General features: G+C 44.8%; 5 protein-coding genes and 1 pseudogene across 10 annotated transcripts; 2 read left to right on the top strand and 4 right to left on the bottom strand.

The window, feature by feature from the left end:
- Window positions 1-61,588: 61,588 nt before the first annotated feature.
- LOC123087549 (uncharacterized protein At5g65660) lies at window positions 61,589-65,270 on the bottom strand. 6 transcript variants are annotated; one of them, XM_044509588.1, is made up of 5 exons: window positions 63,604-65,270; window positions 63,480-63,528; window positions 62,482-62,622; window positions 62,121-62,371; window positions 61,589-61,996 (listed from the first exon to the last, which is right to left on the bottom strand). In XM_044509588.1, the coding sequence occupies exons 3-5, from the start codon at window positions 62,573-62,575 to the stop codon at window positions 61,838-61,840; spliced, it is 504 nt and encodes a 167-aa protein (XP_044365523.1). In that variant the 5' UTR covers window positions 62,576-62,622; window positions 63,480-63,528; window positions 63,604-65,270; the 3' UTR covers window positions 61,589-61,837. The 6 variants fall into 6 exon arrangements, with proteins under 6 accessions (XP_044365523.1, XP_044365522.1, XP_044365526.1 ...); XM_044509587.1 differs by having other exon boundaries at window positions 62,482-62,618; XM_044509591.1 differs by having other exon boundaries at window positions 63,654-65,270.
- Window positions 65,271-65,555: 285 nt separating this feature from the next.
- Window positions 65,556-67,644, bottom strand: LOC123087548 (putative pentatricopeptide repeat-containing protein At1g03510). The gene is made up of 2 exons (XM_044509586.1): window positions 66,066-67,644; window positions 65,556-65,925 (listed from the first exon to the last, which is right to left on the bottom strand). Exons 1-2 carry the CDS (start codon window positions 67,367-67,369, stop codon window positions 65,913-65,915), a joined length of 1,317 nt encoding a protein of 438 aa, XP_044365521.1. The 5' UTR covers window positions 67,370-67,644; the 3' UTR covers window positions 65,556-65,912.
- Window positions 67,645-68,570: 926 nt separating this feature from the next.
- LOC123087547 (derlin-2) lies at window positions 68,571-72,965 on the bottom strand. The gene is made up of 6 exons (XM_044509585.1): window positions 72,635-72,965; window positions 72,399-72,498; window positions 71,387-71,601; window positions 71,150-71,233; window positions 69,769-69,822; window positions 68,571-68,950 (listed from the first exon to the last, which is right to left on the bottom strand). The coding sequence occupies exons 1-6, from the start codon at window positions 72,731-72,733 to the stop codon at window positions 68,750-68,752; spliced, it is 753 nt and encodes a 250-aa protein (XP_044365520.1). The 5' UTR covers window positions 72,734-72,965; the 3' UTR covers window positions 68,571-68,749.
- Window positions 72,966-77,945: 4,980 nt separating this feature from the next.
- On the top strand, window positions 77,946-83,200 carry LOC123087546 (muscle M-line assembly protein unc-89). Its single transcript, XM_044509584.1, has 4 exons — window positions 77,946-79,354; window positions 82,070-82,154; window positions 82,722-82,763; window positions 82,884-83,200. Exons 1-4 carry the CDS (start codon window positions 78,071-78,073, stop codon window positions 82,943-82,945), a joined length of 1,473 nt encoding a protein of 490 aa, XP_044365519.1. The 5' UTR covers window positions 77,946-78,070; the 3' UTR covers window positions 82,946-83,200.
- A 557-nt stretch (window positions 83,201-83,757) lies between these two features.
- LOC123087545 (G-type lectin S-receptor-like serine/threonine-protein kinase SD2-5) lies at window positions 83,758-85,937 on the top strand (annotated as a pseudogene).
- A 30,531-nt stretch (window positions 85,938-116,468) lies between these two features.
- Window positions 116,469-117,626, bottom strand: LOC123082595 (mucin-1). Its single transcript, XM_044504895.1, has one exon. It carries the CDS (start codon window positions 117,516-117,518, stop codon window positions 116,853-116,855), a length of 666 nt encoding a protein of 221 aa, XP_044360830.1. The 5' UTR covers window positions 117,519-117,626; the 3' UTR covers window positions 116,469-116,852.
- Window positions 117,627-144,179: the final 26,553 nt, after the last annotated feature.

Below are 144,179 nucleotides of genomic sequence, written 5' to 3'. Positions count from 1 at the left end.
TTGTCTTATCCATCCCTTGTGTTGGGGATATTACTACTGGGCGTAAACCGGCCTATCTGGGCCGGGTTAACCTCGTCAGTAGTTAAGTATGTTAAAGCCCAAGAAGACAGAGGAGGGCTCAAGGCCCATGGTCAGTTCAAGGCCTGTAGCCATAAACCGGTGTTAGTAGTTAACCTATATTGTAAGTTAGGAATAAGTAGAGACCAAACCGGACACATCTATGAGCCGGTATTGGGACTCCGTAAGCCGACGGGAGTCACCCGTGTATATAAGGGGACGACCCGGCGGCGGTTCAAGGACAACAGACAACAGCTCGAGACATAGGTGAAGCTTGTTTGCTCCCTAGTCATCGAAACCCCATCAATTCCATCACAACTAGACGTAGGCTTTTACCTTCACCGAAGGGGCCGAACTAGTATAAACTCTCTTGCGTCCTTGTGTTCGCTTTAACCCCTTCAAGCTAACTCGTCGCGATGGCTCCACGACTAAGTCCTTTCTCTAGGACATGTTTCGTGACAAAACCACGACAGTTAGCGCCCACCGTGGGGCTATCGCACGATGGTTTCCTGTTCTTGGAGGGCCGCTTTGAAGGACTCGAGGGCTACGCTGTAGGCTGGATGACTAAGAGTCGTCGCGGTAAGCTCTACATCGACGACGCAGGCTGGGCCCCGAGGCTGGCTCAATTGAGTACGGGTACCGGGTCCCCTTTGGTAGCATTCACGTTTTCATTGGCAAGATCGGCGAACCGGGCCCTGAGCCGGACATCTGCACCGACCTCGTCGGGACGGCTCAGCGTGCGCGATCCGCCCGGGTTAAACCGGCCATGAAGCGTGCCTTCGTGGGAGTCATCCATGGAGGGAGTTATGAGGACGGATCGGAATTTCGCGGCGCGACCGTCGTTTGTTCCGGTGACGAATCTTCGACCAGAGAAATCGAATCTCTTTATCAGCTACAAGATGGCTGGATTGGGAGCTGTTCCGATGGCGACAGTATTCCGGACCCCTCTGATCTGCCGAACCGGGTTGGAATATTCATGGCCGGAACACAAGCAACACTTCATTCTTTGATAGCTGCGGCAACGATCTCCGGTTCAGCAGCGGCTACGGCTGCCAGGGCAGGAGGCCCTGTGCGCCCGCCGGCTCAGGTTCTATCAGAACTATTTGATGTGGTTGTGCTTATGGCGGAAGTTAATCCGCCGGATCAGGACGTTCACAACGCGGAGATTGCGAAGGTAAAAGAACAGATCACCCAGGCCAAGGCGGATCTGGCGGCTGAGGACGCCAGGATGGCCGCAGAGCGGGCCTCTTTAGACGCACGGGCCTACAGGCTTATGTTGGACCAGAGCGCGTCGCATGAAGTCATGAGGAGGAAGCACCGATCCCGCTTACCCCCGGTTTTCGAGGCCAGAGACCTTTTCAACACTCCAGGACCAAGAGCCGGCAATCCGCTGGAGGGAAACCGGGCAGAAGCCCCTGGGACCAGTGCACCGGTTCAGCCTCGTCAGATGGACCCGCCTCGTCAAAACACCGTTATACCTCAGGCTGCTTTAACACCTCCGGGTCACTACTCCAACCCAATGGACAATCTTGTTGCCGCTGCTGCACGGCTGGAGGCCATTCCAATTGAAGGTGACTCGCCGCAGGCAGTAGAGACGCGACGGGTCAAGGAACTTCTGAGGACAGCTTTGGCCCAACAGGAAGCATACTCGTACAGCCGCGACCGGATCCACTCGACCCCCCGTCCAAGCCGGAGCTATAGCAGACATATGGATGAACCAGCAGTGTCGAGTAATGAATGACGTGGGGCACCCCATGACAACAACCCGGCGGGTGGTGCTGATAACGCTCAGGAAGTGGTGGACCGGGCCCGCGCGCGCAGGGAGGCCGAGTTAGCCACACAGCATCAGGCTCGGCAGCTCATGCCGGTTCGTCCGACCACCTTGACTGAACCTGGTGTTACGTCTAGTTCTTTTGGGGTGCCTTGCCTTATCCCCGCTTTACGCAATGTGCGCCTGCCCAAGGATTTCAAAGGCCCGCACAAGGTACCAAATTACACGGCGGATCAACCTCCGGAGATATGGGTGGAGAGCTATGAGATGGCCATGGAGATGCTTGATGTGGATGACGCGGCGTGTGCGAAATACTTCACCATGATGCTTGAAGGAACGGCCCGTACTTGGTTAAAAAGATTGCTGGCTAACTCTATCAGTTCATGGGCCCAATTACGAGCCTGGTTTATCAGCAATTTTAAGGATACCTGTAAAGAGCCTATGTCGATAGTGGACTTAGCTGCATGCGTCCAGGAGGAAGGAGAATCAACGACTCATTGGGTGTGCCGGGTTTCACAAGTGTTGCACTCCTTAGACCGCATCAACGCTGACACCGCAGTATTAACCCTAGAAGGCAACTGCCAGTTTGGGCCCCTGAAGCTGAAGTTGGGACGGATGAAGCGTCATTGCACTGACATGGGGACCCTCATGGTCGCTTTGGTGAAATATGCTGATTCTGATAGTACCAAGGATCCCGAATCTAATGATGACAAGACAGGGAAAGGGAAGAAGAACAGCAGCTCCAAAGGTCAGCAGCATCACTGGGCAGGCAATGGTGGTGGAGGCAAGCGCAAAGCAGATGGTAACGTGGACTTTGTGGCTAATACCAACGCACAGGACAATGGCCAGCGACGCAAGGGTAGACCGAAAAATCGTAATGGAGCGCCCAACCCTAACCCAAACCGCCTAAACTATCTGCTAAGCCAGCCCTGTCCAAGACATGGGACGAAGGAGGCGCCAGCAAACCACCTTTGGAAGGATTGCTTTATTATGCAGGAGTTCAAGAATTCTAATAATTTCCGGTATGATCACGAATCTGGCGGTGGCTCAGGACGGGCCGGGTTACGGTGGAGGAAGTTCCGGTTCAGGATTCAATGGTAATCCGGGCGGGCATAATGGTCATAATAGTCAGAACAACCAGGGTGGTTACAACCAACAGCAGCAATAGTCAGGTTACCAGAGCAACCCAAAGCAGTTGAGTAATGGGCAGTACCATGTCTTCACCACTAGCTTGGACAAGCGAGACCGGAAAGTTCAGAGGCGGGCGGTCAACTCTGTTGAACCGGCCATACCCCGTTATCTACGTTGGTCTGAACAACCAATCATATGGAGCAGAGAAGATCACCCTCCCCAGGTCAATAATCCGGGTCAGTTGGCTCTGGTGGTGGCGCCTCAGGTGGGAGGTTACAAGTTCACCAAGGTGCTCATGGATGAAGGGAGCAGCATTAACATCCTGTACTATGAGACCTTCCGTCGTATGGGATTAGCAGATAAGAATCTCAAACCGTCTAATACAGTATTCCACGGTGTAGTGCCTGGCAGATCAGCATATCTCGTTGGTAAGATAGCTCTGGAAGTGGCCTTTGGGGATGATCATGATTCCAGGTTAGAGACATTGATGTTTGAAGTGGTGAAAATCCAAAGTCCTTATCATGCCCTGTTTGGGCGACCGGCCTACGCCAAGTTTATGGCTCGGCCCTATTATGTGTATTTGCAGCTCAAGATGCCGGGTCACAAGGGGACAATAACGGTTCACGGAAGCCACAAAATCGCTTTGGAATGCGAGGAAGGAGATGCGGCTTATGCAGAGTCGGTTTGTGCCACCGAGGAGTTGAAGACCTATAAAGACAATGTTGATCCGGCGGACATGACTCCGTTGAAGAAGCCAACTACGGAGCATGATCCGGCCCTGAAATTCAAATCAGCAGCAGAAACTAATCTTGTTGACTTCGTACCTGGTGATTCGTCCAAACAGTTCAGCATCAGTGCCAACTTGGATCCGAAATAGGAAAGCGCGCTCATCGAGTTCATCCGTGAGAATCGGGACATTTTTGCATGGAAGCCCTCTGACATGCCAGGTGTACCGAGGCAACTCGCTGAGCACACACTTAATGTGGATCCTAAATATAAACCGGTGAAACAGTTCCTCCGCCGGTTTAACAAAGAAAGACGCAAGGTAATTGGAGAAGAGGTAGCCAGGCTCTTAGCAGCTGGCTTTATTGTTAAAGTTTTTCACCCTGAGTGGCTTGCCAATCCAGTGCTTGTCCTCAAGAAAAACGGCACCTGGCTCATGTGTGTGGATTACACAGATCTTAATAAGGCTTGTCCAGTAGACCCTTTTTCCCTCCCCCGTATTGATCAAATTATTGATGCTACGACGGGTTGTGAGCGTTTAAGTTTTTTGGATGCGTATTCTGGCTATCATCAGATCAAAATGGCAGTTAAGGACCAGGAGAAGAGTGCTCAAGCAACTTACCAACGGTGTGTACAAAATTGTCTTCACAAGCAGATTGGCCGTGATGTACATGCTTACGTGGATGATATCATGGTTAAGTCCAGGGAGAAGGAGACTCTGATTGATGATTTGAAGGAAACCTTTGATAACCTGAGAACATACAAGATGATGCTTAATCCGGACAAGTGTGTCTTTGGTGTACCGGCGGGCAAGTTATTAGGCTTCTTGGTGTCCAATAGGGGAATTGAGGCTAATCCGGAGAAGATCACAGCCATCACCTCCCTTGCTAAACCAAAGTGTATCAATGATGTGCAGCGCCTGGCAGGCCGGATTGCCGCGTTAAGCCGGTTTATCAGTCGCCTCGGTGAGAAGGCAATCCCTTTGTATCAGATGTTGAAGAAGACGGATCAGTTTGTCTGGAGTGCTGCTGCTGATGAAGCATTTGAGGACTTAAAACGACAATTAGCCAATCCGCCGGTGCTCGCCGCTCCCATTGACAAGGAGCCGTTGCTGCTATATGTTGCTGCCAATGCTCGGGCGGTCAGCGTGGCTATTGTGGTGGAGCGAAAGGAGACAGGCAAGGAGCATCCGGTTCAACGACCGGTCTATTATATCAGTGAGGTGCTAATCGAGTCCAAGCAAAGGTATCCACATTGGCAGAAGCTGGTGTATGGAGTTTTTATGGCAAGACGAAAGCTTAAACAATATTTCCAAGGGCACCCAATTACGGTGGTCAGTTCTGCTCCTTTGGGAGATATCATCCAGAACCGGGAAGCAACTGGCCGGATTGCAAAGTGGGCCATAGAGCTGGGGCCGTACGGTTTGAAGTATGTGCCTCGGACAGCGGTTAAGTCTCAAGCACTTATTGATTTCGTCAATGATTGGACGGAAATGCAAGCACCTGAAGAAAAGCCAGATCACATGTATTGGACCATCCATTTTGACGGATCCAGGCAGTTGGAAGGCTCGGGGGCTGGAGTCGTATTAACTTCCCCACGAGGTGATAAGTTTTGTTATGTTCTCCGCTTAATGTTCCCTTGTACTAACAATGCAGCTGAGTATGAAGCCTTGCTCCATGGTCTCCGGATGGCTAAGGAGATGAATCTAAGTCGAGTTAAGTGCTTCGGTGACTCGGACCTTGTGGCTCAGCAAGTGTCTGGCACTTGGGACTCCAAGGACCCACTCATGGCAGCATATCGTCGGGAGGTGGATACTGTTGCAGGTTATTTCAAAGGCTATCAGGTGGACCACGTGGACCGGCGGAAAAATGAAGCGGCGGACGCTTTAAGCCGGCTGGGCTCTCAGCGCAAACCGGTCCCGCCCAATGTTTTTCTGGATGTGCTGCACAACCCGTCGGTCAAGATCCCTGGTGAAGAGGATTTGGCTATTCCTGATCCGGAGGCTCAATTGGTGGCCGCTCTTCATGTTATTCCGGATTGGACGCTTCCTTACCTGGCGTACAAGAACCGGGGCGAGTTGCCAGAGGATGAGATTCTGGCCCGGCAGATAATCCGGCGATCCAAGTCCATGGCTATCATCAACGGCGAGTTGCATCATTGCAGTGTATCAGGAGCTTTTCAACGTTGCGTGTCTCCTGAAGAAGGCCGTGAAATTTTGCGTGAGATCCACGAAGGAGATTGTGGTCACCACGCCGGTTCAAAGTCTCTGGTGGCTAAAGCGTTTCGCCATGGCTTCTATTGGTTAACTGCTCATGCTGATGCGGAGGATCTGGTCAGACGATGTGATGGTTGCCAAAGGTTTTCAAGACGTGCTCATGTACCGGCTCAAGAATTGAGAATGATTCCAATTACTTGGCCGTTTGCGACTTGGGGGCTGGATATGGTTGGGCCTTTCAAAAGGTCCAAAGATAAGAAGACCCACCTCCTGGTGGCGGTTGACAAGTTTACAAAGGGGGTGGAGGTAGAACCTGTTAGCAAGTGTGATGCGGCCACGGCGGTTCAGTTCATCAAAAAGGTGATTTTCCGGTTTGGCTTTCCGCACAGTATTATCACAGATAATGATACCAATTTGTCCAAAGGTGCTATGAAGGAGTTCTGCGAACGGGAGCACATCCGGCTCGACGTTTCATTAGTGGCACATCCACAGTCCAATGGTCAAGCAAAAAGAGTTAATCAAGAGATCTTGCGAGGCATCAAGCCCCGGCTCATGGTTCCTTTGCAAAGAACACCGGGTTGTTGGGTAGAAGAATTACCATCTGTGTTATGGAGCATCAATACAACACCCAATAGATCAACAGGATATACACCGTTCTTCATGGTTTATGGAGCAGAGGCGGTTCTCCCCAGTGATATCTGTCATGATTCACCTTGTGTGACGGCTTACGTTGAAGTGGACAACGAGACAGCACGGCAAGATGCTTTGGACCAGTTGGATGAAGAGCGTGACATCGCAGCCGCCCGATCGGCGATTTACCAACAGGATCTTCGTCGTTATCACAGTCGCCGAGTCAGAACCAGAACCTTTCAGGAAGGAGATTTGGTGCTTCGGCTCATCCAAGATCAGACTGATATGCATAAGCTATCCCCACCTTGGGAGGGGCCTTTTGTGGTCAGCAAGAATCTGCACAACGGGTCGTACTATCTGATCGATATTCGAGAGCATAAAGACTCGCGCACATCAGAGGAGGAGACCAACAGGCCATGGAACATAGCTCATCTTTGGCCTTACTATACCTGAGCCATTGGCTATACTTGTGTACATATTATGACAATGTATATAGTATGATTAAATATAATAAACCGGAACCTCAGCTAAAGCGGGGTATCTGTTCTTCTATATCATGTGAGGTTACACGGAGTTGCTCTAAAGCGGCCTCCGGTTTACCCCTTGAGTTCGCTTTTTAAAAGCATCATATCACTTGGGGGTTTGGTCGTGTCCGAACCAATACCATGCCTCTTGATAGGCGAGAACCACCAGATCACTTGGGGACTTGGTCATGTCTGAACCAGTCATGCCTCTTGATCGGCCTAAGGCCATAGAATCACTTGGGGGCTTGGTCGAACCCGAACCATGACCATGCCACTTGATCGGCATAAATGCCACGGTTTCATTTGGGGACCTGGCTGACTAGAACCATAGTTACACCTAACGGGAGCTTGGTCGTGTTCGGCCATGGTAACACCATCTGATCAGCTCAAATGAAACCTTTTTTGCAACAATTTTGTCATTGCACTTGATTTACACTTTTCTTTGAAGGGGGGTTTTGTTTTTATTGCATTTTTTAAACCGACAAAGTTTTTTAACCAATCAATTGACGGAACACAGTTCACGTCAATCCGGAGACTATTTGCCCTGTTTGATCCTTGTTGTTAACATCCTCTTATGGAGTAACACAGTGTTTATTATAACCCGGCACGGTTTACCTGGTAAACCACTGTCATATATATACAGGAGCTGTTATCTCCTCCAACAGTGTGGGTTTGCAAAACTCCGCTTCAAGATTGGCCAAGCCAACTTCATGTTCAACGAGGACAGGTATTATGTATCACAAACATTTGGTCATATACTTAAGAATTTTTTTGGATGTTTTGACTTCATATATGCAGACATCATATTCCGCCGGACAGTACAACCGCGGTGGCACTTGAAGAGTTTTTTATTGCAGAAGGTGATTTGGAAAGTTCATCACCACAGGAAGAACAAATTATGCATGAAGGCATATCAACATCAAAAGTATCAGCTACCCTATTACAAGGCAACATGGTGCCCATAATAATATAATTGTTTTTCGCAAAGGAGATGCAGTTTTAAACCGGCTTCCGGTTCAAGCTTGGTCACCAGCCCGGCCTGATGGTTGTGGGTCATCCTGCGTCGCTTCAGCCTCCGTTTCTCTACCCAGTGGCTGGAAATCCACAGTTGTCCAGTCGGTTCCCATTAATGCTTGAAAAACAGCTTCATCATGGATCAGCAATGACGAGTCAATATCGGGAGCGTAAGTATGCTTACGGATTGGAGGGATCAAATTTTCCGATTCATGGATTGGTGCGGCTATTCGCTTGTTCTGACTGTCATATTGGGCTTGATAATGAGACAAGTCTGCTTCTTCAGCCAGTTGACAGACTAGCGGACGTACCTCCCGGTTTATTGATCACAGATCCGCTTCACCAAATTCTGACCCATCTTCCTTCAAGCTGGGATAGCCCTGAGCCGCTTCAATAGGATCAAAATCCGGCACCCAGGCTTTTGCTCGGATTAAGGCATTGATTGCACCAATTCGACCAGCAGATTTCTTCAGCTCTTCAACCCGGGCAGGAAGCACCGACAGTTTCATCAGAGTATCTTGAATCAAAGTGGGCGCCGGTTTGTTATGAGATGCGGTACAGATGATCCGCTGGGCACCAGTATACAATTGTTCAACCAATGCATAGGCGGCTTTCAATTTCTTCCGCACATCTGACCCCAAGTGACCAATGCGTGTCCCTGAAATACCATAAAGGGTTAATAAACCGGCGACTCTGTAAGAAGGCAGAGCCAATTCAGAAGGCAAGCTGGCTTACCAAAGATAGCAGTAGTCATGGCATGCACGTGCCGCTTTATGCTGGTCAGTTCATCCGCTACTGGTTTAAGTGCAGCCTCGGCATCCTCTGCTCGTTTGATTAAAGCGGACTTTTCAGTGGCCCAATCCGCCCGCTTCTTCTTGAAGCTCTCCTTAAGCTGTTCCATGGCGCTTAAAGCGCTGGCCAATTCCTCTTTTGCTTTGGAGGTTTCAGCCTGTTGGGTTTTCAGGTTTTCTTGGAGATCGGTGACTTGGTTTTCTTTCGCCTTCAGCTCCGCCTGCATGCATACAGATATATGCTTCAACAAATCGGTATAAGGATTCAAGTACTAATCACATAAAAAGTTATGCACTTAGTACTTGGGGGCTAATGCATATTCGATCTTCATCTTTCAAGTGTTTACAAAGTCCCAAGATCAATATAAGTATTCAACTTGGCACTTGGGGGCTAATGGCTATTTGCTCATATATATTCTGATGCGGCAGTTTCAATTACTTAAAGTACCGGTTTAACTACGCTAAGTTGAACCAGCCCTTGGGGGCTACATCAGCGAATTTCAAAGCATCAAGATTTATGAAGTCCCGGTTTGAAAGAATATTGCAAACCGGCCCTTGGGGCTAGGAGAGTCAGCAAGAATGGAAGCATACAAGCAGGAAGGAGCATATGGAAGTTACCTCATATTTATCTTTCATCATATTAACCAGACCGGCTTCATAGTTGCGACTGGTATACAGCCGATTCAGATAGCCGGAATAGATATCTTGGGCGGTCATAGTAGCGTAAGTCGTCAGATCAGCATTCCACTTGCCTTTGCTAAAGGCAGCAACTTCCTCCTTGGCAGAATGTTTGGATAAAGCGACAGGATTGCTTGGCTCAGTATGGCCAGTGCCAGTAATGACAACCTCATCATCCTTGGTACCGCCGGGTTGCACTGGAGCTGTTGGCTTGTCAGTAGGTTTTGCTGGACCGATGGAGCTTTCAATCCGGATGGAACCTGTGGGCTGATTGACAGGACTTGAGGTATCAGTAGGTCTCTCTTCAGCAATAGGATCATCATCTTGCTGCGGTGGATCGTTGGGAATATCCTCAGGAATAGCCGCTTCAACATTGGGTGTCTTGCCTGCTTCAAGAATGACATCTTCTTCGATCGTTTTGTCCAGGTGGGCCTTCTTGCTTTGCCTAGGTTTGGCCCTGAGAAGAATAATAAAATCAAATACAGCATATTTTCTAAGGCAATGTACTGCAAACATCACAAGAAATATAGCTTACCCAAGCATCATTTTAAGCGGTGGGAGCTGAGTAGCCGATGACTCGCCAGAAGATGAGTGGGAAGTAACCTGGTAATCGGAGTCAGACGGATTAAGAGGTTGACGAAAGCATCCCGCTTTAGGACAAGCACTGACAAGCAAATTAGAGACCTCTGAATGGCGTTTCCGAACCGGACTATTCGGTAAACCGGCGGAGGTAACTACCTGGCCGCTGTGCCGGGTTGTGCGACGAGCTTCGTGTTGTTGGGTCTTCATAAGAAATTTAGGATCCAAATAAGCAAGAGGATGAGAAAATTTAACTTTCCGGTTTGCCTGGCGGATTTTTTGTGAAGGCAAAGTTTCTGAATCGGAAGAGAGAATAATTACCTCTGCAACATCCGCGTGGCTGGCTTCGGCATCATCCTGACAAATATCATCATCAATAAGACGCATGAAAAATAAACCAAGTGAGTCAAGCTCTACCTCAAAATCCGGATTATCCACATCATCATCAGGGGCCGGATTAGAAGATGCAGTGGTTCTTTTCCTGTGGGCAGTCTTCTTCACAGCTTTAGTCTTTTGCCGAGTTGCTCTTTCCGGTTTGTCTGGTTTTTCTGGTTTCTCCTGCGGCAGTTTTTTGCTCCAAAACGGATCATTGCCCTGATTACGCATACACTGATATTAAACAATGACCAGACATATCAATAACAGATTCAGCAAAGAGAAAAATTAAAGTCTTACAGCTGGCGGTTTGTTGGTGGCGCAGAAGGGAAGCAGGCCGGTTCTAGCGCAGACGTGTTCCGGTTCATTGAGCATCTTATTCACAGCCTCTGTGATTTCTTCATCGGAGAGCTGGATTTTGAATGTCGCAGTGGGTCATCCACACTGTCAGTATACTCGCACATCAAACCGGAGCGCCGACTAAGGGGCAGTATGCTCCATGATATCCAACAGCGAGCGAGATCAACCCCTGTTAAGCCGTTGGCCATAAAGGCTCTGAGCTTTGACAGTTGGGGAGCATATTTGCTTCTCTCCTGGGCAGTCAATCTCTGAGGAAAAGGGTGTGTATTGCTGAGCCGCTCCGGACGAAAGCCAGGCAAGGGATTCTCACCAGCAGGGGAGGTGTCTTTGCAGTAGAACCATGTCTGATTCCACTCCTTGGGGTGACTGTGCAGCTTGGCGTGAGGGTATGTGACCTCTTTCCTTTTCTGAATCGCCACGCCACCCAACTCCGTATTAGAGCCATCAGTAAACTCGGTACGGCGGTTTAGATGGAAAAGGTCTCTGAACAATTCCACTGTGGGCTCCTCTTGAAAGAACACCTCACAGAGCACTTGGAAGTGACACATATTTGTAACAGAGTTGGGGCCAGTGTCTTGCGGATGGAGTTGGAAATCGGCTAAGACATCCCGGTAAAATTTAGAACCGGGCGGTTTAAAGCCCCGGGCTAAGTGATCTACGAAAACAACAACCTCTCCTTCTCGAGGTGTGGGAGGGCATTCTTTGCCAGGAGCCCTCCAATGGATGGTATCTTTGCTGCCCAAAGCGCCAATCAGGACTAAATCGTCCAGTTGATCCTCTGTGACGCGAGAAGGAACCCAATTGCACTCATATACTTGCTTGGCCATGATGGAATCTACAAGGTAGAAGATCCCGGTTCAAAAATGCATTTGATCAAGGTACGTTGGTATATGCACTGGTAAACCGGAGACAGAACTATCTGAACCGGAGTTTCATGAAGCAACCAACATCTGGCGGTTCAACAAGGGGACTAATGGCATATACCGGTTTGGAAAATTTTCTATAAGGTTAAACCGCCTGATCTAAGCATTAAAAATCTGAGATTGCGGATGGACAGGTACGCAGAAACATGTTTCACAAGAGTTCTTTACAGCATTGGATCTGAAGCAAGTTCAGAAAAAAGATAAATACTTAGAGGTTCAAGGGAGCAGTACCGAACCAATGAGCAAAACGTTCATATAGATCTATGGTTTGAGATGCATAAGTGAAGGCGAAAGGTCAAACAACTATCATTGCACAGAGTAAAGACTTGCGGATTCATCCAAAGATCTATCATATGAGCAAGAGGCAGACGGTGAACACTAAAGAACTACGAAACCCTAGGCCAGATCTGCGGGGGAAAGGATAGAAGATTTACCGGAGCTGAGGAAGATGCAGAAGGTTGCCGCGGTGTTCTGGTGCGCTCAGGTTGATGCAGCGGCCAAGGATGAGGCAGAGGTCAACGGCGGCGGTGGAGCTCCGAGGCTGGCGACACAAGGAAGATGAAGAAGGCATGGAAGGAGAAAAGAAATGACCCTTCGGTCCTATTTATAAGGCGAAAGAACATAAGTCAGGCGCGGCAATCAAGGGGCCACAAAACAGAGTTGTCGCCTCGATTTCCGCCGATCTATTAAACAAAGAAACATAATGGATAGCTTCGTTATGAAAGGTGACGTCACTCCGGCTTACAGCAATCAGAGAAGATGACATCATGGCGGTTTACCAATTTATAAGAAGATGTTGAAGGTGAAGTTTTTATAAAAGGATTGACATGAACCCGTTGAAATCAATCTGGGGCCTAATGTTGGGGATATTACTACTGGGCGTAAACCGGCCTATCTGGGCCGGGTTAACCTTGTCAGTAGTTAAGTATGTTAAAGCCCAAGAAGACAGAGGAGGGCTCAAGGCCCATGGTCGGTTCAAGGCCTGCAGCCATAAACCGGCGTTAATAGTCAACCTATATTGTAAGTTAGGAATAAGTAGAGACCAAATCGGACACATCTATGAGCCGGTATTGGGACTCCGTAAGCCGACAGGAGTCACCCGTGTATATAAGGGGACGACCCGGCGGCGGTTCAAGGACAACAGACAATAGCTCGAGACATAGGCGAAGCTTGTTTGCTCCCTAGTCATTGAAACCCCATCAATTCCATCACAACTAGATGTAGGCTTTTACCTTCACCGAAGGGGCCGAACTAGTATAAACTCTCTTGCGTCCTTGTGTTCGCTTTAACCCCTTCAAGCTAACCCGTCGCGATGGCTCCACGACTAAGTCCTTTCTCTAGGACATCTGCCATGACAAAACCACGACACCTTGTGTATTATAGTTCATCATGAAGCTTTTGTAGCTTGGTGGCAGTGATTGAAGAACTCTGTCAATGACACTATCAACTGGAAGATTAACTCCCAGCTGAGTCAAGTGATTGTGGTACCCAGACATTCTGAGTATATGTTCACTGACACAAATATTCTCCTCCATATTGTAGCTATAGAACTTATTAGAGACTTCATATCTCTCAATTGGGGCATTTGCTTTAAATATTAACTTCAACTCCTGGAACATCTCATATGCTCCATGACATTCAAAACGTCGTTGAAGTCCCGGTTCTAAGTCGTAAAGCATGGCACACTGAACTATTGAGTAGTCATCAGCTTTGCTCTGCCAGACGTTCTTAACGTCATCAGTAGCATCTACAGCAGGCCTAGTACCTAGCGGTGCTTCTAGGACGTAATTCTTCTGTGCAGCAATGAGGATAATACTCAAGTTACAGACCCAGTCCATGTAGTTGCTACCATCATCTTTCAACTTAGCTGTCTCTAGGAACGATTAAAATTCAACGGAACAATAGCACGGGCCATTTATCTACAACAACATAGACATGCAAAATACTATCAGGTACTAAGTTCATGATAAATTAAAGTTCAATTAATCATATCACTTAAAAACTCCCACTTAGATAGACATCCCTCTAATCATCTAAGTGATCACGTGATCCATATCAACTAAACCATGTCCGATCATCACATGAGATGGAGTAGTTTTCAATGGTGAACATCACTATGTTGATCATATCCACTATATGATTCACGCTCGACCTTTCGGTCTCAGTGTTCTGAGGCCATATCTGCATATGCTAGGCTCATCAAGTTTAACCCGAGTATTTTGCTTGTGCAAAACTGGCTTGCACCCGTTGTATGTGAACATAGAGCTTATCACACCCGATCATCACGTGGTGTCTCGGCACGGCAAACTGTAGCAATGGTGCATACTCAGGGAGAACACTTATACCTTGAAATTTAGTGAGAGATCATCTTATAATGCTACCGCCGTACTAAGCAAAATAAGATTCATAAAGGATAAACATCACATGCAATCAATATAAGTGATATGATATGGCCATCATCATCTTGTGCCTTTCATCTCCATCTTCAAATCACTATCCTGATGACCATCGTCACCGGCTTGACACCTTGATCTCCATCGTAGCATCATTATTGTCTCGCCAACTATAGCTTCTACGACTATTGCTACCGCTTAGTGATAAAGTAAAGCAATTACATGGCGATTGCATTTCATACAATAAAGCGACAACCATATGGCTCCTGCCGGTTGCTGATAACTGTGTTACAAAACATGATCATCTCATACAATAATTTATATAATCACGTCTTGACCATATCACGTCACAACATGCCCTGAAAAATAAGTTAGACGTCCTCTACTTTGTTGTTGCAAGTTTTACGTGGCTGCTACGGGCTTAGCAAGAACCGTTCTTACCTACGCATCAAAAACCACAACGCGGTGTAGTGATTGCTTTTTGATCTTCAGAAAGATCCCTATTCGTTGAATCCGATTCAACTAAAGTTGGAGAAACTGACACCCACCAGCCACCTGTGTGCAAAGCACGTCGGTAGAACCAGTCTCATGAACGCAGTCATGTAATGTTGATCCGGGCCACTTCATCCAACAATACCGCCGAATCAAGAAACAACTAGTAACAGCAAGCAATATGTATATACCCAAGCCCACAACTCCTTTGTGTTCTACTCATGCATATAACATCTACGCATAGACCTGGCTCTGATGCCATTGTTGGGGAACGTAGTATTTCAAGAAATTACCTACGATCACGCAAGATCTATCTAGGAGAAGCATAGCAACGAGCGGGGAGAGTGTGTCCACTTACCCTCGTAGACCGAAAGCGGAAGCGTGAAGTAACGCGGTTGATGTATTCGAACGTCTTCGCGATCCAACCGATCAAGTGCTGAATGCACGGCACCTCCGCGATTTGCACACGTTCAGCTTGATGATGTCCCTCGAACTCTAGATCCAGCTGAGACCGAGGGAGAGTTTCGTCAGCACGATGGCGTGTTGACGGTGATGATGAAGTTACCGACGCAGGGCTTCTCCTAAGCACTATGACAATATGATCGAGGTGGAAATCTGTGGAGGGGGCACAACACATGGCTAAGATCAACTTGTGTGTCTATGGGGTGCCCCCTTCCCCGTATATAAAGGAGCGGAGGAGGGGCGGGCCAGCCTCCTAGGGCACGCCCCAAGGGGGATTCCTACTCCTACTAGGAGTAGGTTTCCCCCCTTTCCCAGTCCAACTAGGAGGGGGAAGGAAGGGAAGAGGGAGAGAAGGAAAGGGGGGCCGCCCCCCCCCCCCAAACCCTACCCCAATTCGTATTGGGCCTAGAGGGGTGCGCACCACACCTAGCCACCTCCTCCTCTCTTCCACTATGGCCTATTGAGGCCCATTAACTCGCCGGGGGGTTCCGGTAACCCCCCGGTACTCCGGTAAATACCCGATACACCTCGGAACCATTCCGGTGTCCGAATATAGTCATCCAATATATCAATCTTTATGTCTCAACCATTTCGAGACTCCTCGTCTTGTACGTGATCTCATCTGGGACTCTGAACTATCTTCGGTACATCAAAACACATAAACTCATAACACCGATCGTCATTGAACGTTAAGCGTGCGGACCCTACGGGTTCGAGAATTATGTAGACATGATCGAGACTCATCTCCGGTCAATAACCAATATCGGAACCTGGATACTCATATTGTTTCCTACATATTCTATGAAGATCTTTATCGGTCAAACCGCATAACAACATACGTTGTTCCCTTTGTCATCGGTATGTTACTTGCCCGAGATTCGATCGTCGGTATCTCAATACCTAGTTCAATATCGTTACCGGCAAGTCTCTTTACTCGTTCTGTAATGCAACATCTCGTAACTAACTCATTAGTCACATTGCCTTCAAGGCTTATAGTGGTGTGCATTACCGAGAGGGCCCAGAGATACCTCTCCGACAATCGGAGTTACAAATCATAATCTCGATCTATGCCAACTCAACAAACACCATCGGAGACACCTATAGAGCATCTTTATAATCACCTAGTTACGTTGTGACGCTTGATAGTACACTAAGTGTTCCTCCAATATTCGGGAGTTGCATAATCTCATAGTCATAGGAACATGTATAAGTTATGAAGAAAGCAATAGCAATAAACTAAACGATCATAGTGCTAAGCTAATGGATGGGTCAAGTCAATCACATCATTCTCTAACGATGCGATCCCGTTTATCAAATGACAACTCATGTCTATGGTTAGGAAACTAAACAATCTTTGATTAACGAGCTAGTCAAGTAGAGGCATACTAGTGACACTCTGTTTGTCTATGTATTCACACATGTACTAAGTTTCTGGTTAATACAATTCTAGCATGAATAATAAACATTTATCATGATATATGGAAATATAAATAACAACTTTATTATTGCCTCTAGGGCATATTTCCTTCATAACTCTGTCCTCACAAATATGGTTCTCTATATGCTTTATTTCTTCCAACTCCGAAAAGGGTCCTGCAAAGACTCGACTATTTCTGATCCAGATTCTTTTGGCAAGGAGACGGAGAAAAGAAAAATACAGACTAGCCAAGTGAAGTGTGGTTTGTAGGTCGAAAGACCAAGGTGGACTTGGAGTTCATGACCTGCAGGTCAAGAACGAGGCTCGCCTTAGTAAATGGTTGTTCAAACTTCTTACTGCGGATGGTGTTTGGCAAACCCTACTGTGCAACAAGTATCTAGACCACAAGGCGGTGTCTCAGGTGTTGGGTAACGCAGAAATTTCAAAAAAAATCCTACACACACGCAAGATCCATCTAGGTGATGCATAGCAACGAGGGGAAGAGTGTTGTCCACGTACCCTCATAGACCGTACGCGGAAGCGTTATGACAATGCGGTTGATGTAGTCGTACATCTTCATGATCCGACCGATCCTAGCACCGAAGGTACGGCACCTCTGCGATCTGCACACGTTCATCTCAGTGACGTCCCACAAACTCTAGATCCAGCTGAGTGTCAAGGGAGAGCTTCGTCAGCACGACGGCGTGATGACGGTGATGATGAAGTTACCGACGCAGGGCTTTGCCTAAGCACTACAACGATATGACCGAGGTGGAAATCTGTGGAGGGGGGCACCGCACACGGCTAAATAATCAACTTGTGTGTCTATGGGGTGCCCCCCTCCCCCGGATATAAAGGAGTGGAGGAAGGAGAGGGCCGGCCCTCTATGGCGCGCCCAAGGGGGGAGTCCTACTCCCAGTGGGAGTAGGATTCCTCCTTTCCCTTGTTAGAGTAGGAGAGAAGGAAAGGGGAGAGAGAGGGAAGGGAGGGGGACCGGCCCCCACCCAATTCGGATTGGGAAAGGGGGGCGCCCTACACCTTGGCCTTGCTCTCCTCTTTTCCACTAAGGCCCAATAATGCCCATATACTCCCCGGGGGGTTCTGGTAACCCCCGGTACTCCGGTAAATGCCCGAACTCACACGGAACCATTCCGATGTCCAAACATAGCCTTCCAATATATCGATCTTTATGTCTCGACCATTCTAAGACTCCTCGTCATGTCTGTGATCATATCCGGGACTCTGAACTACCTTCGGTACATCAGAACACATAAACTCATAATACCGATCGTCATCGAATGTTAAGCGTGCGGACCCTACAGGTTCGACAACTATGTAGACATGACCGAGACTCATCTTCGGTCAATAACCAATAGCGGAACCTGGATGCTCATATTGGTTCCTACATATTTGTACGAAGATCTTTATTGGTCAACCCGCATAACAACATACGTTGTTCCATTTGTCATCGGTATATTACTTGCCCGAGACTCGATCGTCGGTATCTCAATACCTAGTTCAATCTCGTTACCAGCAAGTCTCTTTACTCGTTTCATAATGCAACATCCCATAACTAACTCATTAGTCACATTGATTGCAAGGCTTATAGTGATGTGCATTATCGAGAGGGCCCAAAAATACCTCTCTGATACACGGAGTGACAAATCCTAATCTCGATCTATGCCAACTCAACAAACAGCATCGGAGACACCTATAGACCATCTTTATAGTCACCCAGTTACGTTGTGACGTTTGATAGCACACTAAGTGTTCCTCCGGTATTCGAGAGTTGCATAATCTCATAGTCATAGGAACATGCATGTATAAGTTATGGAGAAAGCAATAGCAGTAAACTAAACGATCATCGTGCTAAGCTAATAGATGGGTCAAGTCAATCACATCATTCTCTAATGATGTGATCCCGTTCATCAAATGGCAACTCTCTGTCCATGGTTAGGAAACTTAACCATCTTTGATTAACGAGCTAGTCAAGTGGAGGCATACTAGTGACACTCTGTTTGTCTATGTATTCACACATGTACTAAGTTTCCGGTTAATACAATTCTAGCATGAATAATAAACATTTATCATGATATAAGGAAATATAAATAACAACTTTATTATTGCCTCTAGGGCATATTTCCTTCAGTCTCCTACTTGCACTAGGGTCAATAATCTAGATTACACAGTAATGATTCTAACACCCATGGAGTCTTGGTGTTGATCATGTTTTGCTCGTGATAGAGGCTTAGTCAACGGGTCTGCAACATTCAGATCCATATGTATCTTGCAAATCCCTATGTTTCCCTCCTTAACTTGATCGCAGATGGAATTGACGCGTCTCTTGATGTGCTTGTTTCTCTTGTGAAATCTGGATTCCTTTGCCAAGGCAATTGTACCAGTATTGTCACAAAAGATTTTCATTGGAACCGATGCACTAGGTATGACACCTAGATCGGATATGAACTCCTTCAATCATACTCCTTCATTTGCTGCTTCTGAAGCAGCTATGTACTCCGCTTCACATGTAGATCCCGCCACAACGCTCTGCTTGGAACTGCACCAACTGACAGCTCCACCATTCAATAAAAATATGTATCCGGTTTGTGACTTAGAGTCATCTGGATCAGTGTCAAAGCTTGCATCGACGTAACCGTTTACGATGAGCTCTTTGTCACCTCCATAAACGAGAAACATATCCTTAGTCCTTTTCAGGTATTTCAGGATGTTCTTGACCACTGTCCAGTGATCCACTCCTGGATTACTTTGGTACCTCCCTGCTAAACTAATAGAAAGGCACACATCAGGTCTGGTACACAGCATTGCATACATGATAGAACCTATGGCTGAAGCATAGGGAATGAATTCCATTTTCTCTCTATCTTCTGCAGTGGTCGGGCATTGAGTCTGACTCAACTTCACACATTGTAACACATGCAAGAACCCTTTCTTTGCTTGATCCATTTTGAACTTCTTCAAAACTTTATCAAGGTATGTGCTTTGTGAAAGTCCAATTAAGTGTCTTGATCTATCTCTATAGATCTTGATGCTCAATATATAAGCAGCTTCACCGAGGTCTTTCATTGAAATTTTTTTATTCAAGTATCCTTTTATGCTATTCAGAAATTCAGTATCATTTCTGGTCAGCAATATGTCATCCACATATAATATCAGAAATGCTACAGAGCTCCCACTCACTTTCTTGTAAATACATACTTCTCCAAAAGTTTGTATAAAACCATATGCTTTGATCACACTATCAAAGCGTATATTCCAACTCCGGGAGGCTTGCACCAGTCCATAAATGGATCGATGGAGCTTGCACACTTTGTTAGCACCTTTTGGATCGACAAAACCTTCTGGTTGCATCATATACAACTCTTCTTTAAAATATCCATTAAGGAATGCAGTTTTGACATCCATTTGCCAAATTTTATAATCATAAAATGCGGCTATTGCTAACATGATTCGGACGGACTTAAGCATCGCTACGGGTGAGAAGGTCTCATCGTAGTCAACTCCTTGAACTTGTCGAAAACCTTTTGCAACAAGTCGAGCTTTGTAGACAGTAACATTACCATCAGCGTCAGTATTCTTCTTGAAGATCCATTTATTCTCTATGGCCTGCCGATCATCGAGCAAGACAACCAATGTCCACATTTTGTTCTCATACATGGATCCCATCTCAGATTTCATGGCCTCATGCCATTTTGCGGAATCTGGGGTCATCACCGCTTCCTCGTAGTTCGTAAGTTCGTCATGGTCAAGTAACATGACCTCCAAAACAGGATTACCGTACCACTCTGGTGCGGATCTTACTCTGGTTGACTTACAAGGTTCGCTGTAACTTGATAAGAAGTTTCATGATCATCATCATTGGCTTCCTCACTTACTGGTGTAGGAATCACTGGAATTGGTTTCTGTGATGAACTACTTTCCAATAAGGGAGTAGGTACAATTACCTCATCAAGTTCTACTTTCCTCCCACTCACTTCCTTCGAGAGAAACTCCTTCTCTAGAAAGGATCCATTCTTAGCAACGAATATATTGCCTTCGGATCTGTGATAGAAGGTGTAGCCAATAGTCTCCTTTGGGTATCCTATGAAGACACATTTCTCCGACTTGGGTTTGAGCTTATCAGGTTGATGCTTTTTCACATAAGCATCGCAGCCCCAAACTTTAAGAAACGACAACTTGGGTTTCTTTCCAAACCACTGTTCATAAGGTGTTGTCTCAACGGATTTTGATGCTGCCCTATTTAACATGAATGCAGCCGTCTCTAAAGCATAACCCCAAAACGATAGCGGTAAATCAGTAAGAGACATCATAGATCGCACCATATCTAATAAAGTGTGGTTATGACGTTCGGACAACCATTACGTTGTGATGTTTCAGGTGGCGTGAGTTGTGAAACTATTCCGCATTGTTTCAAATGAAGACCAAACTTGTAACTCAAATATTCTCCTCCACGATCAGATCATAGAAACTTAATTTTCTTATTACGATGATTTTCTTATCACTCTGAAATTCTTTGAACTTTTCAAATGTTCCAGACTTATGTTTCATCAAGTAGATATACCCATATCTGATGAAATCGCCTATGAAGGTAAGAAAATAACGATACCCGCCGCGAGCATCAACACTCATCGGACCACATACATCAGTATGTATTATTTCCAACAAGTCTGTTGCTCGCTCCATTGTTCCGGAGAACGGAGTCTTAGTCATCTTGTCCATGAGGCATGGTTCGCAAGCATGAAGTGATTCACAATCAAGTGATTCCAAAAGTCCATCAGCATGGAGTTTCTTCATGCGCTTTACACCAATATGACCTAAAAGGCAGTGCCACAAATAAGTTGCAATATCATTATTAAACTTATATCTTTTGGCTTCAATACTATGAACATGTGTATCACCACTATCAAGATTTAGTAAAAATAGACCATTCATCAAGGGTGCATGACCATAAAATATATTACTCATATAAGTAGAACAACCATTATTCTCTGATTTAAATGAATAACCGTCTCGCATTAAACAAGATCCAGATATAATTTTCATGCTCAAGGCTGCCACCAAATAACAATTATTTAGGTCTAAAACTAATCCTGAAGGTACATGTAGAGGTAGCATGCCGACGGCGATCACATCGACTTTGGAACCATTTCCCACGCGCATCGTCACCTCGTCCTTAGCCAATGTTTGATTAATCCGTAGCCCCTGTTTTGAGTTGCAAATATTAGCAACAGAACCAGTATCAAATACACAGGTGCTACTGCGAGCATTAGTAAGGTACACATCAATAAAATGTATATCAAATATACCTTTCACTTTGCCATCCTTCTTTTCCGCCAAATACTTGGGGCAGTTCTGCTTCCAGTGACCAGTACCTTTGCAGTAGAAGCACTCAGTCTAAGGCTTATGTCCAGACTTGGGCTTCTTCACTTGAGCAGCAACTTGCTTGCCGTTCTTCTTGAAGTTCCCCTTCTTCCCTTTACCCTTTTTCTTGAAACTTGTTGACCATCGACACTTGATGCTCCTTCTTGATTTCTACCTCCACAACCTTTAGCATTGCAAAGAGCTCGGGAATCGTCTTATCCATCCCTTGCATATTATAGTTCATCATGAAGCTTTTGTAGCTTGGTGGCAGTGATTGAAGAACTCCGTCAATGACACTATCATTGGGAAGATTAACTCCTAGCTGAGTCAAGTGGTTGTGGTACCCAGACATTCTGAGTATATGTTTACTGACAGAACTATTCTCCTCCATTTTGCAGCTGTAAAACTTATTGGGGACTTCATATCTCTCAATCCGGGCATTTGCTTCAAATATTAACTTCAACTCCTGGAACATCTCATATGCTCCATGACGTTCAAAACGTCATTGAAGTCCCGGTTCTAAGCCGTAAAGCATGGCACACTGAACTATCAAGTAGTCATCAGCTTTGCTCTGCCAGGTGTTCGCAACATCTGGCGTTGCTCGTGCAGCGGGTTTGTCACCTAGCGGTGCTTGCAGGACGTAATTGTTCTATGCGGCAATGAGGATAATCCTCAAGTTACGGACCCAGTCTGTCTAATTGCTACCATCATCTTTCAACTTATCTTTCTCTAGGAATGCATTAAAATTCAACGGAACAACAGCACAGGCCATCTATCTACAACAACATAGACATGCAAAATACTATCAGGTACTAAGTTCATGATAAATTAAAGTTCAGTTAATCATATTACTTAAGAACTCCCACTTAGATAGACATCCCTCTAATCATCTAAGTGATCATGTGATCCATATCAACTAAACCATGTCCGATCATCATGTGAGATGGAGTAGTTTTCAATGGTGAACATCACTATGTTGATCATATCTACTATATGATTCACGCTCGACCTTTCGGTCTCAGTGTTCTGAGGCCATATCTGCATATCCTAGGCTCGTCAAGTTTAACCCGAGTATTCCAGGTGTGCAAAACTGGCTTGCACCCATTGTATGTGAACGTAGAGCTTATCACACCCGATCATCACGTGGTGTCTCGGCACAACGAACTGTAGCAACGGTGCATACTCAGGGAGAACACTTGTACCTTGAAATTTAGTGAGAGATCATCTTATAACGCTACCGCCGAACTAAGCAAAATAAGATGCATAAAGGATAAACATCACATGCAATCAATATAAGTGATATGATATGGCCATCATCATCTTGTGCCTTTGATCTCCATCTCCAAAGCACCGTCATGATCACCATCGCCACCGGCTTGACACCTTGATCTCCATCGAAGCATCGTTGTCGTCTCGCCAATTATTGCTTTTATGACTATCGCTACCACTTAGTGATAAAGTAAAGCAATTACATGGCGATTGCATTTCATACAATAAAGCGACAACCATATGGCTCCTGCCAGTTGCCGATAACTTTGTTAAAAACATGATCATCTCATACAATAAAATTTAGCATCATGTCTTGACCATATCACATCACAACATGCCCTGCAAAAACAAGTTAGATGTCCTCTACTTTGTCGTTGCAAGTTTTTACGTGGCTGCTACGAGCTTAGCAAGAACCGTTCTTACCTACGCATCAAAAACTACAATGTGGTATAGTGATTGCTTTTTGATCTTCAGAAAGAACCATGTTCATTGAATCCGATTCAACTAAACTTGGAGAAACTGACACCCACTAGCCACCTGTGTGCGAAGCACGTTGGTAGAACTAGTCTCACGTAAGCGTACGCGTAATGTCGGTATGAGCCGCTTCATCCAACAATACCGCTGAATCAAGAATCAACTAGTGATTGTCGTGGTTCTAAGTCTGACAGTAGATTAGGGGGTACGTAAGAGGAGACAAGATCCTAGCTACGATGAGGTTGTGCACGCAAGATTTACGAGTTCAGGCCCTTCATGGAGGAAGTAACAGCCCTACGTCTCGGTGCCCTGAGGCGGTCGACTGGATTATGCGTGAAGTTACAGGGGGTGCGAACCCTTGTCTCAGTGGTGGGGGTGGCTTATATATAGTGCGCCAAGACCCCAGCCAGCCCACATTACAAGGAGTTCAATGTACATAAAGGTGAGGTGTTACTGGTAACGCCAACAATAAAGTCATATAAATGATCATTAACACTACAGAGTGAATGCCTGACCGTTGCCATCCCAAGTGACTTTGGATCTTCTGTACTCTGAGTGGTTTCTTGTATGGTCGAGTGATGGTGTACTGGTCAAATGGAATTGGGCTATCCGAGTGGAGTTGTTGGTCGAGTGGGTTGCACTCTGAGGTGATTCCAGTCGGTGGAAATTACTATGCTTTGAATGATGTTGATCTTTGGGTAGTGTCCTTGGGAAGGGCATCTAGGTCAGGCCCATTACCCTACCCTAGGTACATGTCATCGCCATTAGCCCCCGAATGGATCGAGGTGTGAGGAAAGGAAGAGGTTGGAGGTAGTTCCGACTCAATTTTTATGCTCCAAAGGCATCTTGCTTGGGAAGGTGAACTATTTTTGAAACTTCAACCTTATTTTCAGTCACCTTGATCCATTCAGAACCTATCGAGTGAACTTATACTGGAACACTTCGAGTGTTGGAGAGGAATGAAATCTTTGGCATGATTGACTGCGCTGCCATCTCCGGATCTCACGGGATTCAAAATTTGGGGAAGCGTGCAGGACAGAGTGCGCCACAGTAATTGGGACGGATTAGGCAAGGACACCTCGATTTCCATGCCACCTTTTTCGCCACATATTGAGCGCGCAGCTGTTGTGGGATTTGACAGGATTTCCTGGGCCCTCATGTCAGTCACTCGGAAACAGGCACATAAAAGACTTCGCGGCCAGTGAGTCTGCACAGCGTTCCCCATTCTCCTTCTCCTCCCTCTGTTTCCACATCTCGCCCTCTGCCACTCTCGACACCACCGCACCACTTGTGAGTAGTCCGCGGCGATGGGGAAGGACAAGACGGCAGCTCTAGAGCGCGCCAAGAAAGTGACGGTGACGACGGCAGCGAAGCTGAAAGGGAAGAAGACGAATCGGGAGGTCCTCCTCGAGGTCTGGCCTGTCGCCCGGCTGGATCTAGGGTGACTGGATCCGCTCCACGATCCAGCTGGAGGACATGGAGGATCTGGCCTTGGGAGGTTTGATTGCTCATGGATCTTGGAGGCTTCCCGACAACGGGATCGAGCCGCAGCCGTAGGAGGGTGAGTGTGTCCTCCTTGTGACTCACACCGACCGCGGATTCTCTCTTCCTCCTCATCCTTTTTTCCCGGGCTTTCTGAACTTCTTCAAAGCCTAGGTTCATCACTTTTCCCCCAACACCATCACGTATCTAGTTGTGTTTGTTTCCATGTGTGAAAATTTCTTGGGTTGTCGACCGCATTGGGGTCTCTTCAAACATATCTTCACTTGTCGCTCTTAATCGGTGAAAAAAGCTAATCTGAATGATGAGAAGACTCACGTGATCCAGATGTGTGGATAACTACGTATCCAGATCAGGAGCAAAAGTGCCTTTCCGGCCGTAATCCTTCCCGAGTTAGTTAGAGGGTGGACGCCAACCTAGTTCTACTGCAAGGACCAGCCGACTACTGGTCAGTTGATACGTCTCCAACGTATCTATAATTTTTGATTGTTCCATGCTATTATATTATCTATTTTGGATGTTAATGGGCTTATTTTTACACTTTTATATTATTTTTGGGACTAACCTATTAACCGGAGGCCCATCCCAAATTGCTGTTTTTTTGCCCATTTTAGTGTTTCGTAGAAAAGGAATATCAAACGGGGTCCAAACGGAATGAAACCTTCGGGAACGTGATTTTGGGAACAAACATGATCCAGGGGACTTGGAGTGGACACCAAGCAATCAATGAGGCGGCCACGAGGCAGGGGGCGCACCCACCCCCCTGGGCACGCCCTCCACCCTCGTGGGCCCCTTGTTGCTCCACCGACCTACTTCTTTCTCCTGTATATATCCATATACCCCGCAAACATCCAGGAGCACCACGAAACCCTATTTCTACCACTGCAACCTTCTGTACCCAAGAGATTCCATCTTGGAGCCTTTTCCGGAGCTCCGCCGGGGGGCATTGATCATGGAGGGCCTCTACATCAACTCCATGGCCCCTCTGATGATGTGTGAGTAGTTTACCTCAGACCTACGGGTCCATAGCTAGTAGCTAGATGGCTTCTTCTCTCTCTTTGGATCTCAATACAAAGTTCTCCTTGATTCTCTTGGAGATCTATTCAATGTAACTCTTCTTTTTGCAGTGTGTTTGTCGAGATCCGATGAATTGTGGGTTTATGATCAAGTTTATCTATGAACAATATTTGAATCTTCTCTGAATTATTTTATGTATGATTGGTTTATCTTTGCAAGTCTCTTTGAATTATCAGTTTGGTTTGGCCTACTAGATTGATCTTTCTTGCAATGGGAGAAGTGCTTAGCTTTGGGTTCAATCTTGCGGTGCTCGATCCCAGTGACAGAAAGGGAAATGACACGTATTGTATTGTTGCCATCGAGGATAAAAAGATGGGGTTTATATCATATTGCATGAGTTTATCCCTCTACATCATGTCATCTTGCTTAAGGCGTTACTCTGTTCTTATGAACTTAATACTCTAGATGCATGCTAGATAGCGGTCGATGTGTGGAGTAATAGTAGTAGATGCAGGCAGGAGTCAGTATACTTGTTGTGGACGTGATGCCTATATACATGATCATACCTAGATATTCTCATAACTATGCTCAATTCTATCAATTGCTCGACAGTAATTTGTTCACCCACTGTAATACTTATGCTATCTTGAGAGAAGCCACTAGTGAAACCTATGGCCCCCGGGGTCTATTTTCCATCATACAAGTTTCCAATCTATTTTATTTTGCAATCCTTACTTTCAATCTATATCATAAAAATACCAAAAATATTTATCTTATTATTATCATCTCTATCAGATCTCACTCTTGCAAGTGGTCGTGAAGGGATTGACAACCCCTTTATCGAGTTGGTTGCGAGGTTCTTATCTGTGTGTGTAGGTACGAGGTGACTCGCATGTGGTCTCCTACTGGATTGATACCTTGGTTCTCAAAAACTGAGGGAAATACTTACGCTGCTTTACTGCACCACCCTTTCCTCTTCAAGGGAAAACCAACGCAGTGCTCAAGAGGTAGCAGGAGCTCGGGCAGGAAAGCGCCGTTCGGCAAGACAACCCAAACGACATCAGTGCCCGAGCCAGTGGTCCAGCAGACTGGAGATCTCAATCGGTCTTCCATCACTTTTGTTGATCCCGTGTCGACTGAACGCCCATCAGCATCGACTGCCCAAGACCCTGCTTCATCTGTTCAACCTCATGCCTCAGACCCTCAAGTTGCTGCGACTATTCCACTGTCTCCTCTGTTCGTCACCCATCATGTTCCGGAGGATCAGGCAAGTGCTGCTAAGGAAGCTATATGCCAAGCAGGCCTGATGATGGAGCGGATGAAGACGGCACATGAGACCAGCCAAGCTGCCTATGATGCCAGTGATGCTCTCCAAGCCAATGTCCAGGTTAGTTGATTTCTGACTGACCCTCCGACTTGATGCTTGAGAACTGTTGTTTTCTTATTTGTAAGATGTCCGTGGATGATCGTTTTCACACTTTCAAACTTCATGTGCATCTATTCACCCATTAGGTGTGTTCTTTTATTACACAATCTTCTTCTCTTGAATCAACGTCGAGTGAACTTTCGAGTCAATGGGAGCACGCAGAGTGCACCCATTGGTGTAGTTCCCGAGATCGTCGTCGAATGTTTGATTCGGCGGGGGTCTTAAATCTATGTTGATAAAAAAAATCCACTCGGTCTTGAACGGATCCTGTCAAGTGAATTCTTAAACAGTGGGGGCACGCCAAGTGCACCCATAGGGTGTAGTCCCCGAGACCGTGGTCGACTGCGGGCAGTCAGCCGTGGTCTAAGACCTATTATTTTTTTGAGCGACTGGACTGAACAAGTCGAGTACTAGTGGGGGCACGCCAAGTGCACCCACTAGGTGTAGTCCCCGAGACTACTGTTGAATGTTTGATTCTGCAGTAGTCTTAGAATTCTTTTCACTAGGAAGCAAATAATCTTTGATTATGTCCAATGATATATCTTACTGACTTCAGAAATCATGTGAGCTCATATCCCAATTTGCTGAATTCGAGAGGAAGCAGATCCAGCTCAATCTTGACTTGGAGTTAGCCAAGTAGAACTTGTAGAAGGCCAAAGACGAAACAGCTGGTATGGAAGGTAAAAACTTGTCGACTATGAGATTGGGATGTCTCCCGAGTCATCTCCTCGTTCCTCTTTCTGAACCGAGTGTTGTTTGTTATATATTTTTTAGAGAAAATGAGGCAGGCTCTGGCACGGAAGGACCTTGATCTTGCCGCAGCACAGAAGGAGGCTCAGGAGAAAACAACACTTGCCAACAAGAAGCTGACTTCAGTCGGGGCGATAGAGGAAGACAACACCAAGCTGAAGACTGCTCTTACTGAAGCTAACAAAGAAGTGACCCATCCGAAGAAGGACAAAGTAGCCTTGAATGACAAGATTGAAGATCTCTCTCGAAAGAGAAATGACCTGGAGGCTTATCTGGGGGGACTCGCCAAGAAGTTGTTCCTCATGCTGGAAGGTATTTTCTCTTGGCCGATGGGTTTCACCTTACAGTTGTTGGTTCTCCAGACAATTCTTTGACTCATCATTTTGTTGTGCAGAATTTTTCCAGAACTTTGAAGAGGAGACTGGATGGATCGAGGCGAACTTGGATCCCATCAACTCTCCCATCCAGGATGAAGCCGCCATGAACATGCTCCGACTGGAATCTCATCTCGCCAGAGTCGTGGATTATCTGGCTCGACTGAAGGTGGCAGTTTCTCAAGTCGACACGGAGCTCTGGCCAAAGGTAAGCTTCCAGAATGACCTCGAGTCTCTGATGACTCAACTCAACGAGATTCTCGGTCGAGTGCAGGAATGGAAGAAGTCTTCCGCCCAATGTGGTGCTAATGTGGCTCTGTGCCTGGTCCGTGTCCACTTCAAGGAGGCCAAGGAAGAGAAGCTGGCAGCGCTCAAAGTTGCCAACACCAAACATCACCAGTTTCAGTCCTTCATGGAGACCTTCATTGATGTGGACACTCGCATTGCAGATGGAATCGACTTGGACGAGTTTGTCGAGCCAGCCAGTCCTCCCCCAGAGGAGTGAACAAACTTTAAGTCTTAATTCAATTTGCCTCGGAATACCGAGTGATTTTGTAACCGTTAAAACTCCTTTGGGCTGGATGCCCGAGCACTTTTATCTGCGGTTCTGAACTTTGAGATTTATCTAAACTTTGTTGTTTTTGAATCTCTTAACTCTGAGTGGAACGTGATTCTTCAGTCTGAATTGTCACTGACTCTGTGATGCAGCTCTGTCGAGTGGACCATGGACAAGGGCACTTGGTGCCGTCCATGACCTGCACCTCGTCGTCCTTGCGGATCAGGATGGAACGAACGTTATACTTGTGTCGCAGCTCCGTCGAGTGGGTCGTGGACAAGAGCACTTGGTGCTGTGCACGACCTGCACCTCGTCGTCCTTGCAGATCGGGGTGGAGCGGACGTTATACTTGTGTTGCAGCTCCGTCGAGTGGGTCATGGACAAGGGCACTTGGTGTTGTGCACGACCTGCACCTCGTCGTCCTTGCGGATCGGGATGGAGCGGACATTATACTTGTATCGCAGCTCTGTCGAGTGGGTCATGGACAAGAGCACTTGGTGCTGTGCACGACCTGCACCTCGTCATCCTTGCGGATCAGGCTGGAGCGGACGTTATACTTGTGTAGCAGCTCCGTCGAGTGGGTCCTGGACAAGAGCACTTGGTGTTGTGCATGACCTACACCTCGTCGTCCTTACGGATCGGGATGGTTTTTAACTTAGGCAAGTACGAGACTGCAACTAAGCCTCCAAGTGGGAGGATTGCTCTCCACTCAGTAGGATTTAGGAAACTGAGGCGAGTACGGGACTGCAGCTAAGCCCCTGAGTGGGAGGATTGTTCTCCACTCGGTAGGATTCTTTAAACTTAGGCGAGTACGGGACTGCGGCTAAGCCCCCGAGTGGGAGGATTGCTCTCCACTCGGTAGGATTCTTTAAACTTAGGCGAGTACAGGACTGCAGCTAAGCCCCCGAGTGGGAGGATTGCTCTCCACTCAGTAGGATTTTTTAAACTTAGGTGAGTACGGGACTGCAGCTAAGCCCCCGAGTGGGAGGATTGCCCTCCACTCGGTAGGATTTTTTTAAACTTAGGCGAGTACGGGACTGCAACTAAGACCCCGAGTGGGAGGATTGCTCTCCACTCGGTATGATTTTTTAAACTTAGGCGAGTACGGGACTGCAGCTAAGCCCCTGAATAGGAGGATTGCTCTCCACTTGGTAGGATTTTTTAAACTTAGGCGAGTACGAGACTGCAGCTAAGCCCCCGAGTGGGAGGATTGCTCTCCACTCGATAGGATTTTTTTTAAACTTAGGCGAGTACGGGACTGCAGCTAAGCCCCCGAGTGGGAGGATTTCTCTCCACTCGGTAGGATTTTTTAAACTTAGGCGAATCAGGTTCGCGGCTAAGCCACCCACTGCGGGATTTTGAACACACAACTTGACAGGATAACAATCATTAAGGCACCACAAAAATCTTGTTTTTGATAAGCAAAATGAATGATTCTTATTACAACTCGCCGACCCGAGTGCTTAAGTGTTAAAAGGGCAGAGCAGATCCGCGTTCCAGGCGCGTGGCTCATCTTTCTTGTGTTCCACATTATAAAGGTGATAAGCTCCGTTGTGGAGCACCTTGGTGATGATGAAGGGACCTTCCCAAGCAGTAGCAAGCTTGTGAGGTCGTTGCTGATCCACTCGGAGTACCAGGTCTCCTTCCTGAAATGCTCGACCTCTCATGTTTCTGGCATGGCATCGACGGAGGTCTTGCTGATAAATGGTCGACCGGATCAAAGCCATCTCTCTCTCTCTCTTCTTCCAGGAGGTCAACGGCATCCTACCGAACTTGCTCTGCTTCGGCTTCTGAGAAAAGTTCTACTCGGGGCGCGTTGTGGAGCAAGTCACTTGGCAGCACGGCTTCAGCCCCATAGACCATAAAGAAGGGGGTCCTGCCGGTCGACCGATTTGGCATTGTTCTCAATCCCCAAAGAACGGAAGGCAATTTGTCTACCCAAGCGCCTGCTGCATGCTTGAGGTCACACATCAACCGGGGTTTCGGCCCTTGGAGGATCAAACCATTTGCTCTCTCTGCCTGTCCATTCGACTACGGATGCACGATAGACGCGTAGTCGACACGAGTACCCTGGGAAGCGCAGAATGCTCTGAACTCATCAGAATCGAAGTTGGAGCCATTATCCTTGATAATACTGTGAGGGACTCCATATTTGAACATCGGCTCCCTGATAAAACTGATGGCAGTGCTTGAGTCGAGATTCTTGATAGACTTGGCTTCGATCCACTTAGTGAACTTGTCGACTGCTACTAGCAAATAAGTCAAACCACTTCTGCCAGTCCTCAGGGGTCCAACCATATCCAACCCCGAGACAGTGAATGGTCAGACGAGTGGAATGGTCTTCAAAGCTGAAGCGGGCTTGTGAGACATGTTGGAGTAGAACTGGCAGCCCTCACACTTGTCGACTATTTCTTTTGCCATTTCATTTGCACGTGGCCAGTAAAAACCTACTCGGTATGCTTTGGCCACGATTATCCGAGAGGACGCATGGTGACCACAGTTCCCCGAGTGGATATCATTGAGAATCATTCAACCTTCCTCTGGGGTAATGCATCGTTGAGCAACTCCAGTCACACGCTCCCTGTACAGTCGACCACCTATCACAGTGAAGGCTTTGGATCGATGGACAATCTGACGGGCCTCATCCTCATCCTTTGGAAGTTCTTTTCTGAGAATGTATGCAACATATGGCACTATCCAATCTGGGGTGATAACCAAAACCTCCATGATCAGGTCGACCACGGCTGGAATTTTAACCTCAGTCGAGTCGGTGGAACTTTTCGGTTGCGCGGGGTCTTCCGTGAAAGGATCCTCTTGAACTAACGGAGTGTGGAGATGTTCCAAAAACACATTGTTGGGAATAGACTCACGCTTGGAACCTATCTTCGCCAAATCATCAGCTGCTTGATTCTTGACTCGGGGTATGGGGTGGAGCTCTACTCCCTCAAACTTCTTTTCCAACTTCCTCACTGCATTGCAATAGCCAGTCATAGTTGGGCTCCTGATATCCCATTCCTTCATCACTTGATTGACCACCAAATCTGAGTTGCCGTAAACCATCAGGCGGCGGACGACGAGTGAAATGGCCATACTCAACCCGCACAGAAGTGCCTCATATTCAGCCTCATTGTTGGAGGAATCAAAGTGAATTTGGAGAACATAATTGAGTTTGTCGCCTCATGGGGATACCAGGACCACCCCAGCACCAGAACCATTCAGCATCTTGGACCCATCAAAGAACATAGTCCAATGTTCCAAATGAACTTGAGTCGGTTGTTGTTGCTCACTCCACTCGGCGAGAAAATCTGCTATTGCTTGGGACTTGATTGCTTTCTTTGCCACAAACTTGATATCCAACGGAAGGAGTACAATCGCCCACTTCGCCACTCGACCAGTTGCATCTCTGTTGTTTAGAATTTTTGATAATGGAGCATCACTGACAACTGAAACCGAGTGATCTAAGAAGTAATGTGCAACTTTCTTTGTCATCAGATAAATCCCATAAACCAACTTCTGATAATGAGGGTATCTCTGCTTGGACAGGGTTAAGACTTCAGAAATATAATACACTGGGCGCTGAACTTTGAAGGCTTTGCCTTCTTCCTCCCGCTCGACCGTGAGCATCGTACTGAAAACTTGTCCAGTGGCTGCGATATAAAGCAGTGCACTTTGCTGATTGGAGCAGCAAGCACCGGCTGGGTGGAAAGCAGGGTTTTGAGTTTTGCAAATGCTACGTCAGCTTCAGGAGTCCACTCGAACTTGTCAGACTTCTTCATCAGTCGGTAAAGAGGCAATGCCTTTTCATCGAGACGAGAAATGAATCGGCTCAATGCGGCCAGGCAACCGGTAAGTTTCTGGACATCATGCACACACACTGGCCGTTTCATTCGGAGAATTGCACCAATTTTTTCTGGGTTTGCATCGATCCCTCGTTCAAAAATGAGAAAACCGAGTAACTTTCCTCCTGGGACTCCAAATGTGCACTTTGATGGATTAAGCTTGATATCATATCTTCTCAGATTGGCAAAGGTTTTGGTGAGGCCAGTCAGTAGGTCGAAACCTTTACGTGACTTGACCATGATGTCATCCATGTATGCTTCCACATTCCGACTGATTTGAGTGAGCAGACACTTCTGAATCATGTGCATGAATGTGGCACCAGCATTCTTGAGACCAAAGGGCATGGTAACATAGCAAAAGCACCCGAATGGGGTGATAAAAGCTGTTTTTATTTCATCGGGACCATACAATCGGATCTGGTTGTATTCGGATCTGATTGTATCCCGCGGTCGAGTCAACAATTTGATCTATGCGGGGCAGAGGGAAATGATCTTTCGGGTAGGCCCGATTGATATGTTTGAAGTCGATGCACATGCGAAGTGAATCGTCCTTTTTGGGGACCATGACAACATTGGCAAGCCACTCGGAGTGGTATATCTTGCGAATGAACTCAGCTGCCAGAAGCCAAGCCACCTCCTCACCAATTGCTTTCCTCTTCTCCATGGCGGACCAACAGAGATGCTCTTTGACAGGTTTTGCTTTCGGGTCGACTCGCAAACGGTGCTCAGCCAGTCCCCTGGGTACACCTGGCATGTCAGAAGGTTTCCATGCAAAGATGTCCCAGTTCTCACGGAGGAACTGGATTAGTGCTTCTTCCTATTTGCTATCGAGTGTTGTTGAAATATGAGTCGGAGCAGCATTAGGATCGGTCGGGTGAACATGAACTTGTTTCGTTTCACTGGACGATTGAAATGAAGATTCTGAAACGCATTCTTCTGGTACTCTTACATTTCTACTGTTGTCATCTATTCATCGGCAATCTTTGAGCCTTTCTGTAAACATTCCTCTACTTCCTGACGATTCCCAATGATCGTAATCACGCCTTTGGGCCCAGGCTTCTTTAGCTTGAGGTATACATAACATGGTCGAGCCATGAAGCGAGTATACGCAGGTCTGCCCAAAATAGCATGATAAGCACTGTGAAAATCCACAACTTCAAATGTCAACTTTTCCTTGCGATAATTCTTTCAATCGCCGAAAACCACGTCATGGGTGATCTGGCCAAGTGAATCAGTTTTTCCCTAGGAATGACCACGTGGAAGCGCATATTGCTTTCACTGAGCTTGGACGTCGGGATGCCCATCTCTCGGAGGGTCTCAGCATATAGAATGTTCAAACCACTGCCACCATCCATGAGGACCTTGGTCAGTCGGGTGCCTCCGACGACCGGGTCGACCACCAACGCTTGTCGCCCTGGGGTAGCAACACGTGCCGGATGATCTGACTGGTCGAATATAATGGGATTCTTTGACCACTTCAAATGTGTTGGCGTTGCCGGAGCAACCATGTTCACTTCTCTGTTAATGACTTTCAATCGACTTTTGCTCTCAACATCAGCAAAAATCATCAAAGTGGCGTTGATGTTGGGAAAACCATCATCTTCCTCTTTGTCTTCATCCTTATCAGACTCTTTCTCTTTCTCTTTGGACTGGCCCTCTCAGAATTGCTGAATAAGGAGTCGACATTGTCAAGTGGTATGCTTGGGATAAATCAGGTTTCCTTCTTCATCCACTTTGGTGTGTAAATGACACGGCAGATCCAACACATCATTTCCTGCTGAATCCTTCACCTTTTTGGGAACCCATGGTCCTTTTGGTTTTCCGTTGAATTTTCCCTGAGTCACTGTTGGAGCTTCACCAGGAGCGGCGGGTTCGGCCTTGCGCTTCTATTTCCAATTGGAATTACCTCCCCCGATTTCTTGGGCAGATGGTTTGCTCTTACTGCTGCGGAGTCGATCTTCTTCTTCACCGTTGGCGTACCGAGTGGCTATTTCCATCATCCGGGTCAGAGTCATGTCTCTTGTCCAACCGAATTTCAGGTTTAGCTCTCGGTACCGAGCGCCCTCCTTGAAGGCGCAGACTGCTTGGTGCGGTGACACATTTCCCACTGTGTGATGCAAAGTGGTCCACCTCTGGATGTAATCTCTCAGCGTCTCATTCGGCTTCTGAACACAATGCTGCAATTCTGTCAGTCCTGCAGGCCGCTTGCAAGTGCCTTCAAATGTGCTGACAAATACTCGAGCCAACTCTTCCCAACTGAATATGCTGCTAGGAGCCAACTGATTCAACCAAGCCCTGGCTGACCCTTCCAACATCAAAGGAAGGTGTTTCATGGCTACCTCATCATTACCACCACCAATTTGCATAGCCACTCGGTAATCCTCTAACCAAGTGTCAGGTTTGGATTCACCGGTAAAATTACTTACCCCAGTTGCCAACCAGAAGTTGGGAGGGATCTCTGCGGCTATGATGGCACTGCTGAAACACTCAGGCCTTGATACATGCACTCGGCTGCTCGCTGGTCGATCTCTATCTTGTCCTTCTCTGTGAGCTCTGTTCCGGTCGACCAGACCTTGTACCTAAATTGATATTGCATCGAATCCAGGTTCTCTGGGGTCGATTGGATGCCTTCTCTCATCGTCGTATGGATGACTGTCATCGGATCACCGTGGTGCATACGACCCGCCTCGCAGAGGGGGCGTTGACACTCGACGGCGGTCCTCACGGCCGACCCAATGATCATATTGCTCATAATTCCGGCCCATGAACTGCTCTTGATGGTGCCTGATACGTCTCCAATGTATCTATAATTTTTGATTGCTCCATGCTATATTATCTACTGTTTTGGACTATATTGGGCTTTATTTTCCACTTTTATATTATTTTTGGGACTAACCTATTAACCGGAGGCCCAGCCCAGAATTGTTGTTTTTTGCCTATTTCAGTGTTTCAAAGAAACGAAATATCAAACGGAATAAAATCTTCGGGAACGTGATTTTCTCACCGAACGTGATCCAGGAGACTTGGACCCTACTCCAAGGAGTCAAAGAGGCGGTCACAAGGGTGGGGGGCGCCCCCCCCCCCCTAGGGCGTGCCCCCTTGCCTCGTGGGCCCCTCGGTGCTCCTCTGATGTACTCCTTCCTCCTATATATACCTACGTACCCCCAAACGATCAGAACAGGAGCCAAAAACCTAATTCCACCGCTGCAACTTTCTGTATCCACGAGATCCCATCTTGGGGCCTGTTCCGGAGCTCCGCCGGAAGAGGGCCATCATCACGGAGGGCTTCTACATCAGCATAGCCTCTCCGATGAAGTGTGAGTAGTTTACCTCAGACCTTCGGGTCCATAGTTAGTAGCTAGATGGCTTCTTCTCTCTTTTTGGATCTCAATACAAAGTCCTCCCCCTCTCTTGTGGAGATCTATTCGATGTAATCTTCTTTTTGCGGTGTGTTTGTTGAGATCGATGAATTATGGGTTTATGATCAAGTCTATCTATGAATAATATTTGAATCTTCTCTGAATTCTCTTATGTATGATTGGTTATCTTTGCAAGTCTCTTCGAATTATCCGTTTGGTTTGGCCAACTAGATTGGTAGTTCTTGCCATGGGAGAAGTGCTTAGCTTTGGGTTCGATCTTGCGGTGTCCTTTCCCAGTGACAGAAGGGGCAGCAAGGCACGTATTGCATTGTTGCCATCGAGGATAACAAGATGGGGTTTATTTCATATTGCATGAATTTATCTCTCTACATCATGTCATCTTGCTTAAGGCGTTACTCTGTTTTTAACTTAATACTCTAGATGCATGTTAGTGGAGTAATAGTAGTAGATGCAGAATCGTTTCGATCTACTTGTCACGGACGTGATGCCTATATACATGATCATGCCTAGATATTCTCATAACTATGCTCAATTCTGTCAATTGCTCAACAGTAATTTGTTCACCCACCGTAGAATACTTATGCTCTTGAGAGAAGCCACTAGTGAAATCTATGGCCCCCGGGTCTATTCTCATCATATCAATCTCCATCACTTTAATCTTGCTTTGCTTTTTTACTTTGCTTTTACTTTTTACTTTGCATATTTATACCAAAAATACCAAAAATATTATATCTATCGATCTCACTCTCGTAAGTGACCGTGAAGGGATTGACAACCCCTAATCGCGTTGGTTGCGAGTAGCTATCGCTTTGTGCAGGTACGAGAGACTTGAGCGTGGCCTCCTACTGGATGATACGTTGGTTCTCAAAAACGGAGGGAAATACTTACGCTACTCTGCTGCATCATCCCTTCCTCTTCAGGGAAAACCAACGCAAGCTCAAGATGTAGCAAGAAGGATTTCTGGCGTCGTTGCCGGGGAGGTTCGCGCAAGTCAAGATTTGACTCCCGACAACGAGCCATTTCTGGCGCCGTTGCCGGGGAGTCTGCGCAAAAAGTCAACATACCAAGTACCCATAACAATCCCTATCTCTCGCATTACATTATTTGCCATTTGCCTCTCGTTTTCCTCTCCCCCCCCACTTCACCCTTGTCGTTTTATTCGCCCTCTCTCTCTATCCTCCCTCTCTATTTGCTTCCTTTTGCCCGTTTGCTCTTGTTTGCTCGTGTGCTAGTTTGCTTGTTTGTCGCAATGGCTCAAGATAATACTAAATTGTGTGACTTCACCAATACCAATAATAATGATTTCCTTAGCACTCTGATTGCTCCTCTTACCGATGCTGAATCTTGTGAAATTAATACTGCTTTGTTGAATCTTGTTATGAAAGATCAATTCGCCGGCCTTCCTAGTGAAGATGTCGCTACTCATCTGAATAGCTTCGTTGATTTATGTGATATGCAAAAGAAAAGAGATGTCAATAATGATGTCGTTAAATTGAAGCTATTTCCTTTTTCTCTTAGAGATCGTGCTAAAGCTTGGTTTTCGTCTTTGCCTAAGAATAGTATTGATTCTTGGAACAAGTGCAAAGATGCTTTTATCTCTAAGTATTTTCCTCCTGCTAAGATCATCTCTCTTAGAAACGATATTATGAACTTTAAACAACTTGATCATGAACATGTTGCACAAGCTTGGGAGAGAATGAAATTAATGATACGTAATTGTCCTACTCATGGTTTGAATTTGTGTATGATTATACAAAAAATTTATGCCGGATTGAATTTTGCTTCTAGAAATCTTTTAGATTCGGCCGCGGGAGGCACTTTTATGGAAATCACTTTAGGAGATGCTACTCAACTCCTAGATAATATTATGGTTAATTATTCTCAATGGCATACTGAAAGATCTTCTAATAAAAAAGTGCATGCGATAGAAGAAATCAATGTGTTGAGTGGAAAGATGGATGAACTTATGAAATTATTTGCTACTAAGAGTGTTTCTTCTTATCCTAATGATATGCCTTTGTCTACTTTGATTGAGAATAACAATGAATCTATGGATGTGAATTTTGTTGGTAGGAATAATTTTGGTAACAACTCTTATAGAGGGAATTTTAATCCTAGGCCATATCCTAGTAATCCTTCTAATAATTATGGTAATTCCTACAACAACTCTTATGGAAATTATAATAAGATGCCCTTTGAATTTGAGAATAGTGTTAAAGAGTTTATGAATTCACAAAAGAATTTTAATGCTTTGCTTGAAGAGAAATTGCTTAAAGTTGATGATTTGGCTAGGAATGTTGATAGAATTTCTCTTGAGATTGATTCTTTAAAGCTTAGATCTATTCCTCCTAAACATGATATCAATGAGTCTCTCAAAGCCATGAGTATTTTCATTGATGAGTGCAAGGAAAGAACCGCTAGGATGCGTGCTTCCAAAGATGCCATTATTAAAGCGTGTTCCTCCAATTCCTATGAAAATCAAGATGAAGATCTAAAAGTTATTGATGTGTCCCCTATTAAATCTTTGTTTTGCAATATTAATCTTGATGAAACTGAATATGATCTTCCTTTACCTAGAAGGCGTTCTAAAAATTCGGAGTATTTAGATCTCTATGATGAAATTGATGAAAGTGGGATTGAAAGAAATAAAAATCTAGATGTTGATAAACCCACTATATTGGATTTCAAGGAATTTAATTATGAAAGTTTCTCTTTAACTGATTGTATTTCCTTGTTGCAATCCGTGCTAAATTCTCCACATGCTTATAGTCAAAATAAAGCCTTCACCGAACATATTGTTGATGTCTTGATGCAATCTTATGAAGAAAAACTTGAGTTGAAAGTTTCTATCCCTAGAAAACTCTATAATGAGTGGGAACCAACTATTAAAATTAAAATTAAAGATCATGAGTTTTATGCTTTGTGTGATTTGGGTGCTAGTGTCTCCACTATTCCCAAGACTTTATGTGATTTGCTAGATTTCCGTAATTTTGATGATTGCTCTCTAAACTTGCATCTTGCGGATTCTACTATTAAGAAACCTATGGGAAGGATTAATGATGTTCTTATTGTTGTAAATAGTAATTATGTGCCCGTAGATGAATTACCCGTAGATTTCATTGTTCTTGATATAGATTGCAATCCTTCTTGCCCTATTATTCTTGGTAGACCTTTCCTTAGAACGGTTGGTGCGATTATTGATATGAAGGAAGGGAATATTAGATTTCAATTTCCATTAAAAAGGGCATGGAACACTTTCCAAGAAAGAAAATGAAATTACCATATGAAACTATCATGAGAGCCACTTATGGATTGCCTACCAAAGATGGCAATACCTAGATCTATCCTCGCTTTTATGCCTAGCTAGGGGCGTTAAACGGAAGCGCTTGTTGGGAGGCAACCCAATTTTATTTTTATTCCTTGCTTTTTTGCTCCTGCTTAGTAATAAATAAATTATTTAGCCTCTGTTTTGGTTGTGTTTTTTGTGTTTAATTAGTGTTTGTACCAAGTAGAACCGTTGGGAAGACTTGGGGAAAGTCTTGTTGAACTTGCTGTAAAAAACAGAAACTTTAGCGCTCACGAGAACTACTGTAATTTTTATTTGAAGAGTGCTATTTAGTTAATTCTTTTTGTAGATGATTAATAGATAAATTACGCACGTCCAGCAATTTATTTTAGAATTTTTGGGGTTCCAGATCTTGCGCTAGCTACATATTACTACAGACTGTTCTGTTTTTGACAGATTCTGTTTTTCGTGTGTTGTTTGCTTATTTTGATGAATCTATGGCTAGCAAAATAGTTTATAATCCATAGAGAAGTTGGAATACAGTAGTTTTAACACCAATATAAATAAAGAATGAGTTCATTACAGTACCTTGAAGTGGTATTTTGTTTTCTTTCGCTAATGGAGCTCACGAGTTTTCTATTTTGAGTTTTGTGTTGTGAAGTTTTCAAGTTTTGTGTGAATTCTTTTGATGGACTATGGAACAAGGAGTGGCAAGAGCCTAAGCTTGGAGATGCCCATGGCACCCCCTTGATAATCAAAGGACACCAAGAAGTCAAAGCTTGGGGATGCCCCGGAAGGCATCCCCTCTTTCGTCCACTTCCATCGGTAATTTACTTGGAGCTATATTTTTATTCACCAACATGATATGTGTTTTGCTTGGAGCGTCTTGTATTATTTGTGTCTTTATGTCTTAGTATGACACAATCATCCTTGCTGTACACACCTTTTGAGAGAGCCATACATGAATTAAAATTTGATAGAATACTCTATGTGCTTCACTTATATCTTTTGAGCTAAGTAGTTTTGCTCTATGTGCTTCACTTATATCTTTTGAGCTAAGTAGTTTTGCTCTATGTGCTTCACTTATATCTTTTGAGCGTTATAATTTTGCTCTATGTGCTTCACTTAGATATTTTAGAGCACGGTGGTGGATTTGTTTTAAAGAAACTATTGATCTCTCATGCTTCACTTAAATTATTTTGAGAGTATTTTAATAGCATGGTAATTTTCTTAATAATAATATGCTTGGTATTCAAAATTTGTGAAACTTTCTTTTGAGTGTGTTGAATACTAAGAAAAGATTGAAACATGATAATTGTTTTGAGATATGGAGGTGATAATATTGAAGTCATGCTAGTTAAGTAGTTGTGAATTTAATGAATACTTGTGTTAAAGTTTGTGATTCCCATAGCATGCACGTATGGTGAACCGTTATGTGATGAAGTCGGAGCATGATTTATTTATTGATTGTCTTCCTTATGAGTGGCGGTCGGGGACGAGCGATGGTCTTTTCCTACCAATCTATCCCCCTAGGAGCATGCGCATAATACTTTGCTTTGATAACTTCTAGATTTTTGCAATAAGTATATGAGTTCTTTATGACTAATGTTGAGTCCATGGATCATACACACTCTCACCCTTCCACCTTTGCTAGCCTCTCTAATACCGCGCACCTTTCGCCGGTATCATACACCTACCATATACCTTCCTCAAAACAGCCACCATACCTACCTATTATGGCATTTCCATAGCCATTCCGAGATATATTGCCATGCAACTTTCCACCATCTAGTTCATCATGACACATTCATCATTGTCATATTTCTTAGCATGATCATGTAGTTGAAATAGTATTTGTGGCAAAGCCACCATTCATAATTTTTTCATACTTGTCACTCTTGATTCATTGCATATCCCGGTACACCGCCGGAGGCATCCATATAGAGTCATACTTTGTTTTAGAATCGAGTTGTAATCATTGAGTTGTAAAAAAATAAAAGTGTGATGATCATCATTATTAGAGCATTGTCCCAAGTGAGGAAAGAATGATGGAGACTATGATTCCCCCATAAGTCGGGATGAGACTCCGGACGAAAAATAAAAAAATAAATAAAATAGGCCAAAGAAGCCAAAATAAAAAGAGGCCATATAAAAAAAGAGAAAAGGCCAAAATAAAAAAATATATAAAAAAGAGAGAAAAAGAGAGAAGGGACAATGTTACTATCCTCTTGCCACACTTGTGCTTCAAAGTAGCACCATGATCTTCATAGTAGAGAGTCTCTCATGTTATCACTTTCATATACTAGTGGGAATTTTACATTATAGAACTTGGCTTGTATATTTCAATGATGGTCTTCCTCAAATTGCCCTAGGTCTTCATGAGCAAGCAAGTTGGATGCACACCCACTTAGTTTCTTTTTGAACTTTCATATACTTATAGCTCTAGTGCATCCGTTGCATGGCAATCCCTACTCACTCACATTGATATCTATTAATGGGCATCTTCATAGCCCGTTGATACGCCTAGTTTATGTGAGACTATCTTCCCCTCCTTTTTGTCTTCTCCACAACCACCATTCTATTCCACCTATAGTGCTATATCCATGGCTCACGCTCATGTATTGCGTGAAGATTGAAAAAGTTTTGAAAAAGTTAGAGTATGAAACAATTGCTTGGCTTGTCATCGGGGTTGTGCATGATTTAAATATTTTGTGTGGTGAAGATAGAGAATAGCCAGACTATATGATTTTGTAGGGATAACTTTCTTTGGCCATGTTATTTTGAGAAGACGTAATTGCTTTTCTAGTATGCTTGAAGTATTATTATTTTTATGTCAATATAAACTTTTGTCTTGAATCTTTTGAATCTGAATATTCATACCACAATTAAGAAGATTTGCATTGAAATTATGCCAAGTAGCACTCCGCATCAAAAATTATTTTTTTATCATTTACCTACTCGAGGACGAGCAGGAATTAAGCTTGGGGATGCCTGATACGTCTCCAACATATCTATAATTTTTTATTGCTCCATGCTATATTATCTACTATTTTGGACTATATTGGGCTTTATTTTCCATTTTTATATTATTTTTGGGACTAACCTATTAACCGGAGGCCCAGCCCAGAATTGCTGTTTTTTGCCTATTTCAGTGTTTCGAAGAAACGGAATATCAAACGGAGTCCAAACGGAATAAAATCTTCGGGGACGTGATTTTCTCACCGAACGTGATCCAGGAGACTTGGACCCTACTGACGGTGTCCTGGACTAGGGGGTACTCACCACGTCTTCTCCCGATCTATTAGATTGGGCCGAGGACCCCCGTGGCCGTATACTCATGGGCCAGTTCGGACGGCTGCCGCATACAAGGAAGATTCCACAAGACTTGGCGATCAAGACAAGGACTTCTCCCCACCGGCGTATTCGGCTAGGACTCTTGTTATCCTAGGCCTCCGGTGCATTATATAAACCGAGGCCAGGCTAGTCGATAGATATACAATATATACATACAATCATACCGTAGGCTAGCTTCTAGGGTTTAGCCTCCTTGATCTCGTGGTAGATCTACTCTTGTACTACCCATATCATCAATATTAATCAAGTAGGAGTAGGGTATTACCTCCATCGAGAGGGCCCGAACCTGGGTAAAAAACATCGTGTCCCTTGTCTCCTGTTACCATCCGGCCTTGACGCACAGTTCGGGACCCCCTACCCGAGATCCGCCGGTTTTGACACCGACATTGGTGCTTTCATTAAGAGTTCCGCTATGTGTTCGGCAAAAGGTCGATGGCTCGCCTGCAGATCAACTGCGACTTCGGCATCTTCGTCACCAGCTCAACTGGTCACCTTGGTTCGACCAAGGACTGCGCCCTATCTCCGATCGTCATGTTTGGATGAGGGCCTTCATCAACGTCAACTCCGATCTCTATCAAGATCATGGAGGAATCATCCAAGGATCCCGGGGGCTCAACGTCAACATTGCCCTCAGGCGACCGTGTTGTTTTTCTGGACAGCAAAATTGTATCCGCCGCCACCGCCTCCTCAAGTGTCGTTTTAACGATTGCTTTGGCGGGATTGTGCGGAATTGGGTCTACAACAACCCTGCAAAATTTCGTCGAGTTCCGATGGAGGAATCTCTGGCAATCCGCGATATACCGGAGCCCTATCAAATCTGGACGGGAATCCGGACGAGTTTAGGGCGTGGTGTCCAGCTTCTAGCTCGGACATCCTTTGCAAGATCCAACCGTTGATCGGCTGCGGAATTCCTATATCTACCAGCCCTCCAAATTTCAGCTCGATCCGACCGTCCAAACTCCGGGAACCTTCCGATTAGTGCATCACTTTTCGGATCTGTTTTCTGCACGAAAACGAATCCGACCCGAGTTCGTCTTTTTTATGAACGGGATTTCGGACATCCTTTTTGAAGGAAGCTTTGTATGGGGTATTGTGTTTTGTTCCCGAACACATCCCACTAAAATCTTTTGAACATGATCTTCAACATCATGCTGGTGTCAAACCAGTCCGGCAATATTGCTCCACGGCTGCCAACCTGCGCTAGACACGTCGTCACTTTGTTGAGCCGAGCTCAACTTCTTCGGATCATCACCTCGGCAAGCTGAACAACAGTTCGGCATCGCAAAGAATAAATCATCACCAACATCGCCGCCCCACGGGTTACACGGAGCGGGCACACCGGCATCGTCGCACGGTCACTTCAACAAGGCGGCATTGACCACGTCACGACCTGCATCGGCAGGGCCGCACTATTGCTCCTCTAAGCCGGTGTCCATCACGTCGACCTACTTCGACATCTCGGCTGGACCGGGGGCTTCATCATCTCTTCATCAACCTACTCCGGTAACGGGTGTGCGGATCGAGTCCCAATTTTGGGAATCACCTTCCTTCGGATTGCTACAACAAATAAACCAGATGCTATTAATCCTAGTATTTTTTGCTTGTTTGGGTCCAATTTTTCCCAAGGAATTATTACTCTGGTTTATCCATCATATGTACACAGGTCTATCAAATGGTGGTCGCATTGACGATGGTCGCATGGTGGTCCGGTCAGTCTCCGTACATAGTCCGGCGAATGCCGCATCCGGAACTCGGACCGACCTGTGAATTCAGGCTTTACCACGCCCTTACCGCATCATGCCGACGCCCTGCATCGACATTGACTTCGGCGCCAGGCCATATTTCTTTTATTACTCACTTTGCATAAATTATTGATTATGCAATGATTTTTTATTATTATTATTACTATTATCTCCGGTTTGCACTATTTTATGTGGCACGGGAAAATGATCCAGCCGGACTATATCCTTTGGCGTCACCTCAGCTGGACGGGGGGCTTCGTCAACACTTCATTACCCCATGCCGGGGACTTCGGCATCACTCTGCCGGCCTGCATTGACCGTGCTATGTCACCACTTCGGAGTGCCGAGCTCTTTGCTCCGCCACCTCGGGACCGGCTTGGGGGATGGCACCTTGTCCCGCATCAAGCTCGGACCGCGTCATCAATACCGAACACATTAACCAGCTAAGTCGCTTTCATGCTCAAAGCTTTAAATTCTAACTTGCATTCGGTTCGACCAAGCATTATACTTTTTTGGAAAAAAGTTGCTTGTAAAATAATTTCCTTGTCCAAACTTTGCTTGTGACGCATAAATTCAAATACCCCGTTTACTTGGGGGCTTCCTTTATGAAGCTTTTCCTGTTGCATATGATTATACTTGTACGGCTTCGTTCCTTGTTCGTGTATTACGCCACAATATGCACCATATTGACTTAAGCGATTTGCAATCTGGGTTGCCTCGCTCCTGTGTTTACCCCTACGTTCCCGATTGTTCGGCTAGGGAGTAAAGGGAGCACCTCTGCGATTGTCACGATCGGGTCACCCAAGCCGGACCTCAGACTGGGTGAAGCCGAAAGCTAGCGCTCTTATAGTTATTCAATGATGGTCGGCACACAACGGAACTCATGAGTACAAAAAATCTATTGCACAAGTCTCATAATAATAATGAGCACCGAAGAAAGGTATCGGTGGGGGTACTATTTTCTTCGAAGATGCTTCTTACACTTCACGGTAATATAGCATAAGTTCCCTGAGCGCGCTTTGTCTGTTACAGCCTTATGGCCTGATTGCCTGGTTATTGGAAACACTGTCGATATTCTCGACCGATGGAGTACATAACACTTTTCGGTCCTCGACCGAAGAGGGAGAAGCCGACGGTCGGTTAAGACGCGTTTAAAGTTCGGTTGAACATAGATATGATATAAGTACTTCGGTACATGCAATCATTCTTCTACCCAAGTCACTTGGGGGCTCTTAAGTTTATTTGAGCCATTTTATAATAAGTGTTCTTCTTCTTAGTCGTTGCAAAGTTTTATTATTATTTATCACTCCTTTTTTCGACACGAGTATGCAGTCACTAGCCGGGGAGCCTAATTTCTCTCTCAAAGCCGCTAGAGTTTAGTTTGCTAAACTGGCCTGATGAGAAGTACTCCGCCCTCGGGATAGGAGGTTGAAGCCGTAGGCTGACCCGCTCGAAGTCTTGAGATGGGATGTATCATGTTAAAGCATGACAGAAGCACTTCTTTTTTCTAAGACCAACTTTCGGATTGGCACCGAACACTTGATATTGTTCGAACGTCATGTTTTACTGACGTTTCTTGGTTTTCCAAGCTTTTGGCACTTTTAAACTATTTGTGTTGTTCCAGCATTAGTCTCGCAGTGCAACGCCGGACACCTTTAGGTATTCGGCAAAAACATTCTCAGATATTGCTATATATACATCGGTTTCGAATTGTGTCTTCGGTCAATAGTTGGGTTGCCCGGCTCCTGTACTTGCTTCCTACGTTCCGTTTTGTTCGGCTAGGCATGCAAAGGGAGAACCACTGCGATTGTGCTTCCAGCTCACATGGTTAAGCACCTCAGTGGAGAAAGCCAAAAACTGACTTTCACAATAAGCGTAAACTGGTCAGCGATCCGATGACTATGTTAAATGATGGGCCATTCATAACATTGGCCGAAGTGTTTACGGCTTGGCCCCGACTGTCGCCGAACACTACCGGGGCTATTAACTGGCCTCCCAAACTAAATCCTTAATATTTTGCTCTTACATTAGAGCTGAGGTTTAATAATCATGCTTAGCATGACAACCCAAAGAAAGGAACCGATAGCGGGACTATTTTCTTTGGAAGACATTTCTTCTGTTAAACAGTGATATAACTCTCTGCATACCTTTGTTTATAAAACCGTATAGCCAGATTGCCTTGTTTGTTGTAAATCTTTGCCCTCATAAAGGCTTTATAAAGTAGGACAAGCACTCCTCGGCTACTGGCCGAGGAGGTGGAAGCCGATGGTCGGTCAACAAAGTTTTGTACAATGCGGATCCGAGCATTAATGATGTAAAGTACTTGGATACATAGAGTCATCACACATAATTTGTGATTTTACTATGGATATTGATCCTTAATTCGGCCACCCGTGCCCGCATTAAGGCTCGGGGGCTACTGGGCTTCGGGCTTATTATTTACAAATATTAAAGGGGCACATTGATCCCCTGATCTGGTGTTGCCACCCGACCAGTGTCTCGGGGGCTACTGCATTGCTTGTCCAATACAGAAAATTTTATGTGCAATATAGTTTCCGAGGAGATTTTGATCCTCAGGTTGGTCGGCCGCACCCAACCTGAGTCTCGAGGACTGAGCATGCCGCTTTTAGTGTCCCAAAGTATTCTGCCGAGCTTGGACTTGATCCTCAGGCCGATTTTGCAAATCAACCTGAGTCTCAGCGGCTACTGGGATCAGCGGTCTTACGTCATCCTTCAGGTGCATCTCGGGTTTTAGACCGATACACACCTTGAGAGCTACTGGCTATATATCTCAGCAGAGAATAAATTGCACCAATAAAAAATATTGACAAAAAATCGGCCCATAGTCGGGGTGGTGCACCACCTCGGAAGCAGTCCGGCATAAAGCTCGGGCGCTAGTGGCTGGCTCCATAGAGGGCATTTCCGGCATTAAGCTCGGCTAAACTCCTTCAACTTTTTTGAACCAAGGTGATATGACACCTCGGATATAGTCCGGCATTGGAGCCTGGACACAGTCCGGCGTTAGAGCTCGGATATATTTCGGTGTTGGAGCTCGGATATACAGTCCGGCGTTGGAGCTCGGATACATAGTCCGGCATTGGAGCTCGGATACATTCTGGCGCTAGAGCTGGGAAGCGGTCCGGCGTAGGTGCTCGGCTGCAAAAGATACCTCGAATGCAGTCCGGCGTTGGAGCTCGGACGCAAGAGGACCCTGCCTCCGGGAACAACTTCAAACCCGAGGTGTGGCATAAAAATAAACAAGGCATTGATAAAGGCCCGAAACTTAAAGGGGCTCCTCGGATACTCAACGTGTAAACTCGTCGAATGCATTTCGGCGATCCTCAAGATCGAAGATAAAGAAGATTTGGTGAACCAGTTTTCAAGACCGGCAACCGAAGATGAAGAACAGTTCGGAAGAATCGAGGAGCGTCCCTAACTTGAAGACCGGTTCAGGGGGCTACTAACGGTGTCCTGGACTAGGGGGTACTCACCACGTCTTCTCCCGATCTATTAGATTGGGCCGAGGACCCCTGTGGCCGTATACTCATGGGCCAGTTCGGACGGCTGCCGCATACAAGGAAGATTCCACAAGACTTGGCGGTCAAGACAAGGACTTCTCCCCACCGGCGTATTCGGCTAGGACTCTTGTTATCCTAGGCCTCCGGTGCATTATATAAATCGAGGCCAGGCTAGTCGATAGATATACAATATATACATACAATCATACCGTAGGCTAGCTTCTAGGGTTTAGCCTCCTTGATCTCATGGTAGATCTACTCTTGTACTACCCATATCATCAATATTAATCAAGCAGGAGTAGGGTATTACCTCCATCTAGAGGGCCCGAACCTGGGTAAAAACATCTTGTCCCTTGTCTCCTGTTACCATCCGGCCTTGACGCACAGTTCGGGACCCCCTACCCGAGATCTGCCGGTTTTGACACCGACACCTACTCCAAGGAGTCAAAGAGGCGGTCACGAGGGTGCCCCCCCCCCCCGCTAGGGCGCGCCCCCTGCCTCGTGGGCCCCTCAGTGCTCCTCCGACGTACTCCTTCCTCCTATATATACCTACATACCCCCAAACGATCAGAACAGGAGCCAAAAACCTAATTCCACCGCCGCAACTTTCTGTATCCATGAGATCCCATCTTGGGGCCTGTTCCGGAGCTCCGCCAGAAGAGGGCCGTCATCACGGAGGGCTTCTACATCATCATAGCCTCTCCGATGAAGTGTGAGTAATTTACCTCAGACCTTCGGGTCCATAGTTAGTAGCTAGATGGCTTCTTCTCTCTTTTTGGATCTCAATACAAAGTTCTCCCCCTCTCTTGTGAAGATCTATTCGATGTAATATTCTTTTTGCGGTGTGTTTGTTGAGACTGATGAATTGTGGGTTTATGATCAAGTCTATCTATGAATAATATTTGAATCTTCTTTGAATTCTTTTATGTATGATTGGTTATCTTTACAAGTCTCTTCGAATTATCCGTTTGGTTTGGCCAACTAGATTGGTAGTTCTTGCCATGGGAGAAGTGCTTATCTTTGGGTTTGATCTTGCGGTGTCCTTTCCCAGTGACAGAAGGGGCAGCAAGGCACGTATTGCATCGTTGCCATCGAGGATAACAAGATGGGTTTTATTTCATATTGCATGAATTTATCTCTCTACATCATGTCATCTTGCTTAAGGCGTTACTCTGTTTTTTACTTAATACTCTAGATGCATCCTGGATAGTGGTCCATGAGTGGAGTAATAGTAGTAGATGCAGAATCGTTTCGATCTACTTGTCACGGACGTGATGCCTATATACATGATCATGCCTAGATATTCTCATAACTATGCTCAATTCTGTCAAGTGCTCAACAGTAATTTGTTCACCCACCGTAGAATACTTATGCTCTTGAGAGAAGCCACTAGTGAAACCTATGGCCCCCGGGTCTATTCTCATCATATCAATCTCCATCACTTTAATCTTGCTTTGCTTTTTTACTTTGCTTTTACTTTTTACTTTGCATCTTTATACCAAAAATATTATATCTATCAGATCTCACTCTCGTAAGTGACCGTGAACGGATTGACAACCCCTAATCGCGTTGGTTGCGAGTAGCTATCGCTTTGTGCAGGTACGAGGGACTTGAGCGTGGCCTCCTACTGGATTGATACCTTGGTTCTCAAAAACTGAGGGAAATACTTACGCTACTCTGTTGCATCATCCCTTCCTCTTCGGGGAAAACCAACGCAAGCTCAAGACGTAGAAGTGCCCACGGCCCTCACGCCATGGAGGCGATCTTGGGTTGTGGGCTGACTGGACAGTGTCCGCAACCATAGATATGCTATGGATCCTATTGCGCGGCTGAGAAACTGATGTGTTCTGTTCTGCCGCTGCACGGAGCAGCGCTCTAATCTTCATCAAACCCCTTCCAACCTATGATTGGGAAGGCTGGATTGACGCTTCTATGCGGGTTGCAGCAGTAAGATTCTGAATTAGGGTACGGTATACCTGATGCTCGGTGGGAAACAATTGCGGCTGTCGTCGACTGGATTCTGGGACCAGCCGTCGGGAGCGGTCGTCGAGTGAACGCTGGAGATTCTCCAGTCGCGCGCGCTCAGCCAGTGTGGCCAGGCGCGCGGTCTCCAAGGCCCGAGCCTTGGAGGTTTCCCTAACAATGGGAGTGTGGAGTGCCTCCAAATTGCGGCGATGCAGCTCCTCTCGCTACTGTGAAGTAAGGGCTTGAGGACAATAATCTTCATGAACGTGTGACGGATCACTGCCGCCATCGCTACGGTGGAAACCAGGCGGGTTGTGCGGCGTGTCGACCATCAGGACTTGTGCCGCGGGGTTGCTGCTGTCACACTCGGATAGGGTCTCGACAGAGCTAGTTGACAAGTCAAACAGCCCGTAGAGAGATTCGTCGGGCTTGATTGCCGCGACTTGAGGGGTGGCCGTCCGGCGAGCCACCGCATGCTTGATCCACCGCTGAAGCCGTGATCGACCGGATCGCTTGCGACGTCGAGCGGCGAAGTGAGAAGATGTTGCGGGAACCGACCGATACTGGGTCGACGGCTACCGCAGAAGGACGCCGTGGGCGCACGCCTGAAAGTGGGTCACTCCGCGGACGGGGAGCGCCTCGACGTCGAGGGGAGCTTCCTGAAGCCAAGCGGAGTCGTCGGTGATGAAAACAAGCACGATGAGACGGATCTCGCGGCCCTCAGCCAAACCTCCACCGGAAACCATGATGATAGGACTAGGAAAAATCGCAACCTCACCAGAAGTCGCTAAGACACCTGCCCCAAGGTGGGTGCCAACTGTCGTGGTTCTAAGTCTGACAGTAGATTAGGGGGTACGTAAGAGGAGGCAAGATCCTAGCTACGATGAAGTTGTGCACGCAAGATTTACGAGTTCAGGCCCTTCGCGGAGGAAGTAACAGCCCTACGTCTCGGTGCGCTAAGGCGGTTGACTGGATTATGCGTGAAGTTACAGGGAGTGCGAACCCTTGTCTCAGTGGTGGGGGTGGCTTATATAGAGTGCACCAGGACCCCAGCCAGCCCATGTTACAAGGAGTTCAATGTACATAAAGGTGAGGCGTACGTGCACAGCAATAAAGTCATATAAATGATCATTAACACTACAGAGTGAACGCCTGACCATTGCCATCCTGAGTGACTTTAGATCTTCTGTACTTCGAGTGGTTTCTTGTATGGTCGAGTGATGGTGTACTGGTCGAATGGAATTGGGCTATCTGAGTGGAGTTGTTGGTCGAGTGGGTTGCACTCTGAGGTGATTCCAGTTGGTGGAAATTACTGTTCTTTGAATGATCAGTTGGGTAGCGTCCTTGGGAAGGGCGTCTAGGTCAGGCCCATTACCCTACCCTAGGTACATGTCATCGTCAGTGACGGCAAGCAATATGTATATACCCACGCCCACAACTCCTTTGTGTTCTACTCATGCATATAACATCTACGCATAAACCTGGCTCTGATACCACTGTTGGGTAACGCAGTAATTTTAAAAAAAATTCTACGCACACGCAAGATCCATCTAGGTGACGCATAGCAATGAGGGGAAGAGTGTTGTCCACGTACCCTCATAGACCGTAAGCGGAAGCGTTATGACAATGTGGTTGATGTATTCGTGCGTCCTCACGATCCGACCGATCCTAGCACCGAAGGTACGACACCTCCGCGATCTGCACAGGTTCAGCTCGGTGACATCCCACGAACTCTAGATCCAGCTGAGTGTCGGGGGAGAGCTTCGTCAGCACGATGACGTGATGACGGTGATGATGAAGTTACCGACGCAGGGCTTCGCCTAACCACTACAACGATATGACCGAGGTGGAAATCTATGGAGGGGGGCACCACACACGGTATCTCTGTTCCCGAGATTGGATCATCAGTATCTCAATACCTAGTTTAATCTCGTTACCGGCAAGTCTCTTTACTCATTCCGTAATGCATCATCCCGCAACTAACTCATTAGTTACATTGCTTGCAAGGCTTATAGTGATGTGCATTACCGAGAGGGCCCAGAGATACCTCTCCGATACTCGGAGTGACAAATCCTAATCTCGATCTATGCCAACTCAACAAACACCATCGGAGACACCTGTAGAGCATCTTTATAGTCACCTAATTATGTTGTGACGTTTGATAGCACACTAAGTGTTCCTCTGGTATTCGGGAGTTGCATGATCTCATAGTCATAGGAACATGTATAAGTTATGGAGAAAGCAATAGCAACAAACTAAACGATCATCGTGCTAAGCTAACGGATGGGTCAAGTCAATCACATCATTCTCTAATGATGTGATCCCATTAATCAAATGACAACTCATGTCTATGGTCAGGAAACATAACCATCATTGATTCAACGAGCTAGTCAAGTAGAGGCATACTAGTGACACTCTGTTTGTCTATGTATTCACACATGTACTAAGTTTCCGGTTAATACAATTCTAGCATGAATAATAAACATTTATCATGATATAAGGAAATATAAATAACAACTTTATTATTGCCTCTAGGGCATATTTTCTTCAGTCTCCCACTTGCACTAGAGTCAATAATCTAGATTATATTGTAATGATTCTAACACCCATGTAGTCTTGGTGTTGATCATGTTTTGCTCGTGAGAGAGGCTTAGTCAACGGGTCTGCAACATCCAGATCCATATGTATCTTGAAAATCTCTATGTCTCCCTCCTTGACTTGATCCCGGATAAAATTGAAGCGTCTCTTGATGTGCTTAGTTCTCTTGTGAAATCTGGATTCCTTTGCCAAGGAAATTGCACCAGTATTGTCACAAAAGATTTTCATTGGACCCAATGCACTAGGTATTACACCTAGATTGGATATGAACTCCTTCATCCAGACTCCTTCATTTGCTGCTTCCGAAGCAGCTATGTACTCCGCTTCATATGTAGATCCCACCATGACGCTCTGCTTGGAACTGCACCAACTGACAGCTCCACCATTTAATAAAAATATGTATCCGGTTTGTGACTTAGAGTCATCCGGATCGGTGTGAAATCTTGCATCGACGTAACCGTTTACCACGAGCTCTTTGTCACCTCCATAAACGAGAAACATATCCTTAGTCCTTTTCAGGTATTTCAGGATGTTCTTGAACGCTATCTAGTGATCCACTCCTGAATTACTTTGGTACCTCCATGCTAAACTAATAGCAAGGCACACATCGGGTCTGGTATACAGCATTGCATACATGATAGAACATATGGCTAAAGCATAGGGAATGACTTTCATTTTCTCTATCTTCTGCAGTGGTCGGACATTGAGTCTCACTCAACTTCACACCTTGTAACACAAGCAAGAACCCTTTCTTTCTTGATCCATTTTGAATTTCTTCAAAACTTTATCAAGGTATGTGCTTTGTGAAAGTCCAATTAAGCGTCTTGATCTATCTCTATAGATCTTGATGCCCAATATATAAGCAGCTTCACCGAGGTCTTTCATTGAAAAATTCTTATTCAAGTATCCTTTTATGCTATTCAGAAATTCAATATCATTTCCGATCAACAATATGTCATCCACATATAATATCAGAAATGCTACAGAGCTCCCACTCAGTTTCTTGTAAATATAGGCTTCTCCAAAAATCTGTATAAAATCATATGCTTTGATCACACTATCAAAGCGTATATTCCAACTCCAAGAGGCTTGCATCAGTCCATAAATGAATCGCTGGAGGTTGCACACTTTGTTAGCACCTTTTGGATTGACAAAACCTTCTGATTGCATCATATACAACTCTTCTATTGAATGCAGACGGGATACCCTTGCGACCTCTATACTCGATAGTAGGCCGGCCCAAGTAGACAATTTTAGGAGACTCCCTATTCCGGTTTTGGGAACCTCCCCAGGCCTTTTTTCTATGTTATTTCTTTTGTTTTTCTTCCAATTTTTTCTTATTTGTTTTTTATTTTTCCATTCCATTTTTCGTTTCTTATTTCTTTTCTTTTATAAATTTGTGATATTTAGTTTAATCACAAACATTTTTAGAAAGTATTAACATTTTATGAAAACATGAAAAAAACTAGAATTTGCGAACAATTTTAAAATTCACAATTTTTAAAAATTGTGAATTTGTGAACATTTTTAAATTTGTGAGCAATTAGAATTTTTGGAAAAAAATTTGAAATCTAAGAATGATCTTTCAAATCATGAACATTTTGTAAATTTCAGAACATTTTTAAATATGTGAACATTTTTTGGTATCCGAGAACATTTTTCAAATCTATTAACATGTTTTGACAAAAACAATTTTCTAATTGATGGACATTTTTTTAATTCAGAACTTTTTCAAATCCATGAACAATTTATGAAATCCTAGAATATTACTCAAATCCGTGAACAACTTTGGAAATTCGGCCCAATTTTTCATATTCATGAACAGTTTTGGAAACCTAGGAACGTTTTCTACTATGTGAATATTTTTAAATATGTTAACTTTTTTGAAATTCAAGAACATTTCAAAATGAAGGGACAATTTTGAAATTTATGAACATTTTTGAATTAATGACTTCTTTTGCAATTCAAAATATTTTTTGAAAGTATTCGGATTGTGGCCGAGTAGACTTATGGGCTTTAGGGTCCGTGCGAGGCCCAAGTGTTAAGCCCGTGACAGACGCCTATATATATAGTGGAGGTGCGGCACACTCATGGGCTGATCGCTTCGGCGCTGTCACTAGGGTTTGCATGTGTTGCGAATAGACACATCCACTCGCTGCCGGTTGTGTGATCAGACCTAGCAGTCCGCCGCACGACGTTCCTCCTGCACGCGCGGATACCGTTAGAGGCGGTGCACTTGCGCCGCTCCGGCGAACCTGTACGTGGGAACCGACCACCGATTGTACGAGGGAGATCAGACGAGGAGGAGACGATCTACGCGGACGCGCTGCCTCAACTCTTCTTCCGCTGCACGGCACTGCGCGTCTAGTGGTAACGAACTGTGATCCATCTTCCGTAGCATGTTCTTGGTTGTTCTGCGCGTAAGAAATTTTAAATTTGCAGTCGACGCACCCTACCGTAGATCCCAACATCAACGCACGGGCGTATGTGCTAGTATTAATAAAGCATGATGTGTTCCTTCAATTTTTTTGATCTGTTCATCACAATTAAAATTGTCATTAAGGTTGCCCATATTAACCCCTATTCGGCTATTCCACCTATAAGTATGGGGAAAACGATCCACGGGATGGAAAAGAAACCACGCCCAACAACCTGAATACTTACGCACATCAATTTGTTCGATATATGGGCCTATGGGCCTGCTCTTAGGCATCCTAGGCTCAAGAAAACATAAATGCTCAAAAACGAACTCACATCCTACCATCAAATTCTAAGGGCATCTTCAGCTGCGCCCCCAACAGCCCCCCCCCCCCCAGGCCACTTTTTCGGCGCCGGCGTCGAAAAAACGGCCCAGTCGCACCCCCAGGACGCCGAAAATCGCCGGTTCGGACCTTTTTTCCGCCCGGCGGTCACAGGCCAAACCCGGCGCGCTGGGGAGCAGTTGGGGGCTCCAGCGCTAGGGAAAAGCACGCCTGGCCCACACCGATAAGGGAAAAGTCGAGGGTTTTTTTCCCCGACTCGCCTCGCACCCCCCGGCCCTCGGCCACCACTAGCTATATCCCAGCGACGGCCGCTGCCCTACTCCGGTAATAGCCATTCCCCGCCGGCAAATAGTAGCGCTTCACCGTGGCAGCCCCTCCCATAGCAGCTGGGCATTTCCGGCCGCCATTTCCGGCCGCGGAGGCGCGGTTTAACGGCGGGTACACGCCCACCGAGCGCAAGGTGTTCGGCGTTTTGCCTGTCTCGGCGATGGACTCGGATGAGGAGGAAGAGCTCGCCGCGCTGCTGGAGGAGGAAGCCGCGGCCGACGTCCAGGAAGAAGAGCATCTCATGGTGCTCGCCCCCCTCGCCCAGCTGCTGGCGAGCAATGAAAAGCCGCGGCGAGGTGGCTCGGCGCCGGGGCGGGTGAAAGCAAAGAACCGGCATCCTCTCCAAGGCTACTGCATGCTCTACTCCGACTACTTCGCCGATGCTCCACTTCATGGCGAGAGAACATTTCGGCGCCGTTATCGGATGAGCCGAAAGCTCTTCCTCAAGATTGTGAATTCCATCCGGGAGTTCGACAACTACTTCAAATGCAAGATGGATTGCACTGGTGCTCTTGGATTCACCTCCATCCAGAAGTGCACGACAGCGATGAGGATGCTTGCATATGGAGCTCCCAGTGATTCACTCGACAACTATGGGCGCATGGCCGAGTCCACCAGCATAGAGTGTTTCTATAAGTTCTGTCGGGCAGTGATGGCAGTGTTTGGGCCACAATACTTGAGAACACCCAATGCGGAAGACACTGCTCGGGTCCTAGCCCAGAATGCAGCAAGAGGATTTCCTGGGATGCTTGAAAGCATCGACTGCATGCATTGGAAATGGAAGAACTGCCCATTTGGTTGGCAGGGGATGTACAAAGGCGCCAAAGGCGGTTGCAGTGTGGTGCTTGAGGCGGTAGCCACACAGGACCTCTGGATTTGGCACTCCTTCTTTGGTATGCCAGGAACTCACAATGACATCAACGTGCTGCAGTGCTCTCCTGTTTTTGCTAAGCTCGTTGAGGGCCATTCTCCTCCGGTGAACTTCGAGATCGTCAATGGGCACCAATACAATAAGGGGTACTATCTAGCTAACGGCATCTATCCGAGATGGTCGACATTTGTGAAGACGATTTCAAACCCTGTGGCAGAAGGCAAGAACGCCTGGTTTGCGAAGCTTCAGGAGGCTTGCAGGAAGGATGTCGAGCGGGCATTTGGTGTGCTCCAATCTCGATTTGCTGTTGTTCGGTACCCCGCTCAGACCTGGTCCAAAGATCAAATGTGGGAGATTATGACTTGCTGTGTCATCTTGCACAACATGATCATCGAGAGCGAGCAAGAAGACCCAGTGTTTGACACTGAACCATACTACAGGCAGGGTCCTCTAGCCGAAGTTGATCACCAGCTACCGGCAACTTGGACTGCCTATCTCAGTATGCGTCAGGAGATCCGAGACCCACAGGTGCATCATCAACTGCAGAAAGATTTTTTTGAGCACCTATGGAGGCTCAAGGGGGACGCCGTGTGATGAAATACGAGTTTTTATTTGTTGAACTATATAATTTGTATTGAACTATTTGTTGTTGTACTATTTTGTTGAAGTATTTGATTTTTCTGTGATGAAATATGTGATAAGAAATAATTGTGTTGATAATTGAATGCCGAGACACGGCGAAACCACGCCGAATATGGGCCTATTCTCGCCCATATGGGCCCTTTATTCGCCGAAATTGGGCTACAAAGTGGGCCAATTTCGGCGCCTGGCGGCGAGCTGGGGGCGACGACTGGGCGCAAAACCGCCCCCAGCGCCGAGTATATCGCCGGCTCGCCCCCAGGGGGTGATTTTTATGCGTCCTGCGGGGGCCAACGGCTGAAGATGCCCTAAGGAGACAACACCAAGTTAGCTAACCCCATTCATCATTATCTTTGCCATCCAAAGTGCTAAGTCCACCACTCACGCTCATTTATTGAGTGAAGTTGAAAAGGCTGAAGTGCGAAAAAGTATGATTCAAAAGCTTGGTTTGGCTTTGGGGTGTTCATGATTTATACTTTATGTTAGGAAGGCCGAACTATGTCATGCTTACATGATTAATGTTTAGCAAGGACGTAGAGTTTCTCAGCCCGAGCTCAAATGAGCTCGGGTGAACAGTAAATTCAAAAAAAATTCTAAAAAAATATGACAAATATTGACAAAAGTTTTAAGTGCTTGCAAAAATTCGTCATGGAATCACATTTCTGGAATCCGTGGCAAAAAACAACAAAATTGATACTCCAAAATGCTACTTTCAAAAGCATTTTGGAGCATTGATTTTTTTCATGCCTTACAAAAATGTGATTCAATGATGAATTTGTGCAAACACTTGAAACTTTGGTAAATGTTTTGTGACCAAAAAATAGTTTCTTTTAAAAAAAATCGATTGTTCATCAAGCTCATTTGAGTTCGGGAGCAAAAGGACACTTTCGGTTTACAAATAGCATCTTTAGCATTTTCTATTTTGAAAGACAATGATTACTTTCTAGCACTCTTCATATTATCATTTTGATATCAAATCAAAGAACTAGTGTTTTAAATCACTCGCTTCCCAATATTCATACCACAAATGATTACATTATTGAGAACATGTTGGGTAGCATTTCACAACAAAATTTTTGTTTTTATCATTTACCTACTCGAGGACGAGTAGGAATTAAGATTTTTTTTCTATAATATATGGTAAATATTAACTAAAAGACATTGAAACAAAGAAAAAAGGAGAGAAGGAAAGAAAAAAACAACAAATTCTGAGAAAGAAAAGAAGAAAACCCGGTGAAAAAAAAAGAAAAAATAGAAAACCCAAAAAAACCTGAAAAGAAAAAAAAAGAAAAATGAAAAGAGAAAAACAGAGAAAACCGAAGAGAACAGTGAACCAGAGGCGAGCAAGCGAAGAATGAACGAATATGGGTTGGCCCGATACTATAGCTCACAGGAAATCCTTCAAGCGAGACTTGCTTCCATCTCAGTGATATATAGGTCTCGCGATCCACATGGGCAAAAAGCGCCACTTCTTTTATTCTTAAGTTTGCCTCGAGAGATCTTGAAATAGCTAGCCCAGGAATCACTTCGCTTGCTCCATTGGGTTGTTGCTGTTCGCGGCAACTATTTGTCGGGATCGATCCCTGGCCGCAAAGGATACCAGACGGCACGACTAGCCACTACGCTCACATTCTGTTTGTGGTTAGAGCTAGGGGCACGACCTTCTTTATGCATTTGAGCCATTTTTCTTTTCGTTTCTTTCTCAGTTTTCACAGATTTTTTTATTTCCTTTCTATTTTCTTTGTTTTTCTTTATTCTCCTTTTTCTTTCTTTTATTTCGATTATTTTTCCCTTTTTTTCTTCTCCATTTTCCCATTCTTTTTTGCCTTTTGTTTCTTTGTTCTTTGTTCTTTGTTCTTTGTTCTTTTTTCTTTATGTTTATTTTCTCAGTTTTGTTTGTTCTACTCGTTATTATTCTACTTTTTTGTATATGTCAACAATATTTGTCAAATACACATCTAACATTTCTTCTCCATTTTTTGTTTTTTCTTATGTTTGTTCTCGTTTTCAATCTATATTTTTGTATATGTCAAAAAAAAAGTGATCGACATTTCTTGTATACATGTTCAACATTGTCCGAACACATATTCAACATTTTTTAAATACTTGTTCAACATTTTAATAATTATTCAACAGTTTTTCAAATACATGTTCAACATTTTTTAAATACTCATTCACCATTTTTTAATACTTATTCAACGTTTTCAAGTACTTTTTCAATATTTTTAATATGTATTCAACGTTTTAATCCTTATTCAACAGTTATTCTAATAAATGTTCAGCATTTTTAAAATACTCATTCAACATTTTTAATACTTATTCAACATTTTCAAACTTGTTCAACATTTCTAATACTTATTCAACATTTTCAAATACTTGTTCAATATTTTTCAAATACTTATTCAACAATTTTTATTACTTATTCAACATTTTTGAAATATTTTTTCAACATTTGGAATACTTATTCAAAATTTTCAAATACTTGCTCAACATTTTTTAAGTACTTGTTCAACATTTTGTAATACTTATTCTACATTTTTCAAATACTTGTTCAACATTTTGTAATACTTGTTCAACATTTTTCAAATGTGTTTTTGAAGAGTGTTTTCTGTATATATATCTAGAATAGTTTAAAGTATAGAGAAAGGTACAAAAATAAAGCAAAAAACAAGAACAGAAAACAGAAAAAGAAAAAACAGGCTGTAGCCTCCTGCGCTGGTAGCTGTACAGGCGTTTTTATGCTGTTTGGCTGGATTGATCCGGTTTTCAGCTTTTTTTCGTTTCTTTTTCTTCTATGGTTTTCGCTGTTTTTCCTGGGGTTCTAAGTAGCTTTTTTATTGTTCTTGTATGGTTTTGTTGGGTTTTCTTTAGATTTCTATTTTTTTTTATTTTTCCTTTTTCCTTTTTTGCTTCGATTTCCTTTGTTTCTTTCTTCTTCTTGTTTTTAGTTTTTTCAATACATACCTACATTTTCACATGCATTGCACATTTTTCGTATACATCACGAATGTTGTTTTTACACATTTAAATCTATTAAGTTTCCATGATTAACATTTTTAAAATATATGTTTTGGTTAGTAGGAGTACTTTTTTTCTACACAATTTTCAAGTATGGGTTTAAATAGTATTGGAGCAAAAGTTTCGTCTAAAAAAATTCACTGAATCCTATCAACTGATTTAGTTTTGAAAGATCTCGACCCGAGAAATACAGGTGAAAACGGTTCGTCATTTGGACGAACGGTTCGAGGGATAAATCATTTTGGAAAATAAATATATGAAAAAAACACAAATAAACCCATTCATCTCCCTGCGCGTGAGAAAAAATACGAGAAGGCTCTCTAGTTGCGACAAGTGACACACATGCGTTCCACTTGTCACCACCAGAGGAGATGAAAATGACCTTTACAAGAGGTACCTCTTAATAATAATTTTGATCAACCAAACACGCCCTTTGTTGTATTCGTGCCTAAGGACGGATGAGACTATGTCATGGGCGGACTTAATTAATCCTGCACTCATCACAATTCCCAGCCGGTATGAATGTTAGGACCATGTCCCCATCCAATTCCATCGTGCATATATATATGCCAGATTATGTCATTGTACTTCTGTTCTTCAGTGGGCATGACGACGTACGTACTCCCTCCGTTCCTAAAGTATAAGTCTTTATAGAGATTTCACTAGATGGACTACATACGGAGCAAAATGAATGGATCTACATTTAAAATGCATCTATATACATCCGTATGTAGTTGATAGTGGAATCTCTACAAAGACCTACATTTCGGAACGAAGGGAGTACTACGTATGGTGGGGCACCACATGACAGAAAAAACAGACGCTATTTGGTTGAGCAGCAATCTAATTTACTCTCTTTTTCCTTTTCAGAAACCTCACAGAAAGAACAGACACCAACAAATTCCCTGATAATTTCAAAAAGAAGCTACTATGAACTGTTCTTGGTTTTCCTGAAATGACATCCACCCCCCTTAACAGAAAGATCCCAAATTTCATAGCATTCAACAAGTTCCATGACAAGAAAAATAAATATTCAGCTAGTTTGTTGACACCAAAATCGCCTTTTCTGGACTATTCGGGTTGCATATCTGCACATGAAAGGTTCTCATTTTTCCCCCTCTTTTCTTAAAAACTGTCAAAATGCATGCTAGTACACAATCAATCCATCAATCATAAGTCGCTCGCGTATATACAATCTATCTATCAATCATAAGTCGCTAGCACCTAACTACGATTTCATATACAGATACTGACGGTCTCACGAAACTGAACATCTGACTTGCACCTCGACTTCGCCCTTCTCTGCTGCTGCTGCAGCTAAACACGCCTCGTGCGGGCAGGGCCTCGCGTAGAACTTCGCGATGTTATCCCCTGGCATGATCACGGGCAACCCGCACTCCTTTCCTGCTTTCTCGCTCTGCAAACAAGGAGGCACAGGGCCACTAATCATCAGCTGAGGTTTGCAAGAGATAGATGATATTCCAGAACGGTGTCAAAACTGAAAATAAGTTTTAAACAGATATATCGCTTGCTGCTGCTACCTTGTGCTCGGAGGCAGCCTTGCTCGGCGCCGATCCAATTGAGATGACGGTGTGTGGGCCTTCCTGGAGCATGCCGGGATGCCGAGACCAGAGGAGGGAGCGGAGCCTGTCCCAGTGATAGCAGCACGAGAAGATGCCGCTGAGGGAGAAGATGACGAGGAGCAGGAGCGCCGTGCCGAGGGGGAACCCCAACGTCGGCCGTGAGGAATGCGCCATCGGGATGGTCATGGATGCAGGAGCAGGCGTGAGACCTTGTGGCATATTCATACCCATCAGGTGGCCTTCTGGTACTTGAGTCAGTCCTGCCTGCTACTCGGTTAAGAGCCCAGGCTTGCAAGCTAAGGACACTGGCTACTTATACCTGAAAAGTCACCTTGCGTCGTACGAAGTGGACTGACTTGCACGGCCAGCCATCCGTCCGTGGTACTGGATGATGATGGTGCTGTGGTCCACATGCATCTGCTGGTGGCCGCTAGTGCTCGATGCTGATCTCACCGCCTACCTTTTCCAACAAAAAGAAGCTGCTTAAATCGCCTAAATATATGGCTTTAGAAGGTGGGACGAAAGGTGGCGAATATACACTGGGATAGAAATTATAGGTATGTCTCTCCACAAGCAAATGTTTATTAGGTAAAGTATGATGAATAGATTTACAGGAAACGAAGTGAAATGAAATGGAGTGCATGAGCTTCTGAATTCAAAAGGTATAGCAGGTAACAAGTTCAGCTTAAAAACAAAGGTAGCAGCCTGGCGATGCGACACTCCATATGCGGGTTTTGTGAGTTAAGATAGGGAGTTAGGACTTCATGAGTTACTAAGATCAATATATATATATGTTAGTTTTTGAACAAACTAATTGCAAATAATGATTGTAATTGAGTTGGGGGTGGAGGGACCCACAAATTTAGGTCATATTAACAGTGGACATGCAACAGGTGGGATGAACATGCAGCACTTTATCTCAGTGTGCATCATCATTTGCCTTTTGAAAAGTAATATGCTTTTCCAAAGATAAAGTGCCAATATAGCTTGAGTATCCTTGACGAAATCCACAAATTTGTACGGACGGTACAGATGCAAAGTTATTTTCAACAAAATGTGGATGCTACTATAAAAAATATTGTGACTGCTAGCTATATAGCCTTGCCAAGCCTGGAAGCTACGCCCAAATAAGGCAAATTAGTTGAACCGCTGAAGGCTACTATGTACCACTAGTCAATTAGTCAATGAGGTGCCATCAGCCAGCTTTTCTATCTTCGAGGACTGCCATGAGTCATGCTTTTCAAAGCGTTCAGTAATTTCAAAACTCTATCAAAGAAACCGAGTGGAGGAAGCAAAAGAGAAGTAATCTTATCTTACCTAACAAATAGATCAGCACGAAGTAATTTGCTCTCGATGGTATCATTTCCTAACCAGGAAGATGTATCAAGAACGTTTGTATTATCTTAAGCAGCCAATGTCTGGTGATATATATGTTTCCTACCTAGCCTCAACTGATGACGAAAGATGAGTTGCATGAGCTCTCTCATTTACCTGTTCTCCACTTGGAGGCTCCCACCTGCAAAAGTAACAATGGATACCCTCTTATGGCCGCACTTCCTCCTGTCGGTCAAATTTTCATTCAATGTCAGTGTGCTCCCTTCCTGCAGTGAATGTTATTCCTTCAATAGTTCATGGACTGGTATAGAGTCAGCAAACACACGCACTCCAGATATTTGTAGAAGCGGATCAAGGAGATTGGTACAGAAATACTGATGAAAAGGGGCAAGTTTACTGGTCAAAACAAACATACTGCAATGAGAGGGAGTACTGTCCAGTGGTTAAAACTGGTTGTGGGTAGTGCCATCACAACGCATGTATGATTTGACAGATTACAGGTCAATTTATGAAGAAAAAACGAAAGAATTGCATGTGTTGAAGCTAAATATCCTTAGAAAGTGTTACAATTGCAAGCTAGCTAGTGCAGAACGCAAACAACATGTGTTGGAGAAATTAGGTTGACAGAATCACTTACACATCAGCCAATAAGCCATCTGTAACGGGACCTAGCATGCATCACTAACAATAGTGATGCCTGCTTGGCCAGCTACAACATAGCTATTTGAGAGGGACCTATCAGGTAGAATGTTAGGTAAGTGTCCTTCCAGGCTACTACAGAACATAGGGAAGGTATCATGCACTACAAATCATGTTTCAGGAAAGCGGGTACTGGATATATTATCTGGTAGCCTTTAGCTGGATTCCAAATGCCAAAAGACAAATTGGGTCGTACATTTTCCATAAGATATTTAAAATTGTAGATATTATTTCATATTTAAAGTAAAAATGTGGTATTATAGTTGTTATTTTTTTCTAATTTCATTTCATGCTTGTAACAGCTAGCATAGTTTGAATATGTAAGAGAAAAAGAATAGGTTTCTGTGTTAAACTTCCATGCTGCCGCCAATATGTGGAACAGCAAGTGCAGTGAACTGATTGACACCAAATACATAAGACGTTGACAATTAAGGTAAAACCTCCCTTTAGAAATTACAATATCCCTTCTGCAGATGAACATTTCAATTTTATTATTTGGCATCAACACAAAGCTAGCTTAAGCTAAATAGTACTACGGTCCATGGCACTATTATGACTTGCTATCTTCAAACCACAAACTGAACTGACTGATCAAACGAGAAGTACAATGTGGATGTATTATGTATATCCCTACAATGATCTATTTTGAATACTAGATGTGGTTGAAAGGTAAAGGAAAGATATCAGGGATCTTGCCCGCTGCACCTATTTGACTAGCATTCTTTATAACAGTTTTCTAGTAAGATGTGCCTTTGGTAAAGTAGCACCAACATTAGCATCATATGCACTAACAGCAAAAGGCTAGTAGAAGTCTCGTTGGAAAGCTAAAGATAGTTCCTCAGTCCGTAGAAACTGACATAAGATATATTAGTTTAGCTTCAGATAAAGAATCACAGTGAGTTCAGTGCACAGATGCAATTAACCTCAGTAAAGTTAATATCCACTGACAGCAATGTGGATTGTGGACAGCAATGTGCATAGCAATTTAGAGCAGAGTGGCATTAGACAGTTGCAAATACCTACTGCTTTGCTGATATACTTGTAAGAATAAGAAACGGTATATATATACTCCCTCCGTTCCAAATTACTCGTCGTGGTTTTAATTCAAATTTGAACTAAAACCACGACGAGTAATTTGGAACGGAGGGAGTAGTTCTGTTTCCTCTATAGTCCTTTGACTGGAATTTCAATGTATGTTGATGGAAATGCTTTTTGGCGAGAAGGAAACTGTGCTGTTTAACATCGATAAAAGTTTTTTTTTACTGATAGCACAAAGTTTTATGATTATATTTCAAGAATATAAATTCATGCAGTGTCAGATTGAGACATAGAACTGAAGTACAAAATGTGTAAATAAGATGGTAATAAGATCAGTGCTAGGATTGAACTTTGATAATGACATGGCTTCTAAGGCTTCTTTCCAGCATGCCCAGCAGAAAATTTGATGCTTATGCAGGATTTACAGCTAAGCATTAAGCCACAGAAAAGTTTCTGCTGCATTTAAAAATCAGTTCAGGTTCAAATGCAGCACATTCTGATAGATGTAGGGTTAGGGCTCTGGTACAATTAAATATTTTCCAGCTGCTATTAACTAAAGGTAGTGGCCAAAAAGGAGATATTGGCATATCCCGCTTACATTTTCATGGACACAGAAATTGTGTATCCGAATAAATTTTGTTCTGAGTGATGAAATTTCCCAGATGTGAGCCTCCTTCTTCAGACAAGTTCACTGCAGCAAACAAATAAGTCAGTCCATTCATGATTTGACTAAGACCAAAACTGTAAAAAAACAAACATAGAAGCTTGGCTGGTACAGACAAGGAAGTGGCGGAAAAACGAATTTATTGGACATGGTCAAGTCACTGATACCTTGACTTGCGGTGTATCGTCCAACTGCTTCCAGGTGAGCTCTGCAAGCCTTGTTGCTCCATGTCCCTTCTCACCCGCTCTGCCTCCTCATGCATACCCAAGCCCGAATAGATATTTGCAAGCGAAATAAAGTTCCCTGCATTCTCTGGTTCAATCTCAAACAACGCTCTCGCTGCAACTTCTGCCAGCCCCACCTCCCCATACTTCCTGCAAGCAGCAAGGAGAGCACCCCAGGCCTTTGCGGTAACTCTAACCGGCATCGTCCGTATAACATCATAGGCCTGATGCAACCTCCCTGCCCGTCCCAAGACATCAACCAAGCACGAATAATGATCTCCGCATGCTTCCACTCCATATGTCTTGGTTAACACATCGAAATACTTCAAGGCGTCATCTGCGCGACCAGCATGGCCGCAGGCCTTCAACACGCCGAGGAACATGATGCCATCAGGCCGGACCTTCTCCAGCTCCATACGCCTGAAAAGCGACACCGCAACGTCTCCATGGCCATGGAACGCGTACGCCGACACCATGGAGCTCCAGACAACCACGTCGCGCTCCTCCGCCAGTTCAAAAACCCTCTGCGCGCCGACCAAAGAGCCACACCGCCCGTACGCCTCGACGAGGGAGCTGCCGAGATGGCAGCTCACAAACATGCCGTGCCGCACCGCGAAGCCGTGCACCTCCCTGACCGAGCTCAGCGCGCCCAGCCCCGTGCACACGCGGACAAGCGCCAGCAGGGTGATGAGCGAGGGCTTGATGCCCATCCCCTGCATCTGCCGGTAGAGCTCGACGGCCCGGGCAGGGTGCTCCCCAGACTCCACCACCGCCGCGATCACCGAGTTGAAGCAGGAGGCGGTCGGCACAACATCCATATCGCCGAGAGCCCGCGCGGCCGCCGAGACGTCCCCCGACCGGACGTAGACGGAGATCATGGCGCTCCAGACGACGGCGGTGCGGCCGGGCAATTCATCGAACAGGCGGCGCGCGGCCTCGGCGGAGGAGCCGGTGCCGTAGGAGGCGACGAGTGCGGAGGCGACGAAGGGGTTGCTGAGGAGGCCGCTGCACTTGCGCGCGAGGGCGTGGATGGGCGCGGCGGCGGAGGAGGAGGGGAGGCGGAGCGCGGCGGCGGACTTGAGCGCGAGCGGGAGGGCGTACGCGAAGGACGGGTCGGCGAGCGGCGGGAGCGCCGGGTCGGAGGCCATGCGGGCGAAGAAGGCGAGCGCTTCGCGGTGGCGGCCGGCGTTGACGTGCGCGGTCAGGGCCTTGGTCAGCGTCGCCAGCCGCTGGTGGCGGGAGTCCATCGCTCCGTTCGGTGTTCGAGCGGAGGAGGGCCCAAGCTTGACGACGATGCCTCAGTAACTGTGGCTTTTAAACTTTTGGGAATTTGAATTTGGTCTGAACGACCAAATTTTAGGCCTGCTTTGGTTCAAAGGATTTTCGAAGGAATATTGGAGGATTCTGATCATTCCTATATGGGTTGTTTGATCCGTAGGATTACAATTCATACGAATTTTTACTCATTTATACTATTCCCTTCTAGACGTATTTCAGTGATAAATGCATCCGTTGAGCAAAACTAATATAGGATGGAGGTTCTTCTTAGGAAAATTTTATCAACCCCAACCTTATGTGTAGAGTCTTACGATTTTCCTAGGCACAATCAAACTCACGCACAAATTACGTAGTATTGAAAATGGAATGACACTCTATTTTTGTGTTGTTCTTTTTTTTTTTGTAACTAGGGCTCCTTTGATTTAAGTGAATTCTATAGGATTTTTTGTCCTTAGGATTTTTTCTTAAGTTGGTTGTTTGATTTGTAGAAATGAATCATATAAGAATTTTGCTTGCTATATTTTATAGAAAATCCAGCATCCACTTCAGTATCTTCTTACAATTTATTTGCTTTACTTATGTTCACAATTTATTTGTTTTACTTATGCCATCAAACACAACTCTGCTAATCCTATAGAATTGAAGCAAACATGCCACTTCAATCCTATATTTTTCATATTCCTACGTTTTGAGAATCATGCAAATCAAAGAGACCCTCAAATGTTTCTCCTTCGATATTTTACTACTAGTAGAAGCAATGCTTAGAAATTTGTTCCATGTCTTTTTTTTTATGTTTCCACATTTCCAATTTCTTGTGCCTCGTATTTAATCAGCATTTTGAGTTGGAATTCAAGCCCCCCCCCCCCCCCCCCCCAACACACACCCACCTACATAGGATCTCACCTAAATCACCCTATCTATCCTCCTGAGAAGAAGTTTGTTTTCGAATTCCGATTCAAACAGGAGTATGCCATGCTAATGTGCCTTGGATGATCCACGTCTGGTCAGGCGCTAATGAGCACATTGAACTATCCATGTGGCCAAGAACCCTCATAACCTAAGCACAACAACGCAATTATGGGGACGCCAAAAAAGGACTGGTTTTCAGCGTGTTTTTTCGCCTAATTAACGAAGGTGCCACGCCACGCCACGCAAGATGAGACAAGTACGTCAAGTCAAAGTTAACCAACAAACAAATGGCCTCAGGAGCCCAGCTACATACACTTTTGTTAGCAGCGCATTGGCATCAAATCCAAACCCCTAACTGAGAATTATACTGTGTATATTTTGCACATATCATCACGGACACGGGTGTACAAAATTATATCCAACAAACTGCATGTCGGTCATCACTGGAACTGGGGGTCTGCTGCACCCACACCACCGAACCTTGCAGCCGCGACACCGGCGTTGGGGGGGCGGGCCGCCACGACCACATTGTCGTCGGCGAACAGCGCCTTGATGAAGGAAGGGGTCTTCAGGGGACGCCGACCGGTCATCCGAGGGTACACGTCTTCCAGGAAGTAATACACATGGCCAGCAATCATACCCTGAAAGAAACATGATTTACAAGTTAAGAGCTATCGTAGCCACTCGTCCAAAAGAGAAAACAAATACCTGCGGATTTATGATTCAATTAATTTGTCCAAAAGTAAAGAATAAATGACGATCAGGAGGTACGCAAGACAGAGTACTTAAGAGAAAGGGGCTAGCTATTTGTAACGAATATGACAGTAACATGTGAGCAGTGGGAAAGGTAAACTAGTCAGACAAGACACTGGCCAGTCAGCCAGCCAGCATAGTAGCAGCCATCCACTTTCTTAGCATCAATACAAGCTGCTACATCAACCAAAATGAAGTCGCGTAAAATCCCAACCACAATCTCTAATGGTCGATTTGCAGGTTTGTAGCGCTAGCGGCATTCATAAAACAGTAGCTCATTCTGTAGATTTGAACCATGTTAAAACTTTCAAAACTGCCCAGTAACATCCGGTTAGCTGGTTATAAAACCATCATCAGGTTTTGGACAACCATGGGATAAAAGAAGGTACGTCTATACTGGCAAGTGGCAACCAAACTCAAACTTTGGCTAACAAAACCTAAATATGGCAGCCTTTAGGCAGAGCGGATAAGAGAAATATTGAGTGGTTGCAACATTACTGCAGCAGAAAATGGTACAAATAAACAACATGTCAACATTCCTACAAATCCACGCGAAGAACTAAGCACTAACAGCTAATCCTAAATATTGTTCAGTCAGTTAGCAATTAATGGCTTACATGACCAGAAAAGATGTTCAAATCATAAACACTAACAAAATCGCTACTGCAACCATTACTCTGAAATTCATCAGTTAAGCAAAACTCACCAAAAGATCAACCCATGTGCTGCTCCCCACCAGAATAGAGAAGCCAAGAAGGACCTGCAAGTTAAAAGAAACAGTTCAGACCACTATTTTTCATCTCCGATAAAATAATATAACATGAATAAAAAATTCACTAACTTTGCCAGTCATGGTATGAGATGACCAAGTAAGGATCACATGAGAACAGTATCAGAGCAAAATGTGGCAGTTTATTCAGTTTGTCATGTTTTCCAACAGTGGCATGCCATCCTGTACGATGGACAGATAGCCAGGTGTCTTCCTACTGTAACTGTGCATATTACACAGCAGTTTACAGGTCACCCAGTAATGGCTAGGTTTTGCCTGGTTGGAGTTAATAGGACCAATGATTAGTCCAATTCTCTAGCTGGAACAGGTCAGTCTAAGGTACTTCCATTTCCAGAATATAACTAGCTATTTTACATTCTCTATGCCCGTTAATGCAGAGTTATCACACGCTACCTCACATACACCTTCCAGTATTTATTTACTCATACATGATCTATCCAGGACTTATTCCATGATGACTAAATGAACTAATATGTTACTTCATTCACTTTATCTTGCATCTCGCACCATTTAGAACGCAAGGATTCCATAGTAAAGGAAAGATCCTTTCCCGTGAAATTCATCTCTACTCCCAATGCACTAGGCCCTCTTTTAAGTGCCTGTTTGGTTCCAATAAGTCACCTGACTTATAAGTCAGGTGACTTAAAATCAGTGACTTATAAGTCACGTCTGTTTGGTTGTCATCTGACTTATAAGTCACCTGAGCACACCTTCCCACCTTGTTTTTTAATGTAAAGGTGATGGGACCCACGTAAAAGGGGGTGACTTATAAGTTTTAAGTTGGGGTGGAGCAACTTATGACTTATAAGTTGGGGTGACTTATAAGTTGGGTCCGTTTGGCAAAATAAGTCACTTTTTGCACTTTTCGACTTATAAGTTGGTGACTTATTTGAAACCAAACAGGGCCTAAGCCAAAACCTATAGTTAGTTACATACGCTGCGAAACCGAGGAGGCAAAGAAAAGAGGTTCATAAATGTTTTGTCTTGAAAATAAAACAGCCTGAATCGATACATGTACCCGCCAGATAGGGTTTTCAAGTCATACAATAACTTATGTATTCCCCCGATATACAGATCTCAGATCTTGTGCATCAATACTCAGGCATGAAAAAATATCAGTTTTTATATGCATAAGCTTGTCAAAGTCATTACAATTAAGTAGTGATTTCCCCTATATACATATCTCGGATCAGGTGAATCAATTCTCAGGCATGAAGAAATATCAATTTGCATGCCTACACTCGTCATCAAATAAGTACTTTTAGAGGAGTATCAAGTGGACAGGTGCAACGCTTACCCAAGGTAAGTAGGCAGCAGTGAAGGTGAACAGACCCAAGAAGCTCATGTGAATGAAGGGATTGTGCTTGCTCCAGACATAAACCTGCCATGCCATATCAGGGGTATTACTAATGTTCTGCCTCCGGCACCCAAAAAGGAGAATTCTTAAAGACAGGATTTCTCTACTATGTGTCCTAGCATAGGCAACTTTTTATAGAAATAGTAAATGCTTGAATCCTTTAAATTAATCGCATACCATCATAAACGTCAATGAATTGCTGAGGAAAAGAATCCTGGCGAATGTCTCAGAAATGTAAGGTATTGTCCCACCAATCAGAACGATGCTAGTCAGGACAGTAGCACCAAACAAGAGCATGTAGAAAAAGTCAGCTGTTCTTCCCCTGAATGAGTTCTCCTCGAGAAGTTTGCAGTAGCGCGCAAGAAAAAACATGTGGAACAGGAAATCCAAATCTGGAAACAAGAGTAACCAGGTTCAGTAATAAGAGTGAAGGGCTACAGCTATACATAAACTTTATCCCATAAATGATATAATAACAGAAAGTATACGTCTCAAAGAGTAAAGGGCTGCCGACGAGCATGTGAATCAAACACGTGCAACAAGCTAGGAACATGTAAGCACTTGTGTTTAGCATGAGCACAGACAAATTAGTAACGTATATCCGAGATAACGACTCTAAATGTCGGATACTCAACGGCAACGCAATCTAGATTCTGCTCATTCATGGCAACATATTATATTAGACAAGCCATCGGTTACCAATTCTCCATTACCGTTTGAAGCACGCAAATATTAACTTCACAAATCTGTGCTTATTGTTCCGTGCTGACTTTGATGCGGCAGCCAACGCAACACGACAAACAAGCAGGCCGTGTCCGTTTCCAATGCGACAAATTACCATATGCACAGCGCCACAAAACACAAGGGAGGGCAGCAGCTCAGCAGCATGTAAAGCGAACGAGCCTTCGCCGACTGTCGCCACGTACCCAAAACCTATCAATTCTAACATATCTCCCTGTGCCGCGGCTTGACCGACTCAATAGACCATACTCTCGGAGCACATGAAATGAATCGCGCCGGTGAGACTTTTATCCTCAAGTGGCAAATGGAGTGGCATGGGAGCAACGAATCCACGCAGCCCTCAGCAAACCCTAGCCCTACGCCATGCCGTGCTACGGAATTTCACAACGCATTGCAGACTTGACTAGGGAGTGGATAGGAGGCGAGCATCGTTGGTTCGTTGGCATACCCATCTTGCGGAAGTAGAGGAAGTTGGTGACGAGGCGCCAGATCTCGTAGTGCTGCACCACCAGCTTGGGGTTGAGGTACAGGTGGTAGGGCGAGATGATCTGCAACCAACCAATCAATCAATCAATCACTAGGTCATCGACTCGACTCGGCAGCAGAAGCAGCAGATCGCGCCGCGAACGGCCCCCGGGGTGGGCGCAGGGGGCCGGAAGAGAGGGGGACGGGGGACGTGCGTACCTCGAGGGTGCAGCCGACGGTGGTGAGGACGGCGGCGGTGAGGTAGGAGCGCGTGATGATGGGCATCTGCCGGTACCACTCCTCCACCGCCTGCGCCATCCCTGCTCCTCCTCTCCCCTCCCACACACGCGCGCGCGCGGAAACCCTAGCTCCCCGCTCCCTCTACTACTCACCTCTACCTGAGATGGAGATGGGCTCTGGCGCGGATCGCCGGCGGAATCGAAGAGCGACGACGGGGATGGGGGAGGAGGGTGGAGGGGGACTGCGGCGTGGTCTCGATCTCTTTCTCGGTTTTTTTTTTTCTCTCTCTTTTGCTTCGGAGTGGATGAGAGAGCGTGGGTTTCCCTCAAAAAAAAAAAGATGAGAGAGCCTGGGTCGTGTGGCTGGCATGTGGGGGCCCGCGGGAGGAACCCGTGGGCGGGGCCGCCGCGTCGGTGGCGGTGACGTGCTGTGCCCCAATGGGGCGGCGCCACGTCGGAGGAACACGTCGGACATTGGTGGTGGCCGTCGCCGGCTGCCGCCACTTGTACTATCTTTTTGTTTTGGGGACTCTTTGAGGTCCCATCCGGTGAAGGAGAAAATGATACTATGAGCCATAGAGCGTCATGAGTTTTTTTTCAATTTGCGTAAGTCATGAACATGCTACCTCGGGAAAATATGCTCTTATAACCGAACGGTGTGTTGGCTTAGGACTTATCTGCGGCAAATTGTTGAGTCGGCCATTTTATCGACAATTGTAGTTCCATCATTGGTCGACGGTGGTTCAAGCAAAGTATGATGCAGGACCTCCTGATCTCAAGATCACACACAAATGTGCTCTGGCATTTATGTAGTCCATGAGAAATACCATATCCTTAACGTTAGCGTTGGCGCGATAACAGGAAAGCGCGTTCTGGATTCTTATGTGAGAGACTCATTCCGTCGAAGCTCGCCGTCGTTCGTCACCTCGGATTTGCTCCCCCACCGCCTACAGACGGCGACCGTAAGCACCCTCAACAACTCAGCACATGCATATGGGTCCGAAGAAAGTTGTAGCGTCCTCCACGGGACCTGCTTCCAAAAAACGAGTGGAAGATCCGCATCAAGAAAGAAGGAGTAGCAGGATACGACATAGCTACAAAATAGTGGTACTCCTTCTATCTTATTCATGTAAATCTTACATGTCTGCTCACACGGTATTCATCTGGTGAAGGAACTGCACCTTCTTCCTGACATCTTACAAAGTTACAATAGTTCACAGAAGATATCGATTTGAAAGTTTCTGGTGTGTGGTTTGCATCTTTAGTCCTGCATCAGTAATGTCAACCATATGACTCAATCTTGCCCATCCAGATTCAATATCCTGAACTAACTCGCGATGCACAAGGTTTCCCCCATTTATTATTTCACTTTAGTTAGACACCAGTCACCTAACTTTCAATTGGGTTAGTCAACTCCCAATGGAAGGAAGCAGCACCCACGAAGGTGCGCATAGCACCTAGGTCGTCGGTTCACGAGGAAAGGGGTGCCTCGGTGTCTATCTTATTGATCCGGGGGGTGCGGGAGCTGTTGCGCCGAAACTGGAGGTCTACGGGGCTTAGAGGGTAGGCGTTCATCCATGTGAGGATTGATGGCCGACCACTCGGTGGCCTGCCGTTGACCCCTTCGTCTCTTTTTACATCCTCCCAAAGTTGGAGGCCCAAATCGCCTTGCAAATATGATGAGCGTTATTCAAGGCATGACGGCAAAGGCGAAGTTCACCAGATATGGCAGTTCCATCGTTTCAACGACGTGGACAATGGAATAGGGACTTGATCACTTTCCCAGGTCCTTATTGAAGGATCTTTGAGCATAATCGAAGGACCCATTTGTAATATTTTATTTGTTAGAGGTCCTTCTACGGATCGTGTTGGTACAACTTGTGTTGATAATGCCAACTTCTCGCTCCTTCAGGAATCCGCGGTTTTCAAATAAAGCAGTGTATAAATGCGCTAGTGCTAACGACAACTATATTTTTCATAGGAGTAACAAAAAAATAAGTCAGGACATCCATATAAGAAAAAACAACTCATTATCTTTGATCATTGTTGAAGCGCCGACCTGCACCGCTTCAATGGCCTTCGGGGCACATAATTTTACAATTTCAATCTATACATTTTAACTTAAACAACAAAAATGTTAAACTACTGCCGATATCAAGCAAATTTTAGTTACCATGAAAGAGGCTCAATCATAAAAGTATCCATACACATAAAGTGCAGAACACTCTACATTTATTTTGCAAAGCACACACTTTTGCCGCTTTGTGACTTCAGCCAACCAAATATGTGTAAGCCAAGCCGAGGTATCCAACTAGGCAATACAATTTCTCTATAGAATGCACAAGTGCAGAAAATAGTGTCAGTCATTTGCAAAAAAAAAGAGGAATCCAGCACAAAACCGAAAATGTTATTCTCACTTACTTATTTGAATCTGCTTCTACTTGGTTCTCCATTAGAGATTGACTCCAGTAATTTGAGGTCTTAGCTGTGGTCCTATTTTGACGGTAAAGTGAGCAGAAGTTTTCATTTTCCCTCCAAAACAGAGTAGCGGTGAAAGTAGTACAGAGCTGTAGCGAGGAGTAGTACTCGGAAAAGGAGAACCATCGGATCTGATTTGTGCGGTGGATATGGGCTTTGTTAGGCATTAAAACCCCAGCGCGAAAGCCCCCGTCTCCCATTTGTTTCCAGAAGTCTCCGCGCGGCCACGATTTTTTTTAACTCCGCAGCAGCCGCGCTTCAAGAGCTCCCGACGAGGGTTTGGGCGGCGGCGGTGGCTGGTCGGAGGAGGAGAGAGGCATGACCAGGAAGAAGCACGCCGCGGTGACCCCCGCACCTTCTGAGGGCAAGGAGGGCTCTCTCACATTTGGATCAAATGAAGAGCAGAACAATGTGCAACGTGGAATTGTGAGTGCCGTAGGGCAGGGCTAATACCAATGAATCTTTGAATTGAGGAACGAGGTTACGGGAAGCAAGAACACACACCATCTTGATCTCTCCAACTCTAGTTGATGGGCAGTGACCAGATCATTCGAAAAGGAAGGAGAGGACCATTGGGGAGTGAATTCGCGCCCTAGGTATCACGGCCGTGTCCTTGTAATCGGAGAGGCATCAGGCATGCGAGGGGCGGCGATGTTCACGAGTCGGGATTTGGGGAAGCGGAGCAGTCGCGGAGCTTTTTTTTTGTTTTTTTAGGATCACCAAGCTTTATTAATCGAAAATCACAGATTGTGGGATACAAGCAAGGTCATGGGGTTGGCCAAACAAAAGGTGGCGCCCCCGACCTAAAGACAACAAGCGCTTGGCTAGCTTATGAGCTTCTATGTTTGCACTACGACTTTCGAAAAAAAATTACATTGAAACAGAACTGGAATATGAGTTAATCGCACTAATAATAGCTCTGTTTGCGTCTCTGGATCTGGTGTTTATATCTAATGCTACGATCAACTGTTGTAGCAGTCACGAAGCTGAAGAGACGAGAACGATGATGATCCAGTGCGAACAGACGTGACTTTTGCAGGTCGGTTTTCCATAGCACGGCTCCTTGGGCCTTCATTTTTTTTCCATTGTACATTCCTTTGCCCATTCTACTCACCAGAGAAGGAATACCTGGGCCGGGGCCCAGGGCGGGCGCCCTGTTTGCATGGCCTATGGGTCGGCCCTGAGTACTCCTATTGAACTGAATATTAGTTTGGTCACTAGAATTTTCCTAAAAGAAGAAAACAAGTGATGATGAGAAATTTATGCAACCCGGATTCGGCGCGAGTCCAAAATCTGAGCTGCCATAGAACCAGTGCCCCTCATCTTCATTCTTCAAGCTCCATCGTCCACACAAGTCCACAACGCTGGCCGAAGGAATACAACTGACACGGTTTGATCCGATTATCTGCACGTATTCGTTCGCCGTCCTTTTCTAAATATAAGACGTTTTTGCAGTTTGATACTTCATTCGTCCCATAGTATAAAAATGGTTTTAACACGGTTAAAAACACTTTTATATTATGAGATGAAGATAGTAGTATTTTATTACGGCAGACCATGTGTAGGGTCTGCATGTTAGAGGCGAAAATGACAGCTATATTTACAGGGAGGGAGTACGCATGGCAGGGTGTAGTAATTTCCTATAGGACAACTGCACAGTGCAGTTAGTATGCCAAATAAAATGGCTGACCGTCATTAGTAGTTAGAGTTAATAATAAAGGTAGTACACTTGATCTTTATTCAGACAGTACATTCATTTTTTTTTGGCAGGGCAAACAGTGCCATCACTGTTCATACTAATTCAACACTACTCCCTCTGTAAAGAAATATAAAGAGTGTTTAAATCACTACTTTAATATCTATAAACATTGTTATATCTCTTTTATAAGTGTCTAAATGGGTTTGCCTTAGTGTGGGAGACGAACCACAACACGCAGCCCCTCCTGCATTCCGTACAACAGATAAGTGGGAGTGGCGCCTCATGGTTGGCAAGATGGCTGCCGACGCCAATGAACCTGAGTTTGACATGTATGAGCACGTAAAAACATTGTGCTGCCCTTCCTAATATTGCCTTGGGTTGCATGCCTTTTCCTTGCAAATCGGAGTAAAGTTGGGGCTCTTACGCAAAACAATTATCTTTGTTTGCGTTTTATATCTATCCCAATGTTTAATGGCAAACAACGATGATCGTTGGCCATATCTTTCTCTAGCAATACGTATGCTGTTTTTGCTTGAGAAGGTGAATGGAGTCATATGAGGATGTCATCACCCTCGAAGATAGCAACCAAACTATCGATCCTTTATATTGGAAAGGAGGGAGCAACCTTTTTCCTTAGATAATCGGAGAAGCCTCGATCCGTCGTCCGCTTAACTGGCATATGAAACAGGCACATAATTTCACACTTCCGCAAAAATAGGCAAAGCTAGCGGGGGCATCTATTTGGTACCAAGAAATACCCTCGATCCCAAAAGCACGCAAAGTCGGAACTTGCATCGTCCAATTGAATAAGCACAACCGACAAAACATGTACCGAGCCATAGACGTGTCAGAATAGGCAAAAACTAGCTGTGGCATTTATTTGGTACCAAGAAATACCCTCGAACCTCAAAGCAAACAAAGTCAGACCTCACCGACAAACATGTGCCAAGCTACAGACGTGTCAGAATAGTTGCGACAAATCTTGGATTTACAAATTTCGTTCACATGCAGGAAAACCTTTGAAATGGCAAACCCGTTCGAGATGTGGAGTTGTGGACGTTTGCTTTGGAACACAAAAGGCGTTGGGTTTTGGTTTGGTTTGTGAAAACAACCGTAGCCGTGGCTAACATAAAAAAGAGCGCCCATTTCTCGGTTGGTTCGCGAAGCTTCGGCGCGGCCCCGAGAGATTTTGAACTCCAGAGCTCTCGGCGAGGGTTTGGGCGGCGGAGGGAGGCGGGCATGGCCGGGAAGAAGAGCGCCGCGGTGAGCTCCGTGCCTTCCGAGGGTGAGGAGAGTGCCGTCGTCCCCGGCTCCACTGCCAAGCGCGGGCCCGGCAGACCTAAGATGGACCCCGTCCCCGCCGGTGCCAGCCCCGGCTCCACTGCCAAGCGCGGGCCTGGGAGGCCTAAGAAGGATCCCGTCCCCGCCGCCGCCGGCGCCAGCCCCGGCTCCACTGCCAAGCGCGGGGCCGGGAGGCCTAAGAAGGTCGCCGCCCCCGCCGAGTCCGGCAAGGGCTCTGCTCCGGAGCCCGGGAAGAGCGAGATGGGGGAGAAGGGGGCGACCCCGAAGAAGCAGGGGAAGGGGGAGAAAGAGAAGGCGAAGGCGGCGACCCCGAAAAAGAAGGAGAAGGGGGACAAGGCGGCGGCGCCGGAGAAGAAGGAGAAGGGGGACAAGGCGGCGGCGCCGGAGAAGAAGGAGAAGGGGGACAAGGCGGCGGCGCCGGAGAAGAAGGAGAAGGGGGACAAGGCGGCGCCCCCGAAGAAGAAGGGGAAGGGGGAGAAGGCGGCGGCGCCAGAGAAGAAAGAGAAGGGGGAGAAGGTTGCTACCAAGAAGAAGGAGAAGGGGGAGAAGGGAGGGAAGGAGAAGATGGGGGACACGGCGGCGACCCCAAAGAAGAAGGAGAAGAAGGGCGGCGAGGCGGCGGAGCCCGGATCCGGATCCGGGAAGCAGGAGCCGTCCGGCGAAGCGGGGAAGCCCAAGCCCAAGCCCACGCCCAAGAAGGCGAAGCAGCAGGCCTCAGACGGGGCGGCCAAGGAGACGCCCAGCAAGAGGAAGCGCGACGACGCCGGGGAACCCCAACCCCAGAAGTCGGCCAAGAGCGCCAAAAAAGTGGACGAGGCCACGCCCACCAAGAAGAAGCAAGCCTCCTCCGGCGGTGCTGAGAAGGCCACCACACCCAGCAAGACACCCCAGAAGAAGGAGGCAAAGAGCGCCAAGAAAAGCCCCGGCAAGGCGGAGAAGGCCACGCCGACCAAGAAGCAGCAGGCCTCCGGCGGGCCGGAGAAGGCCACACCGAGCAAGAGGAAGCATGGCGATCTGGAATCCCCAAAGGCGGCGAAGAGCGGGCAGAATGGCTCTTCGCCTGCGAAGAAACAGAAGGGCAAGGCAGCAGGGGCGGCGCCGGTGGCTGCCGAGCCGGGCACCTGCAGCTTCCCGATGGCGCGGGTGCGGCTGCTGATGCGGGACAAGGACGCCACCATCCGATCTAACAATGAGACCGTCTTCCTCGTCAACAAGGCCTCGGTAAGACTTCCCCAACTTTTACTCTGAAAAATCTGAATGCAAGTTATGCAGTGATCTGTGTTGGCAATTAGAAATTTCAGTCAGGACTGAAGCTTGGTGTCATCCTATCAGAATGCCATGATTTTGGGTGGAATCTATGCTAGCTAGTGAGATTTAGATTGGTTGTGCTATCAGCCCATCAACGCCCACAAGGTGTTCGATGAGTTGTCTGTCGTGTTCTCACTGTCGATCGTTTGTCTCTACCCTTGGTCAGTCAATATTCCAGTGTAAAGTTGTCTGAGATGTCAAAGCTTGATTTTGTGCTGAGCCAAATGTCAACATAATAAGCTGTGTCTGCTTCTGCTGCTGGCAGTACAAAACTGTCTCACAAGTGAACTGTGAGGACGTCTTTCTTGGCATGTTTTGCAGTGATTTGTAGATAGTACTGTCTATTTCTGCTGTAGATGTGCACATTTCGTCCATGTTTTCACTTTGGTTTTTCCTAAGCATATCCACTTGAAATATCGTGTCGAAGTGGTAGGAAACCGTGTTATCTAGAGAGAAAAATTGGTGTTCTTTTTTTGGATGGAAGAATATGACCGGTGTTAGTAAAATGGTGTTGTATTTCCAGATTGTTTCTACTATTGCTGAACTTGTATTTGATTGTTAGTCATTCATGGATGAGCTAAATTTATGAGATTGCTCATTATGTAGCTTAATATTCCCAGGCTCACCTTAAACATATTGTTTCTTGTAAATTCATAAATGTCATGGATGAGCTAAATTAGTAGATGAAATGTTCGTTTTAAAATTTAATTTATACTCCCACTGTCCCAAAATAAGTGTCAAGTTGTACTAAATAAACGACACTTATTTTGGGATGGAGGGAGTATGTAGTAAGATTTGCACTGGAATATCAAGCTTCAGCCATCATCCAAAAGAGGAGTAGAAGGAATCCTAGACTACCCAACCAGCCAGTTTACTTGGTGGTCGATGCATTTCTCTCCCCCCCGACAGTTGTGCAGTGCTGCCAGCCTGGCAACATTGTTCTGAAAGCTGGCTTATGCTACTGCCTACTAGTTGTAGTGGTTTTGTCCGTAATCAAGGCAGCAACAACGTTATGCACAAGTACATAGTCACTGCACTGCCCACCTCCCGTTGCCTCTACTTGCTCCAATAGTTTGATTCATCTTCGTGCTGTTTCTTCTTTATCTTGCTAACTCACGTGCTTATCTTCCAGCAAAATTCTAATTGCTTCTTGTAATTCTTTTCGAGCACCAAACAAGATGGCCATAAGTTGGAAGTCCAGTCTGGCAAGTGAATTTGTTTCTTACTTTCTGGTCCTGCTGAGGAGACCATAAGTTCATAGCACCAACCGCTGGAAGTCCTGTAATTCTTCACTAACCAATAGAGTTTTTTTCTTTCGGGATTGGTATTTGTAATTCATCAATCACTAGATGAAGGTCTTTTGGTTCAACATGATTAAACTGTACCTGCAGCATAGCAGACTGAGGAGGAAGTTGACCTGTGTAAGCTGACAGTGTGGTATAAGTGTATAACAAGCGTGGCCTGATTGCATAGTTACCTCCTGTAGTGCACTAACTCATGTAGATTTCAGTTGTCAACTAAAAAGGTTGCAATGATAATTTACATTTATGGCATCCAGGTTCATAAGAATTATAAGCTTGCTGAGATCATCCAAGTATCTGACTGGGAACATATTCTATTAGAATGGCATCCTTCTTGTTCTAAAAAGTTCAGTTCAATAAAAAAAATCCAGTGTCCTGAATTCTAGACAAGATAATGCAAGCTAGCCTGAAGGTGATGCCCGACCAATAAGAAAAGGAAATTTGCCCCGAGAACAAATTTATCTTTTATTTAGGCGGAGAGATTTAGGCATGCACGTGACAAGTAAAGTGACCCAAAGCAAAGCTAAAATTGTCGCCCCCCCCCCCTCCCCCAACCAAATGCTTCTCTTTCCTTGCTGTTTGACCATTTTTCATTTTTTTTGAAAATATTGGGGGGAAACAATGGTTGGTGTACCCTGTTTATCTTCGTTGCAACCTGTATTTATGTATCGGTGCCATTCTTTTGGTACTCAGTGATTATGACATCTACTGAATCTTCAATGGGATAGTGTTGTCTATTTCTGCTGATTCAAAATTCAAAATTCAGATTTCCAATCTGCCAAGTGAGTTCTGGTGCTTAGACTTCTGTAATGTGCATGGATTTCAGTTTCAGTGAGGATGCTATTAGAATGTCATCATTCTTGTTCTAAAGTTCAGTTCTAAAATAGCCTCTTGAATTCTAGGAAATGTAATGTGAGCTACCCTGAAGCGATGCCCAACGAGTAAAAAATAATCCCGAGAAGTGAGAACGACAGGGAGTAATTACGACATGGATGTGACAAGAAAAGTAACACCAAGCAAGGATCAGATTGTTGGAGTGGCTTCTCTTTGCTTGCACGATACTCCCTCTGTAAACTAATATAAGATCATTTGGATCACTAAACTAAAGTAGTGATCTAAATTATTCTTATATTAGTTTACAGAGGGAGTATTTCAAAAGTGTTATGGGAAACAGTGGCTGGTGTACCTCGTTTATCTTTGTTGCAACTTGTATTTATGTACCAGTGCCATTTTCTTTTGGTATGCAGTGATTATGACATGTACTGAATCTCGAACTGGATAGTGTTATCGTGTTATATATATATTCATGTTACACATGCACCTGCAGGAGTTATTCTTGGAGGTATTTGCGAAGGATGCTCATCAGAATGCCCTGAAGGAACGTAAAAAGTCAATTACCTACGAGAACCTTTGTAAGTTGACCCTCCTTTTGTTTGCTGTATCCTTATCTAGGAACCCATTTATCTTGTTTGTTGACTATGCTGCCTGAAAGACAGTTCATGTCGAAATAAAGAGCCTCTGTAGACCATACAGTGGATGCATTTGATATGATACTCATTAGTAAAGCAAGTGGTCATAATGTCTTACCCTATTGTTACGATGGTTTTCGCCACTCTTGTCTGAGTAGGCTATGTCACATCCCCTAGGACATCTTGCATGAGTAATTGAAGTGGGTATCTGTTTTCCCATTATCGGTTGCAATCCTTAGCCTGTATTAGCGCTTGATACATTGGGTGTTGTGCTAGCAAATTTGATATCAAGTTTGTTTTTCAAGGAACCAGACATGTTTTGTTGGATGCCAAATATTACTTTCCAAAGACTTGAGGGTTCTTTATTTAAAAGAACTGCGAGTACCCTAAAGTTATCATCATTTCCTCTACTGTTGGTGTTGATAAATCTGAACCGTTCTTGTATCAATTCCAAGTTAATCTAAAACCACAAATCTTACAATGACTCTGCTGTCCTATATATCTTTTCAGCGACGGCGGTGTGCAAGGAGAAACGGTACAAGTTCCTATCAGGTAAAGCTTGTTTTACCCTATTTCTGTTTAAATCCGCAGATGCCTGCGTAGTATGTGTGTAGCAAAGACTGGGTGGTGCTGACAGACAGACATCTTGCCGTTTGTTTTGCGTGTGTCCAGATTTCGTGCCACTGAGGGTGACGGCCGGGGATGCACTCAAGGCTGTGGTGAAGGAGCCGTAGAATAGACAGACAAGGTGGTGCATGTCATGCCAGTGCTTGTCCTGTGCTAGCTAGCCTGTGTAGTGTAGGGAGGGAGAAGGAGAAGGACGTGATCTGAGGGTAGAGCTGTTTGTACTAGCGTGTTCTTCTCTGTCTGTCTGTCTGTACTAGGCAAGGACAGGTTGAGTAACAAGCAGAGTAAGACCAGTGATGTTTGTGGATGTATGAACGACTACGTGCTGAAGCTCATGTACCTGTGCCTGTGTGTTGTCTTGATGTTGAGGAAGGAGTGCAGAAGCTGGTTAAACTGGGAATGAAGCAAGCAAGCAAGCATGCGTGCATGCTGGGGTACATACATTAGTTTTTCTCAAACATTTGTCTCCTGAAACCTGCTGCTTGGTACGTACATGCCTCAGCAATTTCTCTACTAGCTGAAACATTGATGAAATTGCACGAACCCTGCTAGATATATGCTTGGAGAAATTGCCCACCGCAAAGGCAGCGTCTGCACCGGAAGAGCGGGCTCGAGGTGAGTCATTCTCCCTGCTAGATGTATGGGGTGAACTCATGTCTTGGACATTGTTTCTTTTTGTTGCTTATTACAATGGTTTTAGAGATTATCAAGTGCTTTTCCAGGGTCAGCAGTCTTCAGCCCAACAATCAATGCCGTCCGTGTCCCTTGGCTGTTTTTTTCAACCAAACGTCTCGCTCCACAGCAGCTAGCCAGCCAGCAAGCAAGTTTGGCTAACACCAACATCCACAAGCAGAAGAAAAGGAACTTACCTTTGTCCTAGGGCGAGGGAGTCGAAACATTTTCCAGGATGATTAGGACTTGTCATGAATGACTCAATAATTTCCACACACTTTTCGAGTTTATTGAGTGTTTTTGGAGTTGCTTTTATTCAGCCCAAACATTTCGAAATCACCACCCTCGACTCAACTTGCTTTTGGAGTTGGAACATCCACATAGAGTTTGCAGTAATACTTCTCTACTTGATGATCAAGGTCATGTCTTCAGGTTCTAAATTTGCGTATGCAACTGATACTCTCCTTCCGGGCCAATTTCTAAGTGGTAACCAGACCTTGCTTTCGAAAAATGGTGCCTTCAAGTTGGGTTTCGACTGCCTGTTTCCTCCTTGTGGTTATGATTCTACGTTTGGCATATGGTATATTAAGTCATCAGCTTGTCGCCCTCTTCTAGTTTGGTCGCCCTTAGGTGATTCCACAAACTGTTACCCTGTGTACTCGAGCTTTGGCTTCACAACCTATGGCAACTTAGAACTAGACTGTATTCCAGTTAGCGGTGGAATAATTCCTGGATGGTCATCATATCCGTATTCATCAGAAGTTATAAATAGTACTACTACTTCTCTACTCACAGTGCTTCTTGACAATGGAAATCTCGTAATAAGAGATCCAGTGAAGAGTTCACTGGTGATCTGGCAAAGCTTTGATAATCCAATTGGTACACTGCTGCCTGGAGGATGGCTGGGATTTAATAGAAACACGAGCAACAACATCTTCCTTATTCCCCATGCTTCTGTTATATCCTGGGATTACAACTATGGTTTAGTTCTGGCTATGAATCCAAACCAAGGTGGAGGGTTTATTGTCGAACAGATTGATGAATATGTTTCCAATAAGGAAGATTATCATGAAATTTATCACGGCACTTTCCCCAGCTGGATGGGGATACATCAAGATGGAGGCAATTTTCTCCTGTTCAGCGATGCACGTGTATATGTACAGCTGAATAACGGCGGTACTATGACTGCAGCTAAACTTGGGGAATGTGGATCTGTGTTGTGGTCTGCTCATGCTCCACATATTCACAAGATACAAATTGTTATTTCAACAGTGATAGTTGTGTTAACCCTCGTCCTCACTGGTCTAGTTCTTTTGCGGATAATCCAGAAGAAGTCATTTATGGACAGACCGGTGAATTCGAACAGCAGCCTCACGATCTTCTCAAACGCCCAGATAAAGAAAGCTACCGGAAATTTCTCGGTAAAGCTTGGAGAAGGAGGTTTTGGCTGTGTTTTCAAGGGAACATTGCAAGGTTCCTCTGTGGTGGCTGTCAAGAAGCTAAAAGAATTTGGACAAGGGGAGAAGCAATTCCGAGCGGAAGTGCAAACGATTGGAATGATCCAACACATCAATGTTGTTCGTTTATTTGGATTTTGTGCCGAAGGAAGTAAAAGGCTGCTGGTGTACGAGTACATGGAGAATGGATCTTTGAGTTCTCATCTGTTTTCGAAAAGCCCGGCAGCTTTGGGCTGGGAGGTCCGGTACCGGATAGCACTTGGAACTGCAAGAGGCTTGGCTTACCTGCATGAGGGATGCACGGACTGTATCATACACTGTGACATGAAGCCGGACAATGTACTCCTTGACGCAGATTTCTGTCCTAAGGTTGCAGACTTTGGTTTGGCCAAACTTCTTGGCCGGGATTTTAGCAGGGCATTGACAACGATGCGTGGGACCATCGGATACCTTGCGCCGGAGTGGATCTCAGGGCTACCGATCACGCATAAGGCTGATGCCTACAGCTACGGAATGATGCTTCTTGAAATCGTATCGGGGCGAATGCGGAGAAAATCAAACAGGGGAGGTTTACTTACTTTCCCATCTTTGCTGCAGTCAAGGTGAATGAAGGAGATGTTATGTGCCTGCTGGACAGCAGGTTGGAAGACGATGTGGATGTGGATGTGGAGCAGCTGATCAGGGCTTGCAGAACTGCATGCTGGTGCATTCAGGATGCTGAAGATCATAGGCCAATGATGGGGCAAGTTGTTCAGATGCTTGAAGGCGTTCTGGATGTCCAAGTACCTCCCGTTCCAAGGTCGCTCCAGAATTGGGTGGGCATGGACGACTGCTCTCGCTCTACTGATTTATATAGTCTCTGAATTCTCCTGTTTCTATATGTCGAAATGTATGTCAAGAATTAAGCTACTATCAGAGTTATATTCTCTAAACCGAAGTAATGACTTGTAATTTGTTATCATAAATTCGTCTGAGCACTGAATTTTGGAAGTATGACCAAGTTAATTTGTGTTCTGTATGAATTTGGGTCAGATGCACATGCCACCGAAATATTTAGGACCCGCTTAAACTGACTTAAATGTGCAACATTTTGATCCAGCATTATTTGAAACGAGAAGCTGAATCATAACCGGCACAGAAGTGATATCTTCTGCTCTCTTTGATCCATATTAACTGTCGTTGCTTTACTACAACTTTGTACTAAAGTTGTACCAAAGCAACAACAATTAATATGCATCGGAGGGAGTACATGGTAGTATCTAGTTTCTTCAGTTCATCGGTGATCTTCATTATATTAGAGCAACTCTAACCGATCCATTGGAAGAGTAAACATTTCTTTGGGGTTTTGCCTAGTTTGTTTGCACAATATCAAAACAAAAGTGGTCACACTGGAACTGGTCCTCACCAACCAACCCACCGCACCGGACCTGACCTCGTCCCGTCTCGTCCGGTCACGTCTCTCTGACATTAAACAGGTGTGGAGACCGGGACGCGGCGCGAGCGACGCTCTCGGTCGACGCACCGCTTCAATGCCGGCTCCAGGCATGAATGTGACGCGAGGAGCAGACGAGAGGTCAAGCGGGAGAGGTTATTGGGGTGGGACCGGCATGCGAAACGCGTACATGGCGGTGGTGTCCGGACTGCGCTGGATGGTTTGCAGTGCCTGGACAATTATGTCTGGACGTTTACAGGCGGTGTGAGGTCCGCATTGAAGATGCCTAACCGCTTACTTAATGCAGATTAACGAAAAGACCCTTTTAAAGTTTTCTAAGGGGCCAATAATATAATTTTATAAGGAGCTCTCTCATCCAATTCTTTTAATTCACTATATTCCCTAATCTTAGAGGTATTCACTTTTGAATTCAGTTTACGATTTTGATCGGATCAATGATTTGTCATCAATTGACAGCAATTGGCCTATAAAACATATCAGCACTGATACTATAGCATCAATAATTCTTTTAATTCATTATGCTCCCTAGTTTAGGAGCTCTCTGATTCGATTAAGGTACTTAATTTTGGATTTGGTTCATGTCTCACCAAGTCAACACTTTTCAAATCAATTGACAGCAACCGGACTATAAAACATATCAGTCCCGTGCACCCACTCACCACCCCGAAAAAAGAAACGCTGGTATGTAATGTAACACCAATATAATAAATGCATCCACCGACATAGATTTTTTTTTCATATAAGCATGGGTTGATCGGCAGATAACACTGAATCACACCACAAAGACCCCACCAAAACACCGTATTCTGTTTTCTTAAGAGAGGTAATATCATCAGAAGTCATAATACTTGCACTCGAAGTTTGGTGCTATAACTTTGAAAATATGGAATTGCGGTCGCTAAACTTGACTCAAGCGTGCAAATACAGTCACAAATGCGTATGCAGGGGTATCCGTGTGTATGGACCCATATGTCAGCGAGTGAAGGCGCTTGGCCGAGACTTTTTTTTGCACAAAAACACACTCGTTTTTTTATTTGCGGAAAAGCTGACCATCGCGAGGGATTTCTGAGCAAAATCCCCTAATATTTTTTAATTTGCAGAAAAGCCACACTGCTCAGCTCTTAGATACCAGAATTAACAAAAAGAAAAAGAAAAAGGGGAAGCCAGGTTCCGAACGCTTACGACGCGAGGTACTCCAACCAATCCACTAATCAAGTTCCAGCGTAAATAGTACGTGTACTAACAAGCAAACGCATGTGCAACTTAAATATGCTGAACATACTGCGCCTATTTTGCGCGCACTACTTGTAACACGTAATTAATAAAGTAACATTCTAAAAACATTATACATGCAATGCAAATGATCATTAGAATAAAAACATTTAAATATAAACTTGTCTATTATATAAAAATATTTAGTTAATACCGACATTGAAAATGTTTATTAAATAAATATGTTTAATGAATCCAAAAAATATATACACTCTAAATATTTACGAATGTTCACTTATGTATAATATTTACCCATGACTAATATTCAAAAAATTATATAATTTAAATATTAAACACTGTTGAATATTCGTGTCAACAGTTTAACTTTTAAATTATGAAATTATAACTCACATTTTTTATTAAAATATTTATAATTTATGTACATACTATCTACCAATTTCTAAAAAAACAATCAGGTGCAAAATGGGCTGCAGTAACCATAACGCTTATGTTCTAGTACTCCCTCCATCCCGAAATATCGAAGCAGTCTTACAAAATCCTTCCAAGGTGCAGAGAAGCACTCATCTTTGCTCATCCACGTGATTGTCCTAGCATTCCCATTAGCAAAGTGGATAGTGGCAAGCACTAGTAGAAAAAGGGTCAAACGTGAAGCGCATTAGTGCCGGTTTGAATTTGAGCCGGCACTGATGTGTGCATTAGTGCCGATTCCAACGGCTAGCCGGCCGCTCTCATTAGTATCGGTTCGTGGCGAACCTTTAGCACCGGTTCGTGCCACGAACCGGTACTAAAGTGAGTGGTGGCAGGATGTTGTCAGTCCGGGGCCCCTCCAGCACCTTTAGTATCGGGTTGTATCATGAACCGGTACTAAAGGTCGTCCTACATAGACCCTTTGTCCACCCGAGCTCGCTCTGTTCTTCCCCTTTCCCCTCTCCTCTCCGTTCTTTTCCCTCTTCCTCTCAAGCTCATCACACATTTTGCCCAAAATTTGTGAAGATATGAAGGCCCCCATCCATTCAAATGATCACAAAGGTTAGCAACTTTGTCCTTTCATCTTTCATTGCTAGATTAGCTCGTGCAATGCTTTATATAGTGATTGATTTTTGAGTTTAGTAATTTGGGAGGAATTATATATATGTGCTAGTATTTGATTTATATGCAATTTGAGGTCAAAAATAACACTTAGTTTGCATATGTAGGTGTGGTTTACTTAGTACCTTCTAAATCTCCGTCGTAACTACCATCGATCGCTCGCAACGTCCCGTCGCTGGCACCACCTTGTGGTGAGCCTCTTGTTCATGAAGTTTTATATAAAAAATTGATGTTTGTGTGATTTGGATATATAGTTACTCGTATAATTATCTTACCCATACATTGTTTGTTATACATAGTGCCATGGTTTTGATATCCGTCCCCGTCGGCCCTCGTCCGGATTATGATTCGGATGTGGTATATTCTCTTTTAAAACTATTCATTGCATTTCGTGTTTATGACAAATTATGCCCATCAAGTTGACATAGATATTTGTATGTAGGAGGTAGTTGAACCAGAAATTCCAACCGACCCTATTGTCGAGAGGTTAAATTTAGTTGAAAGAGAAAACGAGGATTTGAAGGAAAAATTGAAAAGAATTGAGGGGGAGAAGATGGAATTGGAGTTGCATGTTGCCGATGTCGTCGATGATCACAAGATTAAGATGGAGAAAATGCGCTTGAAGATTAGAAAAATTAAAAAATATGCCATTCATAGTGAGGCTTGGTATCATTATGCTGTTGGATCAATTGTTACCTTAGTTGCAATCTTGATCGCATTTGTTGTTGCATTTAAATTCTTTAGCTAGAGAGTTATTTGTTTGTTGCATTAAGTGTTGTATGATCTTTATGTATGAACTTTATGTATTGTATTAATTTGGTGTTTTCGGTGCTGTGTATTGAAGATGAGCCGGCAATGGATGTACGATGACCGATGCTGTCCTGAGTTCATTAATGGCGTGCGTACTTTTCTGCTTGCGGCTGAGGCAAACAAGCGGGCGGATGGTTTTATGCCTTGTCCATGTGCTGGCTGTAAGAATGGTCACAATTACTCTACATCAAGAACCATTCACGTCCACCTGTTTGAGTCCGGTTTCATGCCCCACTATAATGTTTGGACCAAGCATGAAGAAAGAGGGGTTATGATGGAAGACAATGAAGAAGAAGAGGACGACGACAGCTATCCTGGCCATGGGTTCCCTGAATACGATGATACAACAATGAGGGAAGAAGCTGAGCCGGTAATGCGGGAAGAAGCTGAGCCGACAATGCGGGAAGAAGCTGAAGAAGAGGCATCAGATGAGCCCGTTAATGATCTAGGTCGGGCCATTGCCGATGCAAAGAGAAACTGCGCAAGTGATTTGGAGAAGAAGAAGTTGCAGCGCATGTTAGAGGATCACAAAAAAATGTTGTACCCGAATTGCGTAGGTGACAAGAAAAAGCTGGGCACCACACTGGAATTACTACAATGGAAGACAGAGAATGGTGTATCTGACAAGGGATTTGGAAAGTTGCTGGTAATGATAAATAATATGCTTCCAAAGGACAACGAATTGCCTGAGAGTACGTACGAAGCAAAGAAGGCTGTCTGCCCTCTAGGGTTAGAGGTGCAGAAGATACATGCATGCCCTAATGATTGCATCCTCTACCGCGGTGAGTACAAGGATTTGAACGCTTGCCCAGTATGCGGTGCATTGCGCTATAAGATCAGCCGCGATGACCCTGGTGATGTCGAGGGCGAGCGCCCCAGGAAGAAGATTCCTGCCAAGGTGATGTGGTATGCTCCTATAATACCACGGTTGAAACGTTTGTTCCAAAACAAAGAGCATGCCAAGGCGATGCGATGGCACAGAGAAGACCGTAAGAAAGACGGAAAGTTGAGAGTACCCGCTGACGGGTCGCAGATGACGGGAAGGAGTTTGCAGATGACGCAAGGAATGTATGGTTTGGTCTAAGCGCAGATGGCATTAATCCTTTTGGGGAGCAGAGCAGCAACCATAGCACCTGGCCTGTGACTCTATGTTTGTATAACCTTCCTCCTTGGTTGTGCATGAAGCGGAAGTTCATTATGATGCCAGTGCTCATCCAAGGCCCTAAGCAACCCGGCAACGACATTGATGTGTACCTAAGGCCATTAGTTGAAGAACTCTTACAACTGTGGAATGGAACATGTGTACGTGCGTGGGATGAGCACATGGGGGAAGAATTTGACCTAAAGGCGTTGCTATTCGTGACCATCAATGATTGGCCTGCTCTCAGTAACCTTTCAGGATAGACAAACAAGGGATACCGCGCATGCACGCACTGTTTGGACGACACCGACAGTATATATTTGGCTAATTGTAAGAAGAATGTGTACTTGGGATATCGTCGATTTCTTCTGAGCAGGCATCCCGTAAGAAAGAAAGGCAAGCATTTCAAAGGTGAGGCGGATCACCGGACGAAGCCTCGCCACCGTACTGGTGCTGATGTACATGATATGGTCAAGGATTTGAAGGTGGTCTTTGGAAAGGGTCCTGGTGGACAACCTGTTCCAAATGATGCTGACGGACGCGCACCCATGTGGAAGAATAAATCTATATTTTGGGACCTGCCCTATTGGAAAGACCTAGAGGTCCGCTCTGCAATCGACGTGATGCACGTGACGAAGAATCTTTGTGTGACCCTGCTTGGCTTCTTGGGCGTGTATGGGAATACAAAAGATACACCTGAGGCACGGGAGGACCAGCAACGTATGCACGGAAAAGATGGCATACATCAGGGTCATGCAAGCTACGCTCTTACCAAAGAAGAGAAGGAAATCTTCTTTGAATGCCTGCTCAGTATTAAGGTACCATCTGGCTTCTCGTCGAATATAAAGGGAATAATAAACATGGCAGAGAAAAAGTTTCAGAACCTAAAGTCTCATGACTGCCACATGATTATGACGCAACTCCTTCCGGTTGCATTGAGGGGGCTTCTACCGAAAAATGTTCGATTAGCCATTGTGAAGCTATGTGCATTCCTCACTGCAATCTCTCAGAAGGTAATTGATCCAGAAATCATACCAAGGTTAGAGAATGATTTGGTGCAATGTCTTGTCAGTTTCGAGTTGGTGTTCCCACCATCCTTCTTCAACATCATGACGCACGTCCTAGTTCACCTATGTGAAGAGATTAACGTTTTGGGTCTTGTATTTCTACACAATATGTTCCCCTTTGAGAGGTTCATGGGAGTCTTAAAGAAATATGTTCATAACCGTGCTAGGCCAGAAGGAAGCATCTCCAAGGGCCATGAAAATGAGGAGGTCATTGAGTTTTTTATTGACTTTATTCCTGACCTTAAACCGATTGGTGTTCCTGAATCGTGGCATAAGGGCAGACTGGATGGAAAAGGCACGCTAGGAGGGGAACAAATAATATGTATGAACGGACATTCTCTCACCGAAGCACACTACACGGTTCTAAAGAATTCCGCTTTGGTGGCTCCGTATATGGATGAACACAAGAATTTGCTACGCTCCAAACACCCGGAGCAGTCTGATGACTGGATTACACGTGAACAAACCAGGAGTTTCGCCAGCTGGTTGCAGACACGTACCATGCATGACGCCTCTATTGAAGATGACCTGTACTTACTGTCCCAGTTACCATCTTCGAATATAATGACTTTCAAAGGGTACGAGATAAATGGTAATACATTTTACACGATCGCCCAAGATAAGAAGAGCACCAACCAAAACAGTGGTGTCCGCTTTGATGTAGAAACCAAGATGGGAAAGGAAACATATTATGGTTATATATAGGACATATGGGAACTTGACTATCGACGTGGTTTGAAGGTCCCTTTGTTTCGGTGCAAATGGGTCAATATGACACGAGGCGGGGTAATGGAAGACCCGCAGTACGGAATGACAACAGTGGATCTCAACAATCTTGCGTATGCAGATGAACCATTCGTCCTAGCCAATGATGTGGCACAGGTTTTCTATGTGAAGGACATGTCTACCAAGCCGAGAAAAAGAAAAGATAAGGAAGCGAATGCATCGTACGTTGAGCCAAAGCGGCACGTAGTTCTTTCTGGGAAGAGAAACATCGTGGGAGTGGATGACAAGACAGAAATGTCAGGAGATTATGAAAAGTTTGATGAAATTGCTCCATTCACAGTGAATATTGACCCGAGCATCCAGTTAAATGATGAAGATTTTCCATGGCTACGGCGGAAAGGGACACACGCGAAGAAAAAGTTTCACACCCAAATATCTGGGATGTGATCGGCTTCACTATCATCACTTTCTTTAGTGTTCCACACCCAGGAGGGAGTCTCTGTAATAGTTAGGGTAGCTAGTTATATGTTTTGGCATTTGAAACGCGAAGAAATTTTATGTGCAAGCAAATTCTTTCATGCATTTACTGATTTTTTTCAGCTAAATGACCCTGAAATTGAAAAGCATTTCAAATAAACTCAGAAAAGGTTGAAAGTTGGCATGGTATCATAATTTCACCCACATAGCATGTGCAAAAAAGTAGAGAGGGTTACCGCAAAAACTGGATGCACTTCGTGTACAAAATGGACAATCTCTTTCGAAGTATCAGGGTTTCAGATGAAAACTCATCCGTTACAAAGGCATTTCATTTTTAAATAACCTAAGCATTACCAAATTGAATATAATGATAAAACACACTAATATTAAACATAAGAAAAAAGAATCACTGAAAAATCTATTTTCAAAGTTAAGTTATTCACAAACTAGTCATTCACACAAATTTCAAATAATTCAAAATTTAAACTATTCAAATTTGTAAACTACCGGTACTAACAGAAAGTTTGTAATTTTTTGTACCTAAAGCAAAAATATTCACAAACAAACTCTAAATGCAGTAAAAACAACTCTAAAATAAATAAAACAAAAATATATAAAGCAAAAAAAGCCCACCTACTGGGCCATAACGGCCTGCATACGACTAGAAACCCAAATTCTAGTTGGGCCAGGATGCAGGCCCGCTAGCCCAGTAGGCCCAACAGGGCATCGCAGAAGAGGTAGGCCCAGAAGGCCTGCTTAAGAGAGGAGCTCGAGACAGCAACGATGACGGGGCTTATAAGCAGGTGCGAGCGCCCCTCGGCTAGCGAAGTGGGACTAAACTTTTGCGCCCCTCGCCTGGCAGCGCACACCCTTTAGTACCGGGTCGTGGCTCCAACCGGTAGTAAAGGGAGGGGGGTCTTTAGTACCGGTTGGAGCCATCATATGGTACTAAAGGGGTGCCGTTCCCGCCGCTTGGCCTGGCCAAAACAGACCTTTAGTACCGGTTGGTGGCTCTAACCGGTACTAAAGGTTGTCCTATATAAGAAAACACTTCAAAAAATTGTCAGTTTCTCATCTCTCCCTGCTTCTTTCTCCTCTGCCCCGTCGCCGCCGCCCCTTGTCACCTTCCATCACCGTCCCCGTCGCCGTCCGTCGCCGTCGCCGTCCGTCGCCGTCGCCGTCCCCGTCGTCCCCGTCGCTGCGCCGCGCCCCGCCCCGTCCTCCCGTACGTCATCCCCGCCCGGCCCGTCCCCGTCCCCGTCGTCGCCGCCCCATCCCCATCGTCTCTGCCCCGTCTCCGTCCCCGTCCCCGTCCCCGTCGCCGCCCACCGTCGTCGCGCCTCGCCGGTGAGCTCCTGTGCCCCGGCCGCCAACCACGCACACACACATTGTTATAGAATTGTTAGCAATCTTTCTGTTTTTTAGTTATAGAATTATTAGAAATGTTAGTTTTAGTTATAGAAATGTTAGTTATATAGAAATGTTAGTTATATAGAAATATTAGAAATGTTAGTTATATAGAAATGTTTTCTAGTTATAGAAATATTAGAAATGTTAGTTTTAGTTATAGAAATATTAGAAATGTTAGTTTTAGTTATAAAATTTAGAATTTGCATATATGAAATCACAATCTATCATTTAAAAAATATTACTTTACTTTTGCGGCATATAGTATTTGTTGTCGACGACGCCCGGCCCGCATCCTCGCCGTCGACCCGTTCGCGACGATGTCCTGCTTCAGAGGACCCATGTCCGGGACTGGGCTCCACCGGGCTGGCACTGGGAGGTGCTACCTTCAGGGGCGCGATGCTTGGTGAGGAACTGGGCTCCGCCGGGCTGGCACTGGGAGGTGCTACCTTCAGGGGCACGATGCTTGGTGAGGAACCCGGCCCCGGGTCCCGTCGTCGACCCTCATCTCCTTTGGTGGCGTTCGCGTGGGCCACTTTCGGTGCGGAGGGAGCCGACCCCGCCAGAGGTGGTACTTCGCCGTGTCAGGGAGGAGGACGAGCACGTCCATCGCTACATGGCTGCTATGGACGTCAGGTTCTCCAATACCTGGCAGGTTCTTTTGGAAGATCACCCGAGCTATGATCCAGTGATGGTTCCTTCTCTTTGGGTGTCCACCGCCCGCACCTCAGGAACCGCGAGTGGCCTAGATTACTCTGTAGTATTCGATCTTTATTAGCTTGCTTGCTAGCTAGCTAGTGATGTATTCGATATTATATCTATTATTCGAGACAATGTATTCGAGATTATATCTATTATTCGAGACGACGTATTCGAGATTATATGCGATGATGCTTATTATGTACTATGATTGATTCAGTTTTTCCTTATTAATTGATTGCATCCATGCATTGTAATTTGAATATATTTCTTTTGGATTAGTTAAACAAAACCTATGGCGGACAATACCGGCAGAGAGGGAGAAGAGGCCCCGTTCAATATCATACGCAATCCTCGCGGGCCAGATGATGATCAGAATGAAGAAGATTATGACGGCTCCGAATATCTAAACAACACCGGGGAGGGTGATATGATATTCGATCACGACGACCGAATTGATGAAGTCATGAACTATGAACATGACGAAGAAAATGTTGATCTTGAAACAACAAAGACCGGCAAGGTATATATATTTATATAAGCAGGCATCTGGTGATCATCACATGTTTTAAATGACTTGAAGATATATTAACGAATCGATCTTTCTTCTTTCAGCCATCCGGATCGAGCAAATCTTTAGGCAACAGGAAACGTGGCCCGAACAAAAAGTTGAAGGAGGGCGTAAAGTACAATATCGAGGCCATCAGACCTAATGGCGAACCATTAGCGCCTAAGAAGATTGCAGACAAGTTCATTCGTCAGTGCGGAGTTCTTGTGAAGGACCAACTCCCGATCTCCCTTCAAGAATGGAGAGAGCCAGCAAAGCCACGTCTAGGAGTTACTTTTGTCGACGACAGACAAAAGCTTCTGCTTTGGGAAACGCTCATGGAACATTTCACCCTACCAGATCATTTCATAAATGCAGATGTGGAGAAAGTCAAGGACGCTACTCTTAGGAAGATGGCGGTTGCATTCAAGAACCACAAGATTTGTGAATGGGCCAAGTATGTCAACGGGGGAAGGAAGACTCCAGTATTTGAGGGAACACTAGAGAAGCAAAGTGCTCATTGGGACGATTTCGTGAAATTCAAGGATTCAGAATTATCTAAGGAACGGTCGAGAATAAACAAGGCCAATGCCGCAAAAAAGGATAAGTTCCATAAGCTGGAGCCAGGTGGCTATGCGGTGGGAATGCCTAAGTGGGATAAGTCTGAGAAAGAGATGCTGGATGCAGGTGTCACTCCAAAAACATTGAGATGGCCCCCCAGGTGCAGGACTTGGTTCTATGCGCATGGGGGGGAGTTGGACCCGAAGACAGGCAAAGTTTCGAAGAAGGCATGTCTGGACGGAGCCGAAGATAAGCTACTTGTTGCAATAGAAGAGGCTCGATCGGGGTTGTTTGAGCCCAACAGAGAGAACGACGAGCTTACGCGTGCCCTGGAAAATCCTGAACATGAGGCATGGGCGCTATTCCGTGGTATGAGGGGTTTCCAGACTGGAACACCGACTACAGAACCCGTGGAGAAAGAAGATTGCGGAGGAGAAGAAGAGGAAGATGGAGGAGGAGCAGAGGAAGCTAGACTATGAACGCCTTCAAGGCCTAGAATCAGCACACGCGGACTTGGCAGTCAAATTCCAGCGGCAGCAGGAGCAGATCGACTCACTTAGCCAGCAAAGGGGGTCTCAGCAGCTAGCGGATGATCCACCATTGGATAGCACCATCCCATCCATGCCGAGAAGCAGCGTGGGTTCCGCCCCGGGCGACGCATTGCTGGATAGGTACCCAGTGGATGACATCACGGAGAACACTAACTGCGAGCTACACTTCAAAATGAAGAACATATCCATGAAGGTGGCGGACGACCTTGCTTTTACAAATCCCCCGGAGGCAACCTTCCATTGCAACCTGATTCCAGCGGGCTATGCTCGTGTCTTGGTTGATGAGGTGGTGGACCAATATTCGGGGCTGGAGCTTGACATTCCTGGAGGTGACGATGAGCACACACTAGGAGAGGCCAACCATCGTATCATCCTATGGAGAAAGGATTGCATCATCTTTCGTAGGCCATCGACACCGTGTCATCCGACTCCTCGTCGTAGTCCGCCACCGAGTCAGCAGACTCCCGCTCCTCCAAGTCCACCAACGCGTCAGGTCACTCCTCCTCCAAGTCTGGCACAGCTTCAGGCCACTCCTCCTCCTCCAAGTCCGGCACAACTTCAGGCCACTCCTCCTCCAAGTCCGGCACAGCTTCAGGCCACTCCTCCTCCAAGTCCGGCATAGCTTCAGGCCACTCCTCCTCCTCCAACTCAGCCACATCAGCCGTCTTCGCCGCCTCAGCAATCATGGAAGAGAGCTGCCTCAGCTATGGTGCGTAGCGGTACAAGTCAAGGTAGTACTGGAGGTACAGGCGGAGGCAAGCGATTTCAATATGGTCCAAGCCTTGCGCCTCTTCCGCAGAGGCCTTACGACAAGTCCGAGGAGGAAAACGTAGCCATATCGAAGGCCGAGGTGGAAGCCCATTTTGCACTGAAACCGCCACCGCCGCCAAGGGAGAAAGTGCCTGTGGAAAAGATTGACCACTTCATTCGTATGGCTAGAGCAACAGCTCCCAAGCCTGTTGACACAGACTATGAGCACCACATCAAGAAGTTAAATCGAGCACGTCTACAGAAAGAGGCGAGCTCGAGCTCGAGCAAATCAGCTGGCAAAAGGAGCGGTAAAACCGTTCCCCGGCTGGGAGAATAGGCGGCGCAATCAATCCCCCCGCTTGTTGTGCCAACAACACATGAGACTAGGCACACCCAATATTATTGTGGGCAAACCGTTAACGTTCCCGGGGTGGGCGATGTGGTAATAACCGAGGAGCATATTGCGCAGGCTGAATCGATCGGGATCACTGTTGGACAACTCCTTGATATCGAGCCCATGTCTCCGACTAGAGAGGAGGAAATAAAACGGAAATATGTCCGGGGCCAACCTTTGGTCGAGCCAGAGGAGGTCAATAAGCTCCCAACGAGAATGTATGAATTGCATCAATGGTACATGGACATTACGAAGATTTCCAATCGAGAGTCCCTCATGGTGAATGTCAACAAGGATCATTACTACCATGAGAAAGCTGTGACCGTTGAGTATTCAGAACTATTTCAGCTATACAATCAAGACGCACTCGACAAATCTATCGTCAGTTTCTATTGTCTGTAAGTGATTTCTTTCTGTAATTTAAGTCTCAAGCTAGCTGTAGTGATCATTTTGATCAATCATTACCTGTAATTATCCTCACTATATTCTTTTCTGTGGTATTATGCAGGATGAAGATTTATGAAATGAAAAAAGGTGGACGCTATGGCATTGGGTTCGTTGACCCAAATACCATTAATGAATACACATGGAAAATAGATCCATATCATGAAAAAAGTGTAGAGGAAAGCATGCTAGAGTTCTTCAAGGACCTCAAATACAATGAAGATATACTACTTCCTTACAACTTCCAGTGAGTCACACTGTCTTGTACTACAAATTCTGTTTTTCCCTACTAGCTAGCTACATGTTTTTGCTTACATATGCCCGCTTAATTAAGACATGCAAACATGTGTGCATGCAGATTTCACTGGATCTTGTTAATCATTAAAGTTGATGAAGGAACAGTTGAAGTACTAGACTCACTACTTAAGAAAGCAAGTGACTACACCATCGTGAAGGGGATAGTCAACAGGTAATTTCAATCATTATTAACTATATCTCGGCCTATTTAATTAGTTTGTCATTTCCCGATAACAACTATTTAATAAACCATTTATTCATTTTCTTTGTCGGCGGGCAGGGCTTGGGCAAAGTTCATCAGGGCCACTCCAGGCCCATGGAAACAAAATCTGAAATGGTATCGACCCAAGGTAAGTAATTTAGTAGTACTAGCTAGCTGCCATCTCTTTAACTATCATGCTTGATTAATTATTATCTGATCAAATTCCATTCTCGTAAAGGCCCTGAAGCAGGCGCCAGGGAATGATCTATGTGCATACTACGTTTGCGAGAACATTCGCATGATGGCGTCCAAAAGGAGCAAATCTCAAAGACAGGAGTGGGTACGATATCGATTGTCAGAACACTATTCACAATTTTTACACCATTATCGATATCTAGTCACACAACTAATACACATGCATATTGATCTCCTTCTTAACAGTTCAAAGAGGTGCGGGACAAGCTCCTAGCACAGGACCGCATAGAAGCAATTCAAGAGGAAATAGCGGGATTTTTGCTCGACCAGGTCATAGATCCCAAAGGAGAATATTATTATCCGCTACCGCCCCCATGAACCACTTCCAATTGTTATGGTGCTCCGAAGGCACCAATTAGCTAGGCTAATGCCACTGGCTCCGAAGGCACCAATTAGGAGAAATTGTATATATATATATATATATATATATATATATATATATATACATACATACATATATATATATATATATATATATATATACATGTGTGTGTATATGTGTGAATTAATTAATGGTGGTTGTGAGACATTCGATGATATATATATATATATATATATATATATATATATATTATGATCGGTTCTACTAGAAATTCTATTTATATATATGCATAACGTGTACAATATGTAGTATCGTAAAATACCAGCAAATGAAAAATAATTAAATGGAAAACACAAAATTAAATGTAAAAGAAATCATAAACCCAAAACCTCCCAACCTTTTAATACCGGTTGGTGACACCAACCGGTACTAAAGGGATCCCTGCCCCCGAAGCTGGCTCGTGCCACGTGGTTGCCCTTTAGCACCGGTTCGTGCTGAACCGGTACTAAAGGGAGGGGGGACTTTTGTTGGGGAACGTAGTAATTTCAAAAAATTTCCTACGCACACGCAAGATCATGGTGATGCATAGCAACGAGAGGGGAGAGTGTGATCTACGTACCCTTGTAGACCGACAGCGGAAGCGTTAGCACAACGCGGTTGATGTAGTCATACGTCTTCACGGCCCGACCGATCAAGCACCGAAACTACGGCACCTCCGAGTTCTAGCACACATTCAGCTCGATGACGATCCCCGGACTCCGATCCAGCAAAGTGTCGGGGAAGAGTTCCGTCAGCACGACGGTGTGGTGACAATCTTGATGTACTACCGTGAAAGATCGTGGATGTCGCCTAGAGGGGGGGGGGTGAATAGGCGTTTTAAAATAATTACGGTTTAGGTTTGAACAAATGCGGAATAAACCTAGCGGTTAATTTGCCAAGCACAAAGCCTAAAACAACTAGGCTCACCTATGTGCACCAACAACTTATGCTAAGAAAGATAAGCAACTATGTGATAGCAAGATATATGACAAGAAACAATATGGCTATCACAAAGTAAAGTGCATAAGTAAAGGGCTCGGGTAAGAGATAACCGAGGCACGAGGAGACGATGATGTATCCCGAAGTTCACACCCTTGCGGATGCTAATCTCCGTTTGGAGCGGTGTGGAGGCACAATGCTCCCCAAGAAGCCACTAGGGCCACCGTAATCTCCTCACGCTCTCGCACAATGAAAGATGTCGTGATTCCACTAAGGGACCCTTGAGGGCGGTCACCGAACCCGTACAGATGGCAACCCTTGGGGGCGGTCACCGAACCCGTACACTTTGGCAACCCTTGGGGGCGGTCACCGGTACCCGTCAAATTGCTCGGGGCGATCTCCACAACCTAATTGGAGACCCCGACGCTTGCCCGGAGCTTTGCACCACAATGATTGAGCTCCGAACACCAACAACCGTCTAGGGAGCCCAAGCACCCAAGAGGAACAAGCTCAAGGGTACCAAGCACCCAAGAGTAATAAGCTTCTCAACTTGTAACTTCCACGTATCACGTGGAGAACTCAAACCGATGCACCAAATGCAATGGCAAGGGCACACGGAGTGCCCAAGTCCTTCTCTCTCAAATCCCACCGAAGCAACTAATGCTAGGGAGGAAAATGAGAGGAAGAACAAGAAAGAGAACACCAAGAACTCCAAGATCTAGATCCAAGGGGTTCCCCTCACATAGATGAGAAAGTGATTGGTGGAAATGTGGATCTAGATCTCCTCTCTCTTTTCCCTCAAAAACTAGCAAGAATCCATGGAGGGATTGAGAGTTTAGCAAGCTCGAAGAAGGTCAATAATGGGGGAAGAACACGAGCTCAAAGGATAAGGTTCAAAGGGGAAGAAGACCCCCTTTTATAGGAGGGGGAAAATCCAACCGTTATCCCCCACTCAGCCCCGCAGAGAGCGGTACTACCACGGAGGCAGGGCGGTACTACCGCTCATAAGCGGTACTACCGCTCCCCTTCAGCGGTACTGCCGCGCCAGAAGAAAAGGGGTTGGGGCTGGGACCCAGAGCGGTACTACCGTGGAGGCAGGGCGGTACTACCGCTAATAAGCGGTACTACCGCCACTACTACCGCAGCAAGTGCCGCAAAACCCGACACGAGAAAAAGCGCACTCGAGTCGAGGCGGTAGGAGCATGGAGCCGCAACGGTACTACTGCTGAGACCATCAAGCGGCACTACCGCTCCGAGGAGTGGTACTACCGCTTAGTGAGCTTAAGCGGTACTACCGCTGTGGCCCGCGGTACTACCGCTGCGGAGCGGTACTGCCGCTTGTGACTCCTCAGCGGTACTACCGCTGGGTACCACGGTACTACCGCTCGGACCCTGACAAAAGCCACACTCAAGAAAATCAGAACTGCCATAACTTCTGCATATGAGCTCCGAATTGAGCAAACTCAAGCTTGTTGAAAACAAGACGACGAGTAGCATCAAAACAGCGAGTGAAACCTCCAACAGCGAGTGAAACCTCCAACCGAGAAGAACCGGTTATAGTAAGAAGAGGCAGGGGAGGAATGCCAACAAATAGAGGAGTGAAACCTCCAACCGAGAAGAACCGGCAAAACCTCCAACATCGAAAACATCATAGAAGAAGCATGCGAACTCCATTTTCGATGAACTCAAGCTTGTCATCAAGATGGCCATAAGCTCTAAGACTCACAAAGAGAAACAAACAAGAACCAAGAAAGATGATGCAAGGATGCAATGGTTTGAGCTCTCTACGAACGATACGATCAAGCTACTCATCGAGAGCCCCCTTGATAGTACGGCAATCGATCCTATAACCCGGTCTCCCAACTACCATCATGAGACCGGTAAAATAGAAAACCTATCAAGGGCAAACCTTTGCCTTGCACATGGTCCACTTGAGCTAGATGATGACGATCTTGACTTCCTCAAGTTGGACCACCTTTCTTGATTGTGTTGGCACGATGAAGACTAGATGATTGCTCCCCCATAGACCACTATGGATGAGCCACTCTTCGGCACATCTTCACAAGTCCATTGTCACCACAATGGCCGGCAAGCTTCAAGCACTTGATCTCTTCGCGATGATCCACTTGAACTTGCACACGGCAATCTTGATGACGATCACCACTTGATGTCATCCTCTCCATGGGTTGAGAGATATCTTCCTCTTGACACAAGCCCATGAACATGTACCTAACCCCACGTAGAACTCTCACATAGACCATGGGTTAGTACACAAAGCACAATGGACAATGCTTACCAAACCATGGGATCACTTGATCCCTCTCGGTACATCTTCTATGCTTTGTGAGTTGATCAACTTGATTCACTCTTGACTTAGTCTTGATCAACCTTGAATCTTCCCAACTCTCTTCGTACACAATCTTCTTCTTCAAGACATGCTTGCAATAAGCTCAACTCTCAAATGACCAATCTTTGGATAATTCCTTGAATAGCACCTTGGTCGACACAAACTTTTCTTGAAACCAACACATGTACTCCAAGAAAAGCCTATGGACAAAACCTTCAAATATAACTCAAGGCAACCATTAGTCCATAGAGATTGTCATCAATTTCCAAAACCAAACATGGGGGCACCGCATGTTCTTTCATACCGTCGCAGGGCTTCGCCTAAGCACCGCTACAATATTATCGAGGATTATGGTGGAAGGGGGCACCGCACACGGCTAAGAATATGATCGTGTGGATCAACTTGTGTGTCTAGGGGTGCCCCCTGCCCCGTATATAAAGGAGCAGGGGAAGGTGCGGCCGGCCAGGAGGAGGGCGCGCCAGGAGGAGTCCTACTCCCACCGGGAGTAGGATTCCCCCCTTTCCTAGTTGGAATATGATTCGGGAGGGGGAAAGAGGAGAGAGAGAAGGAAGGGGGGGGGGGGCGCCGCCCCCTCTCCTTGTCCTATTCGGACTAGGGGGGAGGGGCGCGCGGCCCAGCCCTGGCCACCTCTCCTCTCTTCCACTAAAGCCCACTAAGGCCCATATACCTCCTGGGGGGTTCCGGTAACCTCCCGGTACTCCGGTAAAATCCCGATTTCACCGGGAACACTTCTGATATCCAAATATAGGCTTCCAATATATCAATCTTTATGTCTCGACCATTTCGAGACTCCTCGTCATGTCCGTGATCACATCCGGGACTCCGAACAAACTTCGGTACATCAAAATGCATAAACTCATAATATAACTGTCATCAAAACCTTAAGCGTGCAGACCCTACGGGTTCGAGAACAATGTAGACATGACCGAGACACGTCTCCGGTAAATAACCAATAGCGGAACCTGGATGCTCATATTGGCTCCCACATATTCTACGAAGATCTTTATCGGTCAGACCGCATAACAACATACGTTGTTCCCTTTGTCATCGGTATGTTACTTGCCTGAGATTCGATCGTCGGTATCTCAATACCTAGTTCAATCTCGTTACCGGCAAGTCTCTTTACTCGTTTTGTAATACATCATGTTGCAACTAACTCATTAGTTGTAATGCTTGCAAGGCTTATGTGATGTGCATTACCGAGAGGGCCCAGAGATACCTCTCCGACAATCGGAGTGACAAATCCTAATCTCGAAATACGCCAACCCAACATGTACCTTTGGAGACACCTGTAGAGCTCCTTTATAATCACCCAGTTACGTTGTGACGTTTGGTAGCACACAAAGTGTTCCTCCGGCAAACGGGAGTTGCATAATCTCATAGTCATAGGAACATGTATAAGTCATGAAGAAAGCAATAGCAACATACTAAATGACCGGGTGCTAAGCTAATGAAATGGGTCATGTCAATCACATCATTCTCCTAATGATGTGATCCCGTTAATCAAATGACAGCACATGTCTATGGTTAGGAAACATAACCATCTTCGATCAACGAGCTAGTCAAGTAGAGGCATACTAGTGACGTTTAGTTTGTCTATGTATTCATACAAGTATTATGTTTCCGGTTAATACAATTCTAGCATGAATAATAAACATTTATCATGAAATAAGGAAATAAATAATAACTTTATTATTGCCTCTAGGGCATATTTCCTTCAGTCTCCCACTTGCACTAGAGTCAATAATCTAGTTCACATCGCCATGTGATCTAACATCAATAGTTCACATCTTTATGTGGTTAACACCCATAGTTCACATCGATATGTGATCAACACCCAAGGGTTTACTAGAGTCAGTAATCTAGTTCACATCGCTATGTGATTAACACCCAAAGAGTACTAAGGTGTGATCATGTTTTGCTTGTGAGATAATTTTAGTCAACGGGTCTGTCATAATCAGATCTGTAAGTATTTTGCAAATATCTATGTCAACAATGCTCTGCATGGAGCTACTCTAGCTAATTGCTCCCACTTACAATATGTATCTAGATTGAGACTTAGAGTCATCCAGATCCGTGTCAAAGCTTGCATCGACGTAACTCTTTACGACGAACCTTTTGTCACCACCATAATTGAGAAATATTTCCTTATTCCACTAAGGATAATTTTGACCGCTGTCCAGTGATCTACTCCTAGATCACTATTGTACTCCCTTGCCAAAAACATTGTACGGTATACAATAGGTACACAACATGGCATACTTTATAGAACCTATGATTGAGGCATAGGGAATGACTTCCACACTCTTTCTATCTTCTGCCGTGGTCGGGTTTTGAGTCTTACTCAATTTCACACCTTGTTACACAGGCAATAACTCTTTCTTTGACTGTTCCATTTTGAACTACTTCAAAATCTTGTCAAGGTATGTACTCATTGAAAAAACTTATCAAGCATCTTGATCTATCTCTATAGATCTTGATGCTCAATATGTAAGCAGCTTCACCAAGGTCTTTCTTTGAAAAACTTCTTTCAAAAAACTCCTTTATGCTTTGCAGAATAATTCTACATTATTTCCGATCAACAATATGTCATTCACATATACTTATCAGAAATGCTGTAGTGCTCCCACTCACTTTCTTGTAAATACAGGCTTCACCGCAAGTCTGTATAAAACTATATGCTTTGATCATCTCATCAAAGCGCATATTCCAACTCTGAGATGCTTGCACCAGTCCATAGATGGATCGCTGGAGCTTGCACATTTTGTTAGCACCTTTGGGATTGACAAAACCTTCTGGTTGCATCATATACAACTCTTCTTTAATAAATCCATTAAGGAATGCAGTTTTGTTTATCCATTTGCCAGATTTCATAAAATGCGCCAATTGCTAACATGATTCAGACAGACTTAAGCATAGATACGAGTGAGAAACTCTCATTGTAGTCAACACCTTGAACTTGTCGAAAACCTTTTTGCGACAATTCTAGCTTTGTAGATAGTAACACTACTATCAGCATCCGTCTTCCTCTTGAAGGTCCATTTAATTTCAATGGCTTGCCGAACATCGGGCAAGTCAACCAAAGTCCATACTTTGTTCTCATACATGGATCCTATCTCAGATTTCATGGCCTTAAACCATTTTGTGGAATCTGGGCTCATCATCGCTTCCTCATAGTTCGTAGGTTCGTCATGGTCAAGTAACATGACCTCCAGAACAGGATTACCGTACCACTCTGGTGCAGATCTCACTCTGGTTTACCTACGAGGTTCGGTAGTAACTTGATCTGAAGTTACATGATCATCATCATTAGCTTCCTCACTAATTGGTGTAGTAGTCACAGGAACATATTTCTGTGATGAACTACTTTCCAATAAGGGAGCAGGTACAGTTACCTCATCAAGTTCTACTTTCCTCCCACTCACTTCTTTCGAGAGAAACTCCTTCTCTAGAAAGGATCCATTCTCAGCAATGAATATCTTGCCTTCGGATCTGTGATAGAAGGTGTACCCAACATTTTCTTTTGGGTATCCTATGAAGATGCACTTCTTCGATTTGGGTTTGAGCTTATCAGGTTGAAACCTTTTCACATAAGCATTGCAACCTCAAACTTTAAGAAATGACAGCTTAGGTTTCTTGCCAAACCATAGTTCATACGGTGTCGTCTCAACGGATTTAGATGGTGCCCTATTTAATGTGAATGTAGCTGTCTCTAATGCATAACCCCAAAACTATAGTGGTAAATCGGTAAGAAACATCATAGATTGCACCATATCTAATAAAGTACAATTACGACGTTCGGACACACCATTACATTGTGGTGTTCGAGGTGGCGTGAGTAGTGAAACTATTTCACATTGTTTTTAACTGAAGGCCAAACTCGTAACTCAAAGATTTTACTTCTGCGATCATATCGTAGAAACTTTTTTTTTGTTACGATGATTCTCCACTTCACTCTGAAATTCTTTGAACTTTTTAAATGTTTCAGACTTGTGTTTCATCAAGTAGATATACTCATATCTGTTCAAATCATTTGTGAAGATCAGAAAATAATGATACCTGCCGTGAGTCTCAATATTCATCGGACCACATACATCAGTATGTATGATTTCCAACAAATCTGTTGCTCGATCCATTGTTCCGGAGAACGGAGCTTAGTCATCTTGCCCATGAGGCATGGCTCGCAAGCATCAACTGATTCATAATCAAGTGATTCCAAAAGCCCATCATCATGGAGTTTCTTCATGCGCTTTACACCAATATGACCTAAACGGCAGTGCCACAAATAAGTTGCACTATCATTATTAACTTTGCATCTTTTGGTTTCAATATTATGAATATGTGTATCACTACGATCGAGATCCAACGAACTATTTTCATTGGGTGTGTAACCATATAAGGTTTTATTCATGTAAACAGAACAACAATTTATTCTCTTACTTAAATGAATAACCGTATTACAATAAACATGATCAAATCATATTCATGCTCAACGCAAACACCAAATAACACTTATTTAGGTTCAACACTAATCCCGAAAGTATAGGGAGTGTGCGATGATGATCATATCAATCTTGGAACCACTTCCAACACACATTGTCACTTCACCCTTAACTAGTCTCTGTTTATTCTGCAACTCCCATTTCGAGTTACTAATCTTAGCAATTGAACTAGTATCACATACTTAGGGGTTGCTATAAACACTAGTAAAGTACACATCAATAACATGTATATCAAATATACTTATGTTCACTTTGCCATCCTTCTTATCCGCCAATCACTTGGGGTAGTTCCGCTTCCAGTGACCAGTCCCTTTGCAGTAGAAGCACTTAGTCTCAGGCTTAGGACCAGACTTGGGCTTCTTCACTTGAGCAGCAACTTACTTGCTGTTCTTCTTGAAGTTCCCCTTTTTTCCTTTGCCCTTTTCTTGAAACTAATGATCTTGTCAACCATCAACACTTGATGCTCTTTCTTGATTTCTACCTTCATCAATTTCATCATCGTGAAAAGCTTGGGAGTCATTTTCTTCATCCCTTGCATACTATAGTTCATCACGAAGTTCTACTAACTTGGTGATGGTGACTAGAGAATTCTTTCAATCACTATCTTATCTGGAAGATTAACTCCCACTTGATTCAAGCGATTGTAGTACCCAGACAATCTGAGCACATGCTCACTAGTTGAGCGATTCTCCCCCATCTTTTAGCTATAGAACTTGTTGGAGACTTCATATCTCTCAACTCGGGTATTTGCTTGAAATATTAACTTCAACTGCTGGAACATCTCATATGGTCCATGATGTTCAAAACGTCTTTGAAGTCCCAATTCTAAGCCGTTAAGCATGGTGCACTAAACTATCAAGTAGTCATCATATTGAGCTAGCCAAACGTTCATAACGTCTGCATCTGCTCCTGTAATAGGTCTGTCACCTAGCGGTGCATCAAGGATATAATTCTTCTGTGCAGCAATGAGGATAAACCTCAGATTACATATCCAATCCGCATCATTGCTACTAACATCTTTCAACACAATTTTCTCTAGGAACATATCAAAATAAACATATGAAAGCAACAACGCGAGCTATTGATCTACAACACAGATATGCTAATACTACCAGGACTAAGTTCATGATAAATTAAAGTTCAATTAATCATATTACTTAAGAACTCCCACTTAGATAGACATCCCTCTAATCCTCTAAGTGATCACATGATCCAAATCAACTAAACCATGTCCGATCATCACGTGAGATGGAGTAGTTTCATTGGTGAACATCACTATATTGATCATATCTACTATATGAGGTCTTCGTGTTCCGAGGCCATATCTGTATATGCTTGGCTCGTCAAGTATAACCTGAGTATTCCGCGTGTGCAACTGTTTTGCACCCGTTGTATTTGAATGTAGAGCCTATCACACCCGATCATCACGTGGTGTCTCAGCACGAAGAACTTTCACAACGGTGCATACTCAGGGAGAACACTTCTTGATAATTAGTGAGAGATCATCTTATAATGCTACCGTCAATCAAAGCAAGATAAGATGCATAAAAGATAAACATCACATGCAATCAATATAAGTGATATGATATGGCCATCATCATCTTGGGCTTGTGATCTCCATCTTCGAAGCACCATCATGATCACCATCGTCACCGGCGCGACACCTTGATCTCCATCGTAGCATCGTTGTCGTCTCGCCAATCTTATGCTTCCACGACTATCGCTACCGCTTAGTGATAAAGTAAAGCATTACAGCGCGATTGCATTGCATACAATAAAGCGACAACCATATGGCTCCTGCCAGTTGCCGATAACTCGGTTACAAAACATGATCATCTCATACAATAAAATTTAGCATCATGTCTTGACCATATCACATCACAACATGCTGTGCAAAAGCAAGTTAGACGTCCTCTACTTTGTTGTTGCAAGTTTTACGTGGCTGCTACGGGCTTAAGCAAGAACCAATCTTACCTACGCATCAAAACCACAATGATAGTTTGTCAAGTTGGTGCTATTTTAACCTTCGCAAGGACCGGGCGTAGCCACACTCGGTTCAACTAAAGTTGGAGAAACTGTCACCCGCTAGCCACCTTTGTGCAAAGCACGTCGGGAGAACCGGTCTCGCGTAAGCGTACGCGTAATGTCGGTCCGGGCCGCTTCGTCCAACAATACCGCCGAACCAAAGTATGACATGCTGGTAAGCAGTATGACTTATATCGCCCACAACTCACTTGTGTTCTACTCGTGCATATAACATCAACACATAAAACCTAGGCTCGGATGCCACTGTTGGGGAACGTAGTAATTTCAAAAAATTTCCTACGCACACGCAAGATCATGGTGATGCATAGCAACGAGAGGGGAGAGTGTGATCTACGTACCCTTGTAGACCGATAGCGGAAGCGTTAGCACGACGCGGTTGATGTAGTCGTACGTCTTCAGGGCCCGACCGATCAAGCACCGAAACTATGGCACCTCCGAGTTCTAGCACACGTTCAGCTCGATGACGATCCCCGGACTCCGATCCAGCAAAGTGTCGGGGAAGAGTTCCGTCAGCACGACGGTGTGGTGACGATCTTGATGTACTACCGTCGTAGGGCTTCGCCTAAGCACCACTACAATATTATCGAGGATTATGGTGGAAGGGGGCACCGCACACGGCTAAGAATATGATCACGTGGATCAACTTGTGTGTCTAGGGGTGCCCCCTGCCCCCGTATATAAAGGAGCAGGGGAAGGTGCGGCCGGCCAGGAGGAGGGCGCGCCAGGAGGAGTCCTACTCCCACCGGGAGTAGGATTCCCCCCTTTCCTAGTTGGAATAGGATTCGGGAGGGGGAAAGAGGAGAGAGAGAAGGAAGGGGGGGGGGGCGCCGCCCCCCTCTCCTTGTCCTATTCGGACTAGGGGGGAGGGGCGCGCGGCCCAGCCCTGGCCACCTCTCCTCTCTTCCACTAAAGCCCACTAAGGCCCATATACCTCCCGGGGGGTTCCGGTAACCTCCCGGTACTCCGGTAAAATCCCGATTTCACCGGGAACACTTCTGATATCCAAATATAGGCTTCAAATATATCACTCTTTATGTCTCGACCATTTCGAGACTTCTCGCCATGTCCGTGATCACATCCGGGACTCCGAACAAACTTCGGTACATCAAAATGCATAAACTCATAATATAACTGTCATCAAAACCTTAAGCGTGCGGACCCTATGGGTTCGAGAACTATGTAGACATGACCGAGACACGTCTCCGGTCAATATCCAATAGCGGAACCTGGATGCTCATATTGGCTCCCACATATTCTACGAAGATCTTTATCGGTTAGACCGCATAACAACATGCGTTGTTCCCTTTGTCATCGGTATGTTACTTGCCCGAGATTCGATCGTCGGTATCTCAATACCTAGTTCAATCTCGTTACCGGCAAGTCTCTTTACTCATTTCGTAATACATCATCTTGCAACTAACTCATTAGTTGTAATGCTTGCAAGGCTTATGTGATGTGCATTACCGAGAGGGCCCAGAGATACCTCTCCGACAATCGTAGTGACAAATCTTAATCTCAAAATACGCCAACCCAACATGTACCTTTGGAGACACCTGTAGAGCTCCTTTATAATCACCCAGTTACGTTGTGACGTTTGGTAGCACACAAAGTGTTCCTCCGGCAAACGGGAGTTGCATAATCTCATAGTCATAGAAACATGTATAAGTCATGAAGAAAGCAATAGCAACATACTAAACGATCGGATGCTAAGCTAACGAAATGGGTCATGTCAATCACATCATTCTCCTAATGATGTGATCTCGTTAATCAAATGACAACACATGTCTATGGTTAGGAAACATAACCATCTTCGATCAACGAGCTAGTCAAGTAGAGGCATACTAGTGACGTTTAGTTTGTCTATGTATTCATACAAGTATTATGTTTCCGGTTAATACAATTCTAGCATGAATAATAAACATTTATCATGAAATAAGGAAATAAATAATAACTTTATTATTGCCTCTAGGGCATATCTCCTTCACCTTTAGTGCCTACACTTTAGCATCGGTTACCAAACCGGCACTAAAGGGCCTTACGAACCGGTGCTATTGCCCGGTTCTGCACTAGTGAAGGATCTAAGCTACCAAAGTGTCATCAAAGTCACAGTTAAACTTCATAAGAGGAAACAGACCAAACTGCTCACAGATTGCCAGAGCCTCACCAAAATACTCCAGCTTTGCCCTCATGTGTGCAACGCCGATCGTGTGCTTCTTCACAAATTTGTTCTTTCGTAACACAAACACCTCATTGTAGATTTTCTCCTGAGTTTCAGTCTAGAAGTGTTCATTGGCCCAAGCTGGATCACGACCATTCAGATAGGGGTTAACCTGACGTAAATTCGCGTCGATGTCGTCGAAGCCACCACACAGCCGTGGTTTTCGGCCATGGCGACACCAGATCTTGTGGCCGTGAGCTCGAGGCCGCCACCGGAGTTGGGGTCGATGTGGGGCCACCGTTCTTCAAGACACTACCGAGGGAGGGGTGGTCGCATGAAGCCTGCTGGCCCAAACCAAATCTGCATGCTACAACGACTGGAATAGAAGATAACACCAGATCTGAGAGCTCCGTCCCTTGCCCCTAAGATGAGGTGGCGGTAGGGGACGGAGCCTAGCTAATCCTAACTTAACTAGACAAATATGGTTAGCGGAGTTAATTTTATTTGTAATGGCGCTAGTGTGACCTTCTCTAACTCATATTTCAAAAATATATTTATATATGTAGATGTATTAGGGACAAACACGTTTGGCTCTTCGATGTATATACACCCTATATATAAATAAGTAACTACAAAAAAATCCAAAACTTTTTCTTAAATGAAGTTGACCTTTTGTTGTGCTTGTATAAACAGTTTGGCCAAGGAATAAATTTCATGGTATTCTGGGTGAAAAAGAACAAAATCAACACCACATACAAATTACTATCCACATATTTTGTCACTGAAATTTTGTTTTTTTATCCAGAAGTTGATGGTTTTTTTCCTTCGTGAAACTTTTTATACGAGGACAATAGAAGGTTAAGTTTATTTTAAGTAAAGTTTATTTTTGCTTTTTTCATAATTACTAATTTTTTCCTTCTCATATTAGGTGTACATAAATTGGAAGGGAGGGATTTGGTGACAATTACGAATTCGATGACATCTAACTATAAATACACTATGCTATCTAATTTTAGAGTACCCACAGTCAATTGTGGTCCTGAATGTAGAATTGGGTCACCCGATTTTGATTGGGTCAACAATATTTTTTATCAAGGAGCTCTCTCGTTTAATTCATTTAATCCACTAACTTCCTAATTTTGGAGGTCCCTCACTTGGTCGAGGCATTCAATTTTGGATTTGGTTCACAATTTTAACTAGGTCAATGATTTTTTAAATCAACCGACAGACAAAACATCCACATCCTCAATACTAAATAAATAAAATATGGAAATTCATTTCGTAATGAATCAAATGGCACCAATTTAATATTATGGATATTGATATATTTCTATACAATTTTGGTCAAACTTATGGAGGTTTGATTATTCAAAGAGTACATCTTATATTTTGAAACAAAGGGAGTAGAAAAATTATTGACACCTAGCAACACCAATGATGCAACAAAGTGCGCCCAATCCTTCTAGTCCTCTATAACACTAAGCTCCCTATTTTTAAAGAGCCCACATTCAAATGAGATCTCCAATTAGAATTGGGTCACCCGATTTTGACTGGTTCAACAATTTCTCAAAGCTCTCTCCTTCAATTCTTTTATACTATACACTATGCTTCCAAATTTTACGGCCTCACAATTAATTAAGGTATTCAATTTAGAATTGGGTCATCCCATTTTGACCGACTCGATAATTTTGCAAGCTCTCCCATTCAAATTTTCTAATTCATTATGTTCCCTAATTTTGAGCTCTTTCTTTCAATTTAGGTATTTAATTTTGGATTTGGTTTACGATTTTGACCAAGCCAACGAATTTTTAAATCAATCAGCAACAACTGGCCTATAAAAACATCAATCCTGCGCACCCTGCCACCACCTAGAAAAAGAAGAACCATCATGTGATATTGTAGCACCAATATAGTACATGCAACCATATTGACACAAAAAATTCCCAACATAATAATAGGTTGGTTAGTAGATCACGGAATCACTCCACGAAAGGGCCACCAAATCACCGCATTATAAATAAAAAGAAAACACACTCTATCATCTCCCCCACCCACCAAACTAAATATTCCATCAGTTCCAAAATATAAGGGGTATTATTTTTTTGAAAAATCAAATTTCTTTAACCTTGATCAATTTCATAGTAAAAATATAGACATCCAAAATATAAACAAAATAAGTATGGGGAAATTCATTCCATGATGAATCTAAAAATACCGATTTGATATTACGGACTTTGATATATTTCTCTACAAATTTGATCTAATTTAAAAGGTTTTACTTTCCAAAAAAGGAATACACCTTATATTTTGAAACATAGTGATTATTTAAAAAACAACAACACGAACGGTGCAGCAAAGCGTGCCTAACCCTTCAAGTAAATGCACTATGCTCCCTAGTTTTTAAGGCCTCATAATCAATTGAGGTCTTCAATATGGAATTGGTGACTCGATTTTGACCAGGTCAATAATTTTTTTTGAGAAGTTCTCTCATTCAATTTCTTTTAGTTCAATATACTCCCTAATTTTAGAGGTATTCAGCTTTGAATTTGGTTCATGATTTTGATCGGATCAATGTTTTTCATCAATTGACAGCAACCGACCTATAAAAACATAGCAGCCCCATGCACCCTATCATCACCTAGAAAAAAGAAACGTCAATATGTGATATAGTAACACCAACAATTATTTTAATTAATTATGCTTCCTAATTTTGGAGCTCTCTCATTCAATGCAGATATTCGATTTTGCATTTGGTTCATGTTTGACCAGGTCAACAATTTTCAAATCAATCGACAACAACCGACCTATAAAAACATATCAGTCTGCGCACCCACTCACCACCTAGAAAAAGGAAATGCCAATATGTGATAATGTAACACCAATATAATAAAAATGCATCCACCGACGTAGAAATTTAGCCTACATAAGTAAGGGTTGTTTAGCAGATAACACAGAATCACACCGCGAAGGCCCCACCAAAACACCACATTCTAAATAAATACTCCCTCCGTAAACAAATATAAGAGATCTAAATGCTCTTATATTTTTTTATAGAGGGAGTAAATAAAAACACACTGCATCACCTCCTCCACTCGCCAAATCAAATCTCCCCCAGTTTCAAAATATAAGGCGCAATAGTTTTTAAAAAGTGAAATTTCTTTAAGTTTGACAAAGTTTATAGCCAAGAACACCGACATCCACAATACTAAATAAATAAAATATGAAAAATCATTCTATGACGAATCTACTGATACCGATTTAATATATTTCTCTACAAATTTGGTCAAATTTAAAGAGATCCGACTTTTCGAAAAACTAATACACATTATGTTTTGACACACGGGTTGTAGAAAATTTATGAAAATCCAACAACACTAGCAGTTCATCAAAGTGCGCCCAACCCTTCTAATAACCGTTTTATTCTGGAGTTCCTGTCAGTCGGGCCAAGAAAGAGTCAACGATTGGATGAATGCGGCGTAGGTGCTACTCCTAGTTACGATTTTTTTTTTTTGCCTCAAGCTGTAGGTTTTTTAGTCGAGCTGCAGTTTTCCTTTAATAATCCGTACCAGCTGCAAGCCAAACGTTGTCACGTGAAGTACTCCAATGGTCAGATGCAACATCGATCAGTTAAGAATTACTATTTCTCTATGATACGAACCACTAGGTGTTGGACCAAAAAATTGTGTGTGATTTAAGGCAGGCGTGCACTTGGCAGCACCACATCCACCTGATCCATATATACAGATGTGCGGCCTTTTGGCATCACTCATTCCGTTGATTTCGACCCAACCCAGAGCCGGAATTGATGCAGCCGAATCGATGGAACACTTTCTGGTCTCATGAGGAAATCTACTGAAATTCCCCTGAGTGCCTTTGTCAGAATTGTGGTTCCTAATTTCGGTTTCCGAAAACGTCGAGTTTCACTGTGTTTCCACACGCCGGGGAGGTAAGGGGGGTGGCTGAAAAAAATATGTTATGATAATTCGAAACAAGTCTGATTTTTTGTTAAGCATGTCGGCATAATGGCTGTGATATTTTGGACCCAGAAGGCAATTGATAACGTCGTTATGTACGCAATGTCTGAAATTTCACTCGGGGTGGAAACCACCTATATTAGAATCAACACGAGAAGATGCTGGATGAGATGTGCTACTTCCTTTGTTCTATAATGTATAAGACTACCCACAATGAGAGTAACAGAGGTAGTAACATCACACATATTTAGATAAAATAGATGATGTGGCAAGCAATAAATGAAGAAAGAGAGTCATGTAGTAGCCTCGATGCCCGGCCTGCCCCGAGCACGCCTGCCGTCCGACGCCGACGCCGCGCAACAGCCAGAGTCTCCAGGAGTATATCAAATAAATTAAGGTGCCTGTCCGCATACACTTGTCACTTTCCCGTGAGTAGAAATTCGGTCGTCCCTGAGCCGAACCTGAATGTTGGGTTGGCAGTACAGTCAACAAACAGCTCACGGTCAAACATTTGATTGATGCAGAAATGGATGTATCTAGAACTAAAATACATCTCCCTTTAAAAAAAAGAAAAAAAAAACTAAAATACATCTAGATACATTCATTCTTGCAACAAGTAATTCAGAACGGTCCATGCAATGCAACGCGGTCTGTAGGTGTTTTGGCCACTCTTTCTGTAGCCAAAACAAGCACTAGTCACAGCTCGACCGCTTTGAGTAGAAATGCAGGGTCAAAACAAGAGCATCAAAAGACGACGCGTTGCACTTTGACGACTAGGCCCATTCAGATTCAGAGAAGAAGCTCAACTCCGAGAGAGAGGCAACCGACAGACACCAAGAAAATAAACAACGGGAAAGAAAACCATGTTGTTTGTAATTCAAGTCTGTCCCCAGCTGGAGTAGATCTCAGCAACGACGCAGACAGATAGATGGAGACCCCATCTGCCCAAATTTTGGATCTGAAGGCTACCTCTTTGTTCATGCAAGCCACCCCAGTGACAACAAGAATGCAATGTACTCCCTCCGTCTCATAATATAATAACGTTTTGGATACTATAAGAGCTCTTATATTTGTTTACTCAACTAGTGTAGGTATTTGTACCAGTGACAAATGGTCAAAATACATATAATGTAATGCATCTCTGTATGTAGTGTACAAAAGAGAGAAAAACTCCAAGTATAATCTTCTCTTCCTCGACCCAATGTTATTGCTCTCCTCGATCTCAACCTCCCACTAATCAAAGAATATTATGTAATAGTCTCCGAGCCCCAAGAATGGACACCATGCGTGAACCTAATTAACACGGATCAAAACAACGCTGTATGTGTGTGGCACGTCGACCCACAGATCTCAGAGCCAGGATTGCATCTCCAGTCGTCGATCTCCATACCATACGCGGTAGCGCTCGGACGGACGGACGGTAGCGGTCGCCGGTCAGACGAGCTCGAGCCGCGCCGAGTAGTCGGCGTACCTGGACCGCCGGATGTTGGCCTGCCGCTTCCGGTACACCACGGCGGCCAGGCACAGCACCGCCGCCGCCGAGAACACGCCCACCACCACGCCCGCCTTCTTCCCGCCGTTCATCTCGCCCTCCCCGTCCCGCCTCTCCGCGTCCACCGCCCGCTGCTCGTCGGCGCCGGCCGTGCCGGCCTTCACCTCCATCGCGGCCGGGGCGGGCGCCGGGGCCTTCACCTTCTTCTTCCTGTAATCGTCGTCGTCGTCGCCTTCCTTGTCGGCGGCAGGAGCAGGGGCCGGCGCGGCGGCGGAGTGCAGGGACGACGACGGCGCCGGGGCCGGCGAGTGCGCGGCGGAGGAGGGGGCCTCGGTGGGAGACGGGAGCGGGGACGTGTCGGTGGGCGCGGGAGGGGACGCCGCCGCCGCCTTGTCCTCGCCAGGGGAGCTCGCAGGGGGCAGGGAGGGGGACGCAGCGGATCCATTGTCGCCGCCATCGGAGTCGGCGTCGGGGCGGAAGAGCGGGGACGCGGTGGGCGCGCCGGACGACGGCGGCTGCGAGATGGGGCTCTGCGCGGCGCAGAGCACCGGCGCCGCCACCACCACGAGGAGGAGAACCAGGCAGGCCGCGCGAGGCAATGCCATCATGCCTCTCCTGGAGACTGAGATCGAGAGGGAGGGGGAGGGAGCGACGGCGGCGAGCCGGTGCGGCGGAGGCAGATCTGGAGCGGCGGCGAGGTGGGCTGGGTTGGTGGCGCGGGGAGGGGGGCGGATATATAGGTGGTTTGGGTGGGGTTGGCGGCCGGTGGCAGGAAAGGTGTGGATCATTGGCTTGACTGCGACGGATCAGCGGCGGCCGACACCAGTGAGGCGCACGACAGGACACGTGGACGGCTGGGATGGCGTGAACCATGCTCAACGATGGCCATGTGAGTTTGAGTTGCTTCCAAGGAATTCAGTTGAATTTGGCTCACAAGCCGCGTGAAGCCTCTACATTTTGAATGTTAGAGCTTGCTTGGTTTGGTGCCAACGTTCTTAGGCTCTGGCTGTGGATTTCTAAAAGCAGCTGTGAAAAATCTACTGTGGAAAAACAGCTGTGAAAAATCTGATGTGAAAAAGATGTAGGTCATTTGGCAAATCAGCTGATACAACTTTTTTAGATTTTGGCCCGCAGCGGAATCAGATTTTGGAAAGCACGCCTTGGGCTGTTTCTATTTTTGGTTCAGATTTTGGCAGCGGATTTCTGGAATCGAACTTTGCTGGGTTCACCCTTTGGTTCAGATTCTGCTGCGTGGCAGAGGAATTCGTTGATAAAAGCTGCACCAAACAGGGCCTTAGCAACCCTAATAAATTGGCGGCCGATTTGTTTGTTGGGGTCCAATTTTTGGCACTTCTTCAAATCAAAGACTAGGAGCCAATTTTCTTTTGGTGACCCTTATAAATTGGCAGCCGATTTGTTTGCTAGGCTCTAGTTTTTGGCTGTTCCTCTGATTAAACACTAGCCAAAATTTGTTAGATGTTGGCATTTCCTCAAAAACACTAGCCAAATGTTGGCTCTAGGTTTAGAGCTTCACCAAATTATGGCTCCAAACCAATCAACAACTTTTTTTTTGCGATGAAACCAATCAACAACTTAAAGCCTATCGTCTAGCATGTGACCAAAGGCGACTTCGTGGTTAAGCACCCCTTATACTTGTTTTTTTTTTGCGAGAACACCCCTTATACTTATACTTGTTAAAAGAAAGATAACTCCCCTCAAAAAAAAGAAAAGAAAGATAACTCTGTTTTACCCTTGCAAAGAAAAAAAAAAGATAATTGAAATATACGCAAACCATATCCTCCATACAAAAGCAAAGGGATGCACATTGTACACATAAAGAGGTCGTGACGTTCATAGTTTGCACACATGCGTTGATTTTTTTTAGCACAGTACAGATGCAAGCGCTCATAAATACGTGCATACGCTCATCCTATGAACGCACACACGCACAACCTATCCCTATGAGCACCTTCGAGAGATCAAACCGGCATATCATCAAGCACTTAGGGCATCTCTACCAGCAACCCACAAATTTCCTCCCGCATCCATCGCGGACAGGGGAGGACTAGTCCAGGGACACGGATGCAGGAGACATCCATCCAAAATTATAATGTATACGTTCTTCAGTAAATTTCTTCTAACTTTTTTCAACAGTTCTTGGGTTGGGTCGATAGGGTCACCGGTTTACCTCGTTGGCTTGGGCGACGATCTTGGCAATGAAAAGATTCACTTAGGTTGTCCATTCAACTTCAACCAACAATGCATCACTTCTTCTCCAACTTCTTGTACACAACACAAGCACGAGTAGGCCACAAAGTTAAACATTGTCGACTGCATATCCGTCTAGTGAGCAACAAAACAATACATGTCCGGCTAGTGATCAACAAAACTAAGCATATCCGGCTAGTGATCAACTTACTTGCTCTGTGATTTGTGCACCGCTAGGCCACCGTATGATAAGATGCTTCAAGTGCCCGCAATACTTAGACACGACCTATTGGATGGCGTACGATCGATGGTTGAGGGACTTCCGTTCACGATTGCTGATGACCACGTCGGAGTAGGGCGCGAAATGCTTGCGTTCATGAAACCATATGTGAATGTTCCTCCAAAAGGTTGTCCCCTTTTGCTCCATGCCATGGACAGGAACGAGGCTAGCTTGAGACCAATCATGCATCGCACAACAGCTCGTCCTCCCACGTGTTGAAGCTTTCTCTTCTACCCTTCTTCTTCGGATCGCCGCCTGTATCCTCCTCCTCCTTCTCCTCCGGCTGCTTCTATCCGACGACCCAATGCTGCTGTTGCTGTGTACTGTATGCCATCGCCGGTCTGGGTGTAGGACTGCTGCGTGGCCGTCTGAGTGTAGGACTGATGCTGCTGGTAGTTACCGGACTAGGTGGGGTCCGAGTCTTCCACCTGCCTATCCTCATAGAGCCCTCCTCCTCCCTCGCCACCGTCGTGGATGATGTTGAGCATCCGCCTGTCCGGGTCATCGTACGCCGGCTCCCCCACTCTAGGCATCACAACGAACAGTCTGCGGGGACCCATCCGCTCCGCGCCCGGACGAGCTGCGACAAAGAATACTCGGAGAAGAGCGGCGTCGCTTTAACATCAACGATGGAAGGCACCGTACCGGCGGGGTTTCCGAGCTGCTTGGAGGGGTAGTCGTGCATAGGCTTGTAATGCCCCGTCCACGGCGCCATCTGTACCGTGGGAATGCCCGTCTGGCGGCGTCCGCCACGACCGCCTCGTCCGCCACGACCTCCACGCCCAACGCCACCTCCAGGCCCATCGGAGGCCAACCATTTCTTGAGCTTCTCCTCTTTGCGGCCTTCGCTTTGACGCGATGGGTTTGCCGCGTAGCCGAGCTGATCTTCCGGGGGAGCATGATACTCGGGTTCTCCGGCACCTCCATCGGCTCCATCTCCGACGATTCCATGCAGCGGCAACGGAAGGAAGGAGAGGGTGGGAGAAAAGAGTGGGAATTGGGTGGAGAGCGGCGGGGATGGAAAAAGAGAATGGGGGATTTTAGCATGGAAACAATGCGGGATACTCCAAAAGCGCGGGCTCCGTCTTCCTTTTGGGTGGGCTAGAAGGGCAGAGAGCAATGTTTCGCGTGTCCGGACTCCCACGAAGCCCCCACATTTGTCTCCGGTTTACGAGAGAAAACACGTCCGGACCGTGCCGCAGACTAATACAGGGTCACGTTGAATGGCTTTCTTTGTCCGGACATATGCGGGCAGTTTGCGAGTCGCCGTTAGAGATGCCCCTAGAGCTTGTTTGGTTTGGAGCCAAAAAATATTAGCGAGCCTAATAAACTGGCAGCCGATTTGTTAGGCTCAAAACTTTGGCAACTGTTTAATCAAACACTAGCCGCAATTGTCAAATGTTGACAATTCTGTTAGAGCTTTACCAAAATTTGGCTTCAATCTTCTTCAAGTTGGGCAGAAATGGTGAGCGCTGAGGGCACTAGCGTTTTTGTGTGTGTGACATACTGGCCCAGACTGAAAATGCTCCGCTGGACTCGATGGGCACCTGACTTCTAGAGGCTAGCTGTTCCACAAGTGGCTAGGATCCATGAGGATGAGCATGACAGGGAAGAGAAGAGGCGGATCGAACGGCTCACGCGTGTCCCAGTGAAGCGGCAAAATCGGGGCCGCACGTCTCTCTCACCTTATCCTTCTCCTCCTCTAGCCTTATCTTTTTTTTTCTCAACCGCACGTTTTTCTCTCTCGTAGCAACTGCATCGTCTTCCTCCGCAAAGTCATTTTGCACGGTTAGGTCAGGTACCGGTACATCTAAAATCATCCACTTGTTTTGAGATTTGTGAGATTGTATGGCCCGCCTAAATGTATAGCACTAGTATATTTTTATATTTTTTAGTCAAATCAGTAGCAGCATAATGAACCCCAAAGTACACCATTTGGCGGGGAAGATACCCATACAGAACAAATCCATATACTTTATTTCCTCTAAGACAATTTAACTCAACCCTATCTTTTAAACTATATACTCGTTTTTAAAACTTTTATATATTTGCACTCTTGGCACCAAGAACATTAAAATTAGATCAATTTTGGATACATTTCAAATACATTTAATTTTTGACGATTCACATTTCATATGAGAAATAAATCCATTTCACTAGAAAAATCTGAAACAAACCTATTTCACCAGAAATATGTGAAAATAACATTTTTTACATAAACCTATTTAACCCAAATATGAAAGTCAAATGTCAACTTGTGAAACAAATTATTTGGAAGTGTGTAACATTTTATTTCAAAAGAGTAAAATATGTTATTTCAAAAATGAACAATTGAAATAGATGTGATTTTGTGAAACAAGCCAGTGAAAAGTAAAATGCACCTACTAAAAGTTAAAAAAGTAATATGAAACTAAAATCTGAACTTGTGAAATTGAAAATTATGAAATGTGTGACAATTTACTTCAAAAGAGCGAAATATGGTATTTCAATAACAAGAAATTGAAATAGATGTAATTTTTTGAAACAAGCCAGTTCAAAGTGAAATGTAGGTTCTGAAAGTGAAAAACAATATAAACTGAAATGTCAACTTGTAAAACTATTTTTTTCCGAAATGTAATAGTTTATTTCAAAGAAGTGAAACATCAACTTATTTAAAAAATGTGCAATTAAAATATATCAGTTTTTATAAAACAAGCCAGTGGAAAGTGAAATGTAGGTTCGCTAAGTGAAAAATAATATGAAACTGAAATGTTAACTTGTGAAAGTGATTTTTTCCCAAATGTGTAACCGTTTATTTCAAAAGAGTGAAACACGCTATTTCAAACATGTGCAATTGAAATATATGTGTTTTATGTGAAACCAGCCAGTGGAAAGTCAAATTCATGTTCTGAAAGTGAAAACAATATGAAACTAAAATGTTAACTTGTGAAACCGATTATTTTTAAATGTGAAACAATTTATTTTAAAAGAGTGAAACATGTTATTTCAAACATGTGCAATTGAAATACATGTGTTTTCTGTGAAACGAGCCAGTGGAAAGTCAAATTCATGTTCTGAAACTGAAAACAATATGAAACTAAAATGTTAATTTATGAAACCGATTATTTGGAAATGTGAAACATTTTATTTTAAAATATTGAAATATGTTCTTTCAAAAATGTGCAATTGAAGTAGATATGATTTTTCTGAAACACGCCCGTGGAAAGTGAAATGACAGTTCTGAAAATGAAAAACAACATGAAACAGAAATGTCAACTTGTGAAACTGCTTGAAATCAATCATTTATTTCAAAGATTTCAAGCGGGTGAAATATGTTTCATGAATTTTAAACTCATTTAAAATGTATCAAAATCGTTCTTGTTTTAAAGGTCTTTGCGACATGACTTCAAACATATAAAAAAGTTTTTAAATCATAATATTGGTCTAAAAGATATGAATGATTTAAGTTAGCAAACATAAAATAAATGGGTATATTTGTTTGGGGAGAGAAGGGAGAGAATGGGTGTATTTTTGTTACTAAGATTAGAACTTACACTACCTACATATTTCTAAATAAAGCTAACAGGAGCAAATGGGGCAGACTGACGGCAACCCATTTCAGCCCCACAAGCTCCTCTATTCGACTATTCTGAAAAAAAGCACCTCTATTCGACTACGTTAACACAGGTATCCACTTGAAGATGTCAAGACGTGAATGGTGTAGGTGTCAGGACCGACCTTAACCGAACCAAGGGTCGCGTGTTCGATAAGAGGAGCCCTCTAACTTTTTGTGTTATAATTTTAGTATGTACACACAGGACCCACTGGCCGTAGAGTCGAACAAAAATGAAATGCCATCTTTCCAACGTCAACTGGGCTTTTTTGTGAGAAAAAATCGAGGGGGTTTTCGAAAAAACCTGGCCACACGCCCTCTTTTGTCGTTGGGTCGCTGGCGGCGGGACCCATGCCATGTTGGCGCATCTAGTCAAGGGCTCAAACGTACACAACCGAGATTTGCACCGTATTTGCACACCGGAGCCAAGTTATTACACCAGTTCGATGTATGCTGCGAGTTCTAGCACCAAAGTGAGCGTTCGCGTCAAGTTCAAGCACCACCCGTGTAATTGACTCACGATGATGTATATATATATATAGCTTGCGCGCATTAGTTCTTAGTGTTGGGGAACGTAGTAATTTCAAAATTTTCCTACGCACACGCAAGATCACGGTGATGCATAGCAACGAGAGGGGAGAGTGTTGTCCACGTACCCTCGTAGACCGAAAGCGGAAGCGTTAGCACAACGCGGTTGATGTAGTCGTACGTCTTCACGATCCGACCGATCAAGTACGGAACACACGGCACCTCCGAGTTCAGCACACGTTCAGCCTGATGACGTCCCTCGAATTCCGATCCAGCCGAGTGTTGAGGGAGAGTTTCGTCAGCACGACGGCGTGGTGACGATGATGATATTCTACCGACGCAGGGCTTCGCCTAAGCACCGCTACGATATTATCGAGGTGGACTATGGTGGAGGGGGCACCACACACGGCTAAAAGATCAATGACCAATTGTTGTGTCTTTGGGGTGCCCCCTGCCCCCCTATATAAAGGGAGAAGGGGGGGGGGTGCGGCCGGCCAGGAGAGGGGGCGCGCCACGTGCCCATCGGGAGTAGGACTCCCTCCCTTTCCTAGTTGGAATAGGAGTGGAGGGGGGAAAGAGGTGGAGGAGAAGAAGGAAAGGGGGGACGCCGCCCCCCTCTCCTTGTTCTATTCGGACTAGGGGGAGGGGCACGCGGCCCTTGCCCTGACCGCCTCTCCTCTCTTCCACCAAGGCCCACTATGGCCATTAACCTTCCCGGGGGTTCCGGTAACCTCCCGGTACTCCGGTAAAATCCCGATTTCACCCGGAACACTTCCGACATCCAAACATAGGCTTCCAATATATCAATCTTCATGTCTCGACCATTTCGAGACTCCTCGTCATGTCCGTGATCACATCCGGGACTCCGAACAACCTTCGGTACATCAAAACATATAAACTCATAATATAACTGTCATCGAAACGTTAAGCGTGCGGACCCTACGGGTTCGAGAACTATGTAGACATGACTGAGACACGTCTCCGGTCAATAACAAATAGCGGAATCTGGATGCTCATATTGGCTCCCACATATTCTACGAAGATCTTTATCGGTCAGACCGCATAACAACATACGTTGTTTCCTTTGTCATCGGTATGTTACTTGCCCGAGATTCGATCGTCGGTATCTCAATACTTAGTTCAATCTCGTTACCGGCAAGTCTCTTTACTCATTCCGTAATACATCATTCCGCAACTAACTCATTAGTTGCAATGCTTGCAAGGCTTAAGTGATGTGCATTACCAAGAGGGCCCAGAGATACCTCTCCGACAATCGGAGTGACAAATCCTAATCTCGAAATACGCCAACCCAACAAGTACCTTCGGAGACACCTGTAGAGCACCTTTATAATCACCCAGTTACGTTGTGATGTTTGGTAGCACACAAAGTGTTCCTCCGATAAACGGGAGTTGCATAATCTCATAGTCATAGGAACATGTATAAGTCATGAAGAAAGCAACAACAACATACTAAACGATCGGGTGCTAAGCTAACGGAATGGGTCAAGTCAATCACATCATTCTCCTAATGATGTGATCCCATTAATCAAATGATAACCCATGTCAATGGCTAGGAAACTTAACCATCTTTGATCAACGAGCTAGTTAAGTAGAGGCATACTAGTGACACTTTGTTTGTCTATGTATTCACACATGTATTATGTTTCCGGTTAATACAATTCTAGCATGAATAATAAACATTTATCATGATATAAGGAAATAAATAATAACTTTATTATTGCCTCTAGGGCATATTTCCTTCAGTCTCCCACTTGCACTAGAGTTAATAATCTAGATTACACACTAATGATTCTAACACCCATGGAGCCTTGGTGCTGATCATGTTTTGTTCGTGGAAGAGGCTTAGTCAATGGGTCTGCAACATTCAGATCCGTATGTATCTTGCAAATTTCTATGTCTCCCACCTGGACTAAATCCTGGATGGAATTGAAGCGTCTCTTGCTGTGCTTGGTTCTCTTGTGAAATCTGGATTCCTTCGCCAAGGCAATTGCACCAGTATTGTCACAAAAGATTTTCATTGGACCCGATGCACTAGGTATGACACCTAGATTGTATATGAACTCCTTCATCCAGACTCCTTCATTTGCTGCTTCCGAAGCAGCTATGTACTCTGCTTCACACGTAGATCCCGCCACGACGCTTTGTTTAGAACTGCACCAATTGACAGCTCCACCGTTCAATGTAAACACATATCCGGTTTACGATTTAGAATCGTCCGGATCAGTGTCAAAGCTTGCATCAACGTAACCATTTACGATGAGCTCTTTGTCACCCCCATAAACGAGAAACATATCCTTAGTCCTTTTCAGGTATTTCAGGATGTTCTTGACCGCTGTCCAGTGATCCACTCCTGGATTACTTTGGTACCTCCCTGCTAAACTTATAGCAAGGCACACATCAGGTCTGGTACACAACATTGCATACATGATAGATCCTATGGCTAAAGCATAGAGAACATCTTTCATTTTCTCTCTATCTTCTGCAGTGGTCGGGCATTGAGTCTTACTCAACTTCACACCTTGTAACACAGGCAAGAGCCCTTTCTTTGCTTTATCCATTTTGAACTTCTTCAAAACTTTGTCAAGGTATGTGCTTTGTGAAAGTCCAATTAAGCGTCTTGATCTATCTCTATAGATCTTGATGCCCAATATATAAGCAGCTTCACCGAGGTCTTTCATTGAAAAACTCTTATTCAAGTATCCCTTTATGCTATCCAGAAATTCTATATCATTTCCAATCAGCAATATGTCATCCACATATAATATCAGAAATGCTACAGAGCTCCCATTCACTTTCTTGTAAATACATGCTTCTCCAAAAGTCTGTACAAAACCAAATGCTTTGATCACACTATCAAAGCATTTATTCCAACTCCGAGAGGCTTGCACCAGTCCATAAATGGATCGCTAGAGCTTGCACACTTTGTTAGCTCCCTTTGGATCGATAAAACCTTCCGGTTGCATCATATACAACTCTTCTTCCAGAAATCCATTGAGGAATGCAGTTTTGACATCCATTTGCCAAATTTCATAATCATAAAATGTGACAATTGCTAACATGATTCGGACAGACTTAAGCATCGCAACGGGTGAGAAGATCTCATCGTAGTCAATCCCTTGAACTTGTCAAAAACCTTTTGTAACAAGTCGAGCTTTATAGACAGTAACATTACCGTCAACGTTAGTCTTCTTCTTGCAGATCCATTTATTCTCAATTGCTTGCCGATCATCGGGCAAGTCAACCAAAGTCCACACTTTGTTATCATACATGGATCCCATCTCAGATTTCATGGCCTCAAGCCATTTCACGGAATCTGGGCTCACCATCGCTTCTTCATAGTTCGTAGGTTCGTCATGGTCTAGTAACATAACTTCCAGAACAGGATTACCGTACCACTCTGGTGCGGATCTTACTCTGGTTGATGCCACACCCAAGATGCGACCCTATCCTAAAGGAACTCGAAGGTCCCACCAAGGATAGAAGCGCATCTTGAAGACACTTTTGCAAGGTGGATATCATTACATCGTACCATTACATAATAGTGGGGATACATCCAAGACATACAATGTCACATGAATACAACAATACATCATACATAAGATCAACATCCGACTACGGATGAAACATAAACAGAAACTCAAACGAAATCCACCTTGCTATCCCAGGCTGCCGACCAGGAACCTATCCCAAGATCAACGAAGAAGAAGAAGAACTCCAACACAAGTACACATCACTCTCGTGTCATGATCATCGTATAACCTGTACCTGCAACTATTATTGTAGTAATCTGTGAGCCATAAGGACTCATCAATCCCATTACCATGGGTATCAAGACTAGCAAAGCTTAATGGGTAAGGAAGGGGTAAAGTGGCGAGGTTGCAGCAGCGGCTAAGCAAAGTATGGTGGCTAACTTACGAAACAAGAGCGAGAAGAAGAGCTTAGCAAACGGTCGTCAACTAGAAATGATCAAGAAGTGATCCTGAACTCCTACTTACGTCAAATATAACCCAAAAACCGTGTTCTCCTCTCGAACAACCCCGAAAAGAGACAATCACGGTTACACACACGGTTGGTGTATTTTAGAAGAGTTTACTTCAAGTTTACTACAACTGGATATTAACAAATTCCCATCTGCCACAACCCCGGGCACGGCTTTCGAAAGTTCAAACCCTGCAGGGGTGTCCCAACTTAGCCCATGATAAGCTCTCACGATCAACAAAGGATATTCCTTCTCCTGGGAAGACCCGATCAGTCTCGGAATCCCGGTTACAAGACATTTCGACAATGGTAAAACAAGTCCAGCACGACCGCCCGATGCGCCGACATCCCGATAGGAGCTGCACATATCTCGTTCTCAGGGCAACACCAGTTAAGCGAAGCGTACAGGTACCAACGTAACCCAAGTTGCCAAGGGACGGTCCCGCACGGTGCTCTAGTTCGGACCAACACTTAGAGAAGCATTGGCCCGGGGGGGCTAAAATAAAGATGACCCTCGGGTTAATTACTCCCAAGGGAAAGGTAATAGGTTGTTAGGCAAATGGTAAAACCAATGTTGGGCCTTGCTGGAGGAGTTTTATTCAAGGCGAACTGTCAAGGGGTTCCCATAACACCCAACCGCGTTAGGGACGCAAAATCCGGGAACATAATACCGATATGACGGAAACTGGGGCGGCAAGAGTGGAGCAAAACACCAGGCATAAGGCCGAGCCTTCCACCCTTTACCAAGTGTATAGATGCATTAATAATATAAGAGATATTGTGATATCCCAACATAAAACATAATCTAACATGGAGCAATCTTCATCTTCACCTGCAACTAGAAACGCTGTAAGAGGGGCTGAACAAAAGCTGTAACATAGCCAAACAACGGTTTGCTAGGAAGGGTGACAAAGGTTAGAGGTTCATGGCAATATGGGAGGCTTGAAAAGCAAGTGGTAGGAAACACGGCATAGCGACAGAACGAAGCATCTGGCATAGCAATGATAGTAGTGAGATCGAAGGTGATGGTCATCTTGCCTGAAATCCCGCTAGGAAGAAGATTGAGTCCATGAAGAAGATGAAGCCACGAAGACGAACCAAGCATAGACGAACGAATCCTCACGATCACAACGAAACGGGAACTATCGAGAAGAAGCACACAACATGATAAACACACCACACATGAACAAGGCATGATGCTCAACCAAGTATGATGCATGACAAGGCTACATGAAGCTACTCATGGCAAGGGATGATGCATACAAGAACAACACAACAAGGCAAGTTTAAATGAGGCCAGAAACAACATGTAACAATTCCGGTAAGTCCCCATATGCAAAATTTCGACATTGGTCCAGATCTGAATAAACCTTATGTTCAAGTTGTTAAACATCAAGTTAAGATGCACCACGATGATCTACACGAAATTCTAGTCAAGTTACATATAAAGTTCATTAGATTCGGAGCTACGGCCTAGAAGATATGAGCAAAACAAGTTAAACATGGCATTGATGCAAAATGCATTCAAACATCAAGCACACACCTCAAAACATGGATGTAACAAGGTAACATAAAGCTACATGCAAAACTAAGCAAGTTTCATATAGAGCACACTCAAAACGGAGCAACGGTTCAACACATACACATGAAACAAGTTTAAAGGACAAGCTGTCCAAAACAGCAACTAGGCAACTTGCAAGTATCAAAACAACATTCTACAACACCTCAACATGAAAACAAAAGGCATGGACATGATTTACAGGTAAAGCATTACAAAACATGAACACTGAGCTATCTCCAGAAATCAGTAGAACATGCTCAAAAGGACATGGCAAGATTGCAAATAATAACAGTTCACAGACTTGGTGAAAATCACCAGGCATGGCAGAAATAACATCATGTTACAAAGTTTAGAGCTATCAAACAACATGCTACAGGAACTGATCATGGCAACCAAAGGCATGGCATGAATCTACTAATTGCATATAACAAATGTCCCTTACTGATCATGAGCCAAAAAGGCACAGCGGATATGATGGCACCCATGTAAACATAGCAAGTTTCATATACAGGTTCAGACTTAGCAGAAAAACTGAGCATGGCATAAACAGAATTATGAAGGCATCTTTGCGAGCTCAAATCACTCATCACAAAGCATTGCATGAATAGACAATCATAGCATCAACAAGAATACATGTTCATGAAGCTAACCATGGCAAGAGCAAGTTCATTGCATGCTTGGATCACTAACAACAACCATGGCAAAATTGATTAACATGTAAACAATCTGCCAGGAATATTTTATAGCAAAAGTAGAGCAAGATTAAGACATACTAGAGCATTCCAAAAATGCAGACAGGGGCATGGATGGATAGAGCATAACATGTGTAACAAAATTCCATTAGTGAACATCTCCAGATTATGCATAGAACTCATGGTATCAACAGGTTTACATAGCATCACAATATATCATATTTAGCATAGCAAAACAGTAACAACAAGTAGCCCACTTCACAAGCTTGATGCACTCACTACAGAGCATAACAAAATACATGGATGGAACCACTGTAAAGATGGCATGTTACAGCTCATAACACATGTAGACTTCATGCTCAAAATAAAATCACACAAAAGGATACAAAAATAACAAATGAGCAAGTTCTGTTAAACTACAGCAGACAACATCACATAGCACTCTTGCAACGGTGATTAGGGCATCAAGATGAACTCAAACAAGCATGACCCAATGGAATGAAATGAAGAGCATCTCATGATGAGCATTTCGATACATTACATGCACAAATCGGAGCACCGAGCATGAAGTTATGATGCGAAGAAGATGCACACATAGTCTTGGAATCTGGGGACTTGGAGAAATTTACCCTGCGCAAAGAAAACGGGACGGAGCGGCCGTTTGGTTGGAGGGCTCGGGGTGGACGAGGCCGATCCGGGACGAGGCGGTCCCGGTGGCGAGCTCGGGCTCCGGCGAGCTCGCGGAGCTCTAGCGGTGTGGCGGGGAGGCGAGGGGAAGGCCGGAGAGGGCGGGGCCGGTTGGATCCGGGCGCGGCGTGGCGGAGGCAGGCGACGGGCGGCGCGGGTCGGCGAAGGCGGCGGATCCGGCGAGGCCATGTGGGGCGCGAGGTGGTGCAACGGCGGAAGGGCGGCGCATGTGCGCGGCAGCGGAGGACGCGGGCGGCGGGGCGCGCGTCGTGCGGTGGCGGGATGGCACCGGGCGGGAGGTAGGCGGCGGCTCGCGGCCGGAGTGGAGGTGGAGGGGGCGGCATGGCGGCGCGCGGTCGTCGGGCGGCCGCTGGGGCGCGGGCGCGCTAGGGCGGCGGCGACGCGATGGGCCGGGCGGTGGCGGTTCGGGCCCGCGCGGGCTCGCGATGGGCTTCGCGGGCCGGCGGCGGCGGGGTCTGGCTGGGAGGCCACGTGGCGGCGCGGGGTTGGAGGAGAGCGGCAGCGGGGTGACGTGGCGCTTCCTGGTTGGCCGGGGCGACGTGGACGGCGGACATGTCCGGCTCGGGATGGACAAGTACGGCGGCGGGAGGTGGAAGAAGACTAGAGTTTGGACTGCGAGATTTTCGGGGGGAGTTAGGAGAGTCCAAATGGGGAGCGGTTTTCGGCCACGTGATCGTGATCGAACGACCGAGAGCATGGAGGGGGTTTGGATGGGTTATTGGGCTGTTTTGGACGGGTGTTGGGCTGCAACACAAAGAGGGCTTTTGCGGTTACCCGGTTAACCGTTGGAGCATCAAACGGACTCTAAATGGCACGAAACTTGACAGGCGGTCTACCGATGGTGTACCAAGGCCGCTTGGCAAACCTCGGTCCATTCCGAGAATGTTGAACACCCACTCACAACAGAGACAAAAGGGGGGATGGAGCAGAGGATATAGGAGTGTCGGAACTTGAAACGGACAACGGGGCAAAGGACCGGATGCAAGTTTTGAAAAACATGAGGATGCAATGCATATGATGACATGGAAAAATGCAACACGCAAGCAAATGACATGGCAATGACGGCAAATAACTGGAAGACACCTCACGCATCCGTTCCGGGGCATTACAGTTGACCTACGAGGTTCAGTAACAACTTGATCTAAAGTTTCATGATCATCATTAACTTCCTCACTACTTGGTGTAGGTGTTGCAGAAACTAGTTTCCGTGATGAACTACTTTCCAATAAGGGAGCAGGTACAGTTACCTCATCAAGTTCTACTTTCCTCCCACTCACTTCTTTCGAGAGAAACTCCTTCTCTAAAAAACTCCGAATTTAGCAACAAAAGTCTTGCCTTCGGATCTGTGATAGAAGGTGTACCCAACAATCTTCTTTGGGTATCCTATGAAGACACATTTCTCCGATTTGGGTTCGAGCTTATCAGGTTGAAGCTTTTTCACATAAGCATCGCAACCCCAAACTTTAAGAAACGACAACTTTGGTTTCTTGCTAAACCATAGTTCATAAGGCGTCGTCTCAACGGATTTCGATGGTGCCCTATTTAACGTGAATGCGACCGTCTCTAAAGCATAACCCCAAAATGATAGCGATAAATCAGTAAGAGACATCATAGATCGCACCATATCTAGTAAAGTACGATTACGACGTTCGAACACACCATTACGCTGTGGTGTTGCAGATGGCGTGAGTTGCGAAACTATTCCGCATTGTTTCAAATGTAAACCAAAATCGTAACTCAAATATTGTCCTCCATGATTCGATCGTAGAAACTTTATTATCTTGTTACGATGATTTTCAACTTCACTCTGTAATTCTTTGAACTTTTCAAACGTTTCAGACTTATGTTTCATTAAGTAGATATACCCATATCTTCTTAAATCATCTGTGAAGGTGAGAAAATAACGATATCCGCCACGAGCCTCAACATTCATTGGACCACATACATGTGTATGTATGATCTTCAACAAATCTGTTGCTCTCTCCATAGTACCGGAGAACGGCGTTTTAGTCATCTTGCCCATGAGGCACGGTTCGCAAGTATCAAGTGATTCATAATCAAGTGGTTCCAAAAGTCCATCAGTATGGAGTTTCTTCATGCGCTTTACACCAATATGACCTAAACGACAGTGCCACAAATAAGTTGCACTATCATTATCAACTCTGCATATATTGGCTTCAACATTATGAATATGTGTATCACTACTATCGAGATTCAATAAAAATAGACCACTCTTCAAGGGTGCATGACCATCAAAGATATTACTCATATAAATAGAACAACCATTATTCTCCGATTTAAATGAATAACTGTCTCGCATCAAACAAGATCCAGATATAATGTTCATTCTCAACGCTGGCACCAAATAACATTTATTTAGGTCTAACACTAATCCCGAAGGTAGATGTAGAGGTAGCGTGCCGACCACGATCACATCGACTTTGGAACCATTTCCCACGCGCATCGTCACCTTGTCCTTAGCCAATCTTCGCTTAATCCGTAGCCCATGTTTCGAGTTGCAAATATTAGCAACAGAACCAGTATCAAATACCCAGGTGCTACTGCGAGCATTAGTAAGGTACACATCAATAACATGTATATCACATATACCTTTGTTCACCTTGCCATCTTTCTTATCCGCCAAATACTTGGGGCAGTTCCGCTTCCAGTGACTAGTCTGCTTGCAGTAGAAGCACTTAGTCTCAGGCTTAGGTCCAGACGTGGGTTTCTTCTCCTGAGCAGCAACTTGCTTGCTGTTCTTCTTGAAGTTCCCCTTCTTCTTTCCTTTGCCCTTTTTCTTGAAACTGGTGGTCTTATTGACCATCAACACTTGATGCTCCTTCTTGATTTCTACCTCCGCAGCCTTTAGCATTGCGAAGAGCTCGGGAATCATCTTATCCATCCCTTGCATGTTATAGTTCATCACGAAGCTCTTGTAGCTTGGTGGCAGTGATTGAAGAATTCTGTCAATGGCGCTATCATCCGGAAGATTAACTCCCATTTGAATCAAGTGATTATTATACCCAGACATCTTGAGTATATGCTCATTGATAGAACTAATCTCCTCCATCTTGCAATCCAAGCATTCTTCTGAAATATTAACTTCAACTCCTGGAACATCTCATATGCTCCATGACGTTCAAAACGTCGTTGAAGTCCCGGTTCTAAGCCGTAAAGCATGGCATATTGAACTATCGAATAGTCATCAGCTTTACTTTGCCAGACGTTCTTAACATCGTCAGTTACATCAGCAGCAGGCCTGGCACCCAACGGTGCTTCCAGGACGTAATTCTTCTATGCAGCAATGAGGATAACCCTCAAGTTACGGACCTAGTCCGTGTAATTGCTACCATCATCTTTCAACTTTGCTTTCTCAAGGAATGCATTAAAATTCAATGGAACAACAGCACGAGCCATCTATCTACAATCAACAGACAAGCAAGATACTATCACGTACTAAGTTCATGATAAATTTAAGTTCAATTAATCATATTACTTAAGAACTTCCACTTAGATAGACATCCCTCTAATCCTCTAAGTGATCACGTGATCCAAATCAACTAAACCATGTCCGATCATCATGTGAGATGGAGTAGTTTCAATGTTGAACATCACTATGTTGATCATATCTACTATATGATTCATGCTCGACCTTTCGGTCTCCGTGTTCTGAGGCCATATCTATTATATGATAGGCTCGTCAAGTTTAACCTGAGTATTCCGCGTGTGCAACTATTTTGCACCCTTGTATTTGAACATAGAGCCTATCACACCCGATCATCACGTGGTGTCTCAGCACGAAGAACTTTCGGAACGGTGCATACTCAGGGAGAACACTTATACTTTGATAATTTAGTGAGGGATCATCTTATAATGCTACCGTCAATCAAAGCAAGATAAGATGCATAAAAGATAAACATCACATGCAATCAATATAAGTGATATGATATGGCCATCATCATCTTGTGCTTGTGATCTCCATCTCTGAAGCACAGTCATGATCACCATCGTCACCAGCGCGACACCTTGATCTCCATCGTAGCATCATTGTTGTCTCGCCAATCTTATGCTTCTAAGACTATCGCTACCGCTTAGTGATAAAGTAAAGCATTACAGGGCGATTGCATTGCATACAATAAAGCGACAACCATATGGCTCCTGCCAGTTGCCAATAACTCGGTTACAAAACATGATCATCTCATACAATAAAATTTAGCATCATGTCTTGACCATATCACATCACAACATGCTGTGCAAAAATAAGTTAGACGTCCTCTACTTTGTTGTTGCAAGTTTTACATGGCTGCTACTGAGCTTAGCAAGAACCGTTCTTACCTACGCATCAAAACCACAACGATAGTTTGTCAAGTTGGTGCTGTTTTAACCTTCACAAGGACCGGGCGTAGCCACACTCGGTTCAACTAAAGTTGGAGAAACTGACACTCGCCAGCCACTAGTGTGCAAAGCACGTCGGTAGAACCAGTCTCGCGTAAGCGTATGCGTAATGTCGGTCCGGGCCGCTTCATCCAACAATACCGCCGAACCAAAGTATGACATGCTGGTAAGCACTATGACTTATATCGCCCACAACTCACTTGTGTTCTACTTGTTGGGTTTCGTAGTAATTTCAAAAAATTTCCTACGCACACGCAAGATCATGGTGATGCATAGCAACGAGAGGGGGAGTATGATCTACATACCTAGTAGATCGACAGCGGAAGCGTTTGGTTGATGTAGTCGTACGTCTTCACGATCCGACCGATCAAGCACCGAAACTACGGCACCTCCGAGTTCTAGCACACGTTCAGCTCGATGACGATCCCCGGACTCCGATCCAGCAAAGTGTCGGGGAAGAGTTCCGTCAGCACGACGGCGTGGTGACGATCTTGATGTACTACAGCAGCAGGGCTTCGCCTAAACTCCGCTACAATATTATCGAGGACTATGGTGGCTGGGGGCGCCGCAGATGGCTAAGGAAAAGATCACGTGGATCAACTTGTGTGTTTCTGGGGTGCCCCTGCCTCCGTATATAAAGGACTAAGGGGGGGGAGGCTGGCCGGCCATGAGGGGCGCTCCAGGAGAGTCCTACTCCCTCTGGGAGTAGGATTCCCCCCCCCAATCCTAGTTGGAATAGGACTCGCGGAGGGGGGAAAAGAGAGAGAGAGAGGGGCCGGCCCCCTCTCCTTGTCCAATTCGAACCAAGGGAGGGGAGGGGCGCACGGCCCACAATGGGCTGCCTCTTCTCTTTTCCACTAAGGCCCAATAAGGCCCATCTAGCTCCCCGGGGGTTTCCGGTAACCTCCCGGTACTCCGGTAAAATCCTGATTTCACCCGGAACACTTCCGATATCCAAACATAGGCTTCCAATATATCAATTTTTATGTCTCGACCATTTCGAGACTCCTCGTCATGTCTGTGATCACATCCGGGACTCCGAACAACCTTCGGTACATCAAAATTCATAAACTCATAATATAACTGTCATCGTAACCTTAAGCGTGCGGACCCTACGGGTTCGAGAACAATGTAGACATGACCGAGACACGTCTCCGGTCAATAACCAATAGCGGGACCTAGATGCCCATATTGGCTCCTACATATTCTACGAAGATCTTTATCGGTCAGACCGCGTAACAACATACGTCGTTCCCTTTGTCATCGGTATGTTACTTGCCCGAGATTTGATCGTCGGTATTCCAATACCTAGTTCAATCTCGTTGCCGGCAAGTCTCTTTACTCGTTCTGTAATACATCATCCCGCAATTAACTCATTTAGTTTCAATGCTTGCAACGCTTTAAGTGATGTGCATTACCGAGAGGGCCCAGAGATACCTCTCCGACAATCGGAGTGACAAAACCTAATCTCGAAATACGCCAACCCAACATGTACCTTTGGAGACACCTGTAGTACTCCTTTATAATCACCCAGTTACGTTGTGACGTTTAGTAGTACCCAAAGTGTTCCTCTGGTAAACGGGAGTTGCATAATCTCATAGTTATAGGAACATGTATAAGTCATGAGGAAAGCAACAACAACATACTAAACGATCGGGTGCTAAGCTAATGGAATGGGTCATGTCAATCAGATCATTCTCTTAATGATGTGATCCCGTTAATCAAATAACAACTCATTGTTCATGGTTAGGAAACATAACCATCTTTGATTAACGAGCTAGTCAAGTAGAGGCATACTAGTGACACTTTGTTTGTCTATGTATTCACACATGTATTATGTTTCTGGTTAATACAATTCTAGCATGAATAATAAACATTTATCATGATTATAAGGAAATAAATAATAACTTTATTATTGCCTCTAGGGCATATTTCCTTCAGTCTCCCACTTGCACTAGAGTCAACAATCTAGATTACACAATAATGATTCTAACACCCATGGAGCCTTGGTGCTGATCATGTTTTGCTCGTGGAAGAGGCTTAGTCAACGGGTCTGCAATATTCAGATCCGTATGTATCTTGCAAATTTCTATGTCTCCCACCTGGACTAGATCCCGGATGGAATTGAAGCGTCTCTTGATGTGCTTGGTTCTCTTGTGAAATCTGGATTCCTTTGTCAAGGCAATTGCACCAGTATTGTCACAAAAGATTTTCATTGGACCCGATGCACTAGGTATGACACCTAGATCGGATATGAACTCCTTCATCCAGACTCCTTCATTTGCTGCTTCCGAAGCAGCTATGTACTCCGCTTCACATGTAGATCCCGCTACGATGCTTTGTTTAGAACTGCACCAACTGACAGCTCCACCATTTAATGTAAACACGTATCCGGTTTGTGATTTAGAATCGTTCGGATCAGTGTCAAAGCTTGCATCAACGTAACCTTTTACGATGAGTTCTTTGTCACCTCCATATATGAGAAACATATCCTTAGTCCTTTTCAGGTATTTCAGGATGTTCTTGACCGCTGTCCAGTGATCCACTCCTGGATTACTTTGGTACCTTCCTGCTAGACTTATAGCAAGGCACACATCAGGTCTGGTACACAACATTGCATACATGATAGATCCTATGGCTGATGCATAGGGAACATCTTTCATATTCTCTCTATCTTCTGCAGTGGTCGGGCATTTAGTCTTACTCAACTTCACACCTTGTAACACAGGCAAGAATCCTTTCTTTGCTTGATCCATTTTGAACTTTTTCAAAACTTTGTCAAGGTATGTGGTTTGTGAAAGTCCAATTAAGCGTCTTGATCTATCTCTATAGATCTTAATGCCTAATATGTAAGCAGCTTCACCGAGGTCTTTCATTGAAAAACTTTTATTCAAGTATCCCTTTATGCTATCCAGAAATTCGACATCATTTCCAATTAGTAATATGTCATCCACATATAATATCAGAAATGATACAGAGCTCCCACTCACTTTCTTGTAAATACAGGCTTCTCCAAAAGTCTATATAAAACCAAATGCTTTGATCACACTATCAAAACGTTTATTCCAACTCCGAGAGGCTTGCACCAGTCCATAAATGGATCGCTGGAGCTTGCACACTTTGTTAGCTCCCTTTGTATCGACAAAACCTTCTGGTTGCATCATATACAACTCTTCTTCCAGAAATCCATTCAGGAATGCGGTTTTGACATCCATCTGCCAAATTTCATAATCATAAAATGCGGCAATTGCTAAGATGATTCGGACAGACTTAAGCATCGCTACGGGTGAGAAGGTCTCATCGTAGTCAATCCCTTGAACTTGCCGAAAACCTTTTGCGACAAGTCGAGCTTTGTAGATAGTAATATTACCGTCAGCGTCAGTCTTATTCTTGAAGATCCATTTATTCTCAATTGCTTGCCGATCATCGGGCAAGTCAACCAAAGTCCATAGTTTGTTCTCATACATGGATCCCATCTCAGATTTCATGGCTTCAAGCCACTTTGCGGAATCTGGGCTCACCATCGCTTCTTCATAGTTCGTAGGTTCATCATGATCTAGTAACATGACTTACAGAACAGGATTACCGTACCACTCTGGCGCGGATCTTACTCTGGTTGATCTACGAGGTTTAGTAGTATCTTGTTCTGAAGTTTCATGATCATCATCATTAGCTTCCTCGCTAACTGGTGTAGGTGTCGCAGAAACAGTTTTCTGTGATGTACTACTTTCCAATAAGGGAGTAGGTACAGTTACCTCGTCAAGTTCTACTTTCCTCCCACTCACTTCTTTCGAGAGAAACTCCTTCTCCAGAAAGTTTCCGAATTTAGCAACAAAATTTTGCCTTCGGATCTGTGATAGAAGGTGTATCCAATATTTTCCTTTGGATATCCTATGAAGACACATTTCTCCGATTTGGATTCGAGCTTATCAGGTTGAAGCTTTTTCACATAAGCATCGCAGCCCCAAACTTTTAGAAACGACAACTTTGGTTTCTTGCCAAACCACAGTTCATAAGGCGTCGTCTCAACGGATTTTGATGGTGCCCTATTTAACGTGAATGCAGCTGTCTCTAGAGCGTATCCCCAAAATGATAGCGGTAACTCAGTAAGAGACATCATAGATCGCACCATATCTAGTAAAGTACGATTACGACGTTCGGACACACCACTACGCTGTGGTGTTCCGGGTGGCGTGAGTTGCGAAACTATTCCACAATTTTTCAAATGTACACCAAACTCGTAACTCAAATATTCTCCTCCACGATCAGATCGTAGAAACTTTATTTTCTTGTTATGATGATTTTCCACTTCACTCTGAAATTCTTTGAACTTTTCAAATGTTTCAGACTTATGTTTCATTAAGTAGATATACCCGTATCTGCTTAAATCATCCGTGAAGGTGAGAAAATAACGATATCCGCCACGAGCTTCAATATTAATCGGACCACATACATCTGTATGTATGATTTCCAATAAATCTGTTGCTCTCTCCATAGTACCGAAGAACGGTGTTTTAGTCATCTTGCCCATGAGGAACGGTTCACAAGTACCAAGCGATTCATAATCAAGTGGTTCCAAAAGCCCATCAGTATGGAGTTTCTTCATGCGCTTTACACCGATATGACCTGAACGACAGTGCCACAAATAAGTTGCACTATCATTATCAACTCTGCATCTTTTGGCTTCAACATTATGAATATGTGTATCACTACTCTCGAGATTCAACAGGAATAGACCACTCTTCAAGGGTGCATGACCATAAAAGATATTACTCATACAAATAGAACAACCATTATTCTCTGATTTAAATGAATAACCGTCTCGCATCAAACAAGATCCAGATATAATGTTCATGCTTAACGCTGGCACCAAATAACAATTATTTAGGTCTAATACTAATCCCGAAGGTAGATGTAGAGGTAGTGTGCTGACTGCGATCACATCGACTTTGGAACCATTTCCCACGCGCATCGTCACCTCGTCCTTAGCGAATCTTTGCTTAATCCGTAGTCCCTGTTTTGAGTTGCAACTATTAGCAACAGAACCAGTATCAAATACCCAAGTGCTACTGCGAGCATTGGTAAGGTACACATCAATAACATGTATATCACATATACCTTTGTTCACCTTGCCATCCTTCTTATCCGCCAAATACTTGGGGCAGTTCCGCTTCCAGTGACCAGTCTGCTTGCAATAGAAGCACTCAGTTTCAGGCTTAGGTCCAGGTTTGGGTTTCTTCTCTTGAGTAGCAACTTGCTTGCCGTTCTTTTTGAAGTTCCCCTTCTTCTTCCCTTTGCCCTTTTTCTTGAAACTAGTGGTCTTGTTGACCATCAACACTTGATGCTCCTTCTTGATTTCTACCTCTGCAGCTTTCAGCATTGCGAAGAGCTCGGGAATAGTCTTATTCATCCCTTGCATATTATAGTTCATCACGAAGCTCTTGTAGCTTGGTGGCAGTGATTGGAGAATTCTGTCAATGACGCAATCATCTGGAAGATTAACTCCCAATTAATCAAGTGATTATTATACCCAGACATTTTGAGTATATGCTCACTAACAGAACTGTTCTCTTCCATCTTGCAGCTATAGAACTTATTGGAGACTTCATATCTCTTAACCCGGGCATTTTCTTGAAATATTAAACATCTCATATGCTCCATGACGTTCAAAACGTCATTGAAGTCCCGATTCTAAGCCGTAAAGCATGGCACACTGAACTATCGAGTAGTCATCAGCTTTGCTCTGCCAGACGTTCATAACATCCGGTGTTGCTCCTGCAGCAGGCCTGGCACCCAGCGGTGCTTCCAGGACGTAATTCTTCTGTGCAGCAATGAGGATAATCCTCAAGTTACGGACCCAGTCCGTGTAATTGCTACCATCATCTTTCAACTTTTCTTTCTCAAGAAACGCATTAAAATTCAACGGAACAACAGCACGAGCCATCTATCTACAATCAACATAAACAAGCAAGATACTATCAGGGACTAAGTTCATGATAAATTTAAGTTCAATTAATCATATTACTTAAGAACTCCCACTTAGATAGACATCCCTCTAATCCTCTAAGTGATCACGTGATCCAAATCAACTAAACCATGTCCGATCATCACGTGAGATGGAGTAGTTTCATTGGTGAACATCATTATGTTGATCATATCTACTATATGATTCACGCTCGACCTTTCGGTCTCCGTGTTCCGAGGCCACATCTGTATATGCTTGGCTCGTCAAGTATAACCTGAGTATTCCGCGTGTGCAACTGTTTAGCACCCGTTGTATTTGAATGTAGAACCTATCACACCCGATCATCACGTGGTGTCTCAGCACGAAGAACTTTCGCAATGGTGCATACTCAGGGAGAACACTTCTTGATAATTTAGTGAGAGATCATCTTATAATGCTACCGTCAATCAAAGCAAGATAAGATGCATAAAAGATAAACATCACATGCAATCAATATAAGTGATATGATATGGCCATCATCATCTTGTGCTTGTGATCTCCATCTTCGAAGCACCATCGTGATCACCATCGTCATCGGCGTGACACCTTGATCTCCATCGTAGCATCGTTGTCGTCTCGCCAAGCTTATGCTTCTACGACTATCGCTACTGTTTAGTGATAAAGTAAAGCATTACATCGCGATTACATTGCATACAATAAAGCGACAACCATATGGCTCCTGCCGGTTGCCGATAACTCGGTTACAAAACATGATCATCTCATACAATAAAATTCAGCATCATGTCTTGACCATATCACATCACAACATGCCCTGCAAAAACAAGTTAGACGTCCTATACTTTGTTGTTGCAAGTTTTACATGGCTGCTACGGGCTTAAGTAAGAACCAATCTCACCTACTCATCCAAACCACAATGATAGTTTGTCAATTTGACTCCGTTTTAACCTTCGCAAGGACCGGGCGTAGCCACACTTGGTTCAACTAAAGTTGGAGAAACTGTCTCCCACAAGCCACCTCTGTGCAAAGCACGTCGGGAGAACCGGTCTCGCGTAAGCGTACGCGTAATGTCGGTCTGGGCCGCTTCATCCAACAATACCGTCGAACCAAAGTATGACATGCTGGTAGGCAGTATGACTTATATCGCCCACAACTCACTTGTGTTCTACTCGTGCATATAACATCAACATATAAAACCTAGGCTCGGATGCCACTGTTGGGTTTCGTAGTAATTTCAAAAAAATTCCTACGCACACGCAAGATCATGGTGATGCATAGCAATGAGAGGGGGAGTATGATCTACATACCTAGTAGATCGACAGCGGAAGCGTTTGGTTGATGTAGTCGTACGTCTTCACGATCCGACCGATCAAGCATCGAAACTACGGCACCTCCGAGTTCTAGCACACGTTCAGCTCGATGACGATCCCCGGACTCCGATCCAGCAAAGTGTCGGGGAAGAGTTCCGTCAGCACGACGGCGTGGTGACGATCTTGATGTACTACAGCAGCAGGGCTTCGCCTAAACTCCGCTATAATATTATCGAGGACTATGGTGGCTGGGGGCGCCGCAGATGGCTAAGGAAAAGATCACGTGGATCAACTTGTGTGTTTCTAGGGTGCCCCTGCCTCCGTATATAAAGGACTAAAGGGGGGAGGCTGGCCGGCCATGAGGGGCGCGCCAGGAGAGTCCTACTCCCTCTGGGAGTAGGATTCCCCCCCCAATCCTAGTTGGAATAGGACTCGTGGAGGGGGGAAAAGAGAGAGAGGGGCCGACCCCCTCTCCTTGTCCAATTCGGACCAAGGGAGGGGAGGGGCGCGCGGCCCACAATGGGCTGCCTCTTCTCTTTTCCACTAAGGCCCAATAAGGCCCATCTAGCTCCCGGGGGTTTCCGGTAACCTCCCGGTACTCCGGTAAAATGCCGATTTCACCCGGAACACTTCCGATATCCAAACATAGGCTTCCAATATATCAATTTTTATGTCTCGACCATTTCAAGACTCCTCATCATGTCCGTGATCACATCCGGGACTCCGAACAACCTTCGGTACATCAAAATGCATAAACTCATAATATAACTGTCATCATAACCTTAAGCGTGCGGACCCTACGGGTTCGAGAACAATGTAGACATGACCGAGACACGTCTCCGGTCAATAACCGATAGCGGGACCTGGATGCCCATATTGGCTCCTACATATTCTACGAAGATCTTTATCGGTCAGACCGCATAACAACATACGTCGTTCCCTTTGTCATCGGTATGTTACTTGCCCGAGATTTGATTGTCGGTATTCCAATACCTAGTTCAATCTCGTTGCCGGCAAGTCTCTTTACTCATTCTGTAATACATCATCCCGCAACTAACTCATTTAGTTGCAATGCTTGCAAGGCTTTAAGTGATGTGCATTACCGAGAGGGCCCAGAGATACCTCTCCGACAATCGGAGTGACAAAACCTAATCTCGAAATACGCCAACCCAACATGTACCTTTGGAGACACCTGTAGTACTCCTTTATAATCACCCAGTTACATTGTGACATTTGGTAGTACCCAAAGTATTCCTATGGTAAACGGGAGTTGCATAATCTCATAGTTATAGGAACATGTATAAGTCATGAAGAAAACAATAGCAACATACTAAACGATCGGGTGCTAAGCTAATGGAATAAGTCATGTCAATCAGATCATTCTCTTAATGATGTGATCCCGTTAATCAAATAACAACTCATTGTTCATGGTTAGGAAACATAACCATCTTTGATTAACGAGCTAGTCAAGTAGAGGCATACTAGTGACACTTTGTTTGTCTATGTATTCACACATGTATTATGTTTCCGGTTAATACAATTCTAGCATGAATAATAAACATTTATCATGATTATAAAGAAATAAATAATAACTTTATTATTGCCTCTAGGGCATATTTCCTTCACTACTCGTGCATATGAGATCTACACATAAAACCTGGCTCTGATGCCACTGTTGGGGAACGTAGTAATTTCAAAATTTTCCTATGCACACGCAAGATCATGGTGATGCATAGCAACGAGAGGGGAGAGTGTTGTCCATGTACCCTCGTAGACCGAAAGCGGAAGCGTTAGCACAACGCGGTTGATGTAGTCGTACGTCTTCACGATCCGACTGATCAAGTACCAAACACACGGCACCTCCGAGTTCAGCACACGTTCAGCCCGATGACGTCCCTCGAACTCCGATCCAGCCGACTGTTGAGGGAGAGTTTCGTCAGCACGACGGCGTGGTGACAATGATGATGTTCTACCGACGCAGGGCTTCGCCTAAGCACCACTACAATATTATCGAGGTGGACTATGATGGAGGGG

The sequence above is a fragment of the Triticum aestivum genome, chromosome 4A (assembly GCF_018294505.1).
Source record: "Triticum aestivum cultivar Chinese Spring chromosome 4A, IWGSC CS RefSeq v2.1, whole genome shotgun sequence".
NCBI classification, from domain to species: domain Eukaryota; kingdom Viridiplantae; phylum Streptophyta; class Magnoliopsida; order Poales; family Poaceae; genus Triticum; species Triticum aestivum.
This window is presented reverse-complemented; position numbering and strand designations above follow the sequence as displayed.

Excerpts from the sequence above, each read along its gene's own strand:
- LOC123087549 (XM_044509588.1), bottom strand. The coding sequence starts at position 62,575 with ATGTGGACCACAGCACCATCATCATCCAGTACCACGGACGGATGGCTG. Across the intron at positions 62,372-62,481 it reads GACGCAAGGTGACTTTTCAG|GTCTCACGCCTGCTCCTGCA; the intron begins GTATAAGTAGCC and ends ATATGCCACAAG. Across the intron at positions 61,997-62,120 it reads AGGCTGCCTCCGAGCACAAG|AGCGAGAAAGCAGGAAAGGA; the intron begins GTAGCAGCAGCA and ends CCTTGTTTGCAG.
- LOC123087548 (XM_044509586.1), bottom strand. The coding sequence starts at position 67,369 with ATGGACTCCCGCCACCAGCGGCTGGCGACGCTGACCAAGGCCCTGACC.
- LOC123087547 (XM_044509585.1), bottom strand. The coding sequence starts at position 72,733 with ATGGCGCAGGCGGTGGAGGAGTGGTACCGGCAGATGCCCATCATCACG. Across the intron at positions 71,234-71,386 it reads ATTCATTGACGTTTATGATG|GTTTATGTCTGGAGCAAGCA; the intron begins GTATGCGATTAA and ends ATGGCATGGCAG. Across the intron at positions 68,951-69,768 it reads GCACATGGGTTGATCTTTTG|GGTATGATTGCTGGCCATGT; the intron begins GTGAGTTTTGCT and ends TGTTTCTTTCAG.
- LOC123087546 (XM_044509584.1), top strand. The coding sequence starts at position 78,071 with ATGGCCGGGAAGAAGAGCGCCGCGGTGAGCTCCGTGCCTTCCGAGGGT. Across the intron at positions 82,155-82,721 it reads AATTACCTACGAGAACCTTT|CGACGGCGGTGTGCAAGGAG; the intron begins GTAAGTTGACCC and ends ATATCTTTTCAG. Across the intron at positions 82,764-82,883 it reads ACGGTACAAGTTCCTATCAG|ATTTCGTGCCACTGAGGGTG; the intron begins GTAAAGCTTGTT and ends GCGTGTGTCCAG.
- LOC123082595 (XM_044504895.1), bottom strand. The coding sequence starts at position 117,518 with ATGATGGCATTGCCTCGCGCGGCCTGCCTGGTTCTCCTCCTCGTGGTG.